This window comes from Thunnus albacares, chromosome 2 (assembly GCF_914725855.1).
Source record: "Thunnus albacares chromosome 2, fThuAlb1.1, whole genome shotgun sequence".
In the NCBI taxonomy this organism is placed as follows: Eukaryota; Metazoa; Chordata; class Actinopteri; order Scombriformes; family Scombridae; genus Thunnus; species Thunnus albacares.
The window spans coordinates 36442985-36578999 of NC_058107.1; the positions used below are offsets into that span (position 1 = coordinate 36442985).

Here is a 136015-nt window from a genome sequence, read left to right on the forward strand (position 1 = left end):
ACAATAAATATAAAACAATACAAGGACAGAAAGACAGGAACCAGTTTAACCACACTGTAAAAAAAAAAAAAAAAAAGAAGTTATTTCACAGAAATTTACTGTATTATTTTATTTTCTACATTAAGTGTAAATGTGTAAATTATTTTTATTTGAAATATTCACCATAAAATAAAGGCTGTAATCTGTAAATTGATATAATGGAATATTATAGTTTTTTTTAACAGGATTTTTCAATTACTTAATGGTCTTGAATGTTACGTTACATTGAATTCTATGTAAAAATACAAATAATACACATCCTATTACTGAATGTAAAATTAAGGCAACTGTCTGTTTTTTTTACTTTAAATTTAATGTAAAAAAAAAAAAGTTTAAAAAAGTTTAAAAAAAAAAAGCACTTACCATCAAATAACGGTAGAAAAACCTTTAGTTATTCTACAAAGAATTTTTTTAAAATACAGATATTTACTGTAGACATTATCTGCATTTTTACAGTCCAACTGTTGTAAAATAAAAACAAAAAAAAACTATTACTAGAATGCTAAATAAATGTATAAATGTGCACAAAACAAGGAAAAACATTGCTGAAATACCTTAAAATTACCTCATTTAAATAATGACTTGTTTTATACAGTATTCTTTTGTAAATTCATAGAATTATCCAGTTTATCCTTAAGACTGCCCCATCAAAACACAAATTTCTGGATGTAAAACACAAAAAAAATATGTAAAATTATATTGAAATTATCCTCCTTTAACACCCATTAATGGTATCTTGAGAGCTTTAGGCTTTAATTGTATGTGATTATCTCATCTATTTAGGGAGCCTGATAGTTGAAGGCTCTGCCTCCCATTCTAATTTTGGAGACTGTAGGAACCACCAGTAAGCCTGCATTCTGGGAGTGCAGTTTTCTAGTGGGGTAATAGGGTACTATGAGCTCTCAATAATTACAGAGATCAGTGGCATAGAACCAACAGCAAGCATGCCAAAAGTAGTTACAAAAAATGACCAGCAGGTGTCGCACTGAGTGAACCTCCTCATCATTAGGTTTGTACACTCAATGTCTCAAAAAATAAATAGAAATGTGGATATGTTGACAGCTAGACAAAAAACAGGCATCTATAGATAGGCATTTATGCAATGACTAATCTACACAGACAGTGAACATCATATGAAGCAGTAAATCAGTTTGGGACATCTCATCCAGGTAGCATCAGTTAGAATCAAGCTCTCACTGGACAGTAGCCTCCATCAGCTGTGATCATGTGGAGCCACTTGATAACTGGAAAAACACACTCAATGTAATTCTGCAGACCGGTTAGAGACTCATCCTACCTGATAGGAAGGGACCGCTTTACGGCTATTATGGAGATAGGACGAATAATTTCCGCCCACTAATAACTTTGTCGATATACATTTTACATTTGAATATTGTATTGAAATAGACTTGAAAAAGTCCAAACCTATCCTTGAATCTACCTAAATTTTAAGAATGCTACAGGAGGCGTTCAAGTTCGTTTCCCATACAATATGTTATGTCAACACTGTACTGATAGATATTGACATTTCTGTGAGTGTACTGAGAAGTTACACTGCTGGTCTTGAAGAACTCAGAGACCCCTCGCGCTGATACACTGGAAGACTACGAAGGGCCAGAGTGCATCTCATTTTCATGAACATTTTGTTCCTAGACTGAAAATGAAAAAGTGATAATCATTACACAAATAATTATACATCACACAAACATCAAGCACAAAACAGTGTAACAGTTCGACTAATGTAATTTCCAAAAAATAATATAATTATGATGGTTCTATTTTTTTAAAAACTTTAATTATTTTTTTTAAACAACCATAGTTGCCCAAGCCAGTGTTTGAGAACTATATAGTATGTTCAATACAGTATGTTCAATAGTGACACAGTTCAGTATTCACTGGTTGAGTCAAGCTATTTATATCCAAAACCAAATTATTTAGCTAAATTTTTCCAAGTTAAAAAAAGAGTTTTGACTATATCAGTATCAAATATATCAAATCTTAAGATCAGAGGAGGAAAGTAGTTCTGGGATTGTTTTGTCTGAATAGTTTTTAGAGGCTGTGAAAAAGTGGGTGAGACCTCCATTTTGTCTCCATTAAACTTTGTATTTCCTGCCATATTTATCATTTGTTTGTTTAGCCAGTCACATCGCTGTCATTTATGGTTCAATCAAGAGAGAAAAGTATTGAAGCTCATTATTTATTATTTCTTGAGTTATAGATTAGCTTAAGTTCAAACCTACCATACTCACCCACCATGCGGCCAGGAGACAAAATGGAGGCACTGAACCACTTCCTGATTTTAAGATCTTGCTGACATCACCAGTGATGTCATGAGTTAGACCAAGTGTGAGGGAATTTATTTTATTTAGTTAAATGTTTGGTTTTGTATTTATGTTATTTGTACTTATTTTGGTTTACGATAAGGAATAATGCTGTTGTTGATGTTTGTGTAAACAATGTTAACTGATACAAGTGACATTGTCATTCACCAGTTGTTGGTCTAAGGGAAAGGACACCCCTGCTAGAAATATGGTTCTGCCTAGACAGATTTCAGGGCCTATTTAAAGGGAGAGATGTTAGTTTGGGAGAGAGCAAAAACCAAAGAGGATCTCAGCGTAACTGTGTGAAGGTAAGTTTGAGTTTGCTTGTTTTCATTTGGTAGCCTCTGAGTCTGTCCCTTATCACCTTCCTTGACACTCTGGCAAAGCTTCCTCACAGGTAAACCTTTATTTCACAGTAAAACAGCAAATGATTGTGCAAAGCCAGAAAGGGTTGCAGAAATGTTTCATTTTTCTTGTTTCCTATCTTGTCAATTGTCTCTTTGATCCAAAATCCTTTAGGATTTAATTCAACTTTTAAATTGTATTGCATGCAAATGAAAGTTCGCGACTTGGTTGACTAACACTGATAAGACTCGACTTGACTTTGACTTGAGGCAGATGACTCGAAAAGACTTGACAGTTTTTATTTAGCTGAATCGCCTATTTGCATTATTGTAGATATTGAGCATGAACAGCTAACGTTGTGAGACATGAAAGGATGGCTTCTAGTGAAGTGTGTGCAACCCAGGCTTTGAAGACAGTGTCTAGCAACACCTAGAAAACAATGTAAGACAGAATTGAGCTCAAAGCTTGTTGAAAGCATTTTCCCATGCCTGCGCTAATTCTCTCTCAAGCTTAATATTACCAGACCGTTTCTGATTCAGACAAGACAGCTTATGAATTGACAGCTTTTCATGACAGAGCTTCACTGTTCTGTTCGCAGTCCCTCACTAGTTCAAAGTCAATGTAACTCAACCACAGCAGAATGGTCTCTTTCTCTTTAATCAACTGTGTGACAAATGCAATCCTTCAAGATCAGGCAAACAACATGGTATTTTTCCTTGATGATGCTTGATGTTTGAATAATTTCAGTGTTCTAAATGAATGGATGTATTAGTCTACACAATCCACAGCAGAAAAAGTAATAATCAGATAGAATACTATGTTTCGTTGTGCAAGCGCCAAATGCAGGTAGATTTTCCATTTGGTGAGTAAATATACCAAAGTAGTCATGTGTTGCAGACAGAGACTCAGGCTGTAGTATAACTTGCAGTTTTTTTTTTTTATCTGTGCACTTTACAACCACAACAAAGCAGAATGTGTAGCTTACAGTCCATTAGCATATCTTTGCTGCTGTTAAAACCCACTGGCTTTGTGCTAACTACTGCAACTGGAGGAAGTCCCTCTTCTTCTACTACTTCTGCTTCAAAACTCCCACCTTACTCAAAGGCACAACCTGGTGGCAGAATGGCAGAAGTCATACAACATATCCATAAACATTAATACTGCATAAAATACAAAATTATGAACCCTAGATCCTGGAAAACATGTTAGATCAGATTATTTATTTTTGTTCAAATAGTTAATTAATTTGAAGTTAATTCATAAAGTTAATCAACCTGCATGATGTTCTTTAGTGTTCTTTAGTGATGTTCTTTAGTTGACATAAATTGTCAACAAATTGTAGTTGATTTAATCTTTAAATGTCAGTAGAAAAATGTATATATTTATTCAGTGTCAGAGTTGATATGAAGGTACTTTTACATAGACCTTCTGGTTTTTGTACACTCAGAACTCCATATATTAATGTGAAATGTCTGTAGATATATTGGGGAGTTGCTTGCAATTACTGTCACATAATGTTTATATAAAGTAAACCCCATATATTAATGGGAAAAGCCTGTGAATATATTGGAGAGTTGATTTTAATTACTGTCAAAAATGTTTATATAATGTATACTCCATACATTTATGGGAAAATCCTGTAAATATATTGGAGAGCTGCTTGTAATTACTGTTAAATAATGTTTATATAAAGTTAACCTCATACATTAATGGGGAAATGTATGTAGATATATTTTAAAGTTGCTTTTAAATACTATCAAATGTTAGTAATGTAGTAATGATTATTAAAATTATGTTTCTGTAAACTATTATCACATGATGTTATTTTTCGTACAGTATAAAACCAACATTTACCAGGGATCTACTGTTAATAGATTGGATAATCACATAAAATAAAAGCTTAAAGCTCTCAAGATACCGTTAATGAGTGTTAAAGGAGGGTAATTTGAATGTAATTTTACATAATTTTTCTGTGTTTTACACCCAGAAATCTGTACTTTGATGGGGAGTTCTTGTGGATGGATTGGATAATCCTATGAATTTACCAAACATTACTGTATGAAAACAAGAGTCTTCATTTGAATTAGGTACTTTTAAGGTAGTTCTGCAATCTTTTTCATTTTTTGTGCAGATTTATACATTTGTTTAACATTCTAGCAATGTTTTATAATGAGATTTTCTTTTTATTTTATAATGGTTGGGCTGTAAAAATGTAGACAATGTCCAAAGTAAATATCTGTATTTTTAAAATAAATCTCTGTAGAATAACTAAAGAATAGAATAAGAAAAGAAGAATAGAATAACTACATCCTCATCACCACCATGTTGTCACTGGTTTACACTTATTTTACATAATTCTGTTAATATTACAATGTTAAAATGTTGTGTTCTGAGCCATTAGACTTTTTAATATTTTGTTTTACAGTAATCACTTAATAAATTACAGATATTTTTTAAAGCTATTATAGATTTTTATTTGCTTTTAAACGATAAGTTCAAAATAAAAACATAATGAAAACAAATCATTACATTTGCCAATATATGATTCTATTTCCTTATTAAGTATGAATCAATAATTTAATTTCAAAATGGAGTTGCATGAATTAAATTATTTTAAGAATGCTTTTAAATGTTACTGGCTTGGTGTCTTTTTGTTGTTGTTTCCTTATGTGACACGTAAGTAAATGAATAAATTAATGAGTCATTAATTTATTGTAATTAAACCCTAAAAAGTTCATAAAAGCACACTCCAGAATCCTAATTATACAAAGAGCAACTTCAACCAGTAAAGGATGACTCCAGTGTAAATATTTGTAAAATTGTAAAATACTGTAAAATATTTATTTATTAAACTTTCTGCCAACAGATTGCTCTGATCAGGTTAAAGCAACATCATTGAGGCAGCTCTTAGAACCACGTTGTACTTTAAATATAGAAGAAAAAGATGAAGATTTGAAGCAATTATGTGTTAAAACTGAATCAACAAGTTGCTGAAGGTCCTGTTGATGATGACTGTATGATGAAGACCACTGAGCAGTTACAGCAGTCAACACTGACATCCTGTGGTGAACATGAGAACTACAGAACCATCCTGAGCTCTGATATACTGATCAAATCAATGTTACTGATTTTTTTATAGAGGTAAAGATGTGTTTTAAAAATGGAGGTAATATGCATTTGCTTTTGTCAGTATCAACTAAAGGAAACCAAATTAACAAAATAATGATGAACTATAGCAAGAACATAAGCTACTTGATAGCACTTTAGATCATAGTTTATATCTGACAATAAACTTTATTTGTACGGCACATTTCATAGATACAGTGTAGCTCAAAGTGCTTTATATCAAATTGTATACATGGAAATATTTAAAGTACAATAAACAGGGTGGAATAATAGGAATAAAATTTTAGATATGATGAAATGAAATTAAAATGAACTTCCAGTAACATTAGATAAAAGCTAAGTTACATACTTAAAAACTAGATTTAAAAAGTGAGTCTTAATGCAATAATATATGATATTCAGCCCTGTGGTGGCCACACCACATGTGAGCAAGTGTTAGTAGTTTTCTTTTTTTTAACACTTAATACTAAATACATACAAACATTTCAAATAATCACAGTACACATAGTCTTTTGTTTTCATACAGCACAAATAAGAAGTTAGTGGCATAAGGCCTGTAGATGGCGATGTTCAGTCATTTTCAAGATAATTCTTGAACTGAAAAACAACAAATAGGGTGAAGATGAAATAAGAATGAATCACAGAATGAAATGGTCTTTAATTGATTTAATTGATTGAGATACTAAGTCATTATTATGAGATACTAAGTCATTATTTTGAGATAGTTTCTCATTATAATGACTTACAGGATCTTTTTTTTTCATCACAGTGGTGGAAATGGGCTTCCATAGTTTCCAGATGAGAGAAAACCAAAGCATGAATTAACTTCAGAGGAAGATATCGGCTGACTTTTGCAGCATTTCGCAGGTGGAAAAATGCTGTCTTACCGGTATTTTATATACCTACAAATGTTCATATCATTGTCTTTAATGACACTGTGGCTTTTTATCTCAGATTCATTCTTCTTTGGCAGAGTTAAATTCTTTCAAGAATTTAGTCTCTTTAAGAATCAGGACCAAAACATATAATTCTCAGTTTTGTCCTCACGTATTTGAAATAGTTGTTACACATCTATAATATTTCATCTTTAACAATTTAAACTGTTGAAATCAGCGGGCAATAATGATATAGCTATGTGTTGTCCTGGTGGTTATGAAATTGTACACTGTGTTGTTATATTATTGTGTAAGGGAAAAATTAGTGGACCAAGTATTGAACCTTGTGGAACCCCATGTAGAAAATAATGTGTATTTAAAACATGCTCACTAAAACTTACAAACGACCTGTTTAAATGAATAAAAAAAAAAGATTGAGCACAGCTGTGTTTTTCAGAGCTTAAAGCAGACTTTATTTAAGTCTTTAGGTTTGGTAAAGCTGCCTGGTCGTCACTACAGAGCTGTTGTACCTGCAGGAAAACAGAAGAAAATGTTTTTATTCACACTAAACATCTCCTCTGGTAAGAAATCAGTGTTTCATTTTGTTTATGGCCATTTTGTAATGTCTCATAAGAGTCAACGAATCATCAAAAATGTTTATTGAAAGCAGTCAAATCTTTTCTTGAGCATCAGTCTCTGATACCTGGAGAAGTGGGAGGAGTGATGAGCTGTCAGTCCTGTTTGGCTGAGAGGAGCGGAGGCGGAGGCTGAGGAAGAGGAAGAGGAAGAGGAGGAGGAGGATGGAGAGCTGTGGTTGGAGTCCTGACTGTGGCAGAGACGCTCCCGACCACAAAAACACAAAGATTCCTCATGAGGAACCACAGGGATCCTCGCCAGGGCTGCGTTCTGTAACACACACACACACAAACAAGATGGAGGACGACATAACAGACCGATCAGTTTGCAGTGAGGTGTGTTTGTTTCGTTCCCTACCTTCATCAGGAGCCTCTGGTTCTTCATGTCCTGCTTCCATGGCATCACATAGAGTTTGGGTATCATAGGATGTTGGGCTGAGAACGTTGGGATGTGGGAGCAGGATCGCCTGGGAGAGAGCAGGAAAAGATGAAAAGATCAATCAAAATTGATTTATGTTGCACAATTTATAAAGTAGAAATAAGTGTTTCACATTAAAAACAAAGATAAAGTTAAAAATCAAGATGAAAAAAAGAGAATAACAACACAGAAATTCAAGAATTATGATAAAAATAAGCTAAAAACTTGATTAAATTATTAGATAAGAAAAAAGAATTTAAAAAACAATAAAAATACAGACGTGTTAATTAAAAGCTAAGTTAAAAAGTTTTAGCTGCTTTTTACTGAGGCTGCCTGTTTGCTGTTTACATTTATGTTGGTAGGCTGTTCCACAGAATTTGCAGCAGCTTTTTATCAAAAATTGCAATACACTGCAATGTTTTATGTGCTCTTTTTGCAGTAAAATTGCATTAATTGGGGAAAAATTGCAAGTAAAGGAAAATAATGCGATTTAAAAAAAAAAAATACTACCAAAGAAGAGTCCTATGTAATCACTTTCTTCAATAAAAAGTATACTGCATATCACAAAAACAACTATAAGCCTTATAAGCCTTTATTAAATAAACTTTCACCTCAACATTAGCACCAAATAAAACCAGTCAATAACGCCGTTAAAATAAAACCATTAATATAGAAATATAGTTTCATTTCCAAAGTGCCCATTTTTATGTCTGAGCTACCTTTTGTCACACTTGTCACATTCAAATGATGGAAAAATGATTGTTGTTTTAAATTAAACAGACAAAACAACATAGTTTTACTTGTATTGTTTCAGACTCATATAAATCACATAATGGATCATATTTTACAGTCGACTTTACTTTAAAAGTTCATTCTTCAGTGAAATAATCTGCAACAGTACTCACTCATGTTGGTTAGAGCTCCCTGCAGCATCAGCCATGTTTGTTGACTGCCAGGGTCGCCTTAGAAACCTCCCGGTGGATCATTGGTCGGGGTGTGTGTGTGTGGGTGGGTAGGATTACAAGAAAGAGGCTTTAAAGTGACTCACTTAACTATTAGTTAAAACTGACAGTTATGGCCAGTTAAAAAGTGGTGATATGGGATGGGAACCACCAAATGTCAGACAGAAATGTGAGATGATTCGACTCTGGAACAGACTTGTGAATATGCCTGAACAGATTTTTAATTGGGACATAATGTCTGATGAAATGATGTTACAGGTACATCACCATTAGCGATGGAAACATTGTCCCTGTAGGCAGTGGCACAGTCCACAGATTCTCTGGTAGAGTCAAACAAAAGGGCACCTCTAAGTTTATGTTGACATTTAAGTCCATTTTTATCCCGATGTCACACCAAAGCAGCATCTGAGCATCACTAACTGGAATTACTTTTATCTAAATGTAGCAGCTTTGTGAAAATAAAGAGTTAACCCTTTCATGCATGAATTATGATAACCTCAGTCAGGATTCTTTTTCCTAAGTGTTTTTATTCTCCTTTAGTCATGAAAAAAGAAAACTGAACTTAAACATGCATTTTTCAAGGAGTTTTTCACATGTCCACTCAGGTGGAAAGCATACGTTTGAGTTTTCAATTGAAGGAATGTGTATTTAACAAATGAATAAAATGATACATTATTTTAAAACTATAAAATAATATATATTTCAAAGCTGTTAAACTAATGATTTAACATATGTCAACATATTCTAATACTGTTCAATGCAATGCAAAAACATTGAGCCTTGTTCCTGAATCCTCAGCCTCTCCCCTCTGTCTTGCTGCATTTATTAGCACATGAGCTACAGATGTCTTGAAAAGCAGAAGATCCTTCTTTTCTAATCCAGGCGTTCTTTTGAGGTGCCGGGCATTCCCTCAACATCCTCAGCTCCCTCAACATCCTTATCCCCCTCAGCATCCTCAGCTCCTTCAGTATCCTCAACTCCTTCAGCATCCTCATTATCCTCAGCAACCTCAGCATCCTCAGCTCCCTCAACATCCTTATCCCCCTCATTATCCTCAGCAACCTCAGCATCCTCAGCTCCCTCAGTATCCTTAGCCCCCTCAAAACTGCAAGTTACATTCTAGTAACATAAATCAATTGATTTACAGCCAAAAAAGTTACTCCAGATGAAGTATTTTCAAGAACAACAAAGTTGCAGTAATAGTATAATTGTAGTTGAAATGTAGTCAGCGATGCATGATGTCCAACTTAGTGGACAGATGATTAATTGTCATTTTCTCCCAACATACAGTCAATATAAATAGAGTATTTCCGGCCGGCAGGCGGCCATCTTGGTTTTGAGTAATTTGTGCTGCACTTACAAAGGCTGGCCAATGGATGGCAGTGTATGAGATGACACACTAGAGTCCACTGTGGTGGCTGATGTGCAACTATACCATCAAAACCCAAGAAAATGGCTTTTGAATAGCTGTCCACTGTAGTGACCACTATGCATGAAAAGGTTAAACTAAGATTATGGTGTGTTTATGTTTACGTTATGGGTTAGATGAAATCTCCCAGTTTCCCAGTCATAATCATGACTTGGATATGGAGCCTGGGATGGGCCATGACGAAAACAATAACTCATTTGTGCTCTCGGTTTAATATTACATGCTCTAGATTTAATAATTCAATTTAAAGGATTTCATTCATGCCAAAGAGCATCCACGCCTACTGTATAACAAAGAGACAAGAATGCAGAAATATTACAGCAAAAATAAAACTTTATTTCAAAATAGATCTTTTAATCATCAAAACTACGAATCTGACAGAGACCCTCTATGTATAATTTTAATATTTACAGAATCACAGTGATTCTTATCTCTGTAACAGTCTATTGTATGAATCTCATCTGGAATTATTCTGCTGACACATCAGTATCACAGTCTTTATCCTTCCTATTCTGATTGGATCTAAGCTGGTAAACAGACGCCAATTATTACAACGCTAGACCAACTGTATAGTATTGGAATCGTTTGGAAAGTAATTGGCAGTAAAGAAGATATAAATCAACTGAAGCATTCATAACTAATTGCAGATATTGATGAGAGAAATGAGGTTTTGAACTCCAATGAACAAAGACAGAAGCAGCAGCAAACTATCTGCTACCTGCTCAGCACTGTGAGTTTTAATGCTGTTGTTTTTACTTCATAAATGACAGTAAGTGAAGCTTAAAGGTAGCATGAGGTAAACATGAGGAAACTTCTGTCAGGGTTTATGGAGTATCTACAAAACCAGGATGAAGTCCAGAGCTGGTTTTCAGTCTTAAATGTCATCATGTGTTCGCTGTTTCAACCTCACATGAACATCAATGTGATCAGTCAAAACTGGGTGATCAGAAAAATAAATCCAGCACTGAGAACACAACATGGATCTCTTCAGATAAACAGGACTGTAAACAGAAGACGCTACTTTAAAAGGTTTGGTTTCACTGAAAGGAAAATGGAAAGTTCTTGTTACTGCCTTCCGACTACATGTTGTAGCCCTTAAAATCCAAAAATTTACAGTACACTTTACTCATACAATACTATTCTAATACTAATGTATTTAAAATTGCCCCAAAACGTTTAATTTAATAAGCCAATAAAACGTTGATCACAGGTTGGCCGTAGTTGCAGCGACTGGTTGAGTTAAACAGTATTTGAACTGTGCGTAGCATTTTCAATACAGTACTCAATACTAGTATTGTCAGTTTGTAACATCTAGTATAATGAACTATATACTGTACATACAGTATATATAAACAGTGGTTTCCTGTTAATATACTGGTTTCCAGTATCATCAGGCAGCTTCGTCCAGCAGCCTCTGCAGGTTCTTCTGCACCTGGAAGAATAGATATCCTGTTTTATTATAACAGTAAACTGAATGCGGTACGACATGATGCTACATTTCTAATCAAACTGGAATCTAATGTCCTGTCATTGATCATTTTGAAAATAAATAATGCTGTAACATGACAGATGAATATACGGAAGCCCTGAAAGGCAAGTGAGAAAAAAAGTTCCTGGAGATCCAATTTCTAGTCTGATCTAAATTCTTTTCTCTCTTGTGTTTGTGAGTTAAGAACAAGTGGAAAAAAAGGTTTTGCCAGGATAATCTTTCTAAGTTCCATAAAAAAATTTTAAAAAATTTCACCTGTTTCACAGATCAAAAGAATTTTTTTAATTTTTTTTATGGAACTTGGGAAAGAAAGATTATTTAGAATTTTGTTTATGAATTAAGAACAAGTGAAAAAAAGGTTTTGCCAGGATCATCTTTCTAAGTTCCATAAAAAATAAAATAAAAAAATAAAAAATTTAATCTGTGAAACAGGTGAAATTTTTTTAGATCAGACTTAGAAATTGGATCTCCAAAAAAAAAAAAAAATTCTCACTTGCCTTTCAGGGCTTCCATATAAACATGTTCAGAGGAGGGCTGGGCAATATCTCAAAATAATTTGATTAATTTGAATTTTTTTTAATGATGTGTAAAATCGAGTTATTACAATATGAACAAAATGGTTATTTAAAAAAAAAAAAAAGGTCTAAAAGTGACGTAGATGGCAGCTGCTACATTAAACGTTTTGAGCCATGACACGCTAAAAATCACTGGGTTAATGGGTTTTACCCAGTTTGGGTCAATATAACACCAACACATTACTGAGCCACTCATGACAAGAGGTTGTTTTGATCCAGTTTTAGTGTTATTTTTTATTTTACTGTTGTTTACCCAAACTAAAGCTTGTTTTAAACTGCTCTCCTGTTTTTTTTAAACTTCCATGTCACGGTTTGTTAATTACTTGTGTATGTTTTGAATGTCATTTGTGCATCTTTTTTTGTACAAAAAACAACACATTTGTGAGAGTTTTTTTTTTAACTAAAGCTTGTTCTGTGTAACACTGGGTCAAAATAACAGCTTGTTAAAGTCGACCCAATGTTGTGTTGGTGTCCCGTAAACTGTCATGTGACTCGTTACACCACATGCACACCTCACGCCACAGTTTATGGGATGGCGGTGATTCTAGTTGTCTCTGGCTGTATCACAGTGAATTTAACGGTTGTATCTATGAGACAAAACAGACTGAAAATGACTCTTCACACTGACCTGCGACCTGCATTTAGCAGACTAACAAAAATCATTCTGCTGTAGTTCGGGGTGTTTTTATGTATCACGGCTCTTTGGCTTCTGTTCTGTGATTATTGTGTGTGGATTTGATGTCGTTTCTCAACAACTGGTCTGTGCAGTGTTTCAACTGGAGCTCACCTCCTGACAGTATAGTGATGTAACGCCTTCAAAACACTAATCTGACCCTGGAATAAGTTTAAAGTCACAGTGTATAAACCACAGAGGCCTTCCAGCAAGAGCAGCTACTATCAACACATCAGGAGGATGTTTTTCAGTGTATGTTTGCAGCGACACAGTTTACTCATCATCGAATCATACTTTGATCCGAAACTGAGCCTTGATACATGTTTACTGGTTAAACTTAGCTGTCAGCTGCTGTTTGTTTGTTGGTAAAGAGACGAGTGTCAGCCTAAAATGTTAATGCTGACTGATGGATGAGCAGATGAGCTCTTCTTACAGATGACGTCCAGGCTTTTCTACAAACAGATCACTGACTATAAATGTTTGATTAACGGCAACAGTCGCAGGTTTCACTTTGTTCGCTGGAAACAAAGCCTTCCTGTTCTGGTTCTGACGCACTCTGTGTGTGGTTTCACGTGTTGAGGAAACGACGTAGCAGACGGAAAAATCCCTCTTGAACACGAGCTCAACGAGTTTTAAGTTGTGATTGAAAGTTGACAAAAGGTTACTTTGGCTGCACTGATGAGAAACACAATCAGGTAGAAGCAGGTCAACGTTCTTTGGGCAGCTTGTTTCTGGGTTCCAGACGTACCTTAATTAACTTGAGTGACAAGTCTGTTTATCCTGGAAGAAAACCTTTTTGTTTTATATATATACTCTCTGATTTTGACATAATCCCCTGTTTGCTGTTGATGTTTTGAAACTGGACTAAACTACACAGGTTTGACAACTATAACTGTAACAAAATCAGGTGTTTCTCTTCTTCTTTTATCTAATATTTAACTTGGAAGAGACAGACTGACCTTCTCCAGTTTAATCAAGTTGATGGTCAACAGTTCAGAGAAAAGCTCTGTGTTCACGTCGCTGTTCACTCGTAGAAAGTCGTTTCTGGGAAAAAAAAAAACACATAATGGGTGGAAATAAATTGTTAAATATATATCGGAAAAGATGCAGATGTATCAGCAAACAACCAGAATTAATAAAATAACTTCAATCATTTCATTTCCTGACATAAATAATGTGCAGGAACTTAATTATGGATCTAATTTTTAATATGAATAAAGGCTACAACTAATTTATTTCATTATCATTTAATCAGCTGTTTATTTTCTCAGTTAATTATGAAGCCATTCAATCTATAAAAAAGTGCTGCTTTCCTAAAGCCAAAGGTGACATTCAAGTTTACTATAAGATATTCAGTTTACTATAAAATAAAACAAAGAAAAGCAGCAGAATCCCACATTAGAGAAGCTGCAGCCAGAGGATTGATGGAGTTTTTGATTGATAAACGGTTAATCTATTATCTAAATATTTGCAGATACATTTTCTTTTTGATCAATTTAATCGTTTCAGCATTAACATGTATCGTGTGACTCTGCAACTTTGTACTGTTTGCACACGTTAGAAAATATCACTTGCAAGAGAAAAACGATGACATCACACGTTTCACAGCGGTGTGAACAGAGCAGGTGCACAGGAGACAGTAGGTCAGAGGATATACAGTTGTGCTCTGGCAGAATCTGTGAGATGTGCACCATTCATAGTGTCTGTAGTTGTGACCATAAAGTTCAATTTTGGTCTCATCATTGGCCGTTTGGCATATTGTTTGCAGGCTGTTTTGTGGCGTTGGCACAGTAACAGCTTTTTTCTGGCAACTTGACCGTGCAGTCCATTTTTGTTCAAGTACCTCTTTATTGTGCATCTTTCAGCTGAAGTGGCATGTGGGTTTTTCTTTGCAATCTGAACAATTTTTCTGGCAATTATGGCTGAAATCTTTGTTGTTCTACCTGACTGTGGTTTGGTATCAACAGAAACCTTCATTTTCCTCTACTTTATCAGAGCTTGAACACTACTGATTGGCATTTTCAAATCTTTGGATATCTTTTTATATCCTTTTACTGGTTTATAAAGTTTAACTCCATTTTCTCGCAGGTCCTTTGACAGTTCTTTTGCTGGCTCAGTATCCAGTAAAGTCAGAGCAGCCCTGGATGAAATGTGCAGAACCTCATTGACTATTTATACACAGACACTAATTACAATCAAACGAGTCATAGGTGTGGAAACTTACTCTTCATAGCCATTTAAACCTGCATGTGTCAACATGTGTGTTTATTATCAGGTGAAACATTCAAGGGGATGTTAACTTTTGATCAAGGCCATTTTGGTGATTTCAGTTATAATTATGATTTAACACAATTATGTGAAAATAAATGGCTTCATCTGATCACTATCTCTAAATAAAACAAAAGTTTTCAGCATGATCAGTCATATTTTCCCAAAAATGGCCAAAATTTCACAAAGTCTACCAGGGTATGTAAACTTATGAGCAACTTTAAGTATATATAAACTGTAAGTATATATAAATAGTATTAATATATAGGGCCAGTTCATCAAAATTGGTTTATTATTTGCGTTTTCGACATCCTTTCTTATATTTCTGCCTCCACCCCAAATGCAATAAAGGTGAACGGACTTTTGTTTACGGTGCTCAGAGTTTTTAAAAAATCAAGAGGAGTATTTCTTTCTACAAACTGTTACTCTGGATAATTAACAGACCTAATTATAATTATAATAACAGTTGTCATGAGAACTACTTTCTATTGAGGAAACAGTTCCTATGAAAACTGTGGACAGTGACAGTCTGTAAACAGCTCGAGGTAAATCCTTTAAAATCAGTGCATGTGTTGTATATCTGAAACAAAATATAGGAGAATTTGTCACCAGGGAGGATATATATGATATATATATATATATATATATATATATATATATATATCATATATATATATATATATATATATATATATATATATATATATGAGGATGTAGGATATATATAGAAAGTAAAAAAAAAAATCCAGTTTTATTTCATCTGTCTAGAAATTAGTAGCTTTTTCTTGCATGTTTTCCAGGATTTTACAATCTGTGACAATCTTTAATTTGTCACAGTATTTTTTAGTTGTTGTTTTATTGTTGCTTATTTATTATTATTTATTTTGGTGTTTGTTGATGATGATGTATTGTTCATTTTCCTGTTTAGTGATGTTTCTTGCCGCTGCCTGATGAAAACAGATCATTTTCCACAGTGAAGACAATACAGTTCCTTCCTTCCATCCTTCTTTCCTTCCTTCCATCCATCCTTCCTTCCTACCTTCCTTCCTTCCATCCTTCCATCCTTCCATCCTTCCATCATTCATTCCTTCCTTCCATCCATCCTTCTTTCCTTCCTTCCTTCCTTCCTTCCTTCCTTCCATCCTTCCTTCCTTCCTTCCATCCTTCCTTCCTTCCTTCCATCCTTCCTTCACTCCTTCCTTCCATCCTTCCATCCTTCCATCATTCATTCCTTCCTTCCATCCATCCTTCTTTCCTTCCTTCCTTCCTTCCTTCCTTCCTTCCTTCCATCCTTCCTTCCCTCCATCCCTCCTTCCCTCCTTCCTTCCTGTCAACTCACTCGTGGTTGGTGAAATCTGTGACGGAGCCGAGTGTCGTCAGTCTCTGTTCCAACGAGACGATCTTAAAGGCCAAGTAACAGGAAGACAAGACCAGGACACACACTCTGAGGACACACACACACACACACACACACACACACACACACACACACACACACACACAGTCGATCAATCAATGATGAAGGGATTGATGAACAGATGAATATGCAAAGGAATGAACGAATTAATGAATTATATAGTGAATAAATGAATACACTAGTGACAGATAGATGAATACATGATAAATTACAACAACAAGAGTAGATGAATGAATGAATCAATGGAATATAGATAGATGAGTAAATTAATCAATAATTTAATGAATGACTGAATGAATGAATACATTAAAAATTAATGAATGAATATAAAAATGGTTGAATAAATATAATAAAAAAGAAACATTTTGAAATTATTATTAATTATTTGAAATTATTTTTTTAAAAAATCTAAAAGTCAATTAAAAATTAAATATATGAATAATTTAATGAATAACTGAATAAATGAAAAAAATGAATGAATTAACATTAAAAATTGAGGAATAAAATAATTTAAAACAATAATAATAATAAAAGTGAATGACTGAATGAATGAATGAATGAATTAATGAATATAAACATGAAGGAGTATAAACAATTATAATGAATTAATATAATAAATAAACTAGTGGATGAATGATTGAATTGATTGTAATAAATATCTATGAATTAACTATATAGATGAATTGGATAATGAATGAATGAATGAATGAATGAATGAATGAATGGATGGCAGTAAACTCACAGGAACAAGTAGACAAACAGCACAGTGTTGAGAGAAACTGGTTTCATCGTCCTGCTGTCAATCACAACCTCTGAGACTGGAAATAAAAAATATTACACATCAACGTCCTTAATGAAACGTTTATATTTTCACTCTACAAAATCTGTAAACTGACAAACATATTATTAATTATATATGATTCAATTAAACTTTATCAGTCGTTTGATTTGCAAAAGTTGTTCCAAAATCAAACAGTAATGTGACACACGACAGAGAAAACATATGAAACATCGTCTTTTATGATGTGAGTCTATTTCTCTTAAATACACCGTATAAAACGTTTTATTGGTAGTTTGTCCTGAAGAATCAATTATCTACGTTTATATTTCTTCATGTCAGACTATCAACTCATGCTCCTGTCTTGTTAAATGGTTGATAGACTGTGAAAACACAACAAGTTTGATATGTTGTCTTTTAAGATACATTAGAGTGTCGTCAATAAACCTGAGGAGTGAAGTGTGAGGTTAGCTTTAGGTTGTTTGTTGTAACAGGATATAAAACCTTCTCGGTGAGGGAGAATCGTCGTACCAGAGTGGTGTTTGTCGTGCTGCTTGTTGTCTGGACTCTGCTGGTTCTGATGCTGGTTCTTCACTTTGTGCTGATGGTCTGGATGTTCAGGAGGCGTCGCACCATCTGTGTGCTTCAACACATCCAGGAACGGAGGAACAGGGAACTCTGTAGCGTTCAAGAGACAGTGTTTAACAACGTTGTTTACTTCAACAATACAGTATTACAACTTCTTTAACGCACAATATGTAATTTCAGCCGCTAGGGGTCTCTCAATCAAAACAATAACAAAAGACGGAGTGTGATGACGGTGTGAGGTAGCAAGGGATCGTGGGAGTTGTTGTCTTCGTTGTTAAATAACCAGCTTCACCGGGATAGGATTACTCCAGTGTTAATCATTCGGAGCTGAATTATCCAAGAGGTCTCCTCCTCTCCAAAAACGAACGTACACGCATATTAAAATTGTTAAAATACTAATTAAAGCTGTTTCACCTAAAAAAAATCAATATTTCTCTGACGATGTTTAGTGACCACCAGACTTCCCGGAGGGGCTGTTAGCCGAGCTGCTGCTAACGTTTGTCCAGTTTATTTCTCTGATAACTTAAGATCCAGACGTCCAATGACTAAAATCCTTCTTAGTATATTTAAAAACCACCTAAATTTATCATGAAAATGTGTCTTAAAACTGAATAAAAGTCAATTTATAACAGTTTGTGTGGAACAACCACAACGCCGATGTATTATCTTGTATGTGTGTAAGTTACTCTTTGGTAGACGCCATTGTAGCGGACAAACACAGCGCCGCCGTATGCATCTTGTGCGTGTTTACTCTTTGGTAGAGGAGGTATGACGCCATTGACATGCGACCAAATGAAACGGTCCGTTACTTTGATTAAATTACAGATTTCTCTGGGTTTGAAAATTGTTGGAAACATTTGGGATAATGTAAGAACACAACTCAACAACATATATAACATAGGACTAGTTGTTTTTAGACATTTTAATGTGGAATAATTACATATTATACCTTTAACTGCTGGTAAGTTTATTTGGATCTTTTAGCTAATCTCCCAGTAGTCCCTGTTAAAATGTGACGGCTTCACTGCATGTGATTGGCTGGTGATACCTGCTATCTTCTCGTAGTCGGGGGTCTGGGAATCAGAGCTGCTGCTCTCCTCCATCTCCTGCCTCCTCTGTCTCACCGCTCCGTCCAGATCACTGAAATCACCTGAAAAACTCTGCAGAGACGCACAGGCAGGTCATTCATTACTGAGCACCAGAAACAGAACTAGAAGCTTCTGTTAGAGGACTGTGAGTGTTTGTTTTGGTGTGTTTGTGGTTCACTGACCAGAGGAAAGCGGGGTGATCGGGGGGACCTCGTACTTCTGAAGCTGTTTTCAGCTGAGGAGGGGATGGGGCTGCTGCATGGACTCTTCTCCTGCACATTAACATATAATACAAATCAGATTCTAAAACGTCTTGGCGAACATTTGACTGAAATCTGATCCATGGTGGTATTTCTGCTTTGATATTTAAAGGGAACTGATTTTTGGCTTCAAAAGTTGCAAAAAAGGAAATAAATATGATGTTTAGTATCATAAACATCTTTTGCTTTCATGTCAGCAATCGTTTCCTCAAAAAATGTTGAAAATGTTTTGTGAGTTTCTCCTTTTGGAGTAAAACTACACAAAGTACGTAGGTGTGACAGTGTAGAACAGTGCAGTAAAGCTTTTCAAATGATGGTTTTAAGGAACTTAGTTTAACTTATAAGGGTGAATTAAAAGGGAAAATGTCCAATAAAGTCAAGTTTATCTGTAGTAGTAGTATCACGTACAATGTCAATATGAGCTTTATAGACCATTATCATCGTCATATATTATTCTTAAAGAAGTTAAAACATTCCTAATTTTTATGTCAACTTTTCAGGAACTATGAAAACCAGCTTTGACTTTTTATTATTTACACATCACATTATAATATGAACATTTCCACATTCCTGGTCAATATTTTATTCATTACATTCTCTTCAATTTACATTTGTAACAACTCTTTTCACTTTACATTTTTTTTTGTAAATTTCTATTTTATATTATTTATGATTACTTGATTCATGTGTATATTTTAATTATTATGCACCATAACAGCAAACCTACTGGGCAATAGAACTGTCTGATTCTTTGAGTTCATGTACTTTTACAAGGTTTGATAAGACAAAGAGGTCAAATAATTTTATCTCATAATCCTTGAAAATATAAAAAATATATATATATTTTCTATGTATAAAGTGCACAGGTTTTCTACCCGGCAACAGTGACACAGGAAATAGATATAGTTGCATGAGGAGAAGTCTTTCCTACCTCCAGATGAAGACAGACGGACATCAGGAACTTGTAGGTGTTGTCTCTGGACAGGAAGGACACAAACACGTACTGCAACAAAAAAACACCACAATGTTACTGTTCATAGACGATTCTAGTTTTATTTTAGTGGCAGATATTTGATGCGGACAGTCATTGGTGTTAAACCGGTTGTAAACAGAAGCAAACAGTAATATAACACCGACAGCTTTGTTGTGTTGTGTTTTTTCAAATGTTTTTTTATTTAGAAAACTTTCCCCAAATGAAAAAAAATACGACCATCATGACGTGATTTCTCACCCTGTCGTTTGCAGTGGAGATCACCAGAGCGTTTGGCACCAAGATGGCGGTTTTGGTCTTCTTGATGTGAGTGACGGAGATCACTGGGATGGCGATCTGGGACGGACAAATACCAGGATGAACAGTTCAGCCCTGCAGGGACTAGTTTACTCTCTGTTGGTACAGTATCACTCATCCTGTGGGGAGTAGTGGTCACACTGTCACCGGAGCTCTGAAACCTCATCAGTCAAACAACTGGAATCATGGGAAATGACTCAAGTAAAGGCCTGTTTGATAAGCGAGGATGTGATCGCAGACACAGATCTCTATCAAATATAACTGCTGTGATTTTTACACACAAACGTTTTTTTCTTAGTCACTCTGCCAAAAGTCACATTTCCAGATGTTTTTCAGTTTTCTTCAGCTTTAGGAACATCCTGTCCTCTTTGCACTGCAGCCCTCGTCTCTAATACTCTACTTTTGTCTTGTGAAAGGCTGCAGACAAAAATGTGCATGTCAGGACCAACCAGTAGGGGTCACTAGTTCAGTGACTAGAACTTGATCCCTCACTGGCTTCCCACCAATGGAACACACACTATTAAGCTGCCCTTGTTTGTGCAACTGAAATCAGATTTAGTCATCGCTTTTTGTATTTAAAGTATTGTTAATAGTTTTGTATTAATTAAAAGGAAGGAAAAAGGTCTTTGGGGAAATATCAGAAATGCTCCATTTCCTCTCAGTTGGCTGGAAGGGCGTGTTTTTGCTCTCTACCAACTCCTGAGGGAAATATCTGGCTCTTCAGCTGCTAAATGCTCCACTATGTTCACCAGCTAGTCTACAGCTAACTGTGTCTGTTTGGTGCTGAGCAGGTTGTGTATAGTGGCTTTACAGAGCTTTTTCTCTGAAAACGACGCTATGAGAGCGCTGAGAGTGAACCAAAACAGTAAAGTTGCAGCCGGACAGATAAACAACGAGCTGAAGCCCGCTATAAAGCTGCAGAGTAGCTGATAATTCTCTGTAGGTTCATCACTACGAGCCACACACAACACACACTGCCAGTTCAGACAGTAATTTAAAAATTGTAGATCGTAGCTGCTTTAATCAATCATCAAATGAAACCTGCTGCTTTTGGCACCTTATATAGAGCACAAAGAAAGATAATACTCAGCTTTATTACATTATGTTGGTATACAAACACTCTGTAACACTGTGAGATGACAGAAACAAGAGATGTAGCTGAGAAAGTTAAAGACTCTCCGCCAAAAGACCTTTGGGATGATAAGATTACTTTTCAAACTTAATGTCCTTGTCACAAACACAGAACATTTTTGGCTTCAAAAAGGACTTAGCAGTAACAGTAAACTCTGTCCCAGTTTTCAGTACCTTTGTGTCTTTGCCAAACACCTTGGAGTGGAAACAGATCCAGTGGTCGGAGACAAACATTCGTCCCTGGTAGAGGATGTCTTTCTGCAGGGCACAGGTGTAACCTGACAAACATGTAAATCAGGTACATCGGGTTACCGAAGGGAGGCTGCAAATCACTTTTTAGTATTAGTTTAGGGGAAAAAAGATTGTTGTATTTAAACAGGCTAAATGAAGTGAAATGGCTTAACAATTAATAGAATGATTACTGAATTTAGATTTACTCCCATAGTTCTGTTATAAGCATTAACTCATCATCTAGAGCAGCTCGTAGGTATCAAATGTTAGACTATTATCTAAACCCTCATTTAGTATTTAAGGTGGAGTGGATGGCTGTGATCATTAAAGACTTACTCTGTCTGAGCTGTTCCTCTTTGCTGATCTCCTTAAATATTTTATGGTACTGGCAGTTGCTCTTCGAAAGCTGAAACACAGCACACACATACGATTAAACTACAATGACATTAATGCAAACAAAGCAACCTGAATATTGGCAAGCATTTGTTTGATGAGTCAATACAATGTGCTTAACATTAAAAACTAAAATACATTTAGAAAAGAAACACAATGGAATATAAAAAGACAGAAACATGATTTTAAAAGGTTATAAGAACATATGTTCATATCATAGATCATAGTAAAAATAATCTAAAGAAGAATAAAACATTAAATGGGAGACTACAGGCTACAAAAAGTGCAGCTACAGTGCAAGATATGAATAAATTAGTAAATTTAAAATAAATAAGTTGGAGCAGAAGTTTTCTGTGAGTTCGTTCCAGTTATATAAAGTAGTGCAGATAAACATACTGTAATAGCTTTAAAAATGTTTTGACCGCAGCTGATATTTTGTGTCCATGTTCAGCAACCTTAAACTGAACATTTTTAAGACTAAAAAATATAAAAATGTGTATAAAATGTATTTAATACAGTAAAAAACAAGACCCTGGGGGGTCTGGGACATGGATGTATTATAAGAACTGGATACTGGACTCAAATATTGCGCCTATTCAACTAACTATATAATATGCACAGTAGTGTTTCTTCTGCTCAGCCCATAAATTTTATATGGGGATGATGTCACAAACTTTAAAATCCCTTTTCTTGGCTCTGAGATTCTAGTTTTACAGATATAAAACCTTCACAGATTAAAACTTAATATTACAAAGAATAAAAATCAACCTGGTTTGCAGTTGGAGGCGTCCTGTCAACAGTTTTACAGATGTCTTTTTTATAATTGTGCTCTATGGGGAAAATGCTTTTTAGGCTGCAGGGAATTTTTCACTGCAATACTGCCAGTGACTACTGGGAGAAACTGGTATCAAGACTGAGCAATGGCTCCGTATCCAGCTCTCATCATCTCATACATCCACGGTCTGCAGACTCTGGGCAGTTGCCTGCTTTACCTGGTTGATCATTCAGCCTTTAGATTCACTTCCTGTTTCCAACCGTGAGTCAACGTTGTTTTTGTTTTGTTCCTTAAATCATGACCACGATCGTCCACTAACCTTTAACCATGTGGTTGTTATTCAGAGCAGGTCCATGAGGGCCATCAGGACCTTCTCTGTAGGACATATTGTATTTGACAGGTGTAATTTTTAGTTCATAAAATATTACATTATTAAAATTATTTATTTGATTTTTAAAAAATTGTTTTGTTTTGATTTCAGTTACTATCATAACCATAAACCCAGTATCTGGAGCTGGAACTGGATGTGTTCTCCATCCAGCTGTCTCTGCCTCCTCAGGTCCTGCTGTGTCCCTGGTTGCAGGTTTTACTCATAGAAAGTAAACTTCGCAACAAAATTAACCAATCAAAATCTGATTTATGGTGACCTGCTAGCAGGTATTTCTTCATGCCGCAGGGCTCACGCAGGCAGGTATTGCAGAGAGAACGAAGGATGGATTTTGTTTTCAAGTGACTGGTGAGTCCTGATGTATTAATTATCTATAGAGCTGATTAAGATTGTTGTTGGCAATGCTCGACGTTGCTGCTGTGAGATATACGGCCTGATTTCTACCTCTCAGAAAGTCTTTCCTTTATTGTTGGCTGATTGTTGAGCAACATGAGCGAACGTCTAGACCATCGGAAAGACCAGGTTGGCAGTTTTGCTAATGAATTTGTCTTAGTGGGAGGAAAAACAAGGTTAGCATTAGTGTCAGCTTGTTGAGCACACGAGTTAACAAGGCGATTTTGAAATGGACTTATTTTTAATGACATAATTTGCATATTGTTTTGATTTTAGTTGCTGGCAATGAGTGCACTTGTGTGTGTGTGTGTGGTGGAGTCATCAATGTGACCACCGAAGGCCCAGTGCAAGACCTGCTACTGCTGTTATTGTTACCATGACAACAAAGGTCCCCTAACCTTAAAAAATTAGTAATTTTAACCTAAACCAAACTTGCCAAACTTCAACCATAACATATTTATTTTTCGGTTTAGGAAGTTTTGTCATTCTGGAGTTCAGGGACGTATTTTGTCTTTTAATTTGGACGACTTGTTAACAACTGAGGCCGTGACCTCAGTGTCCTCAGTCAGCTACAGCCCTCCTACCACTGATATCAGCATGACCCACATACTGCCGACCCTGATGCTTTCTGATAGTTATCATCTATGAGATAATAATGTGGCCTTGGAAAAAAAAAAGTCAGTCATCATAAAGCATATCTGATATCACTAATCTGGAAAAACAACTGTCTGAGAACGGTTCCCATGCTGTAATGTTTATGAGTGTAATAAAATATGTGTTAATAAATCCTCACTTGGCTGTAGTGAGACTTCTTCCTCTCTATCTTGGAGTCTGAGTCAGCCTGGACCTGAGTCAGCAGAGAGTTGTCGAAGGTCTTTGACCTGCAGACAGGAACCAAAAACCAGTGCAACCAGGAATGGATTCACTTAATACTGATAAGACATTAAACAAACTAAAATTACTCATACTAACTGATACAACACTAAACAAACAGTTATATTACGCATTACACGGCTGTCTGGCTGTCTGTGACCCTTTGTACTCTAATTCAAATGCATTTTGATTATATAACACTACTTATTATACTGTAGGTCACCAAGTAAAGTTATATAAATTAAATATAGTATAAATAAGTAATGAAAATAATATAAAAACATTTAATTAAAAAGATAATATAAAGGATAAAAGATCTTTATCTTTAAACATCAGTAAAAAAAAGTATTTGTGTAAAAATCTGAGATCAAGAAATATAGACAGCTTTTTATATTTTATAAATCTTGTTGTTTACCTGACTAACGCCGGCTTCCTCCTGCTCGAGGGCTCCTGATGCTCGGGATCGACGGCCTGCGGAGGCTCGTTGGTCGTCCTCCCGTTTCTCTGTCGCTCCTCAGCCATGTTCTCTACATCTGAACTACAGACAGAAAGAAAACAACCACAGAAATCACTTAAACAGCAAGTAAGAAGAACATACATTAGAAGGAAATGTAAAGATAAATGCAATCCTAAAGCAGCTCTGTAGACATTTAGTACTGCACTTGTATAAAAATGAGTCACAAGTGACAGATTTTTAAGGCGGAGACACTGTGACAAAACACTTGATCCTACATTTCCCATAATGCAAGTTGATAGTGTTTTTTTTTAATTTCATAATGCCGCAGTCATGTCTGGGATTGATGGGAAAAATTCCCATGTCTGCAGCTTGCTATGATTACAGAGTTGGTTGACTGATGGTTAAAAATGCTGAGCACTGACAACATAACACAACACAACACAACACAACACAACACAACACAACACTATATCCATTAAATTTGGGTTTAATCACCATGAACGATAAACTTTCGTCCCTAGTTGCTACATTTTCATGTATTTCTGTTTTATGAATGACCAAGACGGATACATCAGCTCTTTCAGAAAAGTAGAAATTTCCCAGACGTAACTGTAACTTGTAACTTATTTACAAGTTGAAATCTCGTAATCATGATAAGAAAATATGACGTGAAAGTGGTGTAAAACTCTCCCTGCTTGGTAAACACCAGCGTCTTTCCAGACCCTTTAACCCAGTTTATAACACAGACTTTCTCTAGCTCAAGCTGATAACCCTGAAGACATCACTATCAGCGTATGTACTGTATTTGAGGTTTAGTGCAGGATTCAATTGATTCACCACTAACTGACATATCAGACAAAATGGAAACCACAAGGACACAAGTGAATCTTATTCATCTTGCAAAACAAGACAGTATTTTAGTTGTTTTTTAATTAAAAATATCAAATATCTGTAAATCAGTGTTAGACATCTACTGCAACCCAGACCTGGGGTCATTTAATGTGAACTTTGAAACAGGTTTCAATCATATCATTTTTCAATATATTGTTAGTAGTTTTGTGCCATTAGAATCTATTTCGTTTCAGTCGGCTTTGTCAGTGTCTGTTTGTGTTTGATTGACAGCAGCTGGCAGGCTACTGGTACAGAAGGAAGACAAAGTAAACAAACTGCTATGGCTATAAGTCATGCACAGACGGCGTGTTGCCAACAGGGATGTTGAAGAGCAACGACCAAACCAGCATCTAACAAGTCCGACATGACATTTGCAGGTATGTTTACATGCTGTTTAATGTGCTGCAGCTGAGAAGCTAATTAGCTATCAGGTAAATGATTGTTTGGTGGCTCGTTCAGGAAGTTAAGCTGCAGGACAAGACGTATGTTCATGTTTATAAGTTAGATAAGAAGGAGACTTTAGCAGGAAAGCTAATGTGGGTTGTTGTTCAGAGTCTGTGGCTCTTGTGTTGTGTAGCCGGATGCAATCAGGCTCAGTGTGACCATCTGCTCTGCCGATGATAGAACGACACGTTATTGCTTTATTCAACATTTGATTTGCTGATAAGGACTCCAATGGTATTTCACTGAAATAATGTAAAACTAGGGGGCGCCATCATGAAACCAAAGAACTTAAAATATAAACATCTTCCTTTTGGTTTCTGATTTTTTCTCAAAGGAGAAAACAGGACAAATGATTTACAGAGCAGATATGTTGCTGTCGCAGACAATAGAGGCAGTTTCAATTCTGTTGGACTTTAACAAATTGTGACTAAGATATGCTCTGGTGGACAAACTGTGTAACAGAGACACTGACCTCAAACACATCTTTAGCATTTCTGCACTGAAATTTCTTTCTACTGAATGGTAAACATATACACAGATATATCTGTAATAAACTAATATCGGCCAATTTATCAATTGGGGTCTTGTTGCACCTGTTTTTTTCATTACTGTGTGACAAGAGAGTCCAAGGTGACGTCCTCAGATGTCTTGTTTTAACCGACCAACAGTCCAAGATTCAATAATGTCCAATTTACAGTAATATAACATGAAGAAAAGCAGTAAATACTAACATTTGAGAAGCTGGAATCAGAACATACTTTGTATTTTTTGCTTGATAAATGAGTTCAACAATCAAAACTGTTAGCATTTAATTTTCTGTCTGTTGACAAATCGATTAATTGGCTAATTGTTTCAGCACTAATAGAGATACTAATACTTATACTACACCTTCTATTTCTACTCATTTAAACTGTTACTCATGCCACTACAAACACTACTATTACTATTACTACTGATATCTACATTTCTTCATAATCTAGGATCCTCTCTTTGACTCTCTTTTTCAGTCAGAAACTCACTGATAATCCCTTTCTTCATGCTTTGCAGTTCCTCTGTTAGACTTCCTGGCATCCTCCTGTGATGTCTGCTGGTTAACACAGTGTTCTGTCATCACGCTCATCAGTTTTTACCGATCAAACGCCCCGGCCGTCCCGCTGTCCTGTCTGTCTGCCTGCTGCTGTGAGAACTGAGAGGTGAACTGAGCCTGCAGCCTGAGCTCCTTCACCTGCTGGTAGGAGTGTCTGCAGGGGCCTCCTGGTTTCACATGTCACAGCCAATCAGACGGCAGGACGTGGTGTTGTGCGTGCATGTGTGTGTGTGTGTGTGTGTGTGTGTGAGAGAGAATTTAAACCTTTGATCAGTGACATTCAACCCAGTTTTGTTTGAAGAGTAAAGTTTAATTTCTACTCTCTTGTATGTTGCTGTACATTATAAAATCTTATTCTGCTCTGATCGCATGAAATCTGCAGAAAAAGTAAAGTTGAGATATTTGCTGTCAGTAAGAACTTTATAACTCTTTCCAGCTCAGTTTACACTGGAACAAAACTTTCTCCTCTTTCTTCTCTTCTCCTTTTCTTACTCAAACAGGATGAAATCTTATCACTTTCCCTTTGTCGATACAAAATGTAATCATTTATTTACTTTCTTACTACAGTAGATGAATCCGGGACAGGACTGCCAGGTAGAGAAAACACCTGAGGACAAATATTATATTTTTCATTGTATCTCTGGCATTTCTTTACTGAAAATGGTGAATTTCTAAATATGTATGCAATAAGCTAATATCGTCCGATTTATCATTTGGGGTCTACCTGCAACCAGCAATTACTTTTATTAATGTCTTGTTTTGTCCAGCCAACAGTCCGACCAACAGCTGATGTAAGACTTTTAAAAAGTAGTAAATCCTCGTGTTTTAAAAGCTGGAATCACATCAAACTTTGCATAGACGAAGATTAATTGACTAATTGTTTCAACCCTAAAAGAGAAACTGAGTCTGATACTCTGATATATCATTTATACAAGTTTACAACTGCTCCTTATACCATTATTAATACTGATATCTATATTGCTTCATAATCCTTGACCCTCAGAAACTCACTGATAATAGCTTCTCTGTGACACTTCCTGGCATCCTGGCAATATTTTTTGTAAAATACTGTCTACAACCAATTCTTAATTGTTGGGAAAATGTGTGAGCACAATATAAACTAAAAATAATTAAGGTCTTAAAACTACATTTTCACAACAACCTTGTGATTGCTGATTATTGATATTGTATGTTAGTCCAGCAAACTCTCTAACAAATTTACAATTAATCAAATGAGCAATAATCAGCTGAGACGCAGTGACTGTGGGGCTTTCTGGGCCCTTGAGGCTCTGTGGCTGCTTTGCCCAGCTGTTTCTCCATGTTGTTCCTGGCATTTCTTTGTTATTTTATCCAGACAGACAGTAATTTCCTCTTCTGATCATTAACTATGTACTTGCAGTAAAATATCTGTATTGAAATGATGAAAAAAAAAAAAAGAGTGGAATACCAGTAGTGTTTATACACAGGCTCCAGCAGGCTTGCTTGGTAGATTTTGGTGCACAAAACAACTGCTATCCATTCTCAGTAATAATGAACATAAATAATAAATAAGAATGCAAAGTGTCATTATTTATTCTGAAGCCAAGAGGGAAAATTAAATGAGAAAACTACTGAATTATACCTTTACTACAGAATTTTACCTGCAGGTGTTTAGTTCCCGTGTAAATTCAATGTGAATGAGGATATATGATCCAGCTATTACCCTGCTTCTTTGTGTGTGTGTGTGTGTGTGTGTGTGTGTGTGTGTGTGTGTGTACCAGGTATTACTCATGTTGTGGTGACATAAAATAAATCTGTTACACAGTCACATTGTGAGGACTCGCCTCCTATTCTTATAACGTAAATCATGAAATTTTAGGAAGACGACCTCATTTAAGGTTAAGGTAGGGTTAGTAAGTCCACAAGAACATGAATGTACGTCAAAGTCCTCTGATGGAAACGTGTGTGTGTGTGTGTGTGCGTGTGTGTGTGTGTAATCTGAGCTGACTGATATCAGCTCTGGGTTACTGGGCCACAACAGTCAACAAACATGTTGAACTCTTTGTCCTTCAATTTCTTTCTTTCTACCACTCAATATGTTTCACACACACACACACACACACACACACATATTTATGTACAGTATATACACACAGAGGTAGAGTTACACATGTTCTTGTATACTTGTGAGGACCCTCACTGATATATTACACTTCCCCGCCTCTAAACCTAACTTATATCAGCTTACTCACTTTCTTTACAAGAGAGAGATGAGAAGGTCAAGAAATTATGTTTATATACTAATAAATTGCAACGGTAAATACATTTTGAAAGAAGCCTAGTGCCTCCTGAAATTTTGTTTTCTGTCAACACATTGAGAAAATTAACAAATGTTGATATTGAATGTTTTAGTAAAATGTTCAGTGACAACATGTTTCATTTTTCTTACATGTCTCCTTTAATCTAAACCTTTTTCTAAACTGAACATTAAAACCAAGTCTAAAACATCCTTTAAAGAAGCAAAGATCGGACAAAAATGTCTTAAAAGTGATTCACATTCATTCTTCGGTTCTAAAACTCTGATTCGTGGTGTTTATCAGTGTTACTGTTGTGTCATCGTGTTGATTTCTTTACTGACAGTACCGGTACAGTTCGAAATACAAACAGTGTTGAACTCTTTGCCAATTTTTTTCATCAGTTCTTCTTGCAACTTTGCTTATTCATCTTTTTTTTCTGTGTCTCATTCACACATTATTCATAGTTTATAATGATTTGATTTTATTACTACACAATCATTTACTGTTATTCTGCATTAGTACATATGTTTTTCTTTGTCTCTCATATCCTCCACATACTGTATTTGTATTGAGTAACATCCCTCGTAGCTCTTTTCTTGTTTATGTAACATTTTTCTTTGAAATAAATAAATGCTATTGGATGCTAAAACAGCCACATGCTGGAAGAGTTCATTTTCCAACTTTAATGAAATATTAAAAATGTTTTCCTCTTTAGTTGCTTGTATGCATTTTAAAATAATCCACTTAGGTATCATGTTACAGTCATAACTAATTACTGTCTCCACTCTCAGCAACAACTGGGGCTTTATTGATTTATTTTCAAGTTAACGTTTCACTGCTGCATGTTGCAGTGTGTAAACAGAGCAGATGCACTTTGAAACACAAACATAAACTGTATGAACTGCAGCTCACAGTCTTCCCTCACAGAGAGGAGCTGGATTTATTTTGACTACCAGTCAGTATTTTATTGTTATTATTCATCTATTAAATATTTTTGTATATAAGCTGATATAAAAGCCAGTAAATCCCGGATATTTTGTGTTGTAACAACACAGTTGCCGACTATAACCAATTTTGATAATGACACATGCACTTCTACATCATTTTTAGATCTATTGTTCATTCATAGCTTGTATATAAAACTGGACGTAGCGAGGATGCTTTGAAGCCGGTTTGAAGCCCAGAGTTGCAGCTTATCGTCAGCGCCATCGTTTCCATTTGGAGCCAAATTACCTTCCAGATAAAGAGTGTTGCGTTTCACACTCTGGAAACACGCTCTGCTACCTCGCACCGAAGCTAACGCTAGCTTACTGGGAACACCGAGTGGTGCACACTTGGGCTAAAGTTAGCTACTTTAGCTAAATTGTGCTAACAGAGCAGGTAATGTAGTCAAGTAACATTAAAATTGATGCCGTTGAAGATGACGCTTTTTTAATTGGGGTCAGGTGGAGCCACCATCTAGTGGCCATGTGTGGCAATACACTTTAAGTTACTTCCACATTGGCGACGTCAAGGGGCGCTGTGGTCTACAAAACCACAGCTCTATAGAAAACAGATAGAAACTCACTAGCATAGCAATATTAGGGCTACAAACAACCTATTATGCATTTTCTGAAAGAAACAGAGTTACTCAGTGTAAAAATGAGTTGGTACTTACTCCATTCAAAGAAAACATCTGCATTATGAATATACAAATGTCTTGCAAATTTCCAAATAGGCATTACATGAATAAACTGACCACATATCGCAAATGAAAACGGTTCATTTCTCACCTGAGAAAAAAATCTAAACTTACTTAGTGACACAGCAGTCCTTGGACAAACATTACAACAGCTTTGAGCCTGGCTTTAAAATCTGAGCCATCTCTGCCATTGCCGCCAATTGGCATGAAATGCATTCTGGGATACTTGGCTACCCCAAGTCCATACAACTCAGCTCCCAGAGTATCCTCGATAACATGGGCCGAGCGGGGTGTGGACTTTGACGTGGAGCAGTACTTGTGCTGTGACTGATGACATTTCAGAAGTCCACAAGAACACACATACAGACAAGAACACAGACTGAGAAATTTCTTACTGATTGTGTTAACTAAAGGAAAACAGCACCACCTACAGAAAATCAAACTTGTATTACAGAAACTCAACAGTACTGAACAATTAATATCAAACAAAAAAGGACCTTCCATTTAAACAAAAAGTTAAAGTTTCTTACCGGTGACGTCCAGCAGTGTTGTACGGAGCAAAGGAAGGTTTGGACATCGTGCTCCTCCCTTTGAATTGAAACAAGTCGTCGGTGTTGTAGTTCACCATTGCAGCAAGAGTCACTTCACTCTTTACACAGGCAGACCTGACTCTTGTTGTCACCTAACGAACTGTTTAATACCCCAATTTAAAGCTCAAAACTCATGTCTGGAGTTGACTGAACCCACCTCCTTCTAGTCCATGTTACATTGTTTTTGATTAATTCACGTGTTTGACTGAACTCCACTATTTTCCTCAGAATATATAGTGCGGGACATATTGGGGTCACAAATGACACACCTCCTCTACCCCTGCAAACTAAACATTACATTACTGTCTGTCATTGGCTGTACAGTGGCTCTGTTTGTTTGGTTTGAATCTACAGTGTGTAACAAACACATACTGCCAGCATTTCACTGAACCTTCTTCCTGCCCCAAATCTGTTATCAGTGACTCTGGTCAGTGATTGACAAGCTGACTGTGTTTTGCACTGACATTGCAAAAAAAGGAAACTCCAATCCCATTTGGGGAATGTTTGATTAGATAGGTCAGGAGCAGAAGCGTCTTGCAGTCAATCTTTTTGGAGGGGACACAGTTTCACAATGTGTATGTTAATGTTCACAACAAACTAAGTTGTAATGTTATGCTTTGGCTTCTGTTTATGATCAAACCTGTCAATAACTATCTAGGACTATGATTGAATGACACTTATTAACACTATATTGCAACAAATAGAAATAGCAAATAGCAAGAAAATGTTGGCGAAAAGGCTTTAAACTCAGGGCTAACGTTAGCTGGTTAGCTAGCAGTACTATTAATTTAATGCTGCATAAAAACACCTCACAAACATATAGCTGCTGTTTTTACTGACACTATTTAGCTCTTGACTCTTTGTAAAAAATCTCATGTCCATCCTGTTTTGTAGGATGCATTTCAGCGCTCCAGGCTGAAGCCAACATGGAAACTACCTTAAAGTGCCACCGACGGCTGCTAGATGCTCTAACTGACTCCCGTCCAAAAAGCCTGAACTTCCCTCAATCACTTTTTTCAACAGTTCATTATGGTCTCAATCTCTAAATTTAGTATATTTCACTAAGTTTAATGTTACTTGATTATGATACTTGCCCAGTTTAGCAACAGTAGCTAACGTTAGCCCAAGTGTGCACCACTCAGTGTTCCCATTGAGCGTTAGCTTGGCTCCAAGGTAGCGGGGGTGTGTTTCCAGAGTGTGAAAAGAAACACCCCGCACCCCTTATTTGGAAGGTCCTGACTCCAAATGGAAAAGATGGCGCTGATGATAAGCTGCAACTCTGGGCTTCAAACCGGCTCCAATGAAACCAACGGGTGACGTCACACATCGCTACGTCCATCTTTATAGGGTATGGTTGTATCCTGCATCTTTAACACAAATAGAAACAGAAAACAAGGTTTAAGGAGTAGTTTTAGTTATTGGCTTTTGTCATGTTCATGACACATGTAGCTAATTACAAGCAGCCAAGTGGGTAAAACTTTTATGTTTTGAAAATTTTCAAAGACATTTTCAGGTTTGAATGTTGTACATTTATCCAGTAAGCTATAACCACGCCTGTAAGTAAGACTAAGATTATTTCTTCAATGACACACAACAGTCTGCTGAAATTATCACAGGTGTTATTCACTGTTTAATGACATGTTATTGACAAAACCATTTGATAATGAAAGTAATTGTAGATGTAACAAATAAGCAGTTGGCAGTGTTTGAAGTCCTTTGAGAGATAGAATAAATTAGGTCTAAGCCAAAATATTGTTGCTATCAGACTACAAATATTAAATCAGACTAAAAATATTAGTATATTTGTCTGCCATCAAAAACTCACTTTGAACATGATTTCTACCTCAGAAATGATCTGTCAAGAACTTCTGTAAAACCAATTCCAACATCTAATTCAAATTCCCTAACAAAGAGGATGAATGAACTTTGCTTCCCTGTCAAGCCGCAATAACACACTTTAAGAGTCACACATAATTAATATATGTCTGTGTGGCCATTGTAGTTTTTTTTTAATTTACCAAGTATCTCCAGTTGTTGTGATTAAAGGTTCATATTTTCTGATGAATTATCTAAATACACTCTGTCTTTGCACTGAATGTGTGCTCCTGTGTTTCACTAAACTGATACGTAGCCTGTTTATTCCATTTGTCCCTTTAAGTAACCCGTAGAATAAAACGCTGTCTGTGTTGACTGCTCAGGTTTGCAAAACAGTATTTCTTCATCACAACCATTCAACCACAGAGAGAGAGAGAAAGGATTGATTTGAATATCTTCTTCACCACAGCAGCAGCAGCAGCAGCAGCCAGCAGCTGAGTGACAATAAACTGTGATTTACATGTTTGATACTGGACAATTACAAGTAAACGCCTCCTGCGACCAATCAGTGCAAATCAGTGAAAACGCTGAAAGGACATTCAATCAGTTACAATCAAACAAACACTGCAGCGCCCCCCTGTGGCCAACGAGTGACACGACTCAAGCTTTTTCAAAATCTCATTTGTGGTTTCTGATATTATTATACTGTGTGTGTGTGTGTGTGTGTGTGTGTGTGTGTGTGTGTGTGTGTGTGTGTGTGTGTGCAAATACAATAAAACGCAATAGACAACTATATGACTATATTATTTCTTTTTGAACATAGAAATTAGGAGATTTTTGGTGGAAATTTAGGTGTAGCTGTGTTTTTTGTTTTGTTTTTGTTGTTTTTTAAAATCGTTTTTATTATTATTAATTTATTGTTTTGTAATCACATCACACCTACAGGCTACTGACCACTTGCCGAGCACCTCTGTATCTGTCAGAAATACTCAGGTGTCATTCAGCCTGTGTTGTAGTTTGTGATGGAGCAGGCCTGATCCAGCAGCCTTGAACAGACCTGCATGTGTCCATCTACAGCTCGGTGCTCTGCCACACTGCGGCTGGCTGGCGGTCTGACAATGACTTGAATGCTGATTATTGTGGAGATCGACAAAGGAGACAAGGAAAGGAGGAGATGAACCGTTTCCTGAGAGCTGGGGAGAATGGAGGGCTGCTGACGGACTGCAGGGAGCTGTCACACAACCACACTGCCTCATCCTCCTCCTCTTCCTCCTCCTCCATCTCCATCACCTACTCCTCCTCCTCCTCCTCCTCCTCCTCCTCCAGCGCCGCTGGCTCAGCCGACAGAGACGCGGCCCTGCCCTCGCTCCAGACCCGGGGACCTGTCGGCGGTGGCAGCGGCGGGTCGGAGCCGAGGAGATCCGCGCTTAAACGCAGCCGAGCCGGCCGGGAGGGACGAGAGGAACCGGAGGCGGCATCGGCGGCGGCAGCAGCGGCGGCGGCGGGTCACTCAGCGGCTGCCGGTGCGTTGCGCGGCGGCGGCGGCGGCGGCGGAGGAGAGGTGTGCGTCGGGGTCGGTAAGCAGCAGCAGCAGCAGCAGCAGCAGCGTCGGGTGGCTCAAGGACGCAGAGTCGGTGGAGAAGGTCTGGAGATGCTTTCAGCGGTCAGCAGAGACGTGGACGGCGGCGGCGGGAGCGGCAACAATAACAACAATAATAACGGCGTCTCCGAAGTGACCACGGCCTCTCCTTCTGCGACATGCGCCAAAGGCAAGGAGGAGAGGAAGGGGAAAAACGTGATCCGGGGCTGGAAGAGGGAGAGAGACAGGGAGAGGGACAGAGAGAGGGACGCCGCCGCTCCTCCTGTCCGGACGAGGAAGGAGAAGCCCGGCGATGGCTCGTCTCCTCCTCCCTCCGTCTTCCTCTCATCGTCCGCCCTGCCCGAGCATCATCTGTGCCGCGACGGCCCCGGACACTGCCACTGCGCCGCGCCGGACTCCAGGATCATGGGGGATAACAGCAACAATAACAACATCAACAACAACAATAATAGCGGGAGTAACGCTGCCAATAAAACCACCGCGCTGGATTGTGGAGTTAAAAGCGGCGGCGCTATTGTTGTCAGGCGGCAGCATGACGACACGCCGTCCGCCAAGAAACACAGAGGAGCCGAGAAGGTAAGCAGCTTTTTATTGTCTGGAGGCCAATAATAAAACACAGCAACAACAACAAAAAAAACCAAACACAACAGCGATCACTTAACACCTGCGGCTGTGCGATCTGTGCCTTAAACGTTTTCAGGCAGAATACTTTCATTTAAAAGATGAGAAACATGAACATAAAAGCAGAGAAATGAAATATTTTTGATATTCAGAGCACACACAGTCTGTCAGATGCAGGTGTGAAGGCCACAAAGAAGCCTGTACAGCAGACACACAGCAGGAATGTTTAAATGGATGGATGGATGAATGGATGGAGGGATGACCGCCTGCCTGCCACATGATATTTATTTCCTATTGTTGTTGCCCTGCTGGTGTCATTGTTCCTATCTGTGTGTCTGTCTGCTGATATTTACCATGCTGATGTACACAGAAGGGATTTTTTTCCTCTTTTTCTTTTTTTTCTTTTTTTGGAGGGGAGATGAAGAGAGGAGGAGGAGGAGGAGGAGGAGGAGGAGGGGAGGCAGCAGCAGCAGCAGTGTGTCCTGTCCTCCATCTCCATCCTCCCCCTCCTCTTTCAGAACCATTTAATTCAGTCCTCCTTGTTTTTGCTGGAGATTAGAGGAGAAAGCAACTATTTCCATGTGCTGCTGCAACTCAGCAGAAGGCGTGAGGGAATATGAATGAACCTCTTCTGTAAATCCTCTGTTTTTGTTGCATCTGCACAGGCTTTGTTTGCTCTTTTCATTTGGGAAAAGACCTATGATGTCAAAATTAATTAGGCGTTAAATCGTGGGTCAGAATCTTTTTAAATAAGACATAAAATCTGCAGGTGAACACATTGAACCGCTGAGGTTTAATGAGACACTTTCAGATAGGCCACATTTTCTAGTCATTTGAGGGGAATAGCAGGGATGTTGCCACTTGTGAAATCATCTTTGGGTTTAAATAAGTCGTCTGGAGAGAGGCAAAGATGGAGGAAGATGGACGGATGGGTTGGAGAGGTGAAGTGGGGAAAGAGATGTTTGATAGAGAGGGAGGAATTGGAGGTGACAGCAGAGGACACAGACTGAAAGAGTCTGATAGACACAGAAAATAAGAGAGAAACAGATGGAGGATATCCAGAAGGAGTTTTTTTTTTTTTTGGGAGGGGGGTGGAAGGGGGGGTGTTTGTGGATGCAGGATTAGACGAGGCAGGAAAAAACGAAGTGTCCTCCCTGCTGGCAGATGCTGCTGACAGGAGGAACGCTGGCCTGGCCCTGGCTGCTTTGTTTATTTGTTGATCTGAAGGATTCCCGTTTGGTGGTGAAACACACACTCGCACACAGTCACCCGTGAGCTCTGTGGTGACTGTAATGCATTCTCTGTCAACAATAATCTGAGTTTCACCTGAGAGTTCCTGTGATTGTTGCAGCAGAGCTCCAGAGGCTTTATTTGCACCCCGAAACACTGAAAAATCACATTGTTTTTGCACAGACTGAGTTAATCTCCTGAATATTGACTCAAACAACGGTCACTTCCAGACATGATCCGGAAAATCTCAATATTAATCAATATTACTGATAATACTGTCTGAAAGATGTCCGTGACCAGGAGTATCAAACACCAAAAAAAGGTTTTGAGATTCATTCTTGATCTTGGGAACACATGTGACCAAATATTCTGAACTCAAGTTTCCCTAACTAGTCTTTTCCAGAGCTTTTGATCGTTTCCTCCGGTCTGAGCAAGTTCCATTGGCTGAAGAAAGCTGTGAACGTTCTGGAAAAAGTAAATAAGGGATCCTTGATTTTCAAATATTTTATCACAGATACTAAAACATCTTTTCATGATTCCACAAAGTAAAATATTGCAAAAAAAGTACGTCAGGTGGCTTACTGGCTGCAGAGTTTGCATGTTTAATCATTGAATTTGTAAAGCTGTGATTAACAGAGAATCAATCACCACCTATTTTAATAATCAATTAATCATTTTGAGTCATTTTTTAAAGAGAAGTGTCCAAATTCTCTGGTTTCAGCTTCTCACATGTGAATATTACATGGTTTCTTTAGTCTTCTATGACAATAAACTGAATATCTTTGGGTTGAGAAAGGATATTCCCAGAAAAGGTATAAAGTTGGTTGATTAAAAAAGAATATTTGCTAATGTTGTATATGAATGTATAAGTTTAAATACATCAAATAAAGCTTTATTTTTAGGGATTTTGAGAGGTGAAAGTCCTGAAAATGATCTGATCACCTAAGTTTTTTAGTATTTTTGTGAGCAAAGTCTAACAACAATTATTAGCATTCGAATGGCGGATAAAGCTCAGGTGCAACTAATAACCTTAATGATGCATCTTAATGCATTATTAATTACACCTATGTTTAACAAGTCAAAATGTCTGCTGTGAGAAAGGTCTGTTGTTTTACTGGGAAGGCTTAAATAATATTTAAATATAGGCAGTAGGAGATTTGAGGGGGGATCCAAAATGACCAAAATGTATCTCCCTTGTTAACCAGCCACCCCCTCCCCTCTCCATCCCATAATAGCAGAGACAGTGCAGGGGCAGAGGGGTTGTTTAGTTGAATATGTTAGTCTGGTCTGCCTGATTCATTGATCCTTTATCTGGCTGAGTTTTGTGCAAGTTAGAATCTATGGCCCAGACAATGGCTCTGAAATATCAGCAGCCTAACTGTGCTGTGTATTGATAAATCCATGGCGCTCTCCATGGTGCTGAAGTAGCAGACAGATTTGTAAATGCGCCTTTTTTCTCTCAGTGCCACCGTTCTGTCAGTTTCATCTTGGATTTATAATATTCTCTAAACTATACACTGTGAATACTCAATTCTATTCTATATTATAGCCTATATACTCTATAGAGTAGTGTCACTTTTATAATAAAAGAGAGAGAGCGAGAGGATTATAGAGACACACTGCTGCCTGTAGTTTTCCTATAATATTCCCATAATATTTTTATGATTATTCGGCACCATCTGAGGTGCTGAAAATACACCCTCAGGCCAAGCCACCTCTGTAACAAAATATTTTAGGGGAGACATGACTAAAGATATAGTTTTTAATATAGATGTTTGGTGTAACCTGGGAGCGGAGCAGGTAAAGTGACTCAGGAAATTAACCTGCACTGACCGCACCGTACTCAGCTGCTACAGTTATATAATTCGAAGTGAAATTTATACTGTCAAAACTACAGCGTGTTTTGAAAAATAAGCATTATTAAAATGCTTAATGTCGACATCCAGTAAAAGAATATGCCTACACAAAATAAGTATGTAACCCAATAGCAGTTCTATTAAATTGAAATTAGAATAACAATTATAATATCAAGAATTGGGATAAGCCTATATGATAATCCTGCAAAAGTAACAAATCACCCACTGCATATAGGGCTGGAGCCTTTTTAAGTCAGTTGTATGACAGATGATTGACAGTTTTCTTCTTTGCTCAGGAATCAACATGAACCTTTCTTACACCTGACTGCTTGAATGCACCACTCGCTTTGCTGTCATCATGGTCTTTGCATCTGCTTTTCAAACAGAAAAAAACATGGCAACTGTTCTGAAAAAAACATCACATTTCTTTTCACTAAAATCCAAACTACTGTCCATCTGTTTTTAACATTTCTGTGTTTCACCAACCACAAACTGAGCTGCTGTCAACTGAGGTTGAAGTTCAACCTTAAAAATAAGTGTCACTCTTCATTTTGCACTCTGAGTTTAGGTGCAGTGTTTTTAATTATTCTTAAATCAGTTTAACTGCTGTTTCCAATTTACATTTGGAGAAGTGTTACACCCTGTGGAGGCACTGAAATTAATCAGATTGAACAGAATCAAATCAAATTGTGAGAAGAATGTGAGATTTTATGATGCACTTCATTTAAATTTAATCCAAAATGGATTATTTAGTTTTACCACCGCTGACAAGAACAATAGCAGAAGCACTAAATACACGGAATAGTTGCATAGTTGTGCAAATCTTAGATTTTATATTCAAACTAAAGAAGATTACTGCACAGAATCTTGTATTAAACATGTTTACAGAGAAGGCAGAGGTCCTCGGGTACTCAGTTAAGAAATGGTATCTTATCACTAGCAGCTGAAGAGTTGCATTTATGTGTTTTTTGTGATCTTAGTGTTGCAGAGGAGTCCACTATTTTTAGAAAATGCCTGGAGGCTCAGACAGAGAACCCAGGCTCCTTCATAAGAAGACATTTCTGTTATATAATTTAATATTTTGAAATGTTCTTGTTTTTGAATTTGTGGATCATAATTACGTTTGGTCATGGACTCGTTCTGGTTGTTGTTTCTGTCTAGTGTCTTGTATTCCAATACAGGTTGGTCAGTCAGTCAATTAATTAATCAGAAGAGGCTATAACCATGCTCCCAAGTGCCCGAGTTTTTATTAATACAACACTTTGACCTGCAAGGGCTTCATCAAAAAGGCTATACGCAGATAAAACTCACAGCTCAACCTACAATTACTGTGAGAGATCACATGATACAAATCACCCACCTGTCAATTTGCAATGTACAGAGAAAATGCACAATTTAGCCCATTAAGGGACATGTGATTGACTTAAAATAAATAAACATTGTGCAATATATTTCACATTTTTTAAAGACACAAGAAAGAAAAGTGTGTATATTGTACAGAACATGCATGACAAGAAACAAATCAGTATTTGTTCTACTGTAGATCTCTGCACCAGTGGGAGACCAGTTGGAGAGGGCGTATGGAAATTACATGTCTGCAATTCCTGTTTTTATTTGCTGCTTTTTGTCGTGACCCTGCACCCAACTAGGATAGGATGTTCCTTTTTTGCTTAGCAGCAGCTATTATGTTATTCATTTGCTTAGTTTAGCGTGTTAGCATGCTAACATTTGCTAATTAGAGCTAAACAGAAAGTACAGCAGAGGCTGATGGAAATGTCATGAGTTGTGCAGGTATTCTTCCTGAGTGTCTTTACCAAATTTCATGTTTCAGCCAACAGTATTTCACTCAAAGCCACAAATGTGAACCTCATTGTGGTGTTAGAAAAAAAGTCAAAGGATCACCAAAGTCATTAAGATTCATTGTCTGATAACCAGAAATATCTGTACCAAAATTTGTCCCAATCCATACCTTAAATGTATAGATATTTCACTGGATACGTGAAATATTTAACCTGCTTGTGGCATTAGAGGAAAAATCAGAGGATCATCAAAGTTGCCTTTGTTGTATTTTCATAGCAATCCATCTAAAGCTGCAATGATTAGTCAATTAATCGATTAGTCCATCGACAAAAATATAATCAGCAACTATTTAAATAAGCAATTAATCTTATTATTTTAAAGCAAAAAAGTCTCATGTGATAGTAAATTGAATATCTTTTTTGGACTGTTGGTTAAACAAACCAGGTAATTTGAAGAGGTCACCTTGGACTTTAGGAAACTCTGATGGACATTTTTCACTGTTTTCAGATGTTTGATAGACCAAATTAGTTGATTAATCGAGAAAGTAATCATTCAAGAGCTCTAAATCCATCCGATAGTTGTTGATATATTTCACTAAAAACTACAAAATGTCATATCAAGCCATTCAAATAGTTGTTGAGATATTCTAGTCTGGAACAAAGGGGTGGACCAACATTGCTATGACTGTTATATCATGGCTAAACCTATATACACAAGATGGATGGAATTTAAAGATCTAGAATAACGTCTGAAATGAACAAGCTACCCATAAAAATCTGATTGAGCCTCGCTGACAGAAATAAAAGCTGTTCTGCTGCTGCTGAGGCTCCGACTGTCATCTGCATGACAATAAGATGCACTCGAGTTTGTCTGTGAATGACAGCGGCTGCTCCGCGATCACTTTCTGTCTGTCAGTCTGGATCGCTGCAGGCTGACTGAAGACGAAACAACAAACACATTCAGCTCCTGTTGGATTTTTATTGGTTTATCTTGAATTCTGATCACCTCACAGGAGTGTTAACAAGCTCGCCAATATCCGGCTACTCCTCAGGATTCTTGAATGCTTTATTTTGTGTGTGTGTGTGTGTATGGTAGGGTTGGGCGATGTATACAGATTGGTATGTAACAATGGGGGATGGGTGCACTTTTGCATGTTGGATATTAATTACTATTTCTATTTTTTTCACATTTGAGCCCATCCACTGCCATTAGTGCTTGTCGATGATGGCAGTGTTTGTGCACCAGTCGTTGTTAAATACACAGGACACCTCCACAGCTCTTACTGGAGTCCTTATTTCTGACACTGCAGTGGTTTGAGCAGCCTGCTAGCTCTATAGCTGCGTCCAGGGCTCCTGGAAAGTTTCTGTAATAAACATCATGCAGCTCTCCTAAGTGGGTGTCTATGATGAGAAACGTAGTCTCAGCTCATCCATTTTATTGTCTGGTGGTCTGTGAGTGGCCTTCTTTAGTCATGCTAGGATGCAGGACCAGCAACCTCGCTTCTGTCTCCGTTGTCTCCGCCATCTTCGACACAGTAACCCACGGAGACCCCGATGCTCTCGCTATCTCTGCTGGTATCTGATGGGAGTGCTGGAAGGCACTCGTAGTGAAAAAAATTGGTGCTTTGTGTATGGAAACATCATATCCTATTAACCGTGATGAGCTCACAACATGAGATGCTGTGAAATCAGCAGCTCTCGAGTCGGCCCGTTTACCTGGTGGGTTTTAACAGGTTTGCACAGGCTCTGTTACCATGGCGATGTTGACAGTGTTTGGTTAATTCGGGGAGAGTTGTGATCGGTGTGTGATGTCGCATGTAAACAGCTGATCCCGAGCGAGTAGCATTGATGAGGAGAGGTGCATGTAGGAAAAAGCTTGAAGTGTAAAATGTTTGCATTACACAAATTATTTTAAAAATGTGCCGAAATCTACACAAACACATATTTCAGCCCACTTTTCCCAACATTACAGAATATTATTTCTTTCATGGTTGTTTAGGTCTTTATTATGCCCTTAGCATCTGACAAAAGGTAGAAAAATCTCACTTTTCTTGCATGTACATAGGAAAAAGATTACTGCACGTCACAGTAAAAAACAACTGAGACTTGAGTCGTCTTTTACTGTGCCAGCAAGTTTATTTTTATTCAACCTTAATTTAACCAGGATGTCTCCTGAGACACATTATCTGTTTTACAAGAAAGGTCTGGCTAACATGGCAGCGCTGTGTTGAATTTTTATCTGTTGTAGGAATGGATTTTTCCAAAGAGTGCCGCTGAGAGGATTGTTTTAGACACAATAGTAAAATTGGTAATGGAAACACATTTTAATTCTAGTCTTTTTGATGACCCTCGCAGTGTTGGGTAGTTAGTTCCACTACTCCCACACTACCATGCATTACTGGTGCAAGATAAATTAAAGATGGATCTGGTCAAATGCATGATGGAGGCTAAATTAAAATTTAGTCTTCTGTTATTCATACAAAATGTCATTTGGAATAAAACACCACATTTCTTTTGCAAAAAACTAGTACATACTGGTCTCTGTCAAGTCAGCACTGGTCATCTGGTGGATAAAATCTAATGAATCTCACACGTTACTTTACGTTTTTGCAGTTTTGGAACATTTTTTGATTATTTTTACTTCCTTTTTGTTTCTTTCTTGACAATTTTGTGCTTATTGTGAGTCTGTATTGTCTACGTTTCAAATGTCAGGTTATTTATCTTATTTTCTGATCCATATATTTGGCTTGTTTATCTTTTTCTTGTTTTAACGATAGATGTGATTTTAAATTGCTGTTTGTTTTATTGTTGCTCATATTGTGTGGATCCAGACAGACTAACAACCACTTCTGTGGAGGCTAAAGGGGATCCAAAAAAAAAACCAACAAAAACAGTAAAGAGTGAAGAATGGATTATGATTCATCTGACAAGATTGATGTAATATGCCTCCATGTGCACCAACATCATCATAACACTCATATCACAGCTAATTTTCTTCCATAATCCTGTGTGAAATTTAATGTTTGAATGTGTGAATTATCAAGAACTACAGTGATTTATGATAAAAATAGTTAAGATGATCAAAACATGGCTTATATATGACAGCCTATATCCAGAGTTAATAAAATCAGATTTATCCGCCTCTCGTCGCTCCACATTTTTCATTAACTCATTGAGTTCTGGCTTGAAAGGCTTAAGACGTCATTTTCAGATGGCTGAACAAAGTATGATTGACAGCTGTGTCCTTTAGTCAGACAAGCAACATAAACCCTGCCTGCACCTGATTGGATGAACACAACACTTACTGGGTTGTTATTGGTCTTTATCTCCAGTTTTTAAACAGAAAAAAACATGGCGGATGTTCTGGAAATGTCGGATTTCTCCACCGAAATCAGTCTCTGAAAAAAGGTGAGCATCACAGACATCAAATTACACCAATAATGTGTGGATGTAATGGTGTTAATGATGCTAAAAAGGAAAAAATTATCAATTATCAATGTGACAACAACAGAGATGTTGTGCATTGAATTCAGTTTGCTGCCTTTTTTGGTTCAAAAACATTCTTTCTATGCAGAATTTGTATTGTGCACCATAATTAGCGGCATTAAAGAAAATATTATCTTAAAAGAAAATATAATGTAATCATGACTTTCATGTTTATTAGTGGTCATTGTTTCCTTCTGGTGATCACTGACAGGAGTTTATAGTAGAACGTCCTTTTTATTTAGCGTGTTATCATCAGACAAAGGTCACTGGTCCTCAGCAGGATTCAAACTTACATCATCACATGTGTCCAGTCTGCACCTGAGGCTGATAATCAGCAGCACTTTGATGCTGTTTATCTTCTCATTTTCAAAGAAAATTGTCTGGAATTGAACCTCTAGCCAGCGTGGTCGGACTGTTATCTAACCGCCGGCCAGTCAGACGTCTTTCCCAAAACACTGAAAAACATGTTTCTAAAAAGGCAGAAAACGTGCCTCTGAGTCCGAACTTCTCATGTGGATTAAATGGGAGACGAATCAGCGGGGTTCTGACTCGTGTCTGCTGAGATGTCAGATCTGCAAAGACTCACATTTACAGCTGTTAGACTGTGAGTCATATCCTCAGTAATTTAACAAGGAGTGAGCAGTGACTCAAAACGTCTGTCCTCAACTCCACATTCAGAGCAAATTTGGCTGAAGCTGTTTTAAGACGGCAAAGAAATGCAGGGATGTTCAGAAAAAATGTAGATCTTTGCAACGTGACATCATAATTACATTACAAGGAGTAAATTGATTCATTATTATTATCAATATGTTGATAAGTGCAGCTTGAAGGTTTTAGTCTTGGGGTTGTGGTAGAAGGTGAATTCTGCTCTGTATTAAACCCAGACACCCTGATTTTCTGCTTCGCTACACAAAGCAAACAACTTCCTGCATTGGCACTGAAAGACTTTGTCTCTGGATATTAAAGCGCACTGTGGAATCGTCCCAATATGACAGTACAGATACTGGGCTGCGATTCCTTCTCTCTGAGTTGTAAAATCCTTTCTCATGAGACTATGAACTACTATTTTCAGTGTTTTGGAATCTGATAAACCAACAAACTCATTTGTGTTTCCTTCAAACTGGACTATTTTCAACTAGATTTAACTAAAATTGGCTGCTGTTGTGTCACACAATCCTCTGCACACAGTCAGTTTGAATCTCTTATAACTACAAACTCAGTGCAAACAAACAGTAATATTGTAAACAACATAGAACCAAAGTCCACATCTTGAAGTTGTATTTTCATTAATTGAAATTCTTCCACTCAGCAGCAGCACCTGTGTGTGACTGAATGAGTTTGATATCAATTAAAACCACCAACACACTTCTAAAGAAACCGAATTAAGTCTTGATTCAAAGTTTTCATTCATTTTACCCAACGTTTGTACATTAATTTGAATTTTCTTGGCAAAGAGCTGGTTGTTGTAGCTCAGGTATTGATGGAAACTTCAGGCTGCAACTAACGATTATTTCTATTATCGATTAATCTGATGATCTGATCTGTTATAATTCCAGAAAATATTCAGTTTACTGTCATTTATGACACAGAGAAGCTTCAAATCCTCAAATTTGAGAAGCTGCAACCTGCAAATGTTCAGTATTTCTGCTTAAAAAACAACTAAAATAATTATTTGATTACCAAAATGTTTATTGACTAATTGATTAATCGACTAATTGTTGCAGCTCTACTCAAAAGGTGCAGTTTCTTGTTGTCCAACAATTTATGATGGGAATTTTTCAAATCTCCAGGCGCTACTTAAGATTGTGTTTTATCAGATTTGATTATAATTTAAAAAAAAAATTGGTTCTAATTGGATCCTTTTGGGGATGAATATTCTTTTAAAAATATTCAGTTTTACCAGCTTCTGTTTGGTCAGATTTGAAGCAAACTATTTCTCACTGAGATGAAATGTTCAGGGTCAAAGTTTCTTTTTACCTTCACCACTATTTTCCATGTTTTACCATGTTGGGTAATAGGGATGTGCAGAGGGCCCAGTATTTGTATTTGTATCTGTATTTGTTGAGGCAGCAAAATTATTTGTATTATTTGTATTTTATTACGCTTATAATTTTAGAAAATTAAAGATGAAAATTAAAGTGATGTCCAAATTAAGAAATGTGCGTCATGTAGCAGGTGGATGTGACTCCCCTCGTTGAGACCTGCTGATAGACGTAACAGCGGAGCAGAGGAGAGACGCTGAGATAACGACTATAACTGACCTGCTCGCTAGTATTTGACATGTTTTGTTTTTTTCCTCCCAAAAACAAATAATTTTAAAAATATTTGTATGAAACAAATATTCGTTAAAAAAACCCCACTATTTGTGCTTTGCCGAATAATGTATTTGTATTCGGGCACACCCCTATAGGGTAACATAACATTTTCCTTCATTTTGTTCCTTGTTTTGTCTCTCTTGCTGAAGAAGACAAGCATCAGTTTAAAGCTCAGTGTAAGATCCAGCTTGGTTTTTTTTTATAGTGCAGAGTGGAGCTGGTGGATGAGTTCTGCTTTGTTCCGTCTGTCGGCTCCACTGGGCTGTGATTGACAGGAAGTTATCGGTTGAAAACATGAAAATCAGACAGGCAGAAGGCAGAAGTAGCCCCCCTGGTGAATTTGAGAAAAAATCTGAGGCTTCAGAAGTTTTTGAAAATGAGCGGGTGACCTTGAAAATCCTTTTTCTTCCCTTTAACACTACGTCTCAGTTTTCTTCTTCCTCTAATTTCAGTTTGACTTGAATTCTTCTATTCCTGAAAAAATATCTCATATTTCAGCCCAAAACATGACGTTAAGCGGTCAAACTTAACACAGAAATGATTTTCCTTTTGACTTGACTATTAGACAGAAGCTGAAATACGACACACGAAGGACAAGTGGACGAGTAGGGTGACTTAACAGCTCGGCTGACGGTATTGATCCCTACTCGAGGTGCAGAAGTGTGTTTTCAGAGCCGTACAGCAGCTCATGTGGAGGCTGGACTGAGAGTCCATTAGGTATCAGAGTATCAATGCCAACCCGTGTGAAAAGGCTTCATGGTACAAGCGTACGCCCACACACTCTGCGCTGCAGGCTGGCAGGTTTTTCCTCTGCATTCATTCATCACAGCCTTCACAGCTCAATGAAACACTGAAATAACAGAAAGCACATTACAATACGACCGCCTGACGTCTGTCACTACCTGCAAAACCTTCTAGGAGTCACCTCACATCCTCTTTGATATTTTATTTAACTCCAGCCTTCCCCAAAAAAACATCTTGTTCCTTCTGCACAGAGGAGGAGGGTTCTTCAGTAGCTCTTTTGGCTCAGACAGTGAGTTCCTCTCATCTGATGAAATCTAAATCAGATTGAAGCTTCTTTCATCTGAATCGATCCGTATGATGGAAAATGAGGTGAAATTGAGTCCAAGTCAAAAATGTTTTGGAAGATGTTGCTTTAATGTTGCTCGCTTAAAACATTTCATGTGATGTTAAAGTGTTTTTCATCGCATGAAAGATGCAGAAGTGATGATTTTATGTTCAGTTAATTGAGAAAGTTTTTATGTACAGGTTAAGGAAGGTCTGTGCAGAATAATTTAAGGTAAAAGCTTCCTGTAGAGATTCAGTTGAGCATGTTAAGGGTGTATTTGCACCACCCACGTGTTCTTTTTGCCCAAAAATGATATTTTTAAAAGGGGTTAGGGTTAGAGGGTTAGGGGTTAGAGTTAGAGGGTTAGAGTTAGGGGTTAGGGTTAGAGGGTTAGGGTTAGAGGGTTAGGGTTAGAGGGTTAGGGTTAGAATTAGGGGTTAGGGTTGGAGGGTTAGGGTTAGGTTTAGAGGGTAAGGGGTCAGGGTTACGGCTAGAGCTGAAATGAATAATTGATTAGTCGATCAACAGACAATGAATCGCCAACTATTTATTTTAAGATATTTTTTGAGCACCATTCTCTGTTTCCAGCTTATCAAATGTGAAGACTTGATGTTTTTCTTTATATGAGAGTGAACTGAATCTGAATCTTTTTTGACAGTTTTTTCTGAACAGTTTTTGACTGTTTGAATACATCACCTTTGGCTACTGAGAATTATAACAGGAGTTTTCACTATTTGTCCGTCCGTTTTTGATGTTTAGCTTCTCCTGACTTCAGTGCAGATTTGCTGTTTGGTTTGTGCCAAGTTTCTGTGTGTAGGAGGATGATCATACAACAAAAATTTGGCCTTTGGTTTGCAGTCTTCTGCGCTCTGCCATTCGGGGCAGGGCAGGTAGAGCACACTCTGTTTGTCTGAGCTTGTTTTCTGGAAACGACTGCCTACAATTTTCATGTATATGGGGATGAAGGCCTGAAGAACTCCACCATGTAGTCTTTGCAGCCAAAATAAATGAATCAATGAGCTAAAAGAGGCTTAAACGGACTGAAATCTGCATATAGTTGCAGAGTTGTGTTACTTCTCAGTGGGTTTGGAACCATTAGCAAAACCTTACAAGTGTTTAATGTTAAACCTCAATTACAAGTAGTAGTGAACACAACACTGACATATCATCAGCTTTTCAGTTGATATGTTGAACTTGTTAGCAAACAGTTGCTTATTTCCACATCCAGCAGTTACGGAGCAACATTATCATTCATTTGGAGTCGTGTTTCTGTCCACCTGGTGAATGTAAGTCCAATATTCACTCTCTTTTAGCTCTGTTTTTGGTCTCCACCAACTCCTGAGGGAAATATCTGGCTCTATAGCTGCTAAATTCTCCACTATGTTCACCAGCTAGTCTACAGCTAACTGTGTTGTTTGCTGTTTGGTGCTGAGCAGGTAGTGTACAGCGGCTTTTTAGAGCTTTTTCTCTGAAAATGATGCTATGATAGAAGAAAACAAAATAAAAACCTTTTAAACTACTGTAGTATCTCTGTCCTCTTGGAAAATTACTTTTTTTTTTAAAGATTTTTTTGGGGGCATTTTTACTTTTATTTGACAGCAGGTTTGAAGCACTTGAAGGAACAATCATAGTAAACGTTAAAAGGTCATTTTAAGGGCTTATGTGAAAAGTGATAAATTACTGTTCATTCCTCGTCCATGTTGCTATAATATCAACTGCAAGTCGTCATATCTGCAGCCTACATCGGCGAGCTGGCATGTCACATCATGAATTATTGTTATTTCATTATTTCATTTCTAAAAGATAATTGTTTTTCTCTTGAATATCTTGTAAGAAGCATTTCTGTGTGCTGAGTGTCCAGTCGCTCTGCTGTCATTAAGGTTTCAAATTTCCTCTCTTGGAAACCATTATTGAGTCTCCTGTATATTAAAACCTCTCTCTGGTGTTACATCTGCTGCCAGACTGGAAGCCTGAGACGTCGGCCTCAGCACGGATGCTTTTTAATTATATCGTTATGAAAGCTCTACGTGCAAACGCCGCAACTCCAGGAGATTAATTTACGCAGAATTGGACTAACATAATTATTGTTAATGGTTGATTGTGCAGAGTAATATCCATTGTTTCTCACTCTGTTGGTTTAAATGCCATTACAGCGTGTCATTTAAAAGGAAGGTGAGTGGTGTGTGTGTGTGTGTGTGTGTGTGTGTGTGTTCATAATGTAGAGACTGAAAGAGAGTGGAGATGAGAGAGGCTGGAGAGAGGAAAAAAAAATGGCGACCAATTGCAGAAACACACACGTGCAAAAACACACACAAACCGCAGATCGTCTGCATGCGCTCACACACACACACACACACACACACACACACACACACACACACACACAATGCCTCCTCTTTCAGCAGCCTGACAATAAAGACAGGGATGATTTCTGTCTGGGAGGGAAAAAAAAAAAACTGTCAGTGTGGCTTCTCACTGAGGGATTTAATAGGAGGGGAGGAGGAGGAGGAAGAGGAAGATAAAGGGAGGAGAGGAGGGGACATGAGGACAAGACATGAGAGGAAAAAGAGGGGGGGGGGGGTGGGAGGTAGAAAGGAGGGAGGAAGAAAAGGATGATAGGGTAAAAATGTGAAAAGGAAAAAAGGAAGGAAAGGAAACTAGAAGAGGAAAGAAGGACAAAGAAGGAAGAAGATGGAGAGAAAAGGGGAGGAGGAAAGAAACAGCAGAGAGGGAAAGGCAGGAGAGGAAGAGAGGAGACAAACAAACAAAAGAGGAGGAGGCAAAGAAAGAGGAAGGAGAGAGGGAAATAGGAACAGAAGATGGGAGGAAAGGAAAATAAAGGGAGGAGAAGATAAAGAAATAAGAGGAAAAGGGGGGAGGAGGTAGAGGAACGGGTGGAAGAATTGGTGAGAGGAAAAAATGTGAAAAGGAAGAAGGAATGAAAGGAAATTGAGGAAGAGCAGGAAGAGGAAAGAAGGATAACAAAGAAAAAGGAGGAGAGAAAAAGGGGGGATGTGAGGCAGAATCAGAAGTGAGAAAAGAGGAGGAGGTGGAAAGAAACAGCAGAGGGGGGAAAAGGAAAAAGATGAGAGGAGTGAAGAAAGGACAGAAGGAGAGAAAAAAGGGAGGAGGGAGAAAAAATGGAGAATAGACAGAAATAAGAGAAGACAGAAGGAACAGAGGATAGGAGGAAATGAAAAAAGAGAGGAGAAGAGGAAGGAAACAAGGACAAAGAAAGAGGAGGAAGAGGGAGGAAAGAGGATGATGCAAAGGAGGGAGAGGAAAGAAAAGGGAGGAAGAGAAAAGTAGGAAGGGAAACAAGAAAGGAAATTAATGAGCGGGGGTGAAGAGAGGACAAGAAGGAAAAAAAACAAGCGGAGGAAGAAGGAAGAAGAAACAGGAAAAGGGAGGAAGAGGAGGATGAGGAAATGAAAAGGGAGGAGGGAAGAAGAGGAGGACAACAAGAAATGAAAAAGGATAAAAGGGATGGAGGGATTGATAAAAGGAAGGAAGTGAAGACAGGAAAAAACAAAAAGGAAAGGGGTGAAATGAAAGAAGATGAAGAGGAAAGGATGATGAAGCAGATAAATCCACTTCAGGCAACGTTTTTCTCTCCAAACATGATAAAAAAAAAAAAAAATCCAGTTTTACATCTATAAACACTCCTGCATCCATTATCAGAGCTGGATGAGGGGGCGGATAAATGAAAAAGATGGATGGATGGATAAATGAAAAGATGGACGGATAATTGGATCGTTGGATTGCTAAAAATTCTTTATTAGCATTTTTGAACACATACATACACCGCGGGGTGCCTCTGTAGTCTGTGGCGCATACAAATGTGATTGAAGATTTAAAAAAAACCAAAAAAAAAAAACCCATAAGAACCAAAGATAAAAAAATGTCTCTTTGTTTAATTATAGATTTTAGAGGCTGAATTAATGGAAAACTCAGCTGGCTCCCCTGACATCCACCCTCCACCCTCCACCCTCCCTCTCCTGATTAATTTGGGTAAATACAGCTCAGTATGCGAGTTAGGACAGCTGTTTGTGATTCAAATGCAACACAAAGCTCCAGCCTGTGAGGAGGAGGAGGAGGAGGAGGAGGAGGAGGAGGAGGAGGAAAACATTCACGGATAATCTGCTTCAGGTTGAACTGCAGCAGCAGCTTTTTTTTTATTTCTCTCTCTCTCTCTCTGTCCATCCCTTCATCCTCTCACCGCTCAAGCGTCCAGTCGGAGTCAGTCGGTGTTGACAGGCGGAGACGTGATCATACAGTGTGTGCTGTTTAATGGTTTTAATTGTTTGTGTTATGATCATAATTTCCAAAATGACCACCAGCACACTTATTAGAGGGCCTGAATTTAGAGATTGAGACCAGAATGAAACATGGCTGACATGGTTGGAGCGTCTAGCGGCCATCGTTGGCACTTTAAGGAATTTCAGCCTCAAGACGTGGTAGCTGCTGCCCATCGTTCTCGTCAACATTATTCTAAAAATGTTTGACATTTACGTCTTTAATAAAGATTGTTGACCTCGTTTGTGTCACTGCAAGAAATAATAACGACACCATAAGAGAGATGCAGCCATACTAGCGGCTCTGTGCTTGATCTAAATGCTAAAGTCAGCATGCTAAAGTCAGCATGCTAACATGCTCATAACAAATAAAATAACCAGTTTACAGTCATCTCGAGAGAGAGAGAGTCAGCTGATTTCTTAACTCTCATGTAAACGAGAAACCTAGTTTCCGTAATCGGGTAGGGGTTTACAGAAACCGGGTAGATTTCTCCCAGAAGACGGAGATTTCTCTGCCAGGTTTAAGCTAATCAGCTTTTTATGAGTTCGCATGTGAATGAAGATTACAGACAAGGAGAGCACAGATCAAAGCAGCTGGATACGCAGTGATGCATCCAAAGTCTAAATAAGTCAGTTTCCAACATTCTGAACATTTGAGTAAAATTTGGTAAAATGTTGTCTGTCTGTTAGGGGTGTGCTCAAATACACATACGTTATTCGGCAAAGCACAAATAGTGGGGGTTTTTTTTTACGAATATTTGTTTCATACAAATATTTTTAAAATTATTTGTTTTGGGGAAGAAAAAAACAAAACATGTCAAATACCAGCGTGCAGGTCAGTTATAGTCACTATCTCTGTCTCTCCTCTGCTCCGCTGTGACGTCTATCAGCAGGTCTCAACGAGGGGAGTCACATCCACCTGCTACATGACGCATATTTCCTAATTTGGACATCACTTTAATTTTCATCTTTAATTTTCTAAAATTATAAGTGTAATAAAAACAAAAACAGGATTTTTAAGCCTCTTTCCACTTTTATTCGAATACAAATACAAATAATTTTGCTGCCTCAACAAATACAGATACAAATACAAATACTGGGATCTCTGCACATCCCTACTGTCTGTCTTCCTGCTGCCGTTCTGTTACTCCGTTACAGATGCTAACATGCTATTGTTGTGTTCACCATCTCACTTTAACGTGTTAGCATGCAAACGTTTGGTAATTAGCAAAGTATTAGAAAAATGGGCGATGCTAGATGAAACGTCAGGGGATCATCAGTTATTACAAGTCATCCGAAAGGGAAAAAGATAATTTCAGTCAAACTTTCATGGCCGTCCATCCAGTAGTTGAATCAAAGACAGACCAACATTTTTTTGAGCTTTGCTGCTTGTAGGGCTAAAAAAAAATGTCTCACTTTCTGTGAGAGTATTATTTTATTATAGACTTACATCATGTTTGCAGGGCTGATGCTTCAAAAAAATAAAAGTTTGTACGGCTCATGCAGAAATCAAAAGTCTTACTCGAAGGTGGGATGAAAAGCCGGATGTCATAAAGAAGACATTCATAGTGTCTCTGTTGTTCATACTAAAAGTTACAGAAATAGTTGTGTAACAAATGAAAAAAAGAATTAAAGAGACACGTTCAAACACTCTGTCCAGCAGTTCTCTGGCAGCTTTAGTCCGCCTCTTTATGATGGTTGCAGTTACGTTTTTAACCTTCTTTTTTACGATCACGAGAGATCCACTAGCTTCTCTCTAAAAGATGGGGGTCAAACTTCATGATCCTCACAGTCTTTTAAGCATCTTCTTATTTCCCAGGACGTGTTTTCCTTGCTGAGTTGCAGCAGATTAATACATTACGGTAGTCTCATGTTGGTTTGTTGCCACCAGCAGTAAATCTACACACGATTACCGCAACGATGATACCCATGTGGTTTACCTAATTAAGATTGCTGAAGGCTTATATGAGCTTTTGGTTGCTTTACAGGTCTGTGAATTTAAACCCCCCCAATATTTACAAAGAGTTCCCATCATGGCCAGTATGGACAGCAGGAAGGATTGTGATGAACTACAACTCTCTCAGCGTCCATACTGTCTGACAGAAGTATTGTATTAAGATAGAAAAAATACAAACATATCCTTTAATCCCATTATCTGGAGATAACACGTTTTGTCGTGATGGATAAATATCTTGTTTCCACAAGAAAACAAAAGGTGATTTAGTTATTTCATAGTAACTTTTGTTTCCACAAGATAAGGTGATAATTACAGTATCTTGTTATTTTGAAAAAAAAAAACAACCATTTAATTTCTTGAGCTGTTTATCTCGTTATCACAAGAAAACGACTTTGATATCCTGAGATAAAGAGACAATTAACTCGTAATCTTGACATAACGTGAAAACAATTATTCCATATCTGTGTTGATCTTGTAAAGTCTATTTTTTATTTTGTTAGTGGGCATTGTGCTTCTCTGTGTGAGTTTTGCAAGGAGAAATAGAATAAAACATCCTTTTTTCTTTTCGTGGTATTACACAGAGATTTGGTCCGTCTGGTGATTCTGTAGCTGACTGTGAGGAAGGATGTCGGTGGATTTTATCTGAAAGAAAGTCAGGAAGACAGATTCTGTGTTTGTGTGAAGCTTCGGGGGTTATGCATATTTTAGTGTTATTTGGGTCTTTGTGTATTTTGTGTTCCTGCGTGGTTTAGTTAAAGCAGTACTACTTGAGGGCCCCCCCCCCCTTCCCCTTCCCCACCACATATATATATATATATATATTTCTTTACATCTCAGTCTTTGTTGCCCAACCAAAGATACTGACGGCTTCACAAAACCTTGTCTTGCAGACTCAAGGGGGAAAAAAAACAACAACAGAAATCAATCACAGAAGCTGGAGGTGATGCAATTTCAATCAGCATCAGTATAAGGGAGGAGAAGAAGAAGACTGAACACTAAATGAAAGACATTGACACTGCAGACGTGAGCGGTAACTTGTGAATTCAGATTAAGTCCTCATTCCTAAACAAGAGAAATTTGAGCATGAAAATTTGTTTTTTGATGTCAGTACAGAGCCCCCGAACTCCAAGAAAAGAAAGAATGTCTTGCACGCGAAAAATATATATAATTTTTTGCGACTTTGGGGTAACCTTTAAAATGTAAAATGCATAGACTGTATAAAAATATGGACGTAGTTACCGTGACGTCACCCGTTGGTTTCTGAAGAGCGGTTTTGAAGCTCAAAGTGAGCCACTCCGGCCGTCGCCATCTTGGCAGTGCGTGACGCTGCCTAACTCCCAGCCAATCAATAATGGGCAGAGAGGCGGGGTCGAATGGCTGAAACAAGCCACCTAGCGGCTGGCGGACCTGTCACTCAAAGCAGCCATGTCCTTCATTATGCAGAACTTTACGGCTTAATAAAATTTAAACAGGTGAGTTATAAAAAAATTCACCCCCCGTACAGTTGTCATGAAAGAGGAAATTAGCTACAGAGACCAAAACCGTTAACCAAAACTGTATTGACCCGCTTTTGGAGCCTCAAGTGGCCATTCAAGGAAGTGCAGCCATTTTGCCGCTTGGTAAAATGGCTGCGAACACAGTTAAAGCTACGAGTCTGTGAGACGCAATTCAGCACATGACCAGTGGTCAGTATGTTTTATTTTACCTAATGTCTTAGAGTGGACAGGAAGGATTGAAACATCTTTTTACCATAAGTGTTGCAATATAGGGGCATTTGCAGGGAAACAGTAATCTTCTACATATGCATTTCCATATGCTGCTGTCCGATACGCCACCTACTGTGGCAACCAGGGAATGACCTTAACACACACATAGATACAAATGGTTCTAACACTACCAATTTGTTTTCCCAGTTACATTTTGTTGGGAAATGTAACTGCTGCCTGGAGGATGTTCACAGAAATTAAAAATACAGTTAGATAATTATAACAAAACATAAATAAATAGATAAATAACTGTAACAGACAAGGTTAAAACAATTTATGATATTAATAATTAGGGGGAATCAAAGGCCAAAGGTGTTACTACATTCTTCTACATGCATGGACCCTCTAAAGCACAAGACTTTGATAACGGAGACGGGGGTTTGCAACTGTCCTGGTCCACAGTTCAGCAATAAAATCATACTTGAAGCACTACAGAGCGTCTGGCTGCATGGGAGCTGAGAGCCCTGTCAGCCGAGGTGAAGTGATGATTATGCTGGACGGCAGTAAAGGTAACGGTGCCAGAGTCTTTGTTTAGCTGACTTCACAGTGAAGCTGAGAGCAGACATGAGACAACTTTATCATCACCCTTCTTTATTTTCCACTGGTTTTATCAAGTTTATAGCTTTGCCGTGCTATTTTTGTGTTGCTCTGCATGCACACACACACACACACACACACTGAAAAAAAAATAAAGCAGATTATTTTACTGACAAGATGGGTTTTAATTGGGGGTTTCTGACATTTAGCGGGCATCTCTAGTCCCTCATGAGTAGAGCTTATGGGCCACACAAAAATAACAAGCACTCTTTATCCAAACATGATCCTAACAACGTTTGCTTGCACGCTTGTCACAATTTATGAGGTTTATATTTGCACTGTAGTGTCTATAAATCATTTCCTTAAATTGTCTGCAATGCATTACCCCTATTATTGTATTACATCATTTATATAATAATCTTATGTAAACATGATACTTTGCCAGATCATGCAAAAACAGATTTTTAGGGAGCTGTGAAGACAGGATAATTATTGTACTATTTAATATAAAAATGGAACAGCGTGTACATTCATTCTCTACATTCAGCCAAAGAAAACCCAAACATGTAATCCTTTTAAAGCAACGTATTACACAGATTACTGCTTTGGCAGCCTTGCTCAGAGGCAAGGTCAGACTGTCCTCCCACATCCTCAGTTTGACGACACAAGCTTGTTTCTTTAATGCTAAAGCTGCCTGCACTTTAGTGATGTTTTGCTGTGATTTTCCTCTGTTTTTTTTTAATTAAGAAACAGTGTGAGAAAGGATGATTTGTTTGAAGCGTTTAACACGCGAGGGAGCAGGCTTGTGTTTTTTTTTTTTTATTGTTATTGTTACTGTGTGACTGTGCGTCCTAGCTGACTATAGCTGCTGTGTGAATTGCGACTGAGAGTTGTTGTTCTGGGTGTCTGAGGGAGGAAAAACGGCAGAACAGAAATCACCGGGGATCGTGATTCTTCTTTTATAGTTAATTTGCTTTGTGATTTGGTAGAAGAAGTCCTGGGTGGTCTTTGTCAGCAGCTGTGTGGGAGTTAAGAGGCGGTTTCAGGAAGCACAGAGGATCATCTGTGTTTTGTTTTATTGCTATTTTGTATTATAAATTTGCATTGTTTATCAGGGTTTTAACATTGATACAGCGCGGTACACAGCTGAAACAAAGCTTCTCATAATACCTGGAGTACAGATCCTGTCAGCATGGGAGAGCCTGGAATAGAAACTCTTTGAGCTTTTGAGTTAGGAAAGAGGAGTTTTGGGAAGTAGCAAGCATTGGCATTACACCAAATAACCTTATAAATAATAATAAGTAATTTGTCCCCTTAAATTATCTTTATCAAGTTTCCACATCAATCTCATCCCCCTCTTGAAAGTATGAGACACTTTTCAGAGATTAGTGAGTCACAAAGCCTAGAGGGTGTCAGGAGAAATCCTTGTTAAAATTGTGCACAGATATTATTTATTCATGCACTTGAATTATGTCATTTAAGCACACAAATTAGTACTGTAGCAGGAGAAACTGAGGTTTCAGGTTGTTGTGTTTAATGCAGTCAGTTAGGAGGAGTAACTCTTGTGTTAACAGCAGGTTAGCAGTTGTGTTTCAAGGTGTCACAAATGTTTAATTCATTCCTTCATGTTAAATCATCAGGCCATCATATTCATTACATCTGTCCTCGTTCCCCAGAATCTTTTTTTTATACAGATGTGATGCTACATTGGAAGTTGTTTACAATACAGTAATATTAGTCCGCTTCAGCTGCTGCAGTATCAGGTGCACACGTACCACTGTGCAGCTTAATGCAGTGTAAAATAAACAGTGAAAGCTGTCAGGACAAAAACAATCTTAATGTCTAGTTTCTATTCTGGTCTTTACTTTGAATTTTCTGTTTTTACAAGGTGCTATAATAGTTACTAGTACTAGATTTAGAGACTGATTATCAACTGATAGTATTAAGAATATATGTTCAGTAAAAGGCAAAAGCTAGACTAGACTGAAATACTGAAAAATTTCCATTTGCATAAATACATTATTTGGCCTACTGCCGCTACTGTTGGTTCATATTGTTAGAAAGAAAAGGTCCAGAGTGCTCGGAAGTTCAAACAAGTGTGATGAAGGTGCTATTTGATAGAGAACACAAAAGTTCAGAGAAGAAGAAAGGTCCAAGGCACGCTCCTGGCAAAAAAGCCTTTATTCAGAGAGTCATTTCATTTAATTTCAACACAGGACATCAGGGCCAATATGCATGAGGAACCTCAGTGCTTAACTGTATTTGATCAGTTTGCCTCTTCAGGAAGTGTTATGTAGGCTGATGATTTGGCTAAATACCTGAGTAACTGTACTGAGGAGGTGGAACACAGCGAAGCTATGTAGCTATTTTCATAGCTATAACAAGGAATGAGTCATACAACAGTAGTATTTGTGTACTATGACACAAGTTTATACAGGATATAAAGATACCAAAAGAGACAAACAACCGTATATTAATTAATTAGTAGAAGTAAACCAACAATTAGAAATTGAAAAAGGTTTTTATATTAAAAAAAGGTCTTATAAAACCTCTGGACATTGTAAACTGTAAAGTCCATGAAACTAAAGCCCCTTCATGAGTCTGCTTTCTCACTTCTTGGAGAGTTTTCTGCAAGAGAAGGAGCTCATCTACATGTTGCGGAGTGAGGCAGCTCCTTTGTGCAGTAACAGTATCGCCAACGGTTGAGAAAACTCTCTCAGAGGGGATGCTGGAAAGATACTGGTTCGATCGGCTCCCCTGCATGCATCCTCCACCAGTTCAGTGGATTTTCAGAGAGTGGAACAGGTTTTTACTTCTGTGGGACTGTGGGAGGACAGTCTGACCTTGCCTCTGTATCTGTTCACTTCTTCCTGTGCCTTGTCAGTCAGAGTTTTCTGTGATACTGTAGATTTTTGACATGTAGACTGGCCCAATGCAGCCATCAATGCTGAAGACTCCTTTGACCTCTTTGGTGAAGTAGCAGGGGCATCATCCAGTTCAACAGGACCAAGGGAGTTGTCTTCCTGCTGTACAGGAACAGTATCAGCTCCATCACCACCAGATTCTTCGCTGTTGAAAGAAATATTATATTCAGGAATGAACTTAATGGGAAAATCAATTGGGAACCCACTGGGGAATTCAATTATTTAATATTGCTGCTAACACTAAGAAAAAGACTGTTTAGAATTTATATTTAAATACTGAAGTGTACAGGAACAGCCAGGAATCAGTTATTTCTATACTTCTATTACTTGCATTAGATGCCTCAACTTGCTCCAGACCAGCAGCTTCAGTCATCAGTTTGAAGAATATCGTCACAGGCGTCATTAGACGAGAAAGGCAGGGGCTTGAAGCAAGGATGTAATGCTTTCTTTACATACAGCTTTTCCTTCAGGACACATATCTTAAAGAGATTTCACATATTTCAGTCACTGTTACACAGACAGACAGACTGACACACACAGACGTTAAGTAAGCATGAGTTCAACTTGTTGTATACAGCCGTCTTGAGGTCTTTAATCACTGTGGAGTCGTGGGGGACGCTGCTCATCTCCTCCAGCAGCTGTGCGTGCAGAGGTGCAATGACAGATAGAGTCGGGGTCTTCTCTTCAGACATTACCAGTGTGGCTGCTTCAGTGTCTCAAGAGCTTTCACCACATCTTCTGCGACCGTTATGTCAACCTCTGTCAGAGTGCTGAGATCACTTTCGTTACATTCCTGCGCACTTCAGGTGACAGCAGAGCTGCCAAGATTGCTGGTTGCTGCTTCAGGAAGTGTTCCAGCATCTCCAGCGCGCCGTTCCACCGGGTCACCGCGTCAATCACCAGCTTATATGCAGGCAGCTCCAGTATCCTTTGCTTCTCTTTGAGCTTGTGTCTTGCTGCTCAAAAATACATCACCTAACTGAAGCTGAGGAGGCTCTACTTTCCAATTTAACTGAGACTTTGAAGTTCAAATCATGTGAATTGAGTCCACAGTGCTGGAGTCCACTTGTAACCTTGGCAGTAACCTCTGCAATTTAAGAAGCTTTAGAAGAAAAATAGCAGAGGGATTTTAAAGAAAAGCACAGAGCACCCCTGAGTCTTTTGTTTTTCTCTCCTAGGAAGCAAAAAAAAAAAAAAATTTCTTGTCAGATTTGAGAGCGACCTGTAAGAGTAACTGATTGATCTTCATAATAGCACAACAGAGGCACAACTCCTTTATCTTAGAAACCACAGAAACGCCACAGAAGAGCTCTGTGTTGGATTTGACAAAGCGCTTTTGTTTTCTCAAGTATTTACAGACTTGGCATGGCGAGGAAGTTGTTAGAGCCGGGAAATCACTCAAGAATATCGTGCAGTGAGATATCTGTCAAGCCCGTAATCTTTATTGAGTCATAACGGCGAGAAAAATCCTTCATTGCTGATTGCTGCTGCTCTCTCAGCAGAATTATTTCCCAGAGCTGTTGTAATTGGGACCATAATAAGTAGCGAAGATAAGAGTGGGGCTCTTATAAGCACCAATGGCTTAGTATTTCATTACCAGTAACCATGGTGATGACAGTGGTTAAGATCACTCACAGGCCTTGAAAACTTAAAACCAGTGTTCTTGCTTTTATGAAACGGTGCTGGACACAAGAAGCAGAGTAGAAATATAACACTTATATAAGTGTCTGACTGTGGCTGTACTATATGTGTACAAGTGTTCAGCTCTTAGGGGGGTGTTTTACATATAAATACTCAACATTATTACATTATTTTTTGATGCACCATGCCTATGATTATGAGAAATATACACATATTATTTACAAAGCCAAAATATAATATTCATTGTGTTTTCCTGTGTTGCTCAGTGTACAGCGAGGCAGCTGAAAGTGGCTTCTGGATGATATTTAAGTGGCAGCCAAGACAGAGCTTACTAATACAGTTAATGACACTGCAAATTTTTTTGTCACCTACAGCAACATATCTGCTCAGTAAATCACTTATCTTGTGTTCTCCTTTGACAAAAAAAATTAGAAACCAAAAGGGAGAAATTTATATTTTATATTTTTTGATTTCATGATGGCACCCCGTAGTTTTGCATTAATTCAACAGAATACTGTTAGTTATCCGTCTACATAGCTGGAGTCCTTATTTCCATACAGCAAATCAAATCTTTGCATTAAGCGATGTGGCGTTCTATCATCAGCAGAGCAGACGGTCACACTGAGCCTGATTGCATCCTGCTACAAAACACAAGAGCCACAGACTCTGAACAACAACCCACTAAAGCTTTCCAGCTAAAGTCTCCTTCTTATCTAACTTGCAAACATGAACACACGTCTTGTCCTGCAGCTTAACTTGTTGAACGAGCCACCAAACAAACATTCACCAGGAAAAGTGCACCGCTAACGTCGGTTAGCAGGCTAGATAGCTAATTAGCTGCTCAGCTGCAGCTCATTAAACATAATGTAAACATACCTGCAAATGTCACTTCAGACCCTTTAGATGCTGGTTTGGTTGTTGCTCTTCAAAATCTCCGTTAGCAACACACGTCTGTCCATGACATGTAGCTACAGTAAGTTTATTTAATATAGCAGCTTTCACAGAGCAAAGTCATAAAGTGCTTCACAAGAGTAAAATTGTTAAAAATACAGCAGTTTGTTTACTTTGTCTCCGTTCGTTCAGTGTAACACCAACATATGAATATTAACGATACATTGGCACGTTGTGTTGCTTCATGAAGATGTGCTGCCTTCAATTGGCTGAAGAGGAAATGGGAACATAATGCACACAGCTGGCTACAGGAGCTGGTTTAAATAAAAAATGCACAATGCCTCCTGCAATCAGACCACGTTCACACCACTAACGAACTGTACCACAGACTGTTTGTAACCAGATCGAGACCACCTCTTCAACAAGGTCTCGGTCTGGTTGTTTTGGTGCGATTGCTGTGTTCACACCTTGCCCAAACGAACCGCACCAAGGAAACGAACCAGAGTTCAATTCAACCAAACTAAACAAGGCAGGTGTCAAAGCACCCTAAAACTGAATCAGTTACTGTGTGTAATATTAAAAGGTTCGCTCATAGCGATGAACACAAAGAGAATTGACTCTGCTAAGCTCCACCCCTCTGAGTTACTGTTACTACATCCATCAGATGCTGGTATACAGTTCACAGTGATCACAGTGGCAGATTTACCCTTTAACTTTGTTGTAATTAACAAAAAATGTATCCTTGATTTCAGACAGAAGTAGACAAAAGCAGCTTTTCATTTCTAGCTGTGACTGTCGATTTTGTCGACAACTGTAACTGACTCTGTGAGTTGGTTGAAAACTTCAAATGAGAGCCCTGTAAAAGAGTCTTAAATATGCAATGGAAGGCTACATACAAAATAAAAGAGTTAAAAGACTGCTCAAAAAGACCCAGTTTGACCGACACCCCAATAAAAGTGTTTATAGCTGTTGTGAACGGCTGTGTGGAAAAGCTGATTAAATATTGGAATAACAGCGCACGCTGTCATAGTGTTGCACTCGTTTATTCACATGAAAAGTGACAGAAATAGTTGTGTAAAGAATTAAAAAAGAGAGCTTTTTTTTCTCTCAGTTCCTCTGCTAAGCTGGCCAATCACTGCGTGAAGAGGGTGTGAATAAGTTTGAGAAAGTTGTCAGGGCCTCCCTACAGTTTCAACATCAGAAGGGTGTAAATGGAAAGGGTATCAGATGATGTTTAAACCATTCAACAAGCACTTCGGATGAAACATATCAACACCTTCGCTGTCCTCGGTTTCCCTCACGGATTTGATGTCATTTTAACTCATCACCTCCAGCAGGAAAGATGTTGTTCAAGGCGTGAACTTCTTACAGCTTCTCAAAAGACTTAAATTTCACAGAAATCATGTCAAACACAGAAAGTAGTCCCCCGGACGTCACTTTAGCTGATGATTTCTGTTACATTTAAATTGTTTCGACAGCTGTAGGACACCTGTGCTCTTGCTGGAGTCTGAATTTCCCAAACAGAGGTGGTAAGGTTGACAAACGGTCTGCTGGGTTGCCAGACTTTCTCTTTAGTACCTCGTTTTTGCCAAGTCGCCGTGTGCAAACATGGCAGCTAATTATAATGTGCAGCTTCTACATGTACTGTATGTGTTGGCTGGAAACTTCTACTTCCAGAAACTGGTGAATGAGGGTGAAATATTTGCCTCTTAAGGACGTCGTGATAAAGAGATGTAGATGAATCGAAATAGGTAAAAAAGATTTTTTTGAAGTCCAGATATAGTTGGGAGGTGATTAGCTGCTTCAATAGTAGGAAGTTGGTAACCGCAGACTGAGAATAGAATAATGAATGGTATGACATTTGGAGAAAATGTCTCCTCTTCTAAAACGTCCTTCCGATTCTTGCCTCTATTATGCAGGAACATTCAAATAATCAGGTGTCAGCCGGCTTCACATCAGTAATATTAAAATGACATTAATAATCTTTTTTTACTTGTATTTTTGACCGTCTCTCTCTCTCGAAGCCTCTTTCACTCTTTTCTGCAGAAATATTCAGTGCAGCCATGGAGCCTTATTTCATTAAGTTTAATGAAACTGAAATTGAAATGATGACAAAAATGAAGTGGAACTGAAGTAAAATTACATATTACGATGCATGACAGTGTCTTTCTCTGACCTCTAATGAATCGTCTCCTCTTCCTTCCAGGTGGACCCCATGTTCACAGTGCCGGCGCCCCCAGCTCCAGGCCACCCCGGGGCCCCCGGATCCTCCCTGCCCTCGGCCCCTTCCTTCTCCCCTCCGACCCTGCCCACCTCTAACCCCAAGCAGCTGGCGGTGAGGACGAGGTCTATCGGCACCAACACCCAGGATGGAGGCGTGTCAGGGGTGCTGGACGGCGACTCGGCTTGTCTGGGGCCCTGCCAGCCCGGGACCAGCGTCAACCTGGAGGGCATCGTCTGGCACGAGACTGAGGAAGGTAAGGAGTTAAAAAAAAAATCAAAAACGCAAAATGCTTATGGGATTTATGTCAATCTCTCATTACTGTGTACGTTCTGTAATTCAACCTAAAAATATTTATTCTTTTAGTCTAAATGTTCTGTTTATGTTTAAAGTTTTATTTTTTATTTGGATCAAATTAAGTCGGCAGTTGAAGACAAATATTAAATATAGTTTGTGTGACTTTATATTGTAACACAGGGGTTCCCAATGTTACCTTATTGATGGGCAAAAAGCTGCAAGATTTATTTACATTTTTTTTAAAGTACATTTTTAAATACGTTTTGCCCAAAATAAAACTAGCAAGGAGACATTTCTCATTTGAAAATATAACGATAAACACTGAATTTATCATATTAAAAACCTTTAAAAAGCAGTTACGCTGCAGCTAAGATCAGTAATTTGGTGGTTGTCGTGGTAACAGAACACACTTTTTGGCAGTCTAGTTTTCCAGGTGACTGTCAGAGGAAGTGATAGAAAGTGTATCAGTAGAGCTCAAATAAATGGGCTTAAAAATTTTAAGTTTTGGTTTTTTAGATGAATGAAACACATATTGGTGAGTTTAAAGTCCTCCTCCACTCAAAAACATGTTCTTCTTCTTGTTCCTTCAGTTGGATGTTTGTTCTTCTTCTCTGTGCTGAATGATGTATTTTCCCATTCATCTGCTGAAAGTTTCTCACCTTAAATCTCAGTTTAACGCGTGAACCTACGAGCAGGATTTGTGACATCACAGCTAGTTTGTAGCCAATCATGGTCCAGTATGCAACTTATACAAATGTGAAGTGGAAACTTGAAGCCTCCAGTTGCACAAACACTGAGAATGAACTTTACAGTGAAGGAGGAGACATCTGGTGTCCAGCAGGAAAACTTTAGAAATCAACAATATTTACATATTCAGAGATTCTGGATTTGAATGAGAGAGAAAAAGTGGACAGTGTTTAAAGGATTTTGATTAAGTAATTAAATCTTTTTTGTTGAAAAAAACATACTAGACACAAATATTTCTTAAAATAAGTCTAGAGGGAGTCTTTAACAGTGCTGTTTTCATTTAAGCATTCAATGGCTTAAAGGACAATTCCAGTTTTTTACATGTTTACAGATACTTTTTATGTGCAAATTAATGACATAAATTGGATAATAAAAGCAGAGCTGGTGTTCGCTGTGATAGAAATTTTAATGGTATTCCTTTTATTCTAAATAATTGAATGTATTTAAAATGTTACTTGTATTTTATTATTTTTGTTTAAGACACTTTGTTATCATAAGTGTCATATGAATAACATTTTGGAAGTAGTGGACAAATGCCTAAAAATATCACTCACAAATATAAATTGTGGTCACAATGCTTGACGTTAATTTGTAATTTCTGGTTACTTTGCTAAATGATGTAAAAACACTGTGAATGTCCTTAAATGTGTTGAGATGTTGATGTTGTCTTAAGCTTCTCCACTGATGTGAACAAAATGAAAAGAGTGTTTGTGAGTTTGAGAAGTCTGAGTGTTTCCAGAAACGTGATGATGAGGAGGTGGAAAGTCTCAAGTGTCAAACACGGGTAAATAAAATACTTTTGTCAGGATGCAGTTAGAGAGCCGAGATGGCTGAAACGCATCAGCAGCTTTTCTGATCCCAAAGCTTGACCTGACTTGAGTTTGACAAAAGACTTTTCTTGTCTTGATGTGTGGAAAAGCCCCAGATTTCCCCTTCACTGCACTCTTTCAGGTGCAGCAACCATTTCCATCGTTTTTTCCCATTTGAGGATTTGTGGTCGTCCGCTCTGTTCAGTGTCTAAATAAACAGACTGACGGAGGATCACAGATGCAGCAGACTGAGCGGTGGATGCATTTTGGCTGTTTCCCAAAATCTCCAAGAGGAAATCTGCGAAAAAACAAGTGAAGTTTTTTAAAAAAAGTGTCTTGTGTTGGTTCTTCTTGTTAACACTGAAGACAGTGTTGTCTGCAGGATAAATGCAGGAAGTGAAAGATTATCCTGCAGATTTCTGACAGCTCCTGCGGAGCTCATCACAACTCTGTCATAACTTGTTAAATAGTTGTTCTTCCACCTCCTGGGAAGTTGTTTTTAGGTTTTGTTTTATATTTTCCAAACAGCTCAGCAGTTACCTGTTTGCAGAGAAAATGTGGAATTAATTATTGGGGATATTCACAAACCCCTTGTTATTTGGCCCCTTTTGACCACCGTATGGTAGAGCTGAAATGATTCAGTGATTAATCAATTAGTCGACAGTCAGAAGTTGATAACTGATTAACCGTTTAAGTCATTTTTAAGCAAAAACACCAAAATTCTCAGGTAGCAGCTTCTCAAATGTGAATATTTGCTAGTTTTCCAGTTTTCCATGACAGTAAACGCAACATCTTTGTATTTTTGACTATTGGTCAGACAAAACAAGTCTCGCTCTTCAGGGAATAATAATGGTACTTCTCATTATTTTGTGGACATTTTGTACCCTGAACAATCAATCAGTTATTAAAGAAAATAATTGTTGATTGCAGCCTTACGGTACTCCTATGAGGGGTAAAATATTTAGTTAAGTTAAGAGGAATATTGTTGTTACAGTTAATAAAACGACAGACGTTGTTTCCCAGTGGCCACTTGTGGTATTGCAGCCGTAAAATACCCTGCAGCCCAAAAAGTATTTTCCTTATAAACTTCCATTATAAAAGAGAAGTCTGTAAAACAGTTGACAGGACACCTCAAACTGCAAACAAGGTCAATTATTACTCTTTCTATGAGTGTTAAAAACAATACTTACATAGAGCTTTTATGGTGTGTGTCATCATCCTAATGTAAAGTCTACGGGCCGAGCAGTAAAGCCGTGGGCGGTGCCAGCAGGAGAGAAAACTAATGAGCAAGCAAGCAAACCTGGAAGCTAGAAAATATTTTTGGCTTGTTCACCAGCCAAGCAATTTTCAAACTTTGAGTCTGGTATCCAGTTCCTGTAATACATTCATGATAAATCCCCCGTTAAAGTACAAACGGTTGTTTTTACATTTATTTTTCTGCACAGACCAAACACAGAAGATCCGTATTCATGAGTGAACTTGAGAGATGTTGTTTAACTTTGAAAAGATGTCCAGTCCTCATGTTAATCTAGAGAACTCTTCTCATGTAACTCTCAAAATGAAAGGGAATAACGTCATTTCCAAAATGTCAAACTGTTCCTTTAATGGTGATCCATTCAATAGTTTCTGAGATATTTGACTGGAGCAAAGTGGTGGACTGACAGACTGACATCCGTAGAGCTCTACAGCTAGCTGGGCTAGAAAAACTGCCCCCAGTTTGCCCTCTAAATCACAACAGGGATGATTGTTAAGTAATATAGAGATCATAGATTCACCCCCAATTTACTTTTTGGCATTGTTACAGCTAGCGTAGGTTTGGAGAACATATGCTACAAGAAAAAATAGCCGGTGCTTCTTAGCTTTATCGTTCCAGATCTTTCAGACACTTTCTGCCAAATAAAAATAAGCAAAGTTTATTTTTAATATAACTGATATCCTCATGAGGGCGGTTTTGGCTTTGCACTACACGTAATCTTGAGTCCAAAACAGGAAGAAAAGTAGAACCAGAAACCTGTCCAAAACAACAAAATGATACCACGGGAGCGCCGGGCGGCGGATCAGACAGCGTGATGATTTACCCACCGATTTTGACGCCACCGCTCTTTGATAGGCCGTTAACGAGGACAGCGCTCAGCACTGCAGCCTCTCAGCGGAGGTGTAATACCTTACTGCAGGCTGCTAATGAATAAATCCCATCTCTCGGTGCCCATCTCGCTCTGCCAGCCGCGGGGCCTCTGAAGTGGAGTGTCGAGTTTGGCAGAGAGGCGTTTGTATCCCGGCCCAGTATTAATTAACTGGAGCTACTCACTCCACCCGGGCAAAAATAAAAAAAAAAAAAAGAAGAAGAAGGAAATACAAACATAACACAGGGGAATATATCCCAGATGAAGAGCGTTCTTAAACAGGCCAGAGAGGTGGAGGGAGGAGAGAAGGAAGGATAGACGGTGAATAATACATCTGCTGCTTCTGACTCTGTTTGTATTAAAGGATCTAGACAGACAAAGAAGAGAAAAACTGATTTTTAGCTGATCTGATGCATTTTTTTTAGCATTACAGTAAACAAAACTTTGAGCTAAGTTTGGTCTGTTCTCAGCTATTTTAATGTTTATTGTCATCTTATCATTGAGAAGCACTCGGTCGTGTGTAGATCCCACTTTTAATAAGATTATTAACAATATTCATCCTTTCTGCCATTTTTATAGTAGGAATATTAATTCAAATAATAAGGGCCAGTCAGGATTATTAGCAATAGGCACTAATAATTGTGACTTTGTGCTTGCCTTCATGATATATCAGTATATCTGTGAGATACATTTAAATCACTTCAGGAATTACAGGAACAGTTTCATATTCCTCAAACACACGTGTTGTCAAGCTGATGATGTGTTTTTAATTTGCAGTGCGTTGAGCGTTCAGTGTATTATAAAGCCGTACTGCACAATAAATATTTGTGAACCGCAGCTAAATATTCCAGCGAAGTTAATTCAGTTCTGTTGGCATATTTTTGAGATTTTCCTCCTAAGAAAACAAACAGAAAAACAAACAAGCGAGCAGGACTGAACACATTAGCTCCTTGGTGGAGATAATAAATGCAAACAGAAAACATCAAAGCATCATGTTTTCAGGTTTGTGCAAGTAAACAAACAGAGAGGCAGCCTCAGTGATATGAAACAGAGTAACAGTGGATGCGGATATAACAAGATACGTAAATATTATGAGAGATAATAATTCCGGATAGAGACACGTACGTATGCTGCTCTGAATAGTAACGTGAAAATACAGTATGGATTTTATAAACTGTACAGGGACGAGAAGAAAGATGGAGGAGGGAAAGAAGTTGGATAAAGATGGATGCGAGCGAGAAAATGGATTCAGGTCTCAGTCTGTGTGCCAGCAGGCTGACAGGATGGATGGATGGAAGAGAGAGAGAGAGAGAGAGAGAGAGAGAGGAGTGTGAAGATGGACAGAATGTCATCCGAGGTTTTCTCTATATTTTTTAAAGCACCAGAGAGATGAAGAGATGGAGAGGAATGTGAAGACGGAGGCAGAAAGACACAAATAGACACATGAAGACTCATTTTATTTTTTTGTTTTTGTCATGAGGTGCAGGCAGAGGGACAATGTCAGAGTGAATCAGAGAAAAAAAAAAGACTGAGACAAAGAAAAATTAAGGAGAGGTTTGTATTTTCATCCTGATGAGTCCTCCCTGCTGCTTGGGGACTACCGTTCAGAAGGCGGAGTGATAACTGGAGCCCCCCCCTCCTTATGGCAGCGGAGGGATACAACAGGGAGATGCTGGTTGCATGTTAATTAAGCTGAATACTAATTGGAGAGACAGAAAGGAGAAGAGACCACCATTTCAGCTTCAGACCCTCCCTGCAGGAGCTCAGCGTCTGATGAGCGCTAATCAAACAGTGATTGGCTCGACTCTCGTCTGAGCTCCGCAGACTGTCTGATGTTATATCCACACAGTCTGTCTGGCTGTCTGGATGACAGAGATAAAGGAAATGATAATAATGATAACCATTTCAAGGTGATCTGCAAATTGTAAATAAATATTATACAATAATTCCCAATAATAGCCATTGTAAAGAGGCAGATTAATGTTATTTGCATTTAAAACCAGAATGTGTTTTTTTTTCTCATTCTGACTTTGGCGCCCCCTGCTGGTAGTAACAGCAGTGCACACCACACACACACACACACGCAAACTGCACCATTTTCACCAGGATTGTCTCATTTGTCTCATCTCATTGTCTTATATAACAAAAATTGCAGATATTTGTCATATTTTTTGACAAAGCATTCACCCTTTTTCTCGCCGCTGCTATGCTGATGACACCCAGCTCTATCTGTCCTTCTCACCCGACGGCTCGACCCTCTCAGCGCTGATCTCAGCCTGCCTCAGTGGTATCTCTAAATAAACGATGGAACGCCAACCTTCAACTCGACCTCTCTAACTGGGAATCCACACAGAAAGCGAGATGTGAGCCCCACGTGAACGCCATTGAAGTTAATCCGTTCAAACCACACCGACTCAGACCTTACAATTTCCAAAGCCAGTTTACAAAGAGCTTTACAGACCTGCGAGCAGATAAAAACAATGAGACACATGGCAGCACATGAAATATGTAATTAGATTACAAGAGAATATATGTTAATAAAGCAATAAATAAACCAAATACATAAACTAAGATATCAGATGATAAAAGCAGGACTGGACAAGCTTGCTGATTTGATTTTTGCTGTGCTGTGGCACCAAGATATTGCTTGATCTGGACATGCAGGTTTTCTGGGCCAATGACATAACTAAATTTGTCATAAGTGACATTTGTGATTCAATTTTGTGATTCTTGTTGGTTAAAAGGTAGATTGTTGGCAGTTTTCCACTTGGAGGTCCTGCAAATAGCTGATTTTGGGAGATAATGCAGCTATGAAAACGGGTTTGGTAGGTAGAGAGGTCAGAGAAAATCAGCACATTAAAAAATAAAGAGCTCATACTGTCTACATTGAATAAATGTGACCTTTTAAATGTAAGATTCTTATTGTATCATTAAAGGATGAGGCCGATGATTTTCTATGTTCTTTAGTCGACAAATCTCAATGAACTGATTTACCAACAAGTATTGTGTGTGTATCCAAAGCCTGATATGTCTTATTCCTCTGTGCTGTAGACCTCTGTTGTTGTCCAAAAACTATTAAAAATACATCTATGAGTGACATGCTCCGTCATTATGAAGAGTTTGGTCACATTTTCAGTCTCCGGAGAGTAGTTCTGTGTAAGACAGACGCCACTGAGCATGCTCACTGCTCTCTGATGTGTTTGTAATAGTTTTTGGACAACAATAGAGGTCTACAATATATCAGGCTTTGGATACACACACAATACTTGTTAGTAGATCAGCTCATTGTTGGTTTGGCTCTCCACAGGAGATTTGTTGACAATAAGGAAAACATATCAAACCAACAGATCTATGTTTTAAATTTGCTTTGATATGCTCTGCAGTAGACGAGGATGCAGAGAGAGCAGCCGAGGTAAATGAGACTGGAAGAAAGACCAGAGGAAGAACTAGAGCGGCAGGAGAGAGAACATTTTCTTTTTCACTGAGTCATAACAAACAAACAGTCAAACAAACCCTGAAGTCACTGAGATACAGATGCTCCACAATAGGATGCTCACATTTTGAGACAGTTGGTTCAAGGACGTCATGTTCACTTCTTTCCTTTTAAAAGAGTTGTTTGTTTACACTGGCCCAAAGCCTTTGAGAAGCAAAAATACACATTTGAACAAATTGCAGTCTGGGCTTTTTTTTTTTCAGGACGGTTTCAAAATTGAAAACAGACTTTGAAGGATTCTGAACAACATAATATTAGTATGAACACCCACATTCATGACAGTACGATGAAAACTGGGAGTTATCCTCTGTTTAGGTTTCTCCTCGAGAGGAGACGGAGTCATTCTCACTAAAAATAGAAGCACTGTCACATTTCTGGCCTGACAAGCCTTCTGGGGACACGACAGTGTTTGTTGCTGATCCTGCACTGCAATACTTATATCACATCCTAGTATAAAATTTTATGTTTAATAGTGGGGGAATAATAGTGTTATTCTGTAGCTTTTTTCCTGATTTTTTTCTTATTCTAACACTGATATTTTGTGGTGTCTGTTTCCAAAGTTAATGTTTTAATTTGACAGATGGCCTCCACCCAGGGAACACAGATGGAAATTAGCTTTTTTGTATCCGCTACACTGAATGTGAATGTGACACTGACTAACTAACCAACTATTTACTGTGTGCGAACTGTCAGCTGAACTGTCGACCTCGTCACAGTCGCTGCATCGTTGACCCGACTCCCATTGATGGATGTTTTTCTGTTTTGGCAAATTCTAAATCCTTTCCATGTCAGGGGTAAAGTCCTCTTGGGCTGCAACTAACGATTATTTTCATTATCAATTAATCCAAGGCTTATTTTCATGATTCATTTTTTTGTTTATGAAATGTCAGAAAGTAATGAAAATGTCTGTTATGTTAATCTTTTAGCCCAAGGTTAAATCCTCATATTGGAGAAGCTGCAACCAGCAAATATTTGGCATTTTTCCTGAAATGAATGACTAAAATCATTATTTAATTATCAAAATAGCTCTAATTAACAACTATCTGCAACAAACAGATACAGAATATAAAAGTGAAGTGACAATACAATGTGGAAAATATATTTTATCAAACATCAAAGCTACTTAAGAGGGTGTTTAAACAGAATTATATGTTCGACAGTTGTTAACATATCAAATACATGCGGCTCATTAACTTCGGTCTGTGTGATCTGCCTGATTACATCCACCTCTCGTTAAGCTTGTAGAGCGACACGCTTCCGTCCGTGTTTCCCAGGGTTCATTTATCTGGAGAGCTGCGGGATTGTTCTGTGAAGATGGCGCCCATCAGGCTTAATTGAAGAACCAGGAGTGTGTTGACGTCAAACCTCCTTTTAAAGCTGTAATGTGTCCGAAATTTGATTTGCCAGCGTTGCTGCTGGCGCATCACAGGACGCAGGTTAATGGTTTTCAAATGTCATGTTGAGAGTGTGTGAGAGAGAGAGACGTTTATTTCAGACGTCTGAAGGGTCTTCACTCCCCAGATAAGAATTTCAACCTTGATAACTAAACTTTCTGTCCATCCAAAATCCTGACAGGGATGGACGACTGTATTTTTCTCCTCAGATGTTTCTGATCAATATCAGTTTGAGCACTTTCACAGACACTGTAACAAACTGTCTGAACCGTTTTGAAAACAATTTGAGCCTCTTAAACCTGTGAACTCCATCCTTCAGGTTACCACAGCTTTTAGTTTCTAGACTGTTGACTGCTGCTTCTCTGCAGTTCAGACGTCTGATTGTCTGATTGATTTTTCTTTCATCTATGGTGCAATGTACTTTTTTTTTTATTTTTAATCCCTGCTCACATCTTTGGTTTTACTGTTGTGCGTCATCCAGTTATGAGATGTGAGAAGTTTGTCGTTTTAACAAGATGTTTTTCAAGATATGTTCATGTTCATTATTATTATTTCTTATACAGTTAAATTTCACAAAATGAACGTATCTCGTTATAACAATATACTGACTTATGTCATTAAAAGAATAAATGTTTCTTTTTTTAACATGATAATGGATCCAGTCACTGTGTGGATCTGGTGCCACATTAGATCAGTGATTGTTAAGAACCAGGCGATGACTCAGTACCAGCCCGCAGATATTATCTGATAAGAACAGACATCTCCTCCCCTCGGACCTGCCATCACCTCCTGACAACGCAAAGACCCAGATGACTTCACATCAGGGCTCCAACAAAGGATTATATTCCTTGATTCATTGATTAATCATTTAGTCTAAAAAAAGGGAAACATGCCTGTTAAAAGAGATGTTTTCTAATGTTTTATGTGACTAACAGTTTAAAACCCAAAGATATGTGGTTTATTATCATATATCACAAAGAAGAGCATCAAATCTTAAAACCTGTAAGTTTTGGACATTTTAGTTTGAAAAACTGACTGAATCCATTATTGAAATAATTATATTAATCAACTAATTGATTAAGCAACTAATCGTTGCAGCTCTACTCGACATTTCTGATGGTGGGCTCAAATGTGCATTTAGTTCATGGCCCCTCTAAACTCCAGGACCCAAAACATATCCAAACTCCATCTGCTTCTTGTTTTAGAAGAAGTTTCAACAGAATACAAACTTATCATGATATAATGAGAAAAGTTTGTTTTAATGAGATATGATATGTAATAATGAGATTAAGTGAAAAAAAATGAATAATTTTGTATCTAGTAAGATCAAGAAAATGTATAATAATAAAATGAAAAATATCTTGTTCTAATATGAATTCATTAAAACAAGAAAAGTTTGTCATTATAACAACTAACAACTGAGCAAATATTTTCTTGTCATGATCTTGAAACAAGATTTTTCGCAGAGCTAAAAAGGCTGAAAAAGAAAGGCTGAAAAAAATGAGGAAAAGATGAAAAGCTCAGACAGGTTTAGATATGTCGTAAAATAACGTGTCTTCTGTTTCTGCTCGCTGTGATAGATCAACAGATCCTTTAGCCTTCAGCATAGAAATGCATTTAAAGCTTATTTTCCTCCCATAATTATCATTAATTAATTATTGTCTTCTGAAATACTGATAAATTATTTTAACACAGCTACATCTGTCCCAGGGTGATACATTTTTGTAAAAAATGAAACTTGCATCACACCACATGAAATCAGTGTAGCTGAAAACTTTGAACATTTGAGTCCTGAAGCCTGTGTTGCTCCCTGACGGATCCATCCTGATATTGAAGACTTCTAAGGTCCCAGTAGATCCAGTACAAACTCCTCTGACTCTGTCCCGTGTGATCGACAGGTGTGCTGGTGGTGAACGTGACATGGAGGAAGAGAACCTACGTGGGAACTCTGTTAGACTGCACCAAACATGACTGGGCTCCTCCAAGGTAACACTGCACTCTGTTTAATGATTTCTTTTCTATTTCTGTCTGTTTCTTTACAGAGACGTTTACAGACACACCATATAAGACAAAATCCCCCCAATTCCCACCAGGCTCACTGCTGATGTTGAGTTCAGATGAGTTACAAAAAGTTTGGAAGAATTTTGTGGTTTGGTCGTGCTGTTAAGCTCTTAAGAGGCTGTACATGCAGACAGGAAGTACTACACAATCAAGACCAATGAAGCTCCCTAAACATTCGGTACAGTCACCAAAGGTTATGTTAACATGGCTGAAATGTCAGTCCTCTGGGTTTGCTGAGCATTTATCGACAACTTTACCACAAAACTCAGGTTCAATTCAGTGAAAATGTTTTCTGAAAGCCTAATGTTTGGTTCAGTTGAGGCAGCTAAAAAGAGTTTAAAGTAATTCTCCATTGAAAACCTTTGGGTATCAAACACTCTGCCCCTGTACAGTAGAGAGGTGGCTCCTTGTAGCTTGCTCCCTCATGGAGGATGGAAGCTGAAGTCAGCTTGGATTCCAGCAGTAATCCAGGAAAGAAAGTATTAAGATGTCCATAAAAACTTGGATCACTCCTGCAGCATAATTCTATTATGTTCAAACTATGTTCCAAATACTCTATAGTGTGTTGCTTATATTGCTTATATGGCTAAATATTCAATTCAATTCAATTTTATTTATATAGCGCCAAATCATAACAAAAGTTATCTCAGGGCACTTTTCACATAGAGCAGGTCAAGACCGTACTCTTTTATTTACAGAGACCCAACAATTCCCCCATGAGCAGCACTTGGCAACAGCAGCAAGGAAAAACTCCCCTTTAATGGGAAGAAACCTCAAACAGAACCCGGCTCTAGGTGGGCGGCCATCTGCCTTGACTGGTTAGGTTGAGAGCAAAAGAGGGAGGGAGGGGGAGAGAGACACAGAGAAGCATAATAACAACACTAATAACAATAACAATGATAATAATAATAGAGATATGACTAGTAATAATATTAGCAATAATAGTAGGAGAAGGTGTCGAGGCGGGACACCCACAGAACCATGCCACCATCACCGCAGCCCTCGACATCCGGTTTTCCTGTGAGACGAGAAAGCACAAAGACTCCGGGGAAGAAGCCAAGTTAGTAACATGCATTAATGGTACATGAATGCATACAGATGGAGAGGAGGAGGAGGAGAGAGGAGCTCAGTGCATCATTGGAAATTCCCCGGCAATCTAGACCCTTAGAAGCATAACTAAGGGCTAATCCAAGGTGAGCCTGGTTGGCCCTAACTATAAGCTTTATCAAAAAGGAAAGTTTTAAGCCTACTCTTAAACATAGAGAGGGTGTCTGCACCCCGGACTGAATCTGGAAGATGGTTTCCACAAGAGAGGAGCCTGATAGCTGAAGGCTCTGCCTCCCATTCTACCTTTGGAGACTGCAGGAGCCACCAGTAAGCTGCATACTGGGAGCGCAGTGTTCTAGTGGGATAATACGGTACTATGAGCTCTTTAAGATATGATGGTGCCTGACCATTAAGGGCTTTGTAAGTTAGGAGAAGGATTTTAAATTCTATTCTAGATTTTATAGGAAGCCAATGAAGCAAAGCTAAAATGGGAGAAATGTGATCTCTTTTTGTAGTTTTAGTCAGTACACGTGCAGCTGCATTCTGGACCAGCTGGAGAGTCTTTAGAGACTTGTTAGGGCAGCCTGATAATAAGGAATTGCAAAACTCCAGCCTAGAAGTAACAAATGCGTGGACTAGTTTTTCTGTGTCTTTTAGAGAAATGCAATGTTACGTAAGTAAGAAGAGGTAGTCCTTGAAATGTGTTTTATTTTAGAGTTAGAGGGCATATCCTGATCAAAGATAACTCCCAGATTCCTTACGATGGAGCTGGAGGCCAGGGTAATGCCATCTAGAGTAGCTATATCATTAGATAATGTGTTTCTAAGGTGTTTAAGGCCAAGCACAATAACTTAACTTTTGTCTGAGTTTAGCAGCAGAAAACTGCTGCTACACAGGTCATCCAGGTCTTTATGTCCTTAAGGCAGGCTTGGAGTTTAGTTAACTGCTTGAATTCATCTGGCTTCATTGGTAAATATAATTGGGTATCATCTGCATAACAATGAAAATTTATGGAGTGTTTCCGAATAATATTACCTAAAGAAAGCATATATAAGGTGAATAGTATTGGTCCAAGTACAGAACCTTGTGGAACTCCGTGTTAACTTTTGCGTGCATGGAGGATTCATCGTTAACATTTACAAACTGAAATTGATCTGATAAATAGGATTTAAATCAGCTCAATGCCAATGTAATGCCAGTGCCAATTAAATGTTCCAGTCTCTGTTATAGGATTTGATGGTCAATGGTGTTAAATGCAGCACTAAGATTTAACAAGACAAGTATGGAGTCAAATCCTTTGTCTGATGCAGTTAGGAGATCATTAGTAACTTTCACCAGTGCTGTCTCTGTGCTATGATGTGCTCTAAATCCTGAATGAAAATCCTCAAATAAACCATTTTTTGTGTAGAAAGTCACACACAAGGATCTTAGAGAGAAAGGGAAGTTATATGTTATAGGTTTAGTTATAGTCATAGGTTTGTAAGGTCCCTTTGCTTGGGGATAAATCGGTGCCTTGAGGGCAGGCGGTGGTGAATTTTGTCTCTAATACTTTGAATTTTATCATTAAAAGAAGCTCATGAAGTCGTTACTACTGAGAGCTATAGGAATACATGGATCAGTAGAGTTATGACTCTGTCAGCCTGGCCAAAGTGCTGAAAAGGAACCTAGGGCTGTTTTTATTCTCCTTTATTAATGCTGAGTAATAGGCGGCTCTGACATTACAGAGGGTCGTATTATATGTTTTAAGACTATCTTGCCAGAGTACGCAAGATACTTCCAGTTTGATGGAACACCAGATCCTTTCAGAGTTTCCTGATGTTTGCTTTAATTTGCGGGTTTGGGAGTTATACCATGGAGCTAACCTCTGATGTTTTATTATCTTCCTTTTTAAAGGGGCGATGGACTCAAGTGTCATTTGCAGTGAGCCTGCGGCACTATCAATAAGATTATTAATTTGGGAGGGACTAAGATTAACATAAGAGTCCTCTGTAGTATTGAGACATGGCACTGAATTTAATACTGATGGAATTGCTTCCTTAAATTTAGCTACAGCACTATCAAACATCTAGTGAAGATATATTTGCCTAATGGTGTGTAGTCCATTAACAGGAATTCAAAAGTTATTTAGTAATGATCTGATAAAATAGGATTTTGTGGAAAAATTGTTAACTGTTCAAGTTCGATACCATATGTCAGAACAAGGTTGAGGGTGTGGTTAAGACAGTGAGTGGGTTTGTTTACACTCTGAGAGAAACCAATTGAGTCTAATAATGAGATAAACACTGCTGAGACTATCATTATTGACGTCCACATAAATATTGAAGTCACCTACTATAATTACTTTATCTGTACTAAGGACCTTGATAAAAAAAAACTCTGAGAATTCAGAGTACAGACCAGGAAGACGATACATTATAACAAATAGAATTGGCTGTAAAGTTTTCCAGGTTGGGTGTGAAAGACTAAGAACAAGACTTAATGAGTTATAATTAAATTTAGGTCTAGGGTTGATAATTAGGTTTGAGTTGACTGCAGCTCTGCCTCCTGGTCTCATGGAGAACTTGTGTACCAAGTTTCCAATTTATTAAAGACAACAGAATTGCAGAAATATTATATTATAATGTTACTTTACTGTGGGTAGAATTATATCAAATGTTACACACTTGTTCAGTGTGGCTTTATGTAGAACATTCCCAAATTTGGTTGCAATCCAATTTAGCATTGACGAGTTCTAGCTCGTTAAGGGCATCATCCACACCTTCAAAAGTTTGCCAACCAATTACAGACAAACAGTAAGTGAAACCCAGAAACAAACTCAAAAGTTTTTTCCAGGGTCATCTAAACATGGTATTTACCAAGTTTGGTGAAGATCAGATGAAATGTGTGCCAACAGAAGCAAAAAATCCTAAATGGTGGAAAATTTATCAGTTGAATCAGCATTGTCAAAGAAACACTGTGCAAATATTGTTTTGATACGTCTTACGGTTCATGAGTTATGTAAAACACATAATAACTGACCTCATGGTGGCGCTATTGGTCCCATGTTTTAATATGTTAAGCATTTCAACATGGGACACCTGTCCATGTAGTATGAATACTTAAGCACTTTTAGTTTTTGAGATACCACCTTGCAAACATCCCTCCCATAGACTTTCAGTCATGGACTTGGTTTTTGGGTTTTGTTTGTTGCAGATGAGAGATTGTAGTGTTGCTTGGGTATCTGAGTTGTATTCATGTTTATTCTGTGGCGGTTCTATGCAAGTTGGTTTATTATGAAGAGTTTTGTGTTTTTCTTGGTTTTGGGGTTTTTGCTGTGTTCCCTTCTATGTTCCTGTGCTTGCTTTGCCCATCTGCACACCTGCCCTGCATCTAGCATCGTTAGCCCTGCCCTGCTCTGTGTTTCCCCACATCTGCCCTGTATCATAAATAAACCTTTGAAGAACATTTATGAGAACCGAATGGTGTTCCTCAGCCCTGGCATTAATTCTACAGTCTCTGAATTCTTCTGGAGGGATGAACATCATTCTTCCAAAAGATTTTCCCTCATTTGGTGTTTTGATGATGGTGGTGGAGAACGTTGTCTAACACGTCAGTCCAAAATCTCCCATAGGTGTTCAATTGGGTTGAGATCTGGTGACTGTGAAGGCCATAGCATAGCATAGCATCATTTTATGCAGAAGTAAAAATGTATGGAAGAAAAAGAAGCTTTCAGCAATCACACAAATATAGTTGAGTTGAGCACAGCAAAAACGCTATCAGTAAATGCAGTCGGCAACAGGAAATGACACAATACGCTTACCTCAGCACGTCAGCCTTAACTTAAAATACTTAACTTCCTTTTGCTGCCAGCTCTTTACAAGCCTTTTCTCCAAAAGATTATTAACCAGTGATGTTTAACAAACCCAGAAGGTCGTTTAAAAACACTTACCTCTGTTCTGATTATTTTCAGAATCCTCAAAGACTTTTCTAACCATCTGGATGTAAAAAATATTCATTCACTGCACGACAAAACAAAGATTTTTATCTTTCCAAATCAAAACAAAGATGGCAGCCCGCCGGCTACCTGGATATGAAAAAGTATCTTAACAAGTTTATCATTCAGCAGATGGATTTTTTTAATCCAGATGGTTAGAAAAGTCTTTGAGGATTCTGTAAATACCTTCAGAACTGTAAGTGTTTTTAAACGACCTTCTGTGCTAATTATCTTTAAAAAAAAAAGTGATTGTTAGCTCTGTGACCCAAATGTACACTAATACATGAGAGGCACAAACTCCGGCTATCCAGCCCCAAACTCCTCCCTGATGAAGGCGAAAACTGAAGCTACAAACTGTTTGACATGCGCCCACATAATGTCGAACGTATCAAATTAAGATGAAACTGACCCTGAAGTTGAGGTAAAAAATACCCAGACAGCAGATTTTCAGTGAGAGAAATCACTGTCCTTGAGGACACACTAAAACGTTACCCATGCCCGTGTTTACCACTGTTTTGGGCTTTTTTTTAAAGATTATTTTTTGGCATTTATGCCTTTATTAGATAATGGACAGTGAAGAGGCAGACAGGAGACTTGGGGAGAGACATGGTATGACCTGCAACAAAGGTTCTTTGCTGGAATTGAGCCAAGAACGTTGCAGTTATCTGGCACGTGCAGGAATCATTCAGCTAACATTTACTACTGATAATGTAACAGAAGATGTCATTTTTGGAGCATTTTGAGGAAATATTTCTTTTCAAGTTTAGTTACTCAAAACATCTACACTTATTCATAAACAAGTAAAAGTATAAAATGTTGTTAATTAATATTAAATTGTAGTTGAATTGAGTCATGTTTGTATGGTATCATGAACTGCTTCTGGATAAAACTGTCTGAGAGGCAGAGATACTCCCGCACAGCTTCCTTTTCTTGCGACAAACAGGAACACACTTGTCAGAGCTGTCCTGAGATGTTCAGCGGAGCATTCCTTTGAAGTTATGGTAAAATACTAAAATAGACAGTGCTGTCTTACATCTTACATAAGGAAACAGAACTACATCACGGTCAGAAACGCAGCGCCTGTGTTCGGTTGCCTCTGCCTCAATCACAGTCAGGTTTGTTCATGTATTTGTGTCCAGATGTTGAAGCATTTACCCATCATCGACTTTGAATCTGAACTGTGATCAGCTTGTTGATTTGCACACAGGAGCAACAGAGAAAAAAATAGGACACATTGCTCTTCTCACCTTTGTACGTACAGCAACTGTGTTTCTGTTCGTCACAACAACAACAAAAATCAGGGTCATCATTTTAATTTTTAAAATAAATGCCTGGATGCATTTTCTAATTAACTCTGAGTCTTTCTGCTCAGTTTATTTCCCTGTTGAATCCCTCATGTTTAACCATGTTATTGTTATTCTTATTGGCCTTTATTTGCTGATGATTATTTGTCTGATTAAGTGAAAAAAGAGCACTCACTTCTCAAAGTGCTTTAAAGGATGCCCACTCAGCCGTTAGCAAAAAGTAGTGATGTGTATACAGATGTATTAATATACTACGAGTGATATCGCAGCGCCGAGTCTGAGTGTCTGAGATAAATCACATATCAGATTGATAAATGCACTGGACAGAGCAGAGGGACAGACAGCTGCTGAGTGCAGGGAGCTCTCTAAAACTAGACTATTATATTATAAAGGGCCTACTTTAAGGTGTGTTGCCCACATTTCTGTACAATACAGCACTACTATATTTATTGTAAAAGACCAACACCACACATTTAGCTTCTATCTCACCTCTGTACCCTCTGAGGTTCACCTGGGCCCGGTGTGCGGCATTTCTTGGCCAGCAGCCGCTCAGATACACATACGTTTTATCAAAGACGTAACCGGATGTACCATGACGTGCCGCTCTCTCTCTGCTGCCACATGTTGGGTGGCGGTGTGTAAATCAGCTGCATTGAAATAAATGCCATTTGGATGCTGCACAAATATCGCCCAACAGGCTCCTGTTTCTTGTGCTGAACAGGAGCGAACATGTACAATTTATAACAAGAGTTAATGGGCAAAGATTCTTGTGCCCCGGGCCGGAAATACGTCACCTATCGCTATCTTTAGACAATGTAGAACATTTTTAATCTACATTTTTAATACATTTTTTATACATTTTACTCACTAGCTATATATGTTTTTTAAAGTCTTATTCAGTGAAGATCTATGTGATTCTTCTTCATGTGGGGAGTGGTGGGGCGGCGCCCTCTATTGATCAGCCACCGCTGGTTAGCACGTTTAGCAGATCAGCAGAAACAGTGAGTGCTCAGTCCGTCTCTGTGGCTACTGGCTAGGCGGGATAGGGGGGTTTATATGTAACAGCATCATCATGCAGAAACCTACAACAGGTCACGTGGGAAAAAGTTTGGGAAAATGGCATTTTGATGATAAAACACACGTAGATTTGAATACATATGGAACACTATTGGGAGGCTACAAAATGATATAAAAACCTCAAAAAAAACAAAAAAGTAATGGACTTGCCCTTTAATGTTGTTAAAATTATAAAAAGGCTAAATTGGCTCCGGGGCCGTCAGCTGTTGTTCCATAATGAGCGTTAACAAAAACGCTCTCCACTCTCCATCACAACTATTTCACAAATGGAGAGTGGTTTTTGTAATTGCTGAGTGGAAAATGTGACAGTCCCTCCTCGCAGGGCTGAAACCTCTCAATTATTGCTCCTGTATGAAAATGATTGTTGTCATGGCAATTACAGCTTAATTTCAGAAAGCAGAGAATAAATTGCTTTTTCTATTTGGACTCTTGTCACTGCGGATATCTGTCGGTGGCGACTGGATGTTGTTTTATTATATAATGTAATGGAATAAAATTTCTTCCTTTTTTATGATTCATTATTGGTCTTTGATTGAAACTGTAACCGAAAGCACAAAATAGAACAAACATGAAAAAAACAACAACTGAGGAGCCTCAGTGTTTCAGCTTAACGTGAAAAAGTGAAATTGTAGGAAATCGTCTGTGCTGCATCACTCATTCAATCAAAATAGCTTTTCAAACAGAGACATGAGAACAACAAATATCCATGAAATGCCAAAGAAAATACAGAAAAATTCAGTCGCGTGTTCCAGCAGCTTCAGTGACATTCAGGGACACACGGATTGAAAAATGCAATTACAAACATCATAGGAAATGTGAGATATCGTTTTAAAATCACAGAGGGGGACAGGAAAGTCTAGCCTCGACGTGCTTTGCAGTCTGTTCCGTTAATAAAGTGATTAAAACCCAAAACAGTCTTCCCAAGGTCAGAGTTTTTTCAACACCAAGCAATCCTGTGATGCAGTGTCATAATGAATGCATGACAAGGCCTGTGCAGATACAAGACTCGGAGTCTAGCTTCTAAAACAGATAGAGTTACACTATAAATACATATGAAGTAATGCATTTTCCTCATCTCAGCAGACAGGGTTTTGATATAAATAACAATTGGTGAGTGTGGAAAAGTATCTCCGGTATTAAGATGCAAGCCACTGTGGTAAACAACATCAAAAGACTTCAAAGTAGAAGGGACGGCATGTGAATACAAAATGTCCCCATATCAAATACAGAGATAACTGTGGATTGTACAGGTTTTTTTCTGTTATCAAAAGAGAAGCAGACTTTGTACAGAAAAAAATCAATTTTTATCCTTGACGTCTGGGTAAAGTGGTCCACATGAGCCTTAAATGATAATCTGTTATCTTCCAAGGTTTTGTCTGATGGAGTTCAATTTGGGTGACGATATGAACAAGTTTTTCTTGGGTTAAAACCTTTGAAGAACAACAGCAGCTACAAGAAAAACAGCCTTGTGTTCAGCTTGATGGTATTTTTTAGTTTATTCAACAGGATTTGAAAAGCTTTTATGAACTCAATACAACAGAACACAATATGATACGATATAAAATGATATGATGTGAAACAATACAATGCAACATGATACAAAACAGTGTTATATGATGTAAAGTGATACAATATAAAATTTCATAATGTGAAACAATATAATATGAAAAGATACAATAATTGAAAAATGACAATATATGATAAGATGACAAGACCCATAAGACCCAGTGCAATAAGATGTGATATATGATATGATGTACTTGATGTTGAACAATATGATGTGAAATTATATGATAACATGTGACGACACGATACGATACGTCTCACGTCTAAATCAGTATTCTCAGGTTGTCAGTAAGTGATTATTAAGAGGAATTCTCTTTGTCTTTGTCTCCCTTCGTCCAGGTTTTGTGAGTCTCCCTCCAGTGACCCTGAGATGCCAGGTGGGCGTGGTCGGGGGAAAAGGATGCGACTGACCATGGCCGAGCGGCCCTGCGTTGAGCCGGCCCCTGCTGTCAAAGTCAGGGGTCTATCGCAGCACAGGAGTCGTGGAGGGGGTGTTGCAGGAACGGCTGCGCCCATCCACAGCAAGGGACGGAGAGGCAGCCTGAAACTCATCAACAGCAACTGCCGAACACCTCCTTCTTTCTTCACCGTGGAAGAGGTGAAACCTGCCAACAGCGCTGCCTCCCTCTCCTCTGGTAAGCGAAAGAACAAACCACCGGCGGAACTGGACCTCAGCCTGGTCTCCTCTGATGACATTAAAAACGGGAATGGGAAGCGGATCCGAGCCAAATCCCGCAGCGCCCCATCCACACCGCAGGGCAAATCAGACCCCTCATTCATGGACCCCGGAGGAGGTTGTGCCTCCTCACCACCTCCCCCACCCATTCTCATTGACTGCCCCCACCCCAACTGCACTAAACGCTACAAGCACATCAACGGCCTGCGCTACCACCAGACGCATGCACACCTGGAGGTCGAGGAGCAGAGGAAGCCTGAGCTGGAGCCCATAAAGGACGGGGAGAGTGAGGAACGACTATCAGACTGTGAGGACACCATCAGCAACATGACATATGACCTCTCAGAGACAAACAACAGCACTAATACCAACAGCTCCTCCAAGAAACCTGCTCCTCTATACAAGGTGACCACAGTGGGGTCTCCTAAGAACAGACGGCTACTCCTCAGCACCGACCACAGCCCCACAGCCAACTCCAAAACCAGAAGAACCTCACTGCTAAAAGATGGGCTGATCGATGACCTCAGCAACTTGCCCATCATCTCCAACATGACCGTAGTTCTGGAGAACTGCATGGTCCCAGACAGGAACTCCACAGTAGAGATGCCCAAGCTGGAAGCTGAAGGTTTGATCGACAAGAAGGGAGGCATGTGCGACAAGGGTAAGAAGGCCAATGGGAAGGTGGAGAAGCTATCCAAGTCGCGGACCAACCGGCCAATCGCTCCAGCCCCTGCTCCTCCCAAGCTGATTGCCATCCCCAACACATCATATCCAACCGGCACAGCAGATACTGCCACCTCACAGCAGCCCTCACCCATGGCAGCTGTAGGCCTCACCAGTAAAAACCTTCCCTTGAAACCCATCAAACCAAAGCTGAGCATCGTTGTTGAGCCAAGCCTTGTCAAAGCCACCCTGGTTACCTGCAGCAAAGAGACCAGGAAGAAAGAGAAACGAAGGCTAAAAGACAAACACAACAAAGATGCACCAATTAGGACGCCTAATGGTGACAGCAGCGGAATCAAAATGGAAGATGGTGGTGGCGGATCTAAAATGGGTGTCAAGGAAATTTCTGGAAGCCTTTTGAAGGAGCACCTCAGTAAGCAGGATGTAATGAACGGGCTGACGGAGAGCCAGGAGAGCAGAATGGCCAGTATCCGTGCCGAGGCTGACAAGGTCTACACCTTCACAGACAACGCCCCAAGTCCCTCCATTGGCGGTTCATCGCGACTTGATGCGAGTGGTAGTTGCCTAGCAACAGCAGACAGCAGCAGCAAGAACAACAGCCCAGCCTACTCTGATATCTCAGATGCCGGGGACGATGGGGTGTCCTCTGAATGTCGCTCGGATGGACTCAGATCCAAGTCTAGCTCCTCTGCCTCTTCTGAGGTAAGCTCTAACAGTAACCACGGTAACTCTGGTAAAACCCCGCCCACAGCATCTGCCCCTCCATCGAAAGACCCCCAGTCTCCGTACTACCACAGCTATGAGCCCTACTACCTACAGGGGTACATGCAGTCGGACAGGCAAAACAGCAGCAGCGTTGTTTTCCACAAAAGCTCTGCCCACGACGGCAAAGGGAAAGACAGAAAGGAAGAAGTGAAAGAGGATGACAAAAGCTTCTCCCATGAGTTCTCAGACTCAAAAAAAGGCGACGGGCCACCTCAGTCTCAGCTCCAGCTGGCTATGAGTCAGACCCAGACTGCCTTGGCCCAGTCGCTGTACTATGGCCAGTACTCCAGAGGACTGTACATGGACCAGAAACTTTTACTGGCCTCCAAATGCTGTGACCAGACGTCTGGTGCCAAGCAGAGGGGCGAGAGGGGACAGGGGGTGAGAGACGGGGAGGATATTAAACACATAGTTGGGGGTTCAGCCGGTGGCCCCATGCTAGGTAAAGGTCCAGACGGCACTAAAGGGTGCTGTCCCAAACCCGTCCTGTCCTACGTGGAGATGAGTGAGAGGGGAGAAAGGGGACAGAGTCTGGGCGTAAAGGCGGTGCACGGTGGCATGGTGGACCAGCACCAGGTCTCGATGAAAGACTGTGATGACATCAAGTCACCCTCCTCTTCCTCTTCTTCATCACTCCACAACCCAAACAGTCAGACAGATCTGGACTCAAATGTTTCCTTTTCCAGTGTAAGTTTCTCCCTCTGTCTATAACCTGCCGCCGCCGCTGATGATGTTGTTGGTGTGCTTTAATGACTGTTGTTGAGTGTCACAAAGAGATTAATCCTACGTTGTGTACAGCTAAACCAATGGGTGCTAATAACAAAGACCATGCGGCTTCTGTGGTGCTGTAGCTCTATTTTGACATACTACTTCAGTCATTGTGTGGTTTGATTTGATGAATGCAAATGTTTTTAATGTTTAGAGTGAGAATTAATGGGGGAAATATGTAATTCCAACTTTAGCTGTAAATGTAAAACATAAACACATACGGAAACAAAAGAAACTTTTCTAATACACGAGTGTTGGTTTTGATATGAGCTGCTTTTTCAGAAAGCTTGTACAGATTTTTAACCATGTCATCTCACGATGCAGTTAACCGCTAACTCTAGCCATGCTGGGTCATGTAAAAAGGTTGTATGAATTGAATGAAAGCCGTGTCTGGGGAGGTTAGGGTTGTTTTTTCCTTCAGTTTGGCCTAAATTCTGCAGTTGATCATGTGTGAGACATGTCTTGATTCGTGTCATTGAGAGGGACGCCACACTCCTCACATCCCACCTCTGAATGGCCGCCTGCTGTTGAAACGTCGTCATCCTTCATCAACATCACATCCAGAGCCAGTGATAGATGGTCTGTCTATGGCTCTGTTCACTCAAGTACACAGTGTTTCCTCTATAGTCATTCAGCAGCGGTGGGCCGCCGCAGCAAGAAATTCTCCACCCCTGCTAAAAAGAAAATGCACAAATGAAAGTCATAAATTAGCCTTGCTTTGTCTCCAAAAAACACAAAACGCTTAAGGGCTAACATTTAGATTTATCATGAAAAAGGTTTTTAGTTTTAGCCCTGCAACTGGCCATATAAACAAAAACTGGGACAGAGACGTGGACCGAAGTTGAACTCACCCCAAAATGACTCCCACCCACCACTGTTAACAAAGAATTATAGGGGAAACACTGCAACTAGCACCAACACTTGTCCCCATCGATCTAGCCCTCAGACGGCCCGGCCTGGGCTCACCGCCTGGCTCACAGCAAATACTCAGAGCTACAGAGTCAACATGGGGAGGAGGCTGAGGAGGGTGAAGCAGAGAGGGGAAAAGAATGGGGAGCTACCGTGGAGCCTGCCGGGGCCAAGCTGACTTCAGGAGGAGGAGGTGGAGGAGAGAGAGGAGGCATGGTGAGCTGCGATGCTAAAAAAGCCAGGTTCCATGGATCCCACGATCTCCTGCCCGCCATCGACACGGAGGACTCCGACAGGCTGGAAGGGCTGGAGGATCAGGGCCAGGAGCCAATCGGAGGGTTGTCTGATGAGTCCCAGAGCGCCCGGGCAGCGGTATCTCCTCCCATGACCCCCCAGCAGCCCTACATCCAGTACCAGCACTCCTCTTACCCGCCCTACCTGGCAATGTGTGAGAGCAGTGGGGGCTCCTACAGAGGCGTGTCCCCAACCTTGGTCCACAATTACCCAGGTAAGAGTCGAAGGGACCAACCACCGACCAGCTTGGTATCAATATAGAGTATCCAGTGTTTAAATTTCTATCAACTTGCCTAGAAAGGAAGAGGAAAGTTTACTGTAGTGTGTCTGCAACTGTCTGATAAGGTAAATATGTGTAAAAATGCAGGTTACTGAAACAAACTTGTGTCTACTTATAGCTAATAGTTTGGGGTTGCTAGCTAGCTACTAGCCACACACTTGCTATTTTACAAAGCAGACTTTTTAACAGCGGTGATAGCTGACTATATAATATAATTAGGTGACAAACATTTAATGGTATTACATAATTACAGAATGTTGTTATGCAATACCAATCTGTCAAAATTTAAGATCCAATTTTGAAGAGTTTGTTCTTGCATTTCTGGAAAACAGCCCTGTGAACTGTGTGTCCATATAGACAATCTGCTGTCAGTGGATTGAGAAGCATGAATGTTAATGAATCAATGCAACGCTGTCAAAACTGAATCTGTTATTATTATTAAATATGCTTAAATATGATTAATTTCCCCATAAATAATGTTTTTAATCAACGTGTTCTAAAATGATTTGGAGAGAGTCGTTTTTAATATATTAAGGTGTTTTTTTTATGGATTACGGGGTAAGTAGCATTTAAAATTTACCAAATGGTATCAAAGCCATTTATTTTATGTTAAATTGTTCATTTTATAATTATAGTGAAAATGTAGGGGAGTTAACCCCTTAAACCTGTCCCTAATGCATTCATTAAGTTAAAACTCCTTAAAGGTACTATATGAAGAACTGGGGTGTCCATCTCAGTAAGAAACGAGGAAATGCACAGTCCATCCCATAGGTCTAACTTTAGTTACAACACAATACATAGATGCCTTTGACGTTACATCAAAACGTTATTTCTTCACATTCTGATGATAATTTTAGTTCATTTTTGAATGTTTTAAACTAAAATTCTTACATATAGCACCTTTAATATGTTATAATGCATTAATTTTGGATGAACTCCTTAAACCTTACCAAGTAAGGGAAGCCACTGCTTGAATTGCATCTTTATTTATTTTATTTTTTTATTTTATTGAACCTGTTTTTTTACCAGGCAAGACATTAAGAACAGTTTCTTATTTATAATGATGGCCTGGCATTTGAAAATTAAACAGCTTTTCATGGAAATTCAGGGGCTTTTTTTTAACTTAAAGTATGAAAATATATGTTGCAGCAGCCTCTGAGTCACAGAATCAGTTTTTTTTAATTAAAATGCAAACAACGAAAGAAAAAAAAGTGTTTTCACTCTCAGTCAAGGTGCTGCAAAGTGCATTCAGCACCTAATTCACTTAAAGTCATGCATAGTTACTTTCTGAGATTGAACAACACAAGTTAACCAAAGTGCTGAACAGTTATCCGAGCACTCCCACACGCACTAAAGACAAACTCCCTGATATTTATACAGCCCCCAGCAGTGCTATTAAAAGCTTCAAAATGTCCTTCTTGTTCCGTCTTTTAGAGGTCCGTATAAAGTAACTGTGTGTTTCTCTGTGTTTGTACTTGTAAATGTGTCCTCCAGGTTTCCACTACCCTCTGTACGGTAAGACAGCGGGCAGGGAGGAGTCGGAGGTGAATCCGCCCAGCAGAGGAGGAGCGGTGAGCGGCAAGCAGAGCGGCGACTCGTCCTCGTCCTCGGCCATGGAGCTGCTGCAGCAGCAGAGCCATCAGTACCACGGAAAATCACCCGCTGTGAGCACCGCTCACTTTACCGTCACATCCACCCTGCAGATATTTGTTTTCCTTCATACGACACATATCTGATGTTTCCTGATGAACAAACCCAAAAAATCATATGACAGAAAAGAAGATTAAAGGTTCTGACATCATATTTTCTCAGTCAGCTTCTTACTATAAGTGATGAAGACAAGTTAGAACAAATGTGGATATTTCATAAGAGAAATTTCTGCATTTTTTTCTCTGTGCTCTTCTCGCTGGTTTGCAGTGGGCGGAGCTCAGTTAGAAAAAGTCACGCACTTCCAAACCAATCAGGATTTAGCAATATTTAAATATTTGAATCAAAATGTGATGATATTTGCTTGCAGGTCTGATCCATTAGCCTCAGATAATCTGCGTTTTGAGTGTTAAACTCTTAATAAATAATATCTACCGTAGAAAACTTTGAAGCTTAATGACTCGAAAAATTCTGAATTAATATTGAATGTTACTAAATGTAGGATTTGAAACCAAGTTTTCAGGAGCTTTTAAAGACAAACACAACAGGAACCAAAAGTTAAAATCCCTGCTTGTAAAAGGTGGATGCTGAATCAATACTGTTAATAATTGCTTTTTGTACTTTTCCTTCTATAAGCAGTCACTCTGAGCAGCTACATTTCTATTGAAAATGATTTTTTGTTGGAGTTTCCAAGAATAAAGAGCAGCTACTTTAAACCAGCGTGACACTCCGATACCTGTAATATTAAATATTAAATCAATAAACCTTTCAAACCTCATAACTGTTGTAAACAACAAACAAAACAACTTCATCACCTCAAACACATTTATAAATGCAAGAAGAGAAATAAGTTTTGTTGTTTGGCAGAATATGAAAAATCAAAATAGTTTTGGAGTTTGACAGAAAACACGTTTTTGTTCGTTTTAGTCCAGTCATTAAAAGTTCAGAACCTTTAACTTCACTCATGAGCATTTTACAAGACATACCGCAATGTTTTTGATATTTTTTTTTGTATTTACCAGGAAGTTGTCGGGTTTTTTTACTCATTAAAGTACAAAATTAGTTTCAACTTGTAGCAACTTGAGACTTTCTGACACTTGGATAAATAATCCATCACCATCAACAGCTGCTTTTTTACTTTAATTCACTGCAGATGATACAGTTTTATCTGCTCGTGTTGCACTAAAGCAGATGAATCATATCAAGTATGTTTACAAGTTTCTTCTGTCTACAAGGTTTTTGTAGTGTAGTAATTAAAAATTTTGGGTTTTTTTACTTTCAATACAGTCAGAAATGTTTTGTAGACATGAAAGATACAGTTAAAGACCTTTAAACATTCCTGAGTGGTATAAAAGGACAGAACTCCTCGTGCACAGCCGGTATTTTCAGACAGGTGCTGGTCGGTCGCAGGAATCGCACACTGTAACGACTTTACTGTGACTTTATTCAGAGCGAACAACGTGTTTCGCCTGTAGCTTCTTCAGGTTCGCTCAGTACAACTGCTGAGTACTCACAGGTGTGATGAATCCATCTGAGTCACATGACTAATTATCACAGTCTTCATTTTCTCAAAGTGAAAATGAAAATATACACATTACAAAAAAACATGATGTGATTAATGCTGCACAAAGTCACAAGAATTAAACCATTTTATATATAATTAAACTTCATTACATCCCCTCAGTGTTAGTTGTTACTCAGCTTTTATTACTGAATTATTCATTATTTCATCAAGACATCAAATCACTGTTCTTTCCCACATCTCAGAGACATCAAGTTACATAAATACCCTGAAATGTAATTAATGTGTGTGTTTGTGATTTGTTTCATTAACGTGCAACACAAATGAAAAGTTTTCTGGATCAGAAGAAGAAAAGTGTAAATCCAGGTGTGTGTGTGTGTGTGTGTGTGTGTGTGTGTGTGTGTGTGTGTGTGTGTGTGTGTGTGTGTGTGTGCGTGTTCGTGTTCGTGTTCACACAGCCCGGTGAGAAGGGTTCCCCCGAGGGAGAGAGAGAGACGGAGCGAGAGAGGAACCACGTGTCGTTCGCCCGACACCTCCACACACACCATCACACACACCTGGGTATGAGCTACAACCTGATGTCAGGACAGTACGACATCTACCAAGGTACCGCCGAGTGTGTCGCACTGAGACCCAAAACTGGCAAAATGTGACGAAATGTGATGAATGTTACTTTGAGTCTGAGTTTATTTATTTATGCTGGTTGAAATGAAACACATTCAGTATATATACAAGAAAAACATCAACATGCAGGGAGAAGACTGATTACCTCTAAATAATACACACATATATAAATATACAAGGAAGACAAATTCAGACTATTAAGAAAAATAACAACAAAAAACAAAACTAAAGCCTTTTTAAATGATGCTCTAAAGGACTTTAAGGACAAAGAAATCTGAATCCGCTGAGAAAAGTAGTTCCATAAATTTGGACCCTTGTATCTGATTGGAATTGACCTCTACTTGAAGATGAAGATGAAGATTAGATGATTGTCTAGTTGAGTAAGAATGAATCTGAGTTAGTCTGAAATGATCTGGAACGTTTCCTCCCTTAAAGTGTATTTTACATATAAAATAACCGATTATGAGAAGAGTTTCTTGGAACAGAGATAAAGATGTGAGCAGGTTGTAATTTAAAGTGTTTTTATAGAAGAAAAGTTCTAACTGAGATAAACTTCACGTTGCTGCTGATTCAGAGCAGCTTTATCGGTTATTATTTATCCTGTCAGGATCACTAAAGGTCTACAAGGTTTAGTCACAAAGATCATTTGATTGGCTGTAAATTTGAAAACATCCTCCTCTGGAACTAGCTAGTTTTGTATCAAATTGTTGCAGAAAAAGGTACCAGAGCAAAAAACTCTCTCTTGATAATAAAAAGGGAGTCAGAGGTCCAAGCAGCAAAGTGTTCTTTAATGTCGGCATGAAAGGGGAGCAAATAGCACTTTTACAAAGAACCAAATCGCTCCAAAGGTTTTTCTCTGGGGCATTGTTTTTATGTCCTTGGGTCGGCTTAGGTCACACCTTATCATCCACCCTCCCTAATTTTTGACCAATTATTATGTATCTTTTATCTCCGTCACTCGTTGTTGGTCAAAACTCTTCAAAACAGGTTTTGAGGTGTTTGAGGATATGTACTGGCATATTCAATTCTACCTGATTATATCCAATTTTTATATATAAGTATTGGGAATCATTTTACACCATTATTGCCAAGTTGTCTTCTGGCCTTTTATTTTTTATAAGTTATTCTAGTCATTTTACAACCTTATTTCTTGATCTCCTCCAGAGAGTATATTTGAAAGGTGAAGACTTTAATGCAGACCCAAGCAAAGTGACATGTAATACAAACACACTCAAATTTCTCCAGTGTATGATTATGATTCTTCTACCGTGCCTCTATACGTACAGTGTGATTAAATATGGTTCATGAGATTATAACTACACCAATACAAATTGTATCACACTAGCCCTTATTGCTTATAAACTTATAAAATCAATCTGCATAGCTTAATATTGTCTTTAAGCACACCAATGACTTTTAATGAAAATACACCACACTAGAATTAGCTATTGATTATCATGAATGAGTCAAGTCTTCCTGATGTCATATTGAGCATTTAGTGTGTTTAATGCAGTTTTTACTGGCGTCATCCATCTCTGCTAAAATGTTTGGCTTTTTGTTGTTAGTAGAGGATCATGTTCGACTACTGTTTTTTCCTACACAACTTTTGTTCTTCACTGTTGTTTGTTCAAACTTTTTCTGCTCCTAAGAGGTTTTAAAAGCACTGGTGTGACTATGAATCATGGGATACACTGTTGTTCAATGTTTGTAAAATATCAGTTTTACAGCTGATCTGGTTTTTTGTTTAGTCTTACTCTCTGTGTTCTTGAGATTAAAAGTCATATGTTTCATGTAAAGCTGCAACTAACGATTATTTTCATTCATTTATTAATCTGTTGATTATTTTCTTGATTAATCGATTAGTTGTTCGGTCTATAAAATGTTAGAAAATGGTGAAAAATGACGATCACTGTTTCCTAAAGCCAAAGACGACATCATCAAATGTCTTGTTTTGTCCCTGATATTCAGTTTATTCTCATAAAAACCACAACAAATTCACATGTGAGAAGCTGAAACCAGAAAATTTGTTGTTTTTTTTTTACTTAAAGAATGATTCCAAACAATTAATCGATTATCAAAATAGTTGATAACTAATCAACTGTTCATTGCAGCTCTGGTTTCATGTCAGATTTTCTCATCGTGTGTTTATTTCTCTGTATGTTGAAGGTTTGAGCTCCAGGTCGCTGGTCTCCACTCAGCAGGTGTCGGGACACTCCTCTACTGGTACGTTACCTCTAAAAACTACTCTCACACATATTTATCCTCTGCTCCTCCAGTTTCCTGTTGGTCCTTAATGATTTAGATACTTGAGGAGCTCAGGGAGTGTTTGTCCTTCCAATCAGTAATATGATGTATCAATCAAACCTTGTACTGGTTCACATGAGTTCATTCAGTCATTGGCTCTCTGCTCTCTGCTGTGTCTACTTGATAAATCCTTAATAAATGTGATAAAGTAAATAATTAAGATTATAAACTGAAGGTATTTTATTGAAACGTACATTTTTAACAGTGTTGACTTAATAAAAACAAGATAAAAACATATATAAAAGCAGCATGTAAGGCTCCACTAACATCCTCTATAGTGGCCAATTTAGCCTCTTGTGGTATCTGTTTAAGCTACTGCATCTTCTTTATATATGTAATATATCCCAGACTCATAGATTATCCTCTTATCCTCCTTTTTTATAAGTTTACACCTTATAAAATAAAATCTTTCTTTCATAAAATGGAAACTGAGGGCAAAACGAGCTGGAAACTGTTTCATCTTCGGGTCGTCTGTTGGGTCAATAAATCTAATATCTGAATCTTCAGTGCTTATTCGACTCTCTGAGGCTCGTTGCTTAAATTATCACCCAGCAGCTCGTTACCAACTCTGCAGTGTTTTCCATATATATATATATATTTTTTTTTTATAGGCCATACATCACTGCCTTTTGTTTCAAAGTGTGAAGTAATGCAGAGGGAGCCTGCCAGGCAGTTAAAGAGCATAATGTGATGATTACCTTAGTGAAGCAAAGACTGCAGTTATCTATAAATGGTAATTGCTGTGAAATAGAGGAGATTAATAGACAGGAGTGATGTTGACACTGGAAACAGCACAGAAATGAAGAAGAATAACAGCAGTTTTGCACAGAGGCCAAAAGCAGTGATGGTTGCTGTTTTTTTTCCAGCTCTTATATCTGAAAATCACTAAAACAATCTGCTTATCTTGTGAAAACAAACCGCTTTTTCTTGCAATTATGACTTAATTATGTCATTATCTGAAAATAACAAAGGCTGGTCATACTGTATGTGTAGATACATGATATCATCTCGCCTTTTATGTTCTGTTTCTCTCAAGGCTGAGAGGAAACCAATTTGGGTGATTACGGGAGATAACGAGACATTACGTGTGATCATAGGAAAAGAATGTTTGGTAGAAAGATTTAAAAGTTTAACCTTTGAGTAACATCTGCTGGTGTTGGTTTTATGTTCCTTGCACAAAACCTCTGCAGATGTGTAATTTCAGCTAGTGCACAGGTGCCTCTTGAGGCCTTTTTTAGTTTAGTTTTCAAATTTCATCACCTATCATTGATGAAAAGCAAAAAGAATAGTTTATTATATGGATGATACTGATGATTAAGTCTTGTCAAAAGTGAGGTTGATGAAGTGATGCGTCGATTAATCTGTGAAGACACATAACGGCAGCATGAGAGCACCGAGGCAGGGAGGGAGAAGACATATTTAAAAAGACAAGCAGCAAAGATAGGCTGACAGTGAAGATGTGTCACCGTGCTATTGGTTAGATGTGACCAGCTGATGTGACCAGCTGATGTCTCAGTTGATGCCCTGGGGAATGACAGCAAGGAAATGATGAGTGAGTGTGTGTGAGAGATGGGGGATGACAGATGGTTTGAGAGATAAAACTACAGACCTGAGCATGTAAAAGAGAGTCTTCCTGACTGAACTTTCACTAAAGCTCCATTTATACATGAGCACTGTTTATAAGATGCAGCAGAGTTATTGTTTCTGTTCATTTTGCTGACATACTGTTAGTAAAATCACAGTTTGTAACTTGAGGACAACATTCTCTTGTTCAGGAAGCATCTCAATTGGTGAATCTCAACTGAGCTCCAGACTGTCAGGTCCGGGTATCATCGGATAATTCGTAATTCATTTGTAATTCAAAAACCAAAAAACGGTAAATCTGTTATTTGTTTCAAAACAAAAAAACAAAAAAACGTTTTTGGTGTCAGAAAAATAATGAATAAACCAATCAAACCCGGCCCGCTTTTGGTTTTTGCCGATTCGTTTTATCGTTATTCCTTTTTTGATTGAATATCCAGCAGGTCTGCGGACTTTCAGCCAATTCGTCTTTGCGTTTGAAACCAAAAACGGAAGTCACATGTTTTTTTCCTTTTTTCATTTTAAACCAAAAACGAAAAACAAAATCACGTGATCTATTCCTTTTTAGTTTCCCAACGAAAATCCAGAAAACCAAAATCAAAAGACCGTGCAATTTTGGTTTAGAAATCAAGTATTTTTGTCAGTTTTGTACGATAGCGGAAGCGGCTACATTAGCCTACCCATGATCCTCAGCGATCGTTGCTATGGTGAAGACGCCAGCGACAGCCTTAACATATAGTCAGTATAACATTATGTAGTACTGCAGATTATTGGTTATGATCGGGATCAACGTACTTTACTGTACATTGAACTGTAAAGAAAATAATGTGTGTTATGGACAAAGAAACAAAGTGTATGAAATATATGAAGGTGACAAGAGAATAAATTAAATATAAATAATGAATAAATAATTACATGATGTAACAGTGGAGGTTGAATAAAATGCACAATCTAAAGTCCAGTTTGATGAAAATGACGACAGTGAAAGTGTAGGGCTTAAATGAGGGATGTGAAATGTAAAGTTCAGTTTTATAACCCCGCCTTCATCCCGTTTACACACACGCGCGGCTGTCGCTGGCGTCTTCACCATAGCAACGGTCGCTGAGGATCATGGGTAGGCTAATGTAGCCGCTTCGCTATCGTACAAAACTGACAAAAATACTTGATTTTTAAACCAAAATTGCACGGTCTTTTGAATTTGGTTTTCTGGATTTTCGTTGGGAAACAAAAAGGAATAGATCACGTGATTTCGTTTTTCGTTTTTGGTTTAAAAGGCAAAAACGAATTGGCTGAATGTCCGCAGACCTGCTGGATATTCAATCAAAAAAGGAATAACGATAAAACGAATCGGCAAAAACCGAAAACGGGCCAGGTTTGATTGGTTTTTCATTATTTGATTCTGACATCAAAAACTTTTTTTTTTGTTTTGAAAGAAATAACAGATTTACCGTTATTTGGTTTTTGAATTACAAATGAATTACGAATTATCCGATGATACCTTGACCCAGTCAGCTGTCGAGTTGCATTGTGGGTAATGTAGGCGCCAGGTTTTGACAAGGAAGATATGTGCATGTGCATGATTTTGACCGTTAAAGTGTTTTTTGCAGTCTGTGTTTATTTTCTACAAAAAGCCGTTGTACCAGTGTTAGATGTATCTGACTAACAGCCTCTAACTCTGCAGTCTGTCTGAGTTTGAGCTCTGACTTTGACTGATTTTAAAACTTGTCAGGTGTCTCAGTTCTTTCTGTTCTTTTCTTAAGTGCAAATATTTCAAACTGAAACATTCTTCGACTAACACAGAAGTTGCACAATTGGACTAATTTTGTCGAATTATGACACAATCGTACCCCCTCATACTTCACACTGAGTCTGAACAAAGCTTTATTCCTGACTGGAGCTCCTGAGCGTAACAGACAAAATGAGACTGAAAGCTTTTGTGTGTTTTTATGTCTTCTTGTCTCCGCAGAGAGCGAAGGGAAGAAGTAGGACCATGTGACGACGTCTCACATGAGGAACGGCAGATTTATCAGACATCAATTCCATGGTGTTGAATAAGCTTCGCCTCGCTGAGAGGCAGAGAACAAAGAGAAAAAAAAAAAAAAAAAAACTCTTTCATTTCTTACTAATGACAACCACCTGTTTTATAACACACCACTGAGGAGCAGTCGGGCCAAACAGAGGAGCAGACAAACAGATGGAGAGCAGGATCTGGACTTTTTTGAAGGAGGAACTATCTGTATAAATCCAGAATCTCAGACTTTTGAAGCTTTCAGTTTTGCAGAGTTTTGACAGAAGCCGGCGGTGCGTATAAAACGAAACATCCCAGAACGCCGCACATGCAGCGGTGGTCAACTTTATAAAATGCACATTTATCGTAGTGTATTATGATGATGATATGACTGAATGTACTGAAGATGACTTACATATCCCAATAGTGTTGATCGTTTTTTTAAAACTCCTATTGGGACACAGCATTAGGAAGCTAAAAAGTCTATTATTATCCTTATTATTATCATTATGATTATTGAAGTGGTCCTCCTCCCTCCATAGTGCTGACGCTACATTTGTATTACTAACCTGTACTTGAGCGTAACCATGTTGATTGTATTGTCTTTATGTGAGAGTAAACCTTCACATCAACCTGCCCAGTGCCATGTAGGAACCCAGTGGTGTAAATATTCTGTACAGATTCATGGCAGAGCACTAACATGCTTTATCCTAATCTACGTTGATCTCCATCAGCCATGCAGGGGAGCAGCGGCCGGTGTGGGGGGAAAAAAAAACCAGTAGAACCAGAACCGCAGTTTCTTTATTAGATTCATGCAGCAGTTTGTCCTGGAGGCACGTGTAATGATGTTTTTGTTTAGGTTGCATATATGATGTACAGCTTTTTGTAAGAGCCAAAAGGTCAATGTGAATGTTAGCTCCAGTTTGTGCCTCTTATGTACTGTTTTTTTTTATATTTGAGACTTTTTAGCCACACTAGCAGCATGCTCTAGTGAAATATCTTCACAAATATTGGAGAAATTATCATGAAATTTGGTACAGATGTTCATGTTCATCACAAGGTGAACCCTAATTACTTAGATCTTCTCTTTTTCCGATGATTCAAGTCGTAAAAACAAAATTCCGTCAGGATTTTAACTAAAAAAAATGGCTTTTGTCTGAATCTAATTATCAATGATCAGCAAACGTCTCCAATGTAAAAATGATGTTTAAATCTGAGGTACAACCTGGAACTATAGGTGAACGAATGCTAATGAGGAATGCCAGTGAGTTTATGCTAAAGGAATCTGTTTGAACATGAAGGGCACATGTACCTGCAGTCACAGTACCTCTTCTCTGAAGGACAATTCCAGTGTTAAATTGAGTTTTTGCTCATTTTCTAATATCCCTTTCTTTAATATCGCCTCTTAAGGCTGGCAGCATACTCAAAACTAAACATAATTTGGAAAGTTCACTCAGGAAAAATAGTGAGTTTATGACCAAAAAGAAGCTTCATTGTTGGTCAGTCACACTGGCCAGAGGATTTTTGTTTTACTTCATAGAGTCACACCAGTTTTATTCAAGTATATTGTTTTTAGTCATGTATAAAAGCATTGGCTCGCAGTTTGAGAAGCTGCTAAATTTGATTTAGTTTGGAGCATAAAATACTACCAACCAAGAACATTTTTAAATCATTCAAGCCAAACCAATAAGGCTCAATAATTCCCCTTTAATTTCAAACAGCAAAGAAAACAGAGTTTCTAATGACAAAGACACAAGAAGAAATCCGTTTGGGAACACAAGAGGATTTTCTAGTTTTCTTTTCTGTAATAAAACTTGACAACTAATGTTCTCTGTGGTTACGGTCAGAACCACTTCCTGTCAGCCAAAACCCAACCAGACACAGGCTCAAATCAAACCAAAATGTTCAAATAACAACGAAATTAAATGTACGTTTTACACGTTAACAGCTCCAAATTGAATCACTCTTCTTGGCTGGGATCAAGTCATAACACTAGATGTTTTTTCTCTCAGAATATTTATTTTAAATAAGATAATGAAATATTAAAAAATGCCATTTGGCATGATACAAGATGGAAAACCATCTGCAACAATGGAAAGCAATACAGTGATGCAGTACACTGTATCTTACACTGGAGTTGTCCTTGAAGTAAAATGCCCACATTTTCACTGTGAGTGATGCCAGGGAGTTGCCCCATCGTCAGGAGTCCCATGATCCTTTGCCCCGCCGCTGCTCCCGTGCCCCCCTACAAGTAAACTAGCTCATGGCAGAGCCTCTGATAGACAGGCCGGTCAGGTATTTTACCAATGGTGCCATATCTCTGACCTCACAAACCCAGCACACAAATTTCACTTCATTTCTGGTGCTGCTCATTGTCTTTATTATCTGAACCACTCACGATAGTACCAGACTCCCCGAAACTCACCGCAGAACCACCGGTGGAGTCATACTGTACTGTGTATGTATATGATTATGAGTTGTGATGTTGGGAAACAACAATATCTGGAATATGACCTAAAAAGCTAAGACCAGCGGTAAACTCCTGACAAAATTAAATTTGGCATTTTTGCACAAACATACCGGCAGGTTGGCGACCAAGACGAGTTTTGCACAGCCTCAATCCACCAGCTGCTTCCAAATGATCAAGCAACCACGTCAGGTCGATTATGGCCAAGTGTGAGTTCCAGATATGACCCCAAAAACATGGAAGTGTGAACCAAAGCTTGTTTGCAAGCCTGCACACTGGTGGTGTCTTGACTCTCAGGATAGGCCACTGCTCTGTTTCCCAGCACGGAAGCAGGGATTTTATCTCATTAGCACCCTGGTTTGGTACATCATGGCGTCACTTCATGCACCTGCATGCCTCGTGGCTCTTGTGTCAGGTGGAACACGGACTTGAGTGTTGAAGCGCTTATTCTCAGTCTACTATGGCTCGGATTGTACCTCGTTTGTACGTTGCTTTAAACAAAAGCGTCTGCCAAATGAATAAATGGAAATGTAGTGCTACAGTTGTCAGGTGACCACGGCGACCAACAGCCAGTACTGTACTTTTGATTTGGACTGAGATCAGCTGCAAGTAGACGCACTCAAAACCATTATCAGTGACTGGAATCAGACCAGTGTACTTGTATACTTGATGAATAATTCAGCCAAGCAACCGAATGAGCAAATTTATTGTGCTCATTAAATACAATAGTTAATCAGACAAAAACAAGACAGTGATTGGAAGCTGATATATTAGATAGATACTGTATAGTCTGAGTTGTGCTTGAGGTTTGGTAGTGGGAAGGATGGACCAGCATGCAGGTGTCGATCTTTAAGAATAGAAAAAAATTAGTCAGATCAGCCACAAAAAGAGAAACAAAAACAACTTCATTAGGTTTGTCATGTTGGGTCGTCTGCAGATAATTAGTGGGAAAAAGACCTTCACAGTCCTCAAAACACTGGTCGTCCTGCATTTCCCTGGAGAGGGAACAACAGACCAACCTGTCTACTGTCTTCCAAAACCCTTTTATACTCGTCACCTGCTTTCTGTGGCCAATCAGGGAGGGTCTCTGCAATTAGTGCCACTTTGAGCCAGGTGGCATCAGTCTCCCTCATCTGGAGCTAAATGGTTCTCAAATGTACTTCGACATCAAATTTATCCCTTCAAGAGGCATAATAAAAACATACATATTGTTAATGAGGTTGATAAATAAATAAACATTCTCGTCTTTGGATCTGACCATCATTACAGCAGGAAAAATGACCCACAGAGACAGTTTAAAGGGGAAGTGCACTCCTTCTTCTTAACCCTCCTGTTGTCCTCGGGTCAAATTTGACCCGTTTTCAAATGTTTTTATATCAGAAATATGGATTTCTTTCATCTAATTGCCTGAAAATCACATGGATGGTTCCATACTACACATTCTGCAAGTAAAAGTAATGATCACTACTTTCATTGAATTTTGGGTGTTTTATTAAAGTTTATAGCATCTGTGGACTTTTGTCCTCCCGAGTCAAAATTGACCCGGGAGGACAGAAGTTGCATGGTCGACGGGAAGACAACAGGAGGGTTAAACACAAGTAAACAAGCATTTCTCAAACATCACAAGTTTACGGCTCATATTTATGTCGATCAGATGAGCGAGAGGAATCGTCCTCTCAGCAGACACACCAACACTGACCCCAAGAAAATTACATAAAGGAAATAGAGAAGTAGGCTCCATGACAGTCTGTTAGCTGGAAAGATAGCCAGTCGACATTGTATGCACAAAACAATCCAGTATGGTCGCCAGAGGGTGTTCCACCAACTCTGAGCCTTAACGGTGCACCCGGTAGCCTGCTGGTTAAGACGCATGCCATATAACTGCAACGTCTGTGCAGACATTTGTTGCATGTTACGCCACATCACTCCCTTCAGATCCTGTCATCTCTCCAATGTCCACGAAATGCCCCAAAAAATATTAAAAAGAAAAAAACTTGAGCCTTAATGTGGCGTCCATGTCATCACATTCAGACCTTAATTATGGGAAACAAACGTTCACGCCAGCCTCCTCGCTGTAATTCATTGAAAAAAAGAATTGTTGATGATTACCACTTGGTGAAAAGAGCATCAAAAGTGTTATTAAAGCAGGAAAATGGCTGCGAATATCCAAATAAAACCCAACATTGCACACTGATGCAATTGATTCAGCTAATTAAAAAGGTGCTATACATTGTTGAAATAAAAAGTGTTAATTTAGGCTTAATTTGAGTCATATCTGGTGTGACTACAGGAGCAGTTGGGAGGGTAATTATACAGGAATAATGAACCAACAAGAGAAAACAACACCCATAACTTTCATATGATGTGATCACAACATAACAACAATATAAATAACATCTCTACAGCAGCACTGTGGAGCCAACATGGCTGACAACAACAGGTGCAATGACCAAACCTGGTCTAGCAGCGGCTCTGCCTCCCTCACACAACACCTTACCTGCATAGTATCAGTGATCATTCTACTACTTGAATATAGTGCTATGAACTCTGTTTACAAAATACTGTCATCTTTTGGAAGACACAGTGTTGTCTTATAAAGGCTGCTTGGTATGTTCAGTTCATCCACCCGGTGTATCCAGTTAATAACACACTGAAATCGTATAAACATGAAACCTGCTGTTGCTTTTTTATACTGTATATGCCTTAATTCATATGTTTGGCAATCATGATTAAAGGATGTTTATATATATTGTTTTCTCTGTGGAGTTTTCTTTTGACATGTATAATATAAAACCAACATAATATTAATATATTATTACACTAAGGAGTTCATTTTTGCTGACTTTATGATGAACAGAAATGTCTATAAATTAATGTTTTTACGTCTTACAGAGGACACGTTGTGATGCAACATGATTCACCTTTTAGTAGTTACAGGATAGAAGATCTCTGCTAATTTAAACATTTATCTTTTTTTAAATTATATTACTTTAATTTCTTAAAATGACTGAAATAGTTTTCAAATTGACAACTTATTTAGAAAATACATTGGATTTTTTTGGAAGAAAACTATGTATCAGTAAGTATCAGATTGGATTGCTATTAATTATCATTATCATTACATTTTTTCCTTTTGGTGTGACCACTTGGACTGATGTTTGACTGACACATAATTAAATATTTAAATATAAATATATTTTTAGACATTTTTGCATGAAGGAAGCTGCGTACTGATTACAAGATGTTATGTAAAGATGTCTCATTGGGCCATGAGATGACACGACAACACTTAAATCAAATTAAGTTAACTAAATCAGTCACATTAGTAGTTGTAACAGTGGTGGAAAGTAACTAAGTATATGTCCTCAAGTACTGTACTTAAGTACTATTTTAAGGTATTTATTCTTTGCTTGAGTATTTCCTTTTTATGCTACTTTATACTTCACAACATTTATTTCACAGCTGTAATTACTTGTCACTTTTCAGATCAATATTTTACAGTTGAATGCAACAGTTTGGGCACCTCTTGACAAATACAATATTTTGGTGATTTTTTTAATTGAAAAGGTGTAAACACAGTCTCTCTAGGATATGTAAAAAAAAAAAACCCAGAATATTTTCATCAAACAATATTAAATAATTACTTTTTATGTCATACATTTAACAAAAAGATAAAATAAATAAAATGAAAACATCATTGCATCATATGCAAAAGTTTGGGCACCCAACACAGTCAGTACTTAGTAACACACCTCTGGCAGATATCACAGCTTGCAAACGCTTTTTGTAAGGCAAGTTTATTTGTATAGCACATTTCAACAACAAGACAATTCAAAGTGCTTTACATGGAGAATAAAAGACATTAAAACAGAGTATAAAAGCAACACAAGTAAAAAGACATATAAAAACAATTAAAAAGTGTTAAATTAGGAATAAAAAGAAGCTAAAGAGGGAATAAGACAGATAAAACAAGAGAATAAAAGTTACAGTGCAGTGTAAAATATTAACCCTCGATGTGGTTTAATAAAAGGCAAACAGAAAAGTCTTCAGCTGTGATTTAAAAGAACTGAGAGTTGCAGCAGATCTGCAGTTTTCTGGGAGTTTGTTCCAGATATGTGGAGCATAAAAACTGAAAGCTGCTTCTCCATGTTTAGTTTTTACTCTGGGTACAGAAAGCAGAGCTGATCCAGATGACCTGAGAGGTCTGGATGGTTCATAATGTAGCAGCAGATCAGAAATGTATTTGGCCCTAAACCATCCAGTGCTTTATAAACCAACAGCAGTATTTTAAAATCACTTCTTTGACAGACAGGAAGCCAGTGTAAAGATCTGAGAACTGGACTGATATGATCCATATTCTTGGTCTTAGTGAGGACTCGAGCAGCAGCGTCATGGCTGATTTTTTAGGGAGACCTGTGAAGACAGTGTTACAGTAGTCAATACTGAAGATAAATGCAGGACAAGTTTTTCCAAATCCTGCTGAGACATAAGTCCTTTAATTCTTGATATTATTATATTCTTCAGGTGATAGTCAGCTGACTTTGTAATTGTCTTAATGTGGCTGTTGAAATTCAAGTCTGAGTACATGACTACACTACAAGATTTCTGGCTTGTAGTTTTTAACATTATAGATTGAAGCTGAGTGCTGACTTTTAAATGTTCTTCCTTGGCTCCAAAAACAATTATTTCAGTCATAGCCAGATAAAAGTCTTTCAATGCTTGTATTTTGTAATTTTCTCCCATTTTTCCTCGCAAAATGCCTCTAGTTCCTCAATATAGTATCTCAGTACGTCTCCCAACACCGAACAGTAGCAGCAGTACTAGTAGCAGTTGTGTTGGTGCTGTTCCGCCTCCCTCCAGCAGAGGGCGCACTACGCATGCGCGCCTCCATCATCACTTCCGCTGTTGAAACAAAATGGGTGGCGCCAAAGCTTGACAACAAAGCGGCTGTTTGCTGCCTCCCTGTAACGGACAGTCAGCCTCCTCTCTGTAAACAAAACCTCTGCCGTGTGTAAGTTTTTTTTTCTCTCCACATCAGGACATTTCGGAGTTAAACGAAGGTGTAAAGAGAAGTTTGAACCGACAGTTGGAAAGTTTTCCGTTAACTGTTACAAATGTCAACATGGCTTCGAAGACAGACCAACTTCTCATCGTTGTGTCCATCCTGGAAGGTAAGAAGCTCAGGAGGATAACCTGCTTAACGGGGAGACTTAAGGTTAGCTTGTAAATTGTGAATTATACAGTATATGTTAACTGTGTTAGTCGATATAAGTTGCTTTGCAGGAACGTTACTCGCATACATCAGTGTCATTAGTAACGTACGAACCAGCTGACTGGAAGCAACCTGTTGCTGTTTGGTATTTAAAGGACAGTTTCACAGTTTACAAGTGTGTCTTAAATCAACAGTCAGGAGCCCAAATAAACATTAAACATGTTTTTCTTACTGTAATCATTCCTCCTGTTCATACTGACCATTTGAAGATCCCTTCATAATGCACTTACAATGAAAGTGATGGAGGATAAAATCCACAGTCCTCCTTCTGTGCAAAGATGTATTTAAAAGTTTATCTGAAGCTAATATGAGGCTTCAAATCAAGTAGATATCTTTCAACGTTTCAGTCTTTTTAGTGTCAAAGTCCCTCTTTTTGTTACTATACTTCCACCTGCAGCTCAACAGGGAAACACTGTCCGAGGAAACACAAAGAGGGAATTTGATGCTAAAAAGACTGTAATTGTGTCAGATATCCACTTGATATGACTAACTCAGACTGCTGAAGCTGAATAGAAGCTTCACAGAGACTTTTAAATGACTGTGTGGACACACTGTGGATTTTGGCCTCCATCACTTCCATTAAAAGCACATTTGAAGGATCTTTTAATATCCAGTATGAACAGGAGGAATGATTACAGTGAGGAAAACCTCTTTCACTGCTCATATGGACACCTGACTGCTGGTTTAATACACACTTGAACTATTGTGAACCTGTCCTCTAACAGTAAAATGTTGTTTTAGTTACCAACCTAGGGGTCGCCCTCCTCCAAAGGGTCACGAGATAAGTCTGAGAGAAGGAAAGTAAATGAGACCGTCTCAGAAGTTTAGAGGTGATTTCAGTCTCAGGTGGAAGTGAAATCACGTCACAGACATGTGAAACTTGAAACATGACAAACACAACGTCTATGTTGTATTATGTTACAGTCTCAGCTTGTTTTAATCATGGTCATATATTGTATTTTGACAGCTGTAACCAGAAACAGTGACAAGCTTTGATAGCTGTTACTATAAGTTGTGACTTCATAGTATTAAGGGTCCAAAACATTGACAGCTGTGACAGCAGAAGCTATTAATTATATCTCAACACCTCAACTGTCAAGAGTTGGTGACTCATCATTACAGAATCTGCTGAGTCATAGAGGTCAGTGATACAGAGTCATTGTGAACTTCAAGCTTGGATATTTTGCTCTCCTGGTGTTAACATCTGTATGACAGTACAGTGATGTCATCTTCTGCACTTATTCAGCTGTAACAACTCAGTGTTGATTGGTTATTGAATCCTCGTTATTGATAAGTAGTTTGTCAAAATTCTCCTGTTGTGTTGAAATCTGTTTCTCATAACCAACCATAACCCACCGACCAAACTAACCCCGACCACGAAGACGCTTAACTGTCAATATTAAATGAAAGTACTGAAATATATTCACACTGTCAACATTGAGGGATTTGCTTGAAAGTGTTGTGAATGTTATTTAATTTTGTCAGTACTGATGTCAAATACAGATGTGGAAAAACAACAAACAAACTCCAAATGATGCTTGATGACAGCTGACACTATTACTACAAAAGAAAGCTGTAATTCCTTTACCTGCCCAGTAAATATAAAGTCACTCTGAGGCCGACCACCTGTAGAAAAGACTCATTTATCATCTACTTTTCCTACTTTATGAGACAACTTGTTGTTGGAAATAAATCAGGACAGTCGACAGCTAAAACCTTTCTGCGTCTGACGTGACGCTGCTGGAGGTGATGTCAGTTGTCAGTTTGTAACTTCTCTCTTCTTCCTCCCAGGTCGTCACTTCCCGAAGAGTCCCCGGCTGAGCCTCGTGGTCCAGGCGAGCTTCGACGGCGAGCAGCTGGCCACAGACCCGGTGGAGCACAGAGATCAGCCGCAGTTCAGCACCGAGCTGGCCTGGGAGCTGGACCGCAGGACGCTGCACCAACACAGGTCCGCAGCAAAAAATATTCACTTTATCTTCATATATGACAAATAAAAGCATCAAATAGTCTCATTTGACAGTGAAATCTGGGCAGTTTTGCTGATTAATTTTCTTTCGATCGACTAATATTTTCATCTCTATAAATGTCAGTAAACTGTCGGTCGTCCTCCAGGCTGCAGAGAACTCCCATCAAGCTTCAGTGTTTTGCTGTCGACTCTGTCAGCAACAGGAAAGAGAACGTCGGCTACATCGTCCTCGACCTCCGATCGGTACAAGAGGTCAAACAGGTAAAGCTGCTCTTCCTCCTGACTGGGTGAAGACCAGTTAGATACAGATTCTGGTCTGATAAGAGTGACAGGTTGTGTGTTTTCCTGTGTGTTTGTGTCAGGAGCCTCGCTGGTATCCGCTGCTGAGCAGTAAATACACCAAACAGAGACCCGCCCTCCTCATCAGCGTGATGCTGGAGAACGACACCAAGCCCTCCGAACCCTCTCCTGATAGGTTCAAAGCCAAGAAGGCCCCGCCTCGACAAGGTCAGCTGCTTCAACAACACTGTTTGTTCCCTTTATATAAACTTTTGTTTGTTTTTTACTCATTAAGATTAGGGCTGAACAATTAATTGAATTATTGAAATTGCAATATGGCCAAAAGCGACATCCAAATCACCAACGTGTCTCAACAAACCGTTATATATGAAACACTGTGGTGCTGCAGAGACGTAAGAGAACATGCTGTCAGTTCAGACCCAGCAAAAAAAAATTACATCATCATCATTTGTTTATTTTTTTTTAGCGAAAATGAAATATAAAAATTACCGTTCCCACTAAAATCAGGACTGTTGTATTTATTGGGACCATGTAGAGCAGAGGTGTCAAACTCTGGTCCAGCCAATACCAAATGACTACTAGAGCCCGCTGGTATTATACAGCACATGTACCGCTAATACTACAAGTCCCAGAATGCTCTGCTCTCCTCTACTACTGGCACCGTGCTAGCCCTCCCAAAGAAAAGAAAGACAGAAAACAGGAGCTTTGTGGACAGGTGGGACCTGTTTGTCTTGTATGTGGAGCCAACGTGGTTTTAACCAACATTTGACGACACTATGAAACGAAACACCACGACAGAAGTTTGGTTTCACAACAGACTGTGTTTCAAAAAAGCCACATGACACAGTGAGGCTGCTGTAAAGACTCGTTTTTGTGAAAAAGTGCATGATGAAAAGTTTGTGACCTCGTGTGTCCCGGAGGAAAAACAAACATTTTCAAATGTGAGCCTGAGCAGAAACACGGTAACTGATCTCACATGTGATCTTATATGACCAGCTGATGGAAAAGGGAAAAGATTTGGTTGCATTCTCCCTTCGCTGCGGACGAGAGCAGCTGACCCAGCTGTCAGTCTTCATCCGGGGAGTCGACTCACATCTGTGTGTTACGGAGAAACTTTTGGAATTAAAATCCACACCTGGCAAATATGCAAATATCAACGTTGGCCCGCTGTGTGTTTGAGTGTTCAACATAAATGCACCAGAGTTAGTTCTGAATGCAGCAGCTCTCACTCATATCACAGCTGTAATATCTGTTAAAATAATCATAATAAATGATATTTTTTCCCGACATCTCGTTGAGCTCTAATCAGGATCAGTTTACTCGTCTCGGCCTGTGAAAACACTCTTATCTTGATTTCTGCGTCTGGAGGAGTTTTTGTCAAGTCTGAGAAAATAACCCTGATGATGTCACTGTGAGGTCATCGTCAGGGTTATCTGGGATCGGACTTTGTCACAGTGTTGATTTGATTTATTGAACAAGGACAGTGTGCGTCTGTAAGTCCGTCACAATCAAAACATACAACAACAAACAGTACAAAGCAAAAAAAAAAAAGAGTTTGAAATATGTAAATATAATAAATATAATCAGTCTGCTTTATGACTTCAGTATTATTGGTTGTGATGAAGCACGCAGACGGAAAAAATGTCTAAAAATATCACGTCGGCCTGAATATTTTCTGGAAGTTGTGTTTGAAAAAGCAAAGATTGTTTTACATCCAAGAACTAAACAGTTATAAAGATCCACGACGTCAGATCTTTTTTAAAAAAAAAATGTAAACAGTGTCTCCTACAGTGAGTGTTGCATTATGGGTTGTTTGTAGCCTTCTTGTTGCTAGGCAGCGAGTATTTCAAGTCCATTTATGGTTGGTCTGTCAGTGAGTCAGACCCTGAAGTATTCACAAAGTCCTGCTCAACTTACAGCAGTTTCTGACGGCTCCTGTAACCTTCTGTTGCCAAAGAGGAAATTAATTCATGATGAGTGAAAATAGTTGAAAGTGACTGAATCATCTGTGAAGCCGCCAAAGAACCTCTGCTGTCACAGAGCATGAGGAGCTGTCAGGGGAAAATAATCAGGACAGGGAGGGACGGCTTCCAAGAGTCTTGACAGGAGAGCGTGTGAGTGATCGACAAGATACACAGATGTGAGATTTATGTTGTGCTTTACTGTGAAGTATTTCATGTTTTACTCTCGGTCTAATCAGGGTTGTCATATCGGGGTCAGTCTGTTAGACCTCTTCTCTCTCTCTCTCTCTGCAAACACTCCATCTGGATTCAAGTGTGTTACACAACTACTCAATCTGTGAAAAACACTGACGACCGGCCATCGATCTAACCGAGAGAGACGGGATTGAGTTGCATTATGGGAAACGATCCAGTGTTTCAAGCCTTGACTCTGATTAGAGATAAAAGTCAGTAAATCAGAATTTTTGATCTTTCTTGACCAGTTTTAAATCTTCCCAGACGTATCTCTGACATTTCAGTTCAATCTCCTGGATCCTCATCAGCTGATTTACTGCAGAAAGACACTAAAGTCTCTGATAACATGAAAATTATTGGTCTGATACATCAGCAGGGCTCTAAAACAGAAGATTTAAATGTTTTGAAAAGTTGAAACAAAAACAATAAAATCAGTCTGAAGGTCTTTGCACACCAAGTCTGTTTTCTTTGTCCAAAATTGTTGCACGTTAAAAAATAAATACAACTTCCAATGCCCCCCCCCGCGGCTATCCTTGAGTGGGCCCTTAATAAAAATATTTAGATTTTTTTTTAAGGGGGGGGTCTATGGCCGTTTTTGTGCCTAAAGATAAATTCCCCGTAGGTTCGGCGATATGAAAGCCTTATAACATTATTCTGAAAAAACTCAGCGTAACATACAGGCTAACTAACTTCACACAATAAGGCTGTTTAATAACTGTTCATCTTGCCAAAATGGTCGATAACTGTATATCAGCTACGCAGGAACCCACCTGTTAACAGACTGCATCCTTCTTCACGTCTGACAGGATTTATCGTTACAAATATAGTCGTGATTTTTGTAAGTTTGGCAGAAAATTCTGCAGATTTTTCTTTGTTGTGTTGTTTCATTCTCTAAGTGTCTCTGACAGCGGTGCCGATGATGTCACTGAGTTGTATTGATTTGAATTTCCTGCCTAATGTTTTAATTGGACCAAAAATCCCTGATGTATCAAACAAAGGAAACTATGGACCAGTAAAGTTTTTTATTTTATTTTAAATATTTATTTTATTTTTATGTTCAAAATACAGACAATATCATGACCTGAACCCTACGTTGTGGTAAAAAAAAAAAAGATAGTTGTTTTACAGGCGGGGCCCTCCCCCCCGCCTCGCAGGGGCTGCGGGGGTGTACTTTACTGCCCAGCATGTTGATACGACTCCAAAAGTTTCGTCCGTCGTTAAAGTTTTCGGAACAGGTTCGATTTTCTGCGTTTTTTTTGCATCCGTCAAAAACCTTTACAGAGTTGTTTGACCACTCAGAGCCACCGTACACACAAACAACACAGCCTGGAAACACTGATACTATCAGCTGTTATACACAGACTGATCACAGGATGACTATTGATCATCATCTGGTCTGTATGTTGCAGCGTTTTGAGGTGGATTAAAAAAACATACGAAAAAAACCGTCCTTGATGTGCAAAGACTATTAATGTGAGAAGGTTCCAGTTCTTACAGAGAATCATCCTTTGATGAGGACTCGTCGTCTCTGCTCGCTGTACTTTTGTGCAAATTAACTTTTTATTGTCTTATATTCTTTTCTTCTTCTCTTTTTCCTGCCTGTCTGTGTGAACTGGTCTCTGTCCTGCTGTTTTAGGCTCCCCAGCAGTAACCGAGCTTCTCCCAGACAAGCTGGAGGCTGTACTGGTCCCAGACCAGGGTTACCATCAGGTGGGACCTGCAGATCACTGCTCTGACATGTTCGTCCTGTCCGTCACCGTGGCGTTCGCTACCAAACTAGAACAGGTCGGTCCCGTACTCTCCCTCTGACCTCTGAGTGTGAACGTTTTGTTATTCCTGATAACTGGATGAATGTTGAACAACATGACGTCACGTTTCCAGCATCTGGAATCAAGTTTGATAAGAGAAAACGGAGAAACGGTCACTTTTTCTTGGCTGTAAACTCTCCGTCTTTGTTCTCGCTGTTGTTGCTTTTTCCACTTTTCATTCTGGGAAAAGTCAAACTGAAGCTGAATAAACAATTAAAGAAGGAAAATTACAGCAGTTTATCACAAAATAACTGTAAATGTGCTGAATGTGCAGCACAGATTGATGATAGAACGACAGCAGAAGAACATCTCAGGTTGTAATCGTCGTTAAAACATTATTGCTTCAACGCAGACGTCTGTTCTCCAGAGAGTCATAGACGACGCCATCGACTGTCTTCACCGCCAAATTAAACCGATTTCTTTCATCACTTTTAACCTGAAGTCTCTCACTGACAGGAAGCCTTTGATTAAAACATGATGTCATTGGTTTAACTGTTAATAAAGCTGCAGCGATTAGTCGATTAATCAGTTTTACGTCTCTGAAATGAATCCAGAGGATGAAGAGAGTCACATATATATATACATACATATATACATACATATATATCACACAGGTGAGAGCAGGAAGAAACAAACACAACACTACGGCCGTAACAATCTATTAGTCAACAGGAAGTTATTTGCCAACTAATCTATTAATTGTTTTGAGTCATTTTTTTTAAAGAAAAAGCTTCTCAAATATGAATATTTTCTGGGTTTTTTTAGTCGTCTGTGATCATAAACTGAATATCTTTGTATTATTATTGTCGGTCGAGACAAAACAAAACACTTGAAGTTGCATCTTGAGCTTCAGGAAACAGTAATTAACATTTTTCACCATTTTATAGACTGAACAACTAATCAATAATACAAGAAAATAATCAACAGATTAATCAATAGTAATAATAAATAGTTGCAGCATTAATTGTGAAGCTGTTTTTGTTCATCTAGTTTACAGATGAATGATTAGAAAATAATCAGTTGACATCTGACACTAGTGACAGATACACAGTATCAGTAAAGATCAATACATGTCTGTTTCTGACTAACTCAACAAATGAAAGCTGCTCTAATCAATATTTTTGTATCAAACAATGATCAAACTCACAGTGTTTAGCATCTTTCAGCTCGTTGTTTTGGTTTTTATAACCTAAAACATGTTCACGATGTCACACATGTAGTTAGTCTGTGATATTCTGATTAATTGACTGATTGATGATCCAGCTGGATCCTGTGTTTACTGTCCACAGCTGCAGGTTTTAAAGATTCTTATATTTCCTGTCTAAATGTGTTTAATATTGTCTTTTTCCTGCTGAGAGTAACATTAACTTCTTTATGTGTTTGTGGCTATTTAGAGACGTTTCTACATCTATAAACTAGAAGTGTGACAGTGGAACTTCCAACCAGTCATTTTCATTTTTTATTTTCATTTAATGTTTTAAATTTTTCATCATAAAACACTCTTCTGGGTCCAGGTCATATTAACTGATAAATTATATTGGAATTATTGTTTGTACAGCAGGAAGTACTGACAACATGTGATATGAATGGGAATTAATTCATGTAGTTATTAATTAATAAATGTAGGTCCCTACTGGATTTCCTTAACTTTTATTCTTTGACCTTTAAGACTTTTGAAAAAAGTAAACAAGTTGTGTTTAATGTGGTTTTAAAATGTCTTAAATTTATTTCGTGAACCTGCAGAAACCCTGATACAGGTTATTATATCATGCAGTGATTTATAGACTGGCTGTAATGTTGTCTTAAGTCAAAACTATTATATTTCCAGTTTGTTTCCACTACTCCCAGTAACCAAAACCATCAATTAATGCAGGTCAGAGTGTCCAGTATTGATTCAAATTAAACTGTTTCCTCGTTGTTTCCTGCAGCTGATCCCCAGCACCATGAAACTGTCAGCAGAGGGCTCCGAGTTCTTCTTCTACTACTGTTTACTGGGGAACGACATCACCAGCGAGCCTTTCCACAACCTGCTGAGCCCCGACTTTGAGCCGGAGCGCGCCTCCGTACGCATCCGCAGCAGCAAACAGGTCCTCAACGCCTTCCTGGCTCAGCAGCCCAGTTTACAGGTGAGAGTCGACCAGTCTGACCCACTGGTTTACCTGTTTACCTGTTTACCTGTTTACCTGTTTACCTGTTTACCGGTCTTCATACGTCTCCCGTCCGTCCTCAGATCCACCTCTGCTGCGGGAATCACTCTCTGGGCGGTACGGACGTCTCTCTCTCGGCTCTGTCGGACGTTCCTGTGGATCTGGAGAACAAGGCGGCGACGGTGGAGGGAGCGTTCGTGCTCCAACCTCTCAAACGCATCAAGCAGACGCTGCCGGCTCTTCCTGCGGACCTGCAGCCGACCGTCGGAGTGGCCGTCACCCTCCGGAGGGAGGAGGTCACACCGCAGGTACGCACTGATTTATACTTTTATAACAACTGAAAACTGATGTTCTGTGCAGTTACTTCTAATCTTTAGACTAATATTGTGATTTCAGTGAAGTAGTTTACTGTTGTTGTGCCTGTTTTCTACATCTGATGGAGTAAAAGAAACAGCCGCAACAGTTGTGATGATACAACAATTATTTTGCTAATAGAGTAAATGTAATTTTCTTTAAAAAAAACATCAATAATTCTCTGGTTGCAGCTTCTCTAATGTGAGGATTTGCTACTTTTTTTGTGTTTTTATATATTGTCAGATGAATATCTTTGGGGTTTTGGACTGTTGATCGGACAGAATAAGACATTTGAAGACATCATCTTTGATTCTTTTACTGTTTTCAGACATTTTATAGACTTAATTGACTTATTGAGAACGTAATCGGCAGCCTTAGTTAAAGCTTTTTGACAGCTCTTAGAGAAAAGAACACTGTTGATCTTGTAGAATGTGGAGACTGATAATAATATTAATAATGGTGCAGGAAGAGTCATGCATATTGCTCATAAACCTCTCAGCTGCAGTGCATTCTGGTCTATTTCCAGCTTATATTTATAGAGTAACACGTCTCTTCTGCTCTTTTCTGTCTCCATTTGCTCCTTCACCTTTACAACCCAATGTATGGAAAGAAAATACCTACATATACATCCATATATAAGACCTGAAAATAATATACACTGATGGATGAAGTGAAACATAACGTTAATAAAGTGCAACGAAACCGTTACGAGTAAAAAGCCAATAAATATTTTATTAAAACACCTGTTCAACAAGCATAAACATGTAGAAAAGTGATATTTCCATCTGATTTTCCTGCAGCGTCCCATCCACCGCTGGTACACAACCACAGCTGCTGGTTAAGCTAATAACATGAAAGATGTCTGTATGTAAACTGTTTATCTGAGTTTGCCACCGTTCTTGAAATTCGGCAAATTCTTGTGAACTTAGCTGCTGGTCTAAACGATTCTTGTTCCTGCTGTGGAAACTTTTCATATAAAACCTGCAAAACTGATGACATTCCCATCAGCCTCAGCTGCACTTTGTGCTTTTCTTTTACAAATGTTAGCATGCTAATATGCTAAACTAGCATGGTGAACATCAGCATGTTACAGAGGGAGTGAGGTCTACACACTGGGAGCTTAACAATGTGCAGAACTCACTCCTTTGTACTCTGCAATCAATCATTTTTTACTTGATGTGCACATCTGGTTCCTCTGCTAAACATCAGCATGTTAGCATGCTAACGCAGCGCTGTACATAACTACAGCCTCTCTGAGCTGCTAGCATGGCTGTAGACTCTCACTCTTATTAATCATAAATGTAGCTGTGTTTGTTTATCAGGCTCTTCTTTGTCCTAAACTACATTTTGGACGTCTCTAATATTATACAACTGATGACATTGGGGGCTAATCGCCACCATCACAGCTGCTAACAGCCATATCGTCTCCTGTCCTTCCTCCAGGCTTTAGGGAGGAAAGAAGGAAGTGGAGCTAAGACACACTCCGTCCCTCCCTCTGTTCCTCCTGCTGAACAGAGACCTCGAAGCTCCTCTCCAGTCCGAAAACCTCCCGACGCCTCCTCTTCTCCTCTCGGTCCTCCTCTTCCTCCTCCTTCCTCTCACACAGAGAGCGAGGCAGAGAGTCTTCTGGAGGAGCTCCGACATGCCAAACAGCAGGCGGGACTTGCAGGTGTTTGTCCTTTTCAGACAGATGCAGTAGAAACCTCTGCTGACTGAGAGATGTAGCGTGAAACGTGTGTTTTTGTGTGTTTTGTGTCCAGCTGCAGATCTGGACGTTCCTGCTCAGACTGAAGCAGCAGCAGCAGAAGGCGGAGCGTCATCCGTCAGCGTCTCTGCTCCCAAAGTGTCCATCCCGTCCTCCGCCCATCACTACTGCTTCTCTCTGGACCTCCGCAGCCTCGGAAAACTCAGCCTGACGCATCCCATCGCTGCTACGCTCAGGTGAAAAACTGCTCTGAACTGTTGGAGACAAAACTATAAATGTTTATGAAAAATGTCTCATGAAGTTCATCCACATATCAGTCTGATAGCTTAGCTTTCTCCTTTACTCACAAGCTTCACTGTAAAGACAAAGAGGGACAAACATACAGTCTCACATTTACAGTGGACATTTCTGGTATATTTGTTTTCATATTAGGTGAAGCTGGTGAGCTCATTATTATCATAACAGTTAAATGAAAAGCAGCTTGAAAATGTTCTTATAATTCACCTGAAAATCATCACAGTATCATTGTTTCATCAGGACTCTTCATGCTGACTGTTAGAATATAAACAGACTCAGGTGCAGCCGACAGCTGACTCACACCGACTCCACTGCAACGTTACTTCCTGCATTTATCCCCTAAATGTTTATGGGAACTGTAGTTCCAAAACTTCAAACTAGATTAAAAGACAAACAGTTACAACAAAATGCAACTTTTTCTGTGTTAATTGTGCTAAAAAAGGTAAATAAAAGCATCTTTTTTCTTTTTTTTACATTACTGAGGCTGAGAATTTCCTATCAACATCATCGACACTCTTCTCTGTCTGTATTTAATATTTAAGCCCCTAGAATAGTCCAGTACTTTACTGTATCCTGCTGTGAAATAAAGGTCGTGTGTTTGTTGTGTGTTTGTTGTGTGTTTGTGGCGTGTTTGTGGTGTGTTTGTGGCGTGTGTGTGGCGTGTGTGTGGTGTGTGTGTGGTGTGTTTGTGGTGTGTGTGTTGTGTGTGTCAGGTATTCGTACCAGTTCTTCGGCAGTGCAGCTCCCATCATGACCAACCCTCCTGTGGAGCTGCAGAGGAACGTGGAGGTGTCTCTGCCTCAGTCTTACTGCGCCTTCGACTTCGCTGCTCTGCCACAACAACTACAGGACACCTTCCTCAGGTAGGAACACACACAACACACACACACACACACACACACACACACACACACACACACACACACACACACACACACACACACACACACACACACACTGCTTAATGTATATACACACATCTACATCTAGCATACCGGTAGACTGATCACTGATGATGTGATTTATTTTATATTGTTTGCTCCAAACAAAGACGACAACTGTTTGTTCATTGTCTTGTTTTTTATCTGATATGTTTATGTTTTAAAAAGAAATAAGGATTAAACTTAAATAAGACGATGCACACATACGTACATGTTGTCTCAGGTTTTCTCTCTTCAAAATACAATTATTTGTTATATTCTAATAGTGTTTGTTTTTTATATGAGATAAATCTAGAGTAGAGTGCAGCTTTAATGTCTCTGAGGGGCAGTTTAATTTACAGACAACATATATATATATATATATATGTGTGTGTGTGTGTGTGTGTGTGTGTGTGTGTATAACCAACAATAAATACAAAAATAATACATATAATAATATAATACACAAAACACTTCACTAAATAAAGAGTTGCCCCATAAAAAGTGCAAGTTAATGTTGTTGTAGCTCAAATATATTAATGAGTTTGTGTTGATTTATTATTTCTGTTTAATATATTTTATGTTTTGATATATCAGCTGTTTGACAGATTAATGTGTCATTGACGTACTCTCAGATATTGTAATGATCATTGTTTGCTGTTGTTTGTGACTTTTGGCCAGCAGGTGGTGCAGTAAGAGCAGTTCAACACGTTTCATGTCTCAGTAATAACAGTAGAGTTAGTTGTAGTTGTTCAGGTGTCAGTGTAACTCTGTGTGTGTGTGTGTGTGTGTGTGTGTGCGTGTGTGCGTGTGTGTGTCGTAGAGTTCCTCTGGTGGTGGAGGTTTGGCACAGAGACTCCAGCATCGACCAGCTGATAGGACGAGCCTCCATCCAGCTGTCTCACCTGCTGAGCTGTGAGAGGAGTCGACTGCAGGGATCGACAGGAGAGCAGAGCTGGAGACAAACTCACCAGGACCGGATCCCCGTCGTCAGAGCACAGTGGTGAGAAACAGTACAGACTGACTGACTGCGGCTGTGTGATGGTTATATTTTTATAACGGTGTCTAATGTGTCCCCTCGGCTTTACGGAGCTTCATAGTGAGTTTCAGCTCATTGTTTATCTGTCCAGCTGCAACTTAACTGTTTTATTTCACTCTCAGCGCTCTTATAGTGTCGTTTTTGGCCGCAGCAGGCAGCTGTTTTCAGAGGAAAAGCTGTAAAAAGCCGCTGTTCACTACCTGCACAGCACCAAACAGCAAACAGACACAGTTAGCTGTAGACTAGCTGGTGAACATAGTGGAGCATTTAGCAGCTAAAGAGCCAGATATTTCCCTCAGGAGTTGGTAGAGAGCAGAAACAGAGCTGAAAGAGAGTGAATATTGGACTTACATTCACCAGGTGGACAGAAACACGACTCCACATGAATGATAATGTTGCTCCGTAACTGCTGGATGTGGAAATAAACTAGCAGACACAAAACATGAGTTAATGCAGGTTTAACTTCTGTGTTTCGGTCCTTCAGTCCCAGTGAGAAGGTGGCAGAGTTGAGCTACGTGGCGACGCTGGAGGACCTGGGATTGGTTAAAGCCAGAGAGGTCATCGTGTCCGACTCTTCACAGGTGAGACAGCTGTGTGTGATGTGAGGTCACGTAAGTTTTCACCTCAGACCTTTAAGCAAGACTGACAACAGTAAAACATGTTCAGAAGTGTTTTTATTTGACCAAACGTTCAAAAGCTCAAAATATTCAGATGTAACAAACAAAAGCATCAAATTGTCACATTTGACAGTGAAATTTTGGCATTTTTGCTGAAAAATTAATGAAACAACCTCATTAGATGATCAAAATAGTTGCTGATTGACTTTCTGACGATTGTTTCAAATCTACAAAATACAGAATTGAACTTCAGTCAGCTTGTTCTTTACTGTTGAGACTTTGAGATGAAAAACAAAAATTTACAATCTGCTGCAGCTGATACAGTGAACAGATTCATCTCCATCACCAAGTGTTTGAACTCAGCCTGATGTTTCATCTGCACATTAATAATAGAAAAGTCAAGTTATTGTTTAAATGTTTAAAGACATTTTGCATCAAAATGTTTTCATTCTTCAGTTTTTCATTTAAGTTTTAAATGAGTTTTTAGATCAGAATGTTTTTGATCACAGTGATCAGAATCATAGTTGACGGTTGTTATTGTTTTTTTCTCATAATAATCCTGTCAGAGCCTTTATGAGACTCTCACAGCGTTTTGAGGTTTTCTGATGATCTTTTACCCGTTTTTATCGTCTATCGTCATCAGAACGAGGCCGCAGCACCCAGACCCGCTCCACCCAGCCCGCCCCCCGCACCGCCGGGCCCCGCCACCCCCCCGACGGCCCCGACGGCCCCCAGAGACACTCTGGAGTATCGCACGGCCCTGGAGCTGGAGCTGTGGAAGGAGGAGCAGGAGGATCTGTTCGATGATCAGGTGACGATGACGACTCGAATAATAATAATAATAATAATAATAATAATAATAATAATAATAATAATAATAATAATATTAATAATAATAATAATAATAATAATAATAATAACATACAGAGACACAGTGTTGACTTTAAATAAATAAATAATACATTAATAAACTGTATAAAATATATAGATAATATAAAATAAAACAGCATGCTTATTTATACATGCACAATTATATTACTAATTAATTATATATATATATATATATATATATATATATATATATATAATTTTTTTTTTATTTTATTTTTTTTTTTAATTATTACAACTCATCAAATGTTATTTAAGCATTGAAAAACAAACTTATATCACTACAGTTTACTATAGTTATGAATTAAAAATGAAGGTTAGCTTTATTTTTAAAGGGCTGCAACTAATGATTATTTTCATTATAAATGAACCTATTGATTATATCTTTGATTGATCATCACAGAGCCCACGATGACGTTTCTAAACGTCTCACTATGTCTGATTAACAGTTTACAGCTCAAAGATCTTCAGTTTACAAAGCAGCAGGTCTTCATGTTTTATAAGCTGGAACCAGAGTGTGTTTGGAGTTTTTGACTGATGGATGAAGAAATGATTACTAGATTATCAGAATTGTTTTAGATTGATTTTCTGTTGATCGACTGATCAATCAACTAATCGTTTTAGCACTTCTGTTGGTCTCTGACTTCATATAAACACGTTTAACGACCCGGGTCTATCCATCATCCATCACGCTGTCCGTCATTTGTGTTGTTTTAAATATGAACAGAAGTAAAGTATAACGTGTGTGTGTGTGTGTGTGTGTGTGTGTGTGTGTGTGTGTGTGTGTGTGTGTGTTTCAGCTGAGGAAGAAGGAGTTGGTCCACATGCAGGCGCTGGCAGAGGAGTGGAGGAGGAGAGACCGAGAGAGAGAAGCTCTGGTGAAGAAGAAGGTGAAGTTCACACCTTGATACACTCATAAATATGATAATATTGATAGTGTTGATAGAGACGATGGAACATTTTAATGTGTGTGTGTGTGTGTGTGTGTGTGTGTGTGTGTGCGTGTGCAGGAGGTGGAGTACAACCTGCTGGAGGAGCAGCTGCAGAAAACTCTGTCTGATCTGGAGAAGAGAGAGAAACAGCTGGCAGAGGCCGAGCTAGAGGTCAGACTCACCTCCGACACTACACACACTACACACTACACACACTACACACTTCACACTACACACTTCACACTACACACTTCACACTACACACTTCACACTACACACACTACACACTTCACACTTCACACTACACACACTACACACTACACACACTACACACACTTCACACTACACACTTCACACTACACACACTACACACTACACACTTCACACTACACACACTACACACACTACACACACTTCACACTACACACACTACACACACTTCACACTACACACACTTCACACTACACACACTACACACTTCACACTACACACTTCACACTACACACACTACACACTTCACACTACACACACTACACACTTCACACTACACACACTTCACACTACACACACTACACACTTCACACTACACACACTTCACACTACACACACTACACACTACACACTACACACTACACACACTACACACTACACACTTCACACTACACACACTACACACTACACACACTACACACACTTCACACTACACACACTTCACACTACACACACTACACACTACACACACTTCACACTACACACTTCACACTTCACACTACACACTTCTCACACTACACACTTCACACTACACACACTACACACTTCACACTACACACACTACACACACTTCACACTACACACTACACACACTACACACTTCTCACACTACACACACTACACACTTCACACACTACACACTACACACATGACACACTACACACTACACACTTCACACTACACACACTTCACACTACACACACTTCACACACTACACACTTCACACTACACACACTACACACATCACACACTTCACACACTACACACTACACACACTTCACACACTTCACACTACACACACTTCACACACTACACACACTTCACACTACACACACTTCACACACTACACACACTTCACACACTACACACACTTCACACTACACACACTTCACACACTACACACTACACACTACACACACTTCACACACTTCACACACTACACACTTCACACACTACACACTTCACACGCTTCACACTTCACACACTACACACTTCACACGCTTCACACTTCACACACTACACACTTCACACACTACACACACTTCACACGCTTCACACTTCACACACTTCACACACTACACTCACTACACACGCTTCACACACACTTCACACACACTTTACACAGTACACACTTCACACTACACACACTTCACACTACACACACTTCACACACACTTCACACTTCACACACACTTCACACACACTTTACACACTTTACACATTTCACACTACACACTTTACACACTACACACACTTCACACTACACACTTCACACACACTTCACACACACTTCACACACACTTTACACACTTTACACATTTCACACTACACACTTTACACACTACACACACTTCACACTACACACTTCACACACACTTCACACACACTTCACACACACTTTACACACTTTACACATTTCACACTACACACTTTACACACTACACACGCTTCACACTCCACACACTTCACACACACTTTACACAGTATACACTTCACACTACACACACTACACACACTTCACACACTTCACACACTATACACACTTCACACACACTATACACACTTCACACACTTCACACTTCACACACTATACACACTTCACACACACTATACACACTTCACACACACTTCACACTTCACACACACTTCACACACTTCAAACACTTCACACACACTTCACACTTCACACACACTTCACACACTTCACACTACACACACTACACACACTTTACACTACACACACTACACACACTTCACACACACTTCACACACTACACACACTTTACACTACACACACTTCACACTTCACACACTTCAACACTGTCCGTGTGTCTGCAGATTTTAAAAACATCTTGAAAATCGTTGAATTTACTTTCCTATAAATAAAAACAAAGACCTTTGAGGGTTTAAAACGTCTTTTTATGCACAACAGTCTGAAGTGTTTTCTGCTGTCAGCAGTAATTTTGGTTATAAAAGGTTTTTGTATGTGGTCGCGGCTGTCAGATGTTCTACATTTATAAACTGAAAGTTGGATTGTTTCAACAGTGAACTGAGCTGCTGGAAGCTGTTTAATCCTTTTTTGTGGGGCGCAAACAGTGTCACTGCTGCTGCTACAGGATCTGTATCAATAGGAATGATTGTTATATTCTGCTGGGAAGCACAGAGAGAAAAAGTGATGTAATGGAAATAAATTAACTTTTAGTGTTTTTATCCTGTTTCATTCTTCAATTTTATGCTGGTTTCTGTTGCTCCATGTTTTATATTAATGTTAGTTTTTCTGGTGAATATGTGGAAAAATGTGTGTGAGAGAATAAAAACAAATCATAATAATAAATAACTGGAGGCCATATCGTCCATTTTCCATCATACTTTCACAAATAAAAGTGTTAAATTACATTCTGTGTAGTAATTAAAAAGAAAACAATTTAACATGTATGATGACAGTAGAGCTTCCATAATTATTTGAATTATTAAGAACATTTAGTCTTCTGATTTACGGAGTGGCAACTAGTAGTGTTTTAGTTTTTATTTTAGTTTTATGCTCCACTATGTAAAGTATCTGCAGTGTTTTAACAGTGAGCGTGTCTCTGTGTTCAGACTCAGAGGCTGCAGCGGGAGCTTCGAGCTGAGCACGATCTGACCCAGAAGGAGCTGCAGGAGAGCAGCAGGAGGCTGCAGCAGGAGTGTGACCACCGGGTGGCGCTGGAGAGAGACAAAGGCCGCCTGATGGAGGAGGAGAGAGCGAGGCTGCTGCAGCAGGTAGACAGAGAGAGAGAGAGACAGTCTGTTCTAAATGTTCATGTTAACCTACGAATATCAACCTGTTTATACTCTTCTTCCTCTTGTCTTCTCTGCTTCCTGTTGTTTTCTCCGCTTCCTGTTGTCTTCTCTGCTTCCTGTTCTCTTCTCTGCTTCCTGTTGTTTTCTCCGCTTCCTGTTGTCTTCTCTGCTTCCTGTTATCTTCTCTGCTTCCTGTTGTCTTCTCTGCTTCCTGTTGTCTTCTCCGCTTCCTCTTATCTTCTGCTTCCTGTTGTCTTCTCTACTTCCTCTTGTCTTCTCTGCTTCCTGTTCTCTTCTCTACTTCCTGTTGTCTTCTCTACTTCCTCTTGTCTTCTCCGCTTCCTGTTCTCTTCTCTACTTCCTGTTGTCTTCTCTACTTCCTCTTGTCTTCTCTGCTTCCTGTTCTCTTCTCTACTTCCTGTTGTCTTCTCTACTTCCTCTTCTCTTCTCTGTTGTTTCTGTGTCTCTAGCTTGCCGACGGAGAGTCTCGGTATAAACAGTTGGAGAAAGAGTTTCAGCTCTACAGAGAACAACAAAACATCCGACCTGAGTTCAGACTGCAGTCAGAGGTCAACCTGCTGACTCTGGAGAAGGTGATCAGCTACTTTAAATTATTATCAATACCAAGATAATCACTGTTTATTAATCCAGATTAATCTACTGAAGAAGGTATTTAACTAGTACTTTGTCTTATTAGTCACAATTTAAATCATACAAACAGCTAAAGATGGATGAATATTATGCTCTCACTATAGTTACTGTGTGTAATTATCACTGAGGTTTGTTATCTAACGAGCAGCAGCAGTATAATGATTGTCTAGTAGAGAGTTTTAGATGGAGGTGATATATTTTTTTTCTTCTTCTGTGGTTATGAAGGTGGAGCTGGAGAGGAAGTTGGAGTCGACCACCAAGTCGAAGCTGCACTACAAGCAGCAGTGGGGACGAGCTTTAAAAGAGCTGGCCAGGTTCAAACAGGTACTGTTCATGTGGAGGGAGAGAGGTCAGTTTCCACCTTTCCCAGTGGAGTCCAACCATTAAACAAACAGCAAGTTAACTGAGTTACTGGTTCGTCATCTCAGCTGTGTTGGGGATTAAAGGTTTGTGTTAAACACCTTTTTAAAGCTGAAAGGTGTCGCTTGTGATGAACACAGAGAGTTAACAGTGAGTCTGATGAATGTGTTGTTTCTGCTTCTTGAGGTGATAATATGTTGGTGTTGTTGTTTACAGCTTGTTGTGCTGCCCCCAAGTGGACACAAACATGAATTAAAGTGGGTTTTAGGAATTAATCAAAAAAATATGCATTCTTAGCTTTGTTTAAATATTTTTTGGGGGCGTTTTATGTTTTGATTAGAGAGTCGACAGTAGAGAGATTCTTTACTTTACTGGTGGATCTAAAAGCTTTTCAGTACTACAGCATTTTAAGTAGTATTGTTTTAACTAAAGAACATTCTGAGCAGTTTTATAAAACTTAAAGTCAACTTAAAGTCCAAAGTACAAATGAGACATAAAAACAGCAGAGCAGCAGATGCTGAACGCAGCTTCACAGATGTAAAAACCAAATAAACCATCAGCAGAAGTTTACACACACACACACACACAAAGAGAGTTTACTTTGTGGAAACTTCATTACCACATGACATAAAAATTCAGCGTACGTGTTCTCTGTGGCAGATTACCAAAGTTTAAAGTCTTTTATTGCTGACTGAAATGAAGTGAAACCAGTGACTACATGGACGGTAGAGCATCACTCTACAGACTAATAGAACATGTAGTTAACGGACTGAAACAAGACAAGTTCAGTCCTGACAAACCTCCGAGACAAACTGTACCTTCAGAATAAAGAAAGCAGAGCTCCGTCCTCTCCTCCGGCCCGACAGCCGTCATATTTCACAGCAGATATTAGTAGTTTTTCTGCGTTGGGACGTCTGGCGGGTTTCAGACGCAGCAGCTTTTTTAATCTGCTGCTGGAGACGAGCTGACAGTGTTAGGACATTTAACAGCTCTGTTTAAAGACGCCGAGCGAGCGGAGAGGAAGCTGCGCTCAACTCCGCCGCCATCCGTCAGCTGACATCACTCTGACAGACACACCGGTACACAAGTACAGTACTGACTGTGATCAGTGTGTGTAGAGTCACTTACAAGCAAAACTCAGCGATTATTGTGAATTAAGTGTACAGAAATAATAGAAAAACAGCTTGTTGTTAAAGGTGGAATCAAGATAATGTGAGACGTTATTGATCCACCTTTGATCCTGAGAGGTAAGAAGAACCAATAAAAGAACTAATAATTAAATATGAGATTAAAAAGCTATATATACAATATTTTCATTACAATACCTGAGATTATATAAGTGAATTAATGCAAATAAATGTTAAAGTACAGTAGCTACCGTTGGCAGCGATGATGTATGAACTAGATATAATAGAGTTCGTCAATTAATTGATCAGTCGATTGATAAAAAATTAAAATTAATCTGCAACTATTTTGATAATCGAATAATTGTTTCAGTCATTTTTTAAGTAAAAAATCTAAATATTTGCTGGTTGCAGCTTTTTAACTTTTATTTGTCAGTAACCTGAACGCCACACAGAGCAGCTGACGTCATCGCTTCGTTTCCTTCATACAGTCTGAAACAACAACGAGCCGCCGCCGTCAGATTCATAAACTCCAGAAACCGCCGTGGAGAAAAAAAACGCTGTTTTAGTCTGAAACAGGAAGAAAAAGACGAGTTTATAAATGTGGATGTAATGTGTTGACAGCAGATCGTCATGAAAACAACAACACAATAAATAAACAACGAAATAAATAAATAAAATGAAGAAAAAGTGAATAAATTAAATAAAAAATACACACATTAAAAATAAACTAGTAATAAATAAACACTTTTCATACATTAACTACATAAAAACATTTAAGGCTTTTAACAAATCAAAGGCTGCAATTAAGCAATAAAATACAATAAAAACATATTTTAGTGAAGTTGAATAAAAAGATCTTCAGATGTCTCATAATGAAACTGACACACGTTGCTATGGCGACTTTGTTCGTCCTGCAGGAAAGTCGATCAACAAAACAATGTGACAAACTGTGCCGGCCAATCAAATACCGGCACACACACACACACATGAGGAAGAGGAGCGGTGTGACGCCGAAGCAGACGGACGTCAACCTTCATATGATTTAACATTAGATGTGTTTCAGTCCTTGTGCTCACTGCTTAAAAGTTAAATAAGGATTCACACGTCACACAAGTTGGTAACCTCGACGTGTTTCCTTGCGTTTGTGATTACGTGTGTGTGTGTGTGTGTGTGTGTGTGTGTGTGTGTGTGTGTGAAGGAAAAAGAAAAGGAGAGAGAGAGGTGTGTTTTTACACTAGAGCCAAATATTTAGCTGAAGTGAAGTAGACAATGAAATGTGTGAGAGCCATCAGTTCTTAACACACACACACACACACACACACACACACAGGTTAGTTCAGCTATCCTTGTTAGGACATCATATTGACCAAACCTCAACCATAACCGTTAAATACCCAAACCTGGACTCAACCTAAACCTGGACTCTACTTCACTAACCTGGACCAGAACCTCAGAAACCAGGTTTTACTTCATTAGAACCAGACTTACGTCCCAGTGAGGACGACTGGTCCCAACAAGGTCTGTGTTTCTATCAGAAAAGGTCCCAACGAGGTAACAAAAACACACTCGAGACACACACACACACACACACACACACACACACAGAGCACTAAGTGGGGCTTTAGTCAGTCTAAGACTAATGTAAACACACACACACACACACAGACCTTATCTGACAAACTAATAACTGTTACTGACATTAAACAGCTGGAAAACTGGACCCACATTTTTTACTCCCTCCTTCTTTTCTTTTGCATCAATCTCTCCCCTTCTCTCTGTTTTCTCCTCCTCCTCCTCCTCCTCTCTTTCCTTTTTCAGTCTTCTCTTTCTTCTCGCTCTACCTCCGTCTCTCTCTTTTTCTCGCTCTTTCATCCTTTTTTCCTTCCTTTACCTACTTTTTCCTGATCTCTCTATCTCCTCTTATCCCTGTTATCCACTTTCTTACCTTTTTTCTTTCTTTACTATTCTCTCACTCTCCTTTCTCTGTTTCTTTTACCACCTTACACTTTATTTACACTCGTCCTTCACCCCTTTTGTCCTCTAATCTGTCTTTGTTTTTTTTTGTCTTTATCTTCTCTTCCTCTCTCTCTCTCTCTCTCTCTTTTTTTTCCCTCCTTCTTCTTCTTTGGCTCCCTCCCTCCGTCTCACCCCTCCCCTCCCTCCCTCCCTCCCTCCTCTAAGTGCCACATCATTGTAAAGAAAACACGGTGTGATTTATGCAGCTCTAAGGGGGTTCGGCGCTGAGTGTCACCCCCTGCCTATTAATCATCCCTGTGATTGTGTTGAGCAATAAGTTAGCCAGCCGCTAACTATTCAGATGTCACACTCTCGCTTTTTATAAAATATCAGGCCACTGTTTACACGACCATCCGTCTTAGGGCTTGTTTGGTTTTTCCTCGGTCTCGCTTCGCCTATTTATTCTATCCTCTCAGCGCCTCGCATGGCGTGCTGTTTAGCTCAAGTCAGATCATAAAAATTCTTGTCCGAGGAATAATGTGCTTTTCAACCCAGGAGGTGTGGGCCGGGGCGGCTGGAGAGGCAGAGCGAGAATTAATATCCAGACGGTGGTGAGGTACTAGATCAGAGAGTCAGCCTCGCTCTTTTTAAATTCAAAATATTGGGACAAGGAGCTTTAGTTGGTCTTTTCAAAGCAAAAATATTGGGACAAAGAGATTAAAGTATTTAGCCTGGGAGCTAAATCTGGTATTTTTAAAGCCTGAGTAGAAGGTCAGGCGACTAAATTTGGCTTTTTTTAAGCCAGTTGTGTTGAAAGACTGAACTAAACTTGGTCATTTTTAGAGGCTGTGAAGAAAGACACAGAATTACTGACATATTTATTTCTGTGGATTCAAGAGTAGCATGACCCCTTCAAAATAAAAGAGTCTGATGTCCTGATGTGAGCTGAAGCACCGATCAGACTGATGAACTCAAGTTTTTTTTTTCAGATATAAACCTTTATGTTGATCTGATGACAATTTAACGTTTCAGTCTCACATCTGAAAAGCTGAAAAACGTCCTTCACAACAGTCCAGAACACAAAGATATTCAGTTTTCTATCTAAGAAAAAAAAAGACTTAAACTGATCGATTTATCAAAATTGTGGCCAAACAATTTCCCGTTTATCTATTAATCAATTGTTTCTGTTATACCAAGCAGTGACTGTGCATAAATTAAGTACAGTTTAAAGTTAGAGATGCCAAAAAATGGACTTTATGTAGTTTGAAATATTGGAACAACCAAATATTTCAAGCTTAATCATCTTGATAGAAGAGAACGGCTCAGAAAAGGAGGATTCAGGTGACTGGTGAAAGAAAATATGGAGCACAGATTCAATTTAGTGGGAAGGTTTGGATATTTGAGGGAAAAGACAGATACATGTTGTATATGTCTTGGTATCGGAGTAAATGTAGGATCGATGCATCGCCATCTAAAATGATCCCACGGCCCGTTCAGACAGGAGAAACATTACAGAGGCAGGTAGGGGATGAAATATTCACTGTGCTCTTCTGTCATTTAACTCAAATCTGAACAAACATATTGACATCATTCAGTGTGACTTACACTTCCCGATGACATCATTATCTCTGATGTCCGTCACCAATTAACCTCCATTAATCCTCTTAGAAACACAGTAATCAGTGACAGTCGTCTGTTACGCTGCAAACAGGAGCCGCTAACAGCTGATTCACATGAACAGCAGCACCAGTAATACCTGTATCTGATATTTCAGCAGCACGTCTGATGAGTTTTTATGGAGTTTTGCTCTCCTGATGCTTTTATATAAACAGCAGATAACGTTCAAACCTCCTCGAGAGACGTCAGTTCAGAGGTTGAAGAGTCTGAACTAAAGCTGATCAACTATTCTGATGATGGATTGTTAAATAGGAATAAGTTCTGGTGTCTTTATTTTTAGTCATCTTGGGCTTTGGGAAACGGTGATTGACAGTTTATCACCGTTATCTGACATTTTATAATATAACATCTAATGGATTAATTGAGTAAATAATCAACAGATTAGTCAATAATTGTTAGTTGCAGCCTTGATAATCAGCAACTATTTAGATGATCGAATAATCATTTTAGTCATTTTTTTAAGCAAAAATGTGAAATATTTGCTGGTTGCAGCTTTTCTGTGACAGTAAACTGAACATCTTTGGATTTTGAACTGTTGATCGGACAAAACAAGATGATGACGTCACTTTGAGCTCTAAAAACCTAAAACAGGCATTTCTCACTACTTTAATGACATTTAAAGACAAACGATTCATTGATTAATCGAGAGAATAATCAGCCTGTCAGAACTCAGAAAGTATCGATACACTGGTCGGTCGCTGTGTTCTGACCAGATCACCTTCATCATCATCTTGGTAACAGCGGTCGTGACTTCCTGTCGCTTGTGGAGGCGTCAAAGCTACCGAGGTTGAGGGTTCAGTTCCCTCCGGAGTCTAAAAACGTCTTCTCTCATGATGCTGCGAGTCTGTTTGTATAAAACTGTCCGTGTCAGACAGCAGATGTAACATGTCGTCTGAGGGAATTTCAGTCTTACTGGTCTCAGTGGAGAATCTTTGATGGTTCCCACTGGTCATTCCTGGAATATTATGGAGCTGTGCAGTGTGAGTGGGTGCTCCAGACAGGGAAGGTCAGCGAGTCTGAGACTGATTCTGGGAGGAATGAAGGATTTTAAGGAATATTACACTGAACATGATGTATTTCCCAGAGTTTTTAGACAGTTGTTGTTGTTGTCTCATTCCAACTGGAGTAGAAACCAGACTGAAAAACATCAACAAACTGTGGAGAAGAAATGATAGTTGTAGCTTTTGAAAACAGTCCGACAAAGTTAGTGGAAGTGATGGAATTATTCTTCACCAGTTTGTCAAAGTTTGGTAACTTTAATGCCAGTTGTAGGTTTTTTTTTTCCTACTTCATGAACAAAAAACACAAAATATTGCTTCACTTAACAATAATTCATATGAAGCAAGTTCCCTACGGTATCTAGAGCTGAAACAATGATTATTTCCATTATCGATTAATCTCCCGATTATTTTCGCGACTAATCAATTAGTTGTTTGGTCTATAAAATGTCAGAAAATGGTGAAAAATGTCAATCAAATCTAAGAAAAAAAAGTTTTGTCCACAACTCAAAGATCACTGTCATAGAAGACTCAAGAAACCATAAAAATATTCACATTTGAGAAGGTTTAATCAGAGAATTTGGACATTATTTTTCTTTAAAAATGACTCAGAACGATCAATCGATTATCAAAATAGGAGGTGATTAATTTAATAGTTGGCAACCGATCGACTAATGGTTGCAGCAACAGTGAACACTCTCAAACAAGACAGAAAATATAATAGTTATATATATACATATATATATTTAATAGAGTTGTGGTTGTTTAAACACAATAGAAGAAGGGTAGAACATGAAGTGAACGCAGCAGCAGGATTGTGCTGTTCGGAGCAGAACCAGCAGCTGCTATCATAGACAAACATTCTTAAACTCTGCTCCTGTGTCTGTTATCTGCTGCTTATCGGTCTAAAAACCCAACAGATCAGCCTGAAAACACTGATCTCAGCGTCTCTACGGACTCGCTCTCACACAGATATGAAGCAGCTTTAAAGTGATTTAACCCTGCGTGGTGCTGCCGAAGCTGCGACGCCTCAGTGAGTCAGTGAGGTTAATGATAAAGATAGAAGACGTTTACAACGACTGAGGCTCCTTTCATAAATGGGCTACGTCCATCTGATGAAATGCGCTTTCACACGGAGCGAGCGAACCAATCACAAAGCTTTCCTTCTGTCTGAAAGGTTATCCCAGTAATTTACCAGGACCTCTGTGTGAAAGAGGATTAACAGTGATCTGTCCTTAGTCAATTGATCAATTAGTTGCCAACTATTTTGATAATCAGTTAATTGTTTTGAGTCATTTTTAACCCTCCTGTTGTCATCGGGTCAATTTTGACCCAGGAGGACGACAGGTGTCATTATGTGCTGTCATCAAAAAAATTGAAATGGTTTTAAAACAGCATCCTGACTAAACTTTTACATAAACCAGTCTGCCATAATCCACCTGATCTCAACTATAGGTAAAATAATTCATGATTTCTTAGTCAGGATATTGTTTTGGGTCAAAATTGACCCAAGAAGAGAAGAAGAAGAAAACAATCCAAATTCTCTGATTTCAGCTTCTCAAATGTGAATATTTTGTGGTTTCTTTAGTCTCTGTGACAGTAAACTGAATATATTTGCGTTGTGGACAAAACAAGACATTTAAAGTTGCATCCTGGTCTTTGGGAAACAGTGATTGACAGTTTCTGGACCTCATTGGATCGATGGATTGCTATGAAATTCCTGCCACACGTTCATGGTCCCCTCAGGATGAATCCTACTGACTCTTCTGACTTTTCTTGCGTCGCTCCAAGTTTTCACTTATTCAGTGAAACATCTCAACTTCTACCAGATGTTCTACCAGATGTATCGGCAACCAATGGTTGTACAGACGTTCATGGTTCCCAGAGGACGCATCCTAATGAGTTTGGTGATCCAGTTAATGAAATATCTCATCAACTGTTGGACGGATTGTCATGAAATTTACAGGATTCATTGCAATAACTTCTTCTTCTGGTCAGAATTTGTCCAACACTTTGGTTTCTGACCAAATACCTGAGAATCTGATGACATTCCCATCAGCCTCAGCTGTGCTTTGTGTAGCAAATGTTTTAAAGATGGTGAACAGATTAAAGCTGCTACACCTCAGCAGGTTTTTAACCCTTTCTCTGAATACTTCCCCAGTTCTTATCTCAAAAAGTGAAATGTTGTTTGTTCTTTTGGTACCTCTGAAGGTAAAATAAGGTGTATGTTTGTTAGAATAAACTTATAGTTCTCACTTCAACTGTTCTTGTTTAACGGCTGCTAGTATATATCTAGTTAATAGTTCACTGTACTGTCCATCCATCAGTCTGTTCCTCTGTTGTTGGCAGGAAACTCTTTCAGAAAGATTTTTTTTATCCTCATTGAGTGTTTTCTGGTTAAATCAAGGCGGTTAAACTACCTTGAACCTCTTCAGGTGTGGCGCCACCTCAGCTTCAGTCTGTCGGCTACTTTTTTGATTTTTTTTTCTTCCATATTTTTCTGTGATTTCAGCTGTTGCAGAAACACACTCATTTATCTCCAGTGTGAGTCCCAGTTGTCCTCTTCGCTGCCTTCGTGTTTTATCCATCACATCCCCCCCCGCCCCCCCCCCCCCCCAAAAAAAAAACCCTCTTACAGCGTCGGCTGGTGAAAAAAACTCCCCCTGAACTCCCACAGGTGGCGAGCTGCTCAGAAAACTACATCTGAGCTGAGAAAGTGTGTACACATGTGAGTGATGGGATGAAAGTGTTTGTACGAGACATCCCCCCCCCTCCCCCACCCCGACTGCTTGACCTCTTGAGAGTAGAGACGAGAGGGGGGGAGAACCTGAGGGGGGGGGAGTCATTTTCTGGTCATCCATAGCAGAAATCCGCCTCCTGCTCTTCACTTTTGTTTGAATTTGAATTATGAAGGAGAGATGAGGGACGGACGTCATCTGTTGCTGCTGGAGATATCGAGTTTCCTGTGTGATCCGTTACAAAGAACGTCCTCTTCATTTATTTTTTCGCCGTTTGAAACAAGCGCAGAACTTTCCCGCCGCCCCTCGGGGCCTCTCGTGGCAGCTGACATACGATCTAAATAATGATGAGTTTATTTAAATGTGATCCCACTTCTTAAGCTCAACAGTCTTCATCTTGATCCGTGTTCATGTGAACTCTCTTGGACTCTCTTGTCGTACGGGGACCCACTAACAGTCCCATGACCTACAAGATTACGTAACGCGCCGTCTGGCAGCCGTATCGGAGGCCCTGACCTCCATCATATTAGCAGCCAGTTAGCAGCCTGTCATGGGATCCGTTCAGGAGTTTCCCCCCCCAAATGATGCATCTTCCTGATTTAAGGAGCGTTTTCTTTGTGTCGGCTGAGTGTCGGAGCCAAAGCTGAAGCGCATTAGACAGTTCTAACAATCTGCGGTGATCCTCTGACTTTTCTTCCAGAGCTTGAACCATGAGGTTCACATTTGTGGGTTTTTTTTTTTTACGAGAAACGTCTCAGCAACTACTTGAATGGATGTTTGCTCAGACATTCATGTTTCCCTCTGGATGAATTCTTATAACTCTGGTTGATCCTCTGACTTTTCATGTTGCTCCATCATTCAGTACAGTCGACCAAATATCTGCAAAACTAACGACGTTCCCATCAGCCTCAGCTGTGCTAATTAGCAAGTGTTAACATGCTAAGATGACGTTAAAGGCGCAGTGTGTTTTGGCAGAAATGGGATATAATATTCATAAATATGTTTTAATTAGCTTGGAACGAGCCCTTTATATCTACACAGGGAGACGATTGTGCGTTTGGCTTCGAGTGTTGTCAAAACACAGGTGACCTACGCTCGACGCCGTCCCTGAACGCATTCCTGTTTAGACACGGACGCAGGACTGAAGCTGCTTACGTGCTGTTTTCTGTGCAGACTTGTTGTGTAAGTCCTGATTTATTCCAGCGGCTAAAAGTTTGTAGTAAACAAGACGTAACGTCAGCCCTCGTCCTTCTGATCTTCGCTCCTTCATCAAAACTTTTTTAAACATTTAATGAAAAAATCAATGTTTTTCCACAGAACGTCTCTCAGCGACGACCTCCTGACCTCCTCCAGCTGCGGAGGATGTTTGAATCAAGTTTTAGAAAGAATTCATTTTTAGTAACATTAGCTAACAGCGGAGGGCATTATGAGCCATGTTGGGCCAATAACTGATCCTCTTGAAGCATAATTCTGGTTTATTTCGACACTCAAGTGCTTCAGACTCAAAGTCAAATGATTGAAATGATTCATGTAAACAGATCCAGTTTGTTTGGGAATTTGCAAGAAGCTGCTTGTGTCACTGAATCTCAAAGTTAGCATGACAGCTGCAGCGGCCACGTTTATGGGAAATAACTTGTAATTTTCCTTTAATAAGGTCAACAGCTTTTAATATTTACTCAAGAGATCAGATCATCTGTTCGTCCTCTCCTACTGTTATTATGCACTTTTACAACAGTACGGGGTGCAGAGTTTCTCGCCGTTGATTGATGACGTAACTGTACAGTATCTGTATCAGGGCACTGAGTTTTAGTAGCTTTTCTGCTTCAGTCCGTCCCCCCGTCGAGGCCTCAGTATCACCTCGTCCTCTAATTGTTTCAGGACCCGGCCTCAGATTGTCCTTGGCAGCGGGCACTAGAGAAAATGTTTAGCCTGTTTGTTTTTCTAGTAATTAGCCTTAAAGCGGCCTGTAATACAGACTGCTAATGGTCCAGAGAGAGCTGAGCCTGTGTCAACACACCGTCTGCGTGTCTGTGTGTGTGTGTGTGTGAAAATTATGTGTTCACGAGAGATTGTGTGTGTGTGTGTTTTCATGTGTGTTTTTTTTTGTTAGGAGGTGAGGTGATCAGGCGTGTGAAAATGGAAGCTTTCCGTGTGTGTTTTAGTGTGTGTGTGTGTGTTTTAGTGTGTGTGTGTGTGTGTGTGTGTTTTAGTGTGTGTGTGTGTTTTAGTGTGTGTGTGTGTGTGTGTGTGTGTGTGTGTGTGTGTGTGTGCGAGCGGTCGGGCAGTAATGTGAAAATGTTAGTTTTCCCATCCAGAATCAGCCGGCTGGTCGTTCTGCTCTGTATCACCAGAGAACACAGATTCCAGCTTCTCAGATCACCTTCCCACTG

At 38.9% G+C, this 136015-nt stretch overlaps 3 protein-coding genes across 6 annotated transcripts in view; 2 read left to right on the forward strand and 1 right to left on the reverse strand.

Annotated features, from left to right (window-relative positions):
• Window positions 1-10463: 10463 nt before the first annotated feature.
• LOC122968299 (GRAM domain-containing protein 2B) lies at window positions 10464-33426 on the reverse strand. Of its 4 annotated transcripts, XM_044333449.1 has the most exons (16): window positions 33122-33218; window positions 32125-32182; window positions 27570-27637; window positions 25174-25296; window positions 24679-24766; window positions 22273-22342; window positions 21880-21983; window positions 20518-20613; window positions 20218-20289; window positions 19209-19298; window positions 18987-19098; window positions 17882-18028; window positions 17315-17390; window positions 16495-16599; window positions 13847-13931; window positions 10464-11582 (listed from the first exon to the last, which is right to left on the reverse strand). In XM_044333449.1, the coding sequence occupies exons 4-16, from the start codon at window positions 25278-25280 to the stop codon at window positions 11541-11543; spliced, it is 1194 nt and encodes a 397-aa protein (XP_044189384.1). In that variant the 5' UTR covers window positions 25281-25296; window positions 27570-27637; window positions 32125-32182; window positions 33122-33218; the 3' UTR covers window positions 10464-11540. The 4 variants fall into 4 exon arrangements, with proteins under 4 accessions (XP_044189384.1, XP_044189375.1, XP_044189366.1 ...); XM_044333440.1 differs by lacking the exon at window positions 27570-27637 and having other exon boundaries at window positions 33122-33426; XM_044333431.1 differs by lacking the exon at window positions 27570-27637 and having other exon boundaries at window positions 32125-33426.
• Window positions 33427-34902: 1476 nt separating this feature from the next.
• Window positions 34903-98797, forward strand: znf608 (zinc finger protein 608). Its single transcript, XM_044333155.1, has 9 exons — window positions 34903-36175; window positions 64193-64463; window positions 74969-75056; window positions 84438-86910; window positions 87931-88408; window positions 89969-90138; window positions 92102-92249; window positions 94434-94490; window positions 98119-98797. The coding sequence occupies exons 1-9, from the start codon at window positions 35174-35176 to the stop codon at window positions 98136-98138; spliced, it is 4707 nt and encodes a 1568-aa protein (XP_044189090.1). The 5' UTR covers window positions 34903-35173; the 3' UTR covers window positions 98139-98797.
• A 6707-nt stretch (window positions 98798-105504) lies between these two features.
• Window positions 105505-136015, forward strand: part of LOC122968177 (centrosomal protein of 120 kDa) — a 36683-nt gene continuing 6172 nt past the window's right edge. Inside the window, exons 1-18 of the mRNA XM_044333189.1 lie at window positions 105505-105798; window positions 107691-107847; window positions 108012-108126; window positions 108228-108372; window positions 111997-112145; window positions 114097-114294; window positions 114399-114623; window positions 116113-116338; window positions 116430-116610; window positions 117385-117534; window positions 118415-118594; window positions 119115-119211; window positions 119891-120058; window positions 120936-121025; window positions 121146-121238; window positions 123936-124097; window positions 124589-124711; window positions 124995-125093. Coding sequence (XP_044189124.1) covers window positions 105750-105798; window positions 107691-107847; window positions 108012-108126; window positions 108228-108372; window positions 111997-112145; window positions 114097-114294; window positions 114399-114623; window positions 116113-116338; window positions 116430-116610; window positions 117385-117534; window positions 118415-118594; window positions 119115-119211; window positions 119891-120058; window positions 120936-121025; window positions 121146-121238; window positions 123936-124097; window positions 124589-124711; window positions 124995-125093 — 2607 coding nt within the window. The 5' untranslated portion in view covers window positions 105505-105749. The remainder of the gene's footprint in view (window positions 105799-107690; window positions 107848-108011; window positions 108127-108227; window positions 108373-111996; window positions 112146-114096; window positions 114295-114398; window positions 114624-116112; window positions 116339-116429; window positions 116611-117384; window positions 117535-118414; window positions 118595-119114; window positions 119212-119890; window positions 120059-120935; window positions 121026-121145; window positions 121239-123935; window positions 124098-124588; window positions 124712-124994; window positions 125094-136015) is intronic.

What these genes read in the sequence shown, in the direction of transcription:
- znf608 (XM_044333155.1), top strand. Translation starts at nt 35,174, where the DNA reads ATGAACCGTTTCCTGAGAGCTGGGGAGAATGGAGGGCTGCTGACGGAC. An exon ending in CTGGCACGAGACTGAGGAAG is followed by an intron (nt 64,464 to 74,968) that starts GTAAGGAGTTAA and finishes TGTGATCGACAG; the next exon opens with GTGTGCTGGTGGTGAACGTG. An exon ending in CTTGGTCCACAATTACCCAG is followed by an intron (nt 88,409 to 89,968) that starts GTAAGAGTCGAA and finishes TGTGTCCTCCAG; the next exon opens with GTTTCCACTACCCTCTGTAC.
- LOC122968299 (XM_044333421.1), bottom strand. Translation starts at nt 27,670, where the DNA reads ATGAGCGTGATGACAGAACACTGTGTTAACCAGCAGACATCACAGGAG. An exon ending in AGGAAGCCGGCGTTAGTCAG is followed by an intron (nt 24,767 to 25,173) that starts GTAAACAACAAG and finishes TCCTGTCTGCAG; the next exon opens with GTCAAAGACCTTCGACAACT. An exon ending in TGTTTGGCAAAGACACAAAG is followed by an intron (nt 20,614 to 21,879) that starts GTACTGAAAACT and finishes TGTCCGTCCCAG; the next exon opens with ATCGCCATCCCAGTGATCTC.